The sequence below is a fragment of the Boleophthalmus pectinirostris genome, unplaced genomic scaffold (genome assembly GCF_026225935.1).
Source record: "Boleophthalmus pectinirostris isolate CB_2022bp ecotype Guang Dong unplaced genomic scaffold, ASM2622593v1 HiC_scaffold_13, whole genome shotgun sequence".
Lineage (NCBI taxonomy): Eukaryota > Metazoa > Chordata > Actinopteri > Gobiiformes > Gobiidae > Boleophthalmus > Boleophthalmus pectinirostris.
In genome coordinates, this window is record NW_026571036.1 from 24,188,154 (window position 1) to 24,332,332 (window position 144,179).

General features: G+C 40.4%; 3 protein-coding genes and 1 long non-coding RNA gene across 5 annotated transcripts; 1 reads left to right on the forward strand and 3 right to left on the reverse strand.

Annotated features, from left to right (window-relative positions):
• Window positions 1–1,443: 1,443 nt before the first annotated feature.
• On the reverse strand, window positions 1,444–21,727 carry ism2b (isthmin 2b). The gene is made up of 6 exons (XM_055149281.1): window positions 21,614–21,727; window positions 7,065–7,301; window positions 6,007–6,334; window positions 4,229–4,366; window positions 4,044–4,112; window positions 1,444–3,561 (listed from the first exon to the last, which is right to left on the reverse strand). The coding sequence occupies exons 1-6, from the start codon at window positions 21,725–21,727 to the stop codon at window positions 3,044–3,046; spliced, it is 1,404 nt and encodes a 467-aa protein (XP_055005256.1). The 3' UTR covers window positions 1,444–3,043.
• Window positions 21,728–23,080: 1,353 nt separating this feature from the next.
• sptlc2b (serine palmitoyltransferase, long chain base subunit 2b) lies at window positions 23,081–73,098 on the reverse strand. The gene is given in 13 exon segments (XM_020939905.2): window positions 23,081–26,765; window positions 30,293–30,422; window positions 30,500–30,635; window positions 35,301–35,427; window positions 36,180–36,340; window positions 36,343–36,398; window positions 40,216–40,321; window positions 41,588–41,681; window positions 46,096–46,220; window positions 48,663–48,811; window positions 52,339–52,493; window positions 54,618–54,812; window positions 72,855–73,098. Coding segments are annotated over 13 exon segments (1,692 nt in total). The 5' UTR covers window positions 72,999–73,098; the 3' UTR covers window positions 23,081–26,651.
• A 25,872-nt stretch (window positions 73,099–98,970) lies between these two features.
• Window positions 98,971–102,573, reverse strand: LOC110173909 (cyclic AMP-dependent transcription factor ATF-3). The gene is made up of 4 exons (XM_020939926.2): window positions 102,418–102,573; window positions 100,255–100,516; window positions 99,752–99,859; window positions 98,971–99,479 (listed from the first exon to the last, which is right to left on the reverse strand). Exons 2-4 carry the CDS (start codon window positions 100,513–100,515, stop codon window positions 99,141–99,143), a joined length of 708 nt encoding a protein of 235 aa, XP_020795585.1. The 5' UTR covers window position 100,516; window positions 102,418–102,573; the 3' UTR covers window positions 98,971–99,140.
• A 20,461-nt stretch (window positions 102,574–123,034) lies between these two features.
• LOC129407708 (uncharacterized) lies at window positions 123,035–124,418 on the forward strand. 2 transcript variants are annotated; one of them, XR_008631683.1, is made up of 4 exons: window positions 123,035–123,506; window positions 123,692–123,821; window positions 123,900–123,974; window positions 124,127–124,418. It is a non-coding gene; the product is annotated as an uncharacterized LOC129407708 (long non-coding RNA). The 2 variants fall into 2 exon arrangements; XR_008631682.1 differs by having other exon boundaries at window positions 123,035–123,821.
• The last annotated feature ends 19,761 nt before the right edge of the window (window positions 124,419–144,179 follow it).

Genomic DNA, 144,179 nt, shown 5'->3' on the forward strand with positions numbered 1-144,179 from the left:
ACAATGTACAAAGATGTATACGACATACGGCCAGTTCCCTTTTTGAAACAGGACGCCTTCATTTTATGTTTTATTAGTGCACCATGTATGTACAGATTAAGATTAAGAAACTTAAAAAATATATCTGACAAATAAATACTGTACAACACCTTTAACTAAGTTCATAAATCAAACGCGACCATGCTGTTTGACACAAGACCTTTGCAGCATCTCTGGCTAGTTTCTCTTCACACTGTTTCTATGGTAACTATATTTTGTTTTGTATGTACATGATAAATAAAGTGCCTTCATTTAAGATGGTTGTAAATGCCTGTTAACAGTTACACAAAGAAACAGAGGTCCTGAAAGATACATACGATCTTTTGACTGGACAGACAGGGTACTGCAACGTTCAGAGAGTAACTTATGGTTTCCAGCTGTACATTTGAATTAGGTGTAGTTTTAGTTGAACTCCCATTCTAAACTCTTGTCTTTTATCCGTGTGTATTAACCTCTCTATCCAGTCAAACCAATATTTAAATGGAGTCACTAATGCAGAGTTATTCATTAATGTATCTTGTAATAAGTACTGTACTGTTCTGTAATAACACTGAAAACCCTTCAGTCCCAGTTTGGAGTCGACAGGAGCATTGATCTGACCTTGATCACACCAAATTCACTCTGTGTCACTCTGTGTTTTCGCCTACCTGTCAGGCCCTGTCGCACCAGCAGGGCCAAGATGGATTCTGGTGAGTTTGTGAACTCACAAATATCACCAGAATCCATTTGTGTGCAAAGTTACATTGATCCAGCTGTGATCCAAATGTATTTTTCACTCTCCCCTTCAGTCCTCCAGACCCCACCACTCCTTCCCTTTAATCCTCCAAACCCCGCCTCCTCACTCTTCCTTTTAGTCCTGCAAACCCGCCCCCATTTAGTCCTGCTGGCCCCGTTCAGTTTAACGGCTCATTTTAACTTTGGCTGCGGCTGGAGTTTGTAGTTTCGTCATCACAAACAGACCTGGAGTTGTGCACACAACATGTAACACACAAACCCTGCAGGTTTAGGCTCTTCCCTTGAGTTCTTTCCTCAAACAGAAACACTCTGTTCCACCTTGTGATGTAATCAGACTTTAAAGGAAAAGCTCCACTGTGTTTTTAAACTCTTATACCCCTTCACTAGAATCATTTGGTTAATTTCAGCCCTGGATTTGCCAGTCTCTGCTGAAGGTGAAAGCTAAATGTTAACTTGAAAACTACCACTTCATGACATCACAAGATGGAGCAGAGCATTTTGAGCTTTGGAGATGTAAACAGAATAATGATATAGAGTTATTAAAACATATATATGGAGGAGGTAACAGCATTGTAAAAGAGCTTATAGCTCACAAGAGTCCATTTTGTCTCATTTAGAACCTTTAATTTTTCTCCAAACTGGGACTGAAAACCACTAACCATCAGTGTGTTGTTCTTTTTTTTTTTTTTTTTTATGTATTTCTTTTTTATAAGCACTACATTTACTGACCCATTCCTTTAGTATGTATTTGGATTACACAGCTTATAGCATGTTTTAGGCTGTACTCGTGTGATACTGTAGAGGTAAAGAAGACATTTTACTCCTGGTCAGTAATTCCCCTGAGAAGGTTTTTTGAAACACAAGCTACTCATTGTACAATATGTTTTTCTATTTGCACCGTAGAGACTGGGTTTACGCAGGCACCAATCGTCTGCCTCTTAACTCTTTGGCACCCTGATCAGAGATTTTCCTGGCTGTCAAAATGCACCGTATCCGAGCGCCAAATGTTTGAAATTCAATCTTTTCTTTCTGTTAAGGCTGCTCCAATCATACACACCAGACAGATGTCCACAATCCTCGTTTTACTGTCCATTCTTCTTTTCTTCTTTCCAATGTCTTTATGTTTTGCATATTTAAATCCTACTTTATTTATAATAGCAGCAATTTTAACAGTATTACCTGTCCCGGTCCCTATCCCCAGTGTTTCTATTCGTCAAATACCAAACAAAACACAAACGTCAGCCAGTAAACACGTCTCGCTCATGAGCTGTGTGAAGAAGCAAGAGCAAAAACAAAGGTGCATTGTGTAACTTTCCTGCTGGAGAGTCCATCAAATACTTTTCTCCATGGAGATGTCATTGCTTTGTCTGGAATGTTACACAGTATGAGACCTGCATCTAAATCTTCATAGAGACCAAACCAGACCAAGTTACAGATCAGATCTATGAGGAGGCGACCCCACTCACAGTCACAATGTCTGTTTTTCTAGAAAATTTTCAGCTATAAAACCACCTGTGATTGAATAAATGTAAAGTAGAGCTGTTTAATGTCACACTGTGGAACATTTCAGGCAGAGCCTCTACCAGAAAAGTTACACAATTCACCTTTAACAAAAGGGAGTATGATCTGAAGGGGACATGGGTTGCCTCATCTTCACTGTGGTAGATGAGTTTAAGTTTTAATTACCAAGGGCTGTAGTCATTTGATTCAGTTACTTTACTAAGATTATTGATACTTTGCAGTGACATCATGTGGGGGTGTTCTGCCTGGATGTCTATGTTAAAAAGGTACCATGGTGACACAATGCAACATTTTGAAGACTTGAAGATCAAGAGAAAATACAAAATGGATTTCAACAGCATATTTTCAGGAGCCTGTGATCAGTGCGAGTGTTCATGGTTCTGTTTAGGAGTTTGATTTTCAAAGGTGAGAAACTCACTGAAAAACAATGTTTATCATTGACTGTAAGTTTCTGTGTGAGACGTGTTTAACAGATCAGCTCACCTGTTGTACTTCCACTAGGTCAGATCTTTCTGCTCAGTGCTAAAATAAAACAGAAATTAAAATCTAATAAAGCCTTAGACAGAGCAGAGCCTACAGTTAGCATCACACCCCCGGGGAATGTTGATGACATCATGTGCAAAGTATCAGCTAATCAAAGTGCAGGACACGTCTTTAGTGGAGAAACAGCGTTAGTCGCCCGCGGCCCTGGCCTGAGTGTAGCTGAGTGGAAGTTGGGCCGTGTGTGGTGCACTTTTGGCTGTTGGACTCAGTATTCTCGCGCTTCTTCCAGTTCGTTCATGAAGATGTCCTCGTGAGGATTCTCTGGACACTTGAGTCCGTTGTTGGGGGGTCTGATGGTGTGGAAGCGGCTCCAGTCCCCTTTGCACAGGATCCAGGGCAGGACATCCACCTTAAAGTGAAGGTCGGGGGAGAACTCGGTGCTGATGAGGTTGGGCGTGCCGGCGCTTTTGCCCCGGGTGATGAGGCGCCCGCGGTCGTCATAGCAACAGTGCTGGGCGGCCAGCGTGGACAGGTCTGCGGAGAGGGCGGAGCGGATGCAGCTGCGCGCGGAGGGTTTGTACACGTCCAGACGCTCTTTGGGACCACTGGCATCTCTCCAGCGAAAGGGACGGTCCTGAGAATCGTCAAACACACTGACCACGGTGTAGGAGACCTCAGAGGGGTACGAGCAGGGGCAGTGGGGCAGCTCCGAGAGGGCAAGAGCCATGTACTGCTCCAGGAACTCACTCTTACAGCTCAGCCACTTCTCACAGCTATCCACATCTAAAGACACAAACACACAGTTAGTCTGAGGATACACAACATAAACTGTGTAGAGAAGTGGACTAAGGGCGTGTGATGTCACCCACAGCATTCGGCTCCAGTCAAATGAAGCTCACGAGGCTAGCAGTTACAGGAGCATGAAGCTGAGCTCAATGTTAGGAATTTAACAAAATACCAAAATAAAAACACCTGATGAACATTTTAAAACCAAAATAACGAGGCTCACTGCAGCAGTTACAGAGAGGCGACCATTTTTTAATGTAAAGTCAATTGAAGCCAGAGCTGGGATGAGATGAGATGGAGCTGGAAGCTCCTCCATGGTCACTCTCTATTTGGAACACAGCAGGTCAGCTATGTCCATTTATACGGACGCACACATAAAGTGTGCCATCAGCTTCTACAGCACATGTTTAGTGTTTTATGTTTTCTGTGCAACACTTTGTAATTTCTCTTGTTTATAAAATATTTGAGCAGAAACACACCTGTGCCAAATGGTTCTGTGCCATTCTCCATTTCAAAGAGGAACGGGTCTGCCACAGTGTTGTCCTCCCCTGAAACATCAACAGGTAGAATCAGATCACCACATATAAAAGAGAGTACAAGCTCAACAGTTAGAAGAGAGAACAGACAGAGAAGCCCGTCTACAGAGCAGCAGACAGAGTGTTACCTGGGCAGGGGTCCAGGTCACAGCGGGCTGCTTCTGTCAGTGTACACGAGAACCCACACGACTTGGTCCTCTTCCTCTCTCCGTGTCCACACGTCACTGAGCACGGAGTCCAGGGAGTCCACTCCTCAGGCTCCTTCTCTGAACACACAACACAGAGTGTGAGTGTTGGTGGCTAAATCACCTCAGTGTAAATATACTCTGTGTCATTATTGGTGATTTTCTGATTAGAAGGATTTCCAGGAGAGATCAGACGCTATGGGACTGCAGTTCCTGGCAGTGCTGTTTCTGTGGGCGAACATTTACGCTGCTAAATACTCTGTGTTTTACCACCAGAATAGAAACTTCAAAAGGAGAGTTTCAAGCAAAACTGCAAATTTAGGAAACAGTCTAATGTGTGTGTATTTCAGAACTAAACACGTCTGGATGAAGCTCGCTTAGTTTCACGCAGGGCACGCACTATATTCCCCTGTGTTCCCCTGGCCTGACCTTTCCCAGGCAAAGTCATATTCTGAAGTCAAATTAGAGAGGCTGAAAGTGCTGTGGCTGTCCGCCTCCGCACCATGTTTCCTTGTGGTGTTAATAACACTCAAAACAAGTGTGCACTGATTAAAGGCGAGGTGGGTGCACAAATACCAGCCTGGGTCTACGGAGGGCCCAATTTGACTTTGTGGGCACTGCCAACTCGCAATGTGACCAAAGTGGAAAAGATCTCAGGACTGTCTTAATTACAGAAGACGCCGAGGCACACATCTTTGATTTATGAGCTACTTAAGATCGCACAGTTTCACATTGTCGCTGTTGAAAAGTCTGTTCAGGCTGATAAAAAGACTCTGTGAATTTCAATTTACTTCTCTTAAAATAAACAGTTAAATTCACATCCAGAGTTAAAATCCTTGTCTGAGCCAAGGGAACCTCAGCGTTAAAGTGCAGCACTGTAGTGGAGCTTTGAGTAGAGAGTATTTTCAGTTAAATCCTTCTTGCAGCTGTACTTCTTTGATCAGACATTATTAGTTACATAAATGGCGTTATTATTAAGTATTGTGTGGACCACAGGCAGGATAAACCAGAAACTACTAATACTAAGAAGAATTCAGCCCATGAGTGCAGCTGATTCTAGTGAAGGTTTGTAGAATTGTAGTGTGCTGTAGTGAGTCTCATTATTTGTGGAGCTTGGCTCCTGACGGGCCTCTGTACACAGAAATACAACAGTGTTTCCCACCAGAGCACAACACAATCAAACAAAGGAAAAAAGAGCTTGAAGTTATGCAGAACTCTCACAGTCTCTACATTCTTGAACCTACTCAAAGGGCTGTGCCGCGGGGCAGCTATGGGGGCAGCTATGGGGGCAGAGAGCTCTGCCAGGCTCTGGTTTGGGGCTGGGGGCCTTGGGGGCAGGTGTGGGGGCTCTGGTTCGGGGCTGGGGGCTGTCCGCTCTGAGCAGAGGATGAAAGCAGCCGAATAGTCATTCTGTGTTCCCAACATGGTTCTAATTGTCCACAAGAGCTGGACTGTTTTGTCCCGGGGACAGCGCCGCCTCACGCTGCCATAACGAGGCCCCGGCCCCACCATCACAGACCAGTGCCCACAGAGCACCCACACAGCACCCACTGGCACCGCTCACTGTGCCCTGTGCTGCTCTTCCCACTGATGCCCTGTAATTGTAAGTGTCCTCACAGTTTAAAGTGACACATGTAGCAGCAGCTTCAAGGACGTCTGAGTCTGTCAGGAGAATCTGACAGGAGCATACGGGCACAGACAGTGGGACAGTTGGCACCTACCGTGGTAGCTCTTTACTGGATCCCAGCCTCCATTCCAGTGAGTGCCCCAGTCGCTGCCCACTCCGCTGGGCACAGGCTCTTCGCTGTAGTCCACAGAGTAGTCCTCCTCTTCCTCCTCCTCCTCCTCCTCTGGGTCCTGAGTGCTGGAGCGGCTGCTGTTTTCTTCACTGGAGTCTGTGTCGGTGTAGCTCCAGAACAGAGGCCAGAACAGCTGCTTTCCCCCGCTCAGGTCCACGGAGGAGGGCGGAGATGGAGGGAGCCATTCTTTCTCCTTCGCCAAATCCATCTCCAGCTCCATCTGAGGATCATCCACCACCTCGATAGTCACCTGCAGAGAAGCACAACATGAAACAGGAGAAAGTAGAAATGTTTGTGCAAACTCCTGTGTGCCATGTGCTCTGTGCCATGTGTCATGTTTGAGTCAGTTATTTTAAACTGAAGCTGTTTCCTCGTCAAACAGCCAGACATGAGCACGCAGCACAGAGCTCTGCTCTGACAGAGTGTGAGCCTTTCTTCTGGTAAAGTGCCTCTCACTGCCTCTGTGTGAGTCATCCAAAACTCCTGTAGTCTGAAGACGTGTTTGAAATGATGTGAAGGCCAGGAGAGAGTCAAATATGAAGAGTGATTTTTGTAACTGTTGTCCAGTAGGAGCTTTAGTGTGTGTAGTTTGAATCGACAGAGTTTGTGTCCTTCTGTCGCTCTGACCACATCCTGATTGGACTGACCAGAGTTGAGAGAAAAAACTGCCCCAAGATGTGAAACAGAACAGCTTTAGAATAATGAAGACTTTGGCAATGGTGAGGATTTAAAAAGCCTCTTTGCAACTACCATGAAATTAAACAGGATCTGCAGGCAGCTGCTTGTCAAAAAATGGACTGTGAGTCAAAAGGGACACACTGTGTTGTATGAAATAAACTTTTATGAGTGATTTATCATTCAGTCCTGCAGTAGGGTCAATTGCCATTTTCACCTACCCCCTATCTCCGCCCACAGCTCTGTATGTACATGTAGAGTTCAAATATAAGTGTACTTCTCATACTTTTGGGGGCGCTCCTCACCTGTATGTTGGGGTTCTCGTTGTCTTCAGCGTGGCTCAGGTCTGGCAGGTTGTGGAGGTCCAGGATGAAGGGTCTGGACTCCTCTTCAGGTTCAGGCTTTGGCAGGACCCCCACAGAGCGCTGCTGTGGGTGGGGCCATCTCCGGGGGGGTCCCTGGGGCTCCGGCAGAGACTGGACCTGATTGTGCTGCTCGGACTCTGGGTCGTACTGCAGTGGGTCGGAGAGGAGGAAGTGGCCCTGAGGAGAAACACATTTCATCAGTGGAGGAAAGAGGACTGAGAACTTATACTAAAGTTAAAGTAGTGTCACATAAAAGCTCAAAACCTACACTGCAGATGGAAACTGTCTATTTAAACTGGTATGGAACATCTGCTATGGACATGCTTTACCTCCAATATTCTAAAGTATGACATTAAACTTTTCAGTCTCCATAGAAACAAGCTAGAGACACCACCAGGGCAGTTTACAGGTGAGATCTGTGAGGAGGCGACCCCACTCACAGTGAGGCATTTTTAAGCAATAGAAAATCCCATTGTGAAATAAACACGCCTTTTAAATTTAAAACCATATTGTGGAAAATTGTGGGCAAACAGTAGCATCTCCATGATAGGAGACCCTTAACCTGAAAAGTTACACAGTACAACTTTAATGTCTCTGTACATTGACCCTTCAAATAAAGACCAAGCTAAAGTAAAAGTTTTCAACCACATATTGTTTGGAAACAGGAAATCCAGTGTGCTTTAGTTTGTCAGTGTAAAGAGCAGCACAGACAGCACTGAGACAGCTGTGGAGCGAGACTAACAGGACTAACTCAGAGTTAGACATGCACACATACAATACTGTATCAGATATCGGCGCCGTTATTGAAAGTTTTCATGAATCGATATCGGTTCAATCAGTATCCCATTTTGGTTTATCAAGTAGTGTAATAAAACAATTTACAGGCCAGTATTGGCATCTCAATATTAAACTTTTTCAAAGCTGTTTTGTAATTACTTAAAATAAATAACAAATACAAAACTCACATTCACATTCATGTCAGTGGAACAGGAACATAAATCTGACATATAGTCAGTTCATTTGTGTAAAATGTTCAGTGTTCATGTGACCAACACGTCACACTGCACTGATTCTCTGGAGGTTTTAAAGTGACTTTACCGTCCGTTTTGAACTGATTTACTGTCAACATCAGCCCCATAAAATAATAATAATAATAATAATAATAATAATAATAATATAATAATAATAATAATAATAATAATAATAATAATAATAATACAATGTATTACTACATGATGATGTCAGCGTCTCCCAAAACTTCCAGAATAAGGTGAATAGGAAATACATTATATTTTTAGTCTTTGGTTGGGATCAGGAATCACCAATTTAAAGCCAAAGTATCGACATCAGTATCAGAACAAAAGCTGGACTTGTGTATACCTGGTACTAGTGTTTTAAATAGCAGCTGTACTCAAGGACATGTTTAACTTTCGACTCAAAGTACAGTAGAGTTCCCCACACAATCTACTCCACTCACATGATTAGTAAACAGTTCTTTTCCAGCTCTGTCTTCAGCACAAAGAGAACAGTGTTTATCAGAGTGTTTTTATTGAGCTCTGATATAAACATGTGAATAGTGACACCACCTGGAGCCAGAGGGCAGCACGCGCCTCTCCACAGCCAAACAACTGCTCCACCATCAACAATCACAGCTTTGTTTCACTGAGGAAACTGTGGAAATGACTCCACTTTACGCGCTCTGTTCCAAAGACCTCTGAGGATTCTGTGCAGTCCAAAAAGCCCTGGGGATGGGGAGTCAGGAGCAGCGTAAGTGAGCAGGTTTGAGCTGGTTTTGGTTGAGTTTCCCAGAGTCCCGAGCAGGTCCAGGACAAAGAGGGGCCTGTCCCTCTCAGATCCTCTTTTAGCCTAATGAGAGAACAAGGCTGTGAGCCGTGGGACTGCACTAATGTGTCTGAAGCCGCCGCGCTAACTCATCACTTCTGCTCACTTTTCACTATTTACACAGCGCAGGAATGTAACCAAGTAAAAGTATTCAAGTACTGTACTTAAAGGTGCATTGTGTAACTTTTCTGCTGGAGGGTCCGTCAAATGCTTTTCTTCATGGAGATGTTGTTGCTTTGTCTGGAATGTTTCACAGTGTGGCATTAAAACTGTTCTTCTTCATGGAGACCAAACCAGACCAAGTTCCAGGTCAGATCTGTGGAGAGGCGACCCCGCTCACAGTCACAATGTCTGTTTCTTTAGGTATTTTTGAGTTATAAAACCACCTATGATTTAACATAAAACTGTTTAATGTCACACTGTGGAACATTCCAGGCAGAGCAATGACGTCTCCATAGAAACCAGCTGGTGACAGATCCTCAACCGAAAAGTTACACAATGCACAATAAATTATTATCTAATATTTTTTCTATTCCAAGTTTGTCCTTAGTGCATCAGATGTGTCTTTTTAAACAGATTTCAAACAGATTTCAAACAAATTTTAAACAGATTTCAAACAGATTTTATGCAGATTTTAAGCAGGTTTCAAACAGATGTGTGACATCAAATGGAAAAAGAGGAGCTATGAAAATCAACAGTTCTCAGTATGTTTGTAAATTCATCATCAAAAATACTGCAAATCCCAAATCAATGTCATTATTTGACTAGAGAAGTACATTTTGGAGGTGACCTCTACACTGGAGCTCACTACACATGTCAAAATACTGACGTGAACATGAGCACAAATCCATTGAACTCTTTGGATTGATTGATTGATTATTTGAATAGGGACAAATACAGATGGACACTTCAGTGATGTGACGCAGGGATCAGGCAGGGTTTTTAAACTGATCACTAAAAAGCAGTGGGAAAAAAAGACAGTGAAAGTGTGAAGAAAATCAAATATCAAAATATCACACACACACACAGACAGTGGGGCAAAAAAGTATTGAACAGTTATAGAACGGTGCTGGTGCAGTTAACACAGGGAACGAGTGAAGCTTCTTAAAGAAGAAATAACAAGTCTGTGAGAGAATGAATTCTTGCTTTTTAGAGCTGCTAAATACTTATTTTCTCCATTATACAAATACATTCTTTAAAAATCACACAATTTGATTTCCTGGATTTTTGTTCACATTCTGTCTCTCACAGTTGAAGCGTATCGATGATGAAAAACACAGACCTCTCGTCTTTTTAAGTTGGAAAATGGGCACTTTCTGTTACTGCAAAAGACTTTTTTTGCTTCACTGTACACACACACACGCATGCGCACACCCCCATCTACTCACACACACACACACAGACACACGCACACACATTGCTGCTGTTGAAAAAGACCCGTCTGTTTCGTAAAGCTCCTAAATTACACAAAAGTGACTCTTGTGAGCTTTTAGTCATGTTCTAATGCTGTTTCCTCCTCAAACAACACACCTGGAGTTGTGTTTTGTTTCCTTCACACATGTTTCAGTAATTCTTTATTACCTCCAAAGCTCAGAATGCTCTGTTTCACCTTGTGATGTCATGACGAGGTAGTTTACAGCTCCTTGTTCCTTCAGTTCAGTGGAGTTTGACAATTCCAGGGCTAAAATTGTCCAAATGATTCAAGTAAAGGTGTGTGGAGTTTATGTGTGAATGAAACAAAACACAACTCCAGGTCACGACATCAAAACAGAGATCAGAAAATCATGTCATATGGGCCTTTAAAAAGCGTACAGTTGGGTTTACAGGGTTCCCACTCTATTTCACTGATATAATTTCAAAACTTTTCCATGACTTTTTCATTACCTTAAGTGAATTTTCCATGACTTTACAGCACCAACATGTGTAGAACTGATCAGACTTTTAGGGCTAAATCTGAAATGTGAACTCTTTCCATTCACCTTATGGTTTGGGATTATAGTTTTTAAACATTTAAAATCCTGTCAGTGCATTTATTGTCGTCTCTTTAAACAAAAGACACAAAAGTTCAGAAATAATCAGAACAGACTCATGAGAACTTAACAGAACACTGGAGTTTTGTGAAAGAGATACTAAAATTCCATGACTTTTCCAAAACTTTCATTGAATTTACACAAATGTCATGACTTTTCCAGGCCTGGAAAATGAGATTTTCAATTTCAGTGTGACATTGAACAGTTCTACTTTACATTTATACAGTTACAGGTGTTTTTATAATTGAAAACTCCCTAGAAAAACAGACACTGTGAGTGTGAGCGGGGTCGCCTCTCCACAAATCTGACCTGTAACTTGGTCTGGTTTGGTCTCCATGAAGATAGAAAGGTATTAAACCTTTTCACACTGTGAAACATTCCAGCCAAAGCAATAACATGTCCAAGGGTCAGATCAGAGAACAGATAGTGGTCGGTGATGCTTGTGGGACAGACGTGTGTGTGTCCAGAAAGACGAGCTGCTCTGTGGACACATCATGTCCAGAAGAATTCTGTGAACCATGAGACGCAGGAGGAGTGAACCTGTCCTACATTCACCGATACAAAGACGAGAGCACAAAACACACACCACAGACACGTCCAGGCTCTGGACTACAGGCCTGTCACAAAAGAGACGCTTATTTACATCATTATTCATTATTGACATGTTCTCCAGAAAAGGACGTCTTCTTTAAAGGGTTTATGACTCTGATTTCTGACCTATGTTCTAATGTCGTTTCCTCATCCCAAACAGACCTGGACTTGTGTTTTGTTTCATTCACATGTTTAACTCACAAACCTGCACATTTAGACTTGTAGGCTCGAGTTCTTCTCTCCATCAGAAAACACACTGTTCCACGTTGTGATGTCATCCGGTGATACAGGAAGTGCTCCATTGTGTTTTCAAACACCACACACCTTCTCTAGAATCATTTGGATGAATTCAGCTCTGGAATTGCAAATCTCCTCTGAACTAGACTTGAAAGGAGCTGTTCACATGAAAACCACCACTTCATGACATCACAAGGTGGAACAGAACATTTTCAGCTTTGGAGATGCAGACAAACTAATGAAACAAAACACAACTCCAGGTCTGTTTTTTTTTTTTTTTTTTTTTTTTTGAGGTAACAACTTTATAACAAGTTAAGAGTCTCATTTTGCGTCATATCGGACTTTTAAAGATGCACTGTGTAACTTTTTTGGTGGGATGTCCATCACCTGCTTGTTTCTATGGAGATGTCATCACTGCCTGTAATGTTCCACAGTATGACATTAAACAGCTCTAACTTACATATATTCATTTACAGGTGGTTTTAGAGCTCAAAAATACCTAGAAAAACAGACACTGTGACATGTATGTGTCTGGTTTGACCGACCCTCCACCAGAAAAGTTACACAATGCATCTTTAAGAAGAGTTGAGCAGTAAATAAGAGTGGAGAGTGTGATTCTTGTGGAGGTGAGCACATGTGGAGCCTCTGTGCCTCTCCACATCTGGATCCTGTATTTGCTGTGTATTTCACTCAAGACAGGCCTGTGCATCAAAGGGAAGGGGACACTTACGCCATGTGCTGCTTTCATCTCTTTGACACACGCAAAAATGTACTCAAGTACGTCTACTGTTACTTCAGAGTCATATTACTCAAATAGAAGTACAAAGCAGAGGTCCAAAAAATGATAGAATTATAGTATATATTATAGGCGAGTTTCAGCTGACGTCATTGTTATTAAAAGCCCGCGTTGCATGCTGGGAAATATTTTGGTCGGAGGTAAGAGACAGAGTAGGGGTCAAACACAGTGCGTAACCTCGCGTATTTATCCCAGATAATGGTAAATTCCTGCTGCATTATCGGATGCACAAATAGAAGCACGGAAGAAGGAAAATGTCTTTTTCATATTCTGAGTGAAAAGAACCGCTAACGGTGAATTAAACGGCTTTCAAAAATCCGCAGAGCAACGTAGAAGATCCTAACAAACCGTGGACTCCAACAAGTTCAACAACACATCGAGACTCTTAGGAGGTTTTCATCTTTTCTGCTGTGAATGGCCCAGGAGTTTCCACCAAGTCATTGTGGATATCGCCGAAGTGAATATTTGTCCAGGTAGTTGGCGATTCTGACCAGAAATTTGGTTTGGTCCAGGCTCTTTAGGGGTTGAAAAGGGTGATTTTTCGTCCATCGATGCTTATGACCAATTTCTGGTCAAATGGTCTTGGGTGATCTGCCGTTAGAGTGGATAAATAACCAGGATCAATACCCTTTACGTGCTTTCTCGCTCCGTCCATCATGTTGAATTAGTGTTTCTTGCCACCAAAAATAATTCCCAGCATGCAACGCGCGCTTTTGTCAACAATGAAACTCGCCTATAAAGAGTAGTTGTACGAGATCTGTCTGAACATCTGATTTGTCATTTCATTTGTAAGTTAATTAAAGCTGCATTGTGTAACTTTTCTGGTGGTGGGTCTGTCAAATGCTTTTCTCCATGAAGATGTTATTGCTTCATCTTGAATGTTTCACAGTATGGCATTAAACCTTTCAATCTCCATGGAGACCAAACCAGACCAAGTTACAGGTCAGATCTGTGGAGAGGCGATCACACACACAGTCACAATGCCTGTTTTCTAGGTGTTTTTAAGCTGTAAAACCAGTTGTAATTGAATAAATGTAAAGTAGAGCTGTTTAATGTAGCACTGTGGAATATTCAAGGCAGAGCAATGACATCGCCATAGAAACAAACAGGTGACGCACCCCCAAACAAAAAGTTACATAGTGCAGCTTTAATGTGTTGCACAGAATCTGGTGTTTTCAAAGGACACACACAGAAATGAGACAAACTAAATCAGAAATGAAGAAGCGGGGGTGACCTGAGCACCGAGGATCTATAGGCCCTTTTCACACAGAGCCTGGCTGCTTCTGGTTCTCTCTAAATGAGCTGGGAATTAGCCGAGTCGTGCTAAAATAAATGTGTATTTAAATATGAGACAGAGCAGAGCAGGTTACACACACACACAGTTCAGAACTTTGCTGATGTGAATATTACTTCACCAGAAAAAGCTTGTGTTTGAATAAAAGTTTGTGTTTGTGTCTAAAAGCTAATGCCAGTGCTCAAATAAAATCACCTAATCTAATCCTCAATACAGAACACAAAACAACTGCAGCTCATGACAAGTGCATCGTTTTTCTGTCTAAGATCTTTCAGATCCCAGAGTTATTCATGAAATCATGAATGGAGCAGGAAGTGTTTCTCCGCAGCTTTGACAGAAGCAGAAGCAGAAGCAGCAGCAGTGACTCTGTGAAACTGACTGAAGTGTTTCTCTGCTCTGTTTGAAACACTGTGGAGACTCTGGGCTCTGCTGATGCTGCTCAGTGACACACATTTGCTTTGGGCTGAGGTGAGGGGTGAGAATGGGGCACGGGGGGGCACGGGGGGTACAAGGGGGCCTAGGGGGGGGTATAGGGGGTATACAGCCAAGGCACTGGGGGGCATTTGAGTGTATAGGGAGGCATAGAGGGTCATAGTGGAGAACTGGGGGCCACTGGGGAAAATGGGGGCCACAGGAGGGCACAGGAGGGCACAGGGGGGCACAAGGGGGCAGGCAGGCTCTGATTGATGTGCCCGACAGAATGAAAGGCCGGAGCGTTTGGCCGTTTCCAAACCATTTGAGAAAAACAATAAACTTTCTTTGAAGCCTCCTCCAACTAAACAAGACAAACACACAACAAGTGTGTGGAGCCGCCTGAGCGCACACACACTCTCTGAGTGCACACACACACACAGAACACACTCTCTGAGCGCACACACACACACAGAACACACTCTCTGAGCACACAGACACACACACAGAAACACTCTCTGAGCACACAGACACACACACACAGAACACTCTCTGAGCACACACACACACACACAGAACACACTCTCTGAGCACACACACAGAACACACTCTCTGAGCACACACACACACACAGAACACTCTCTGAGAGCGCACACACACTCTCTGAGCGCACATACACACAGAACACACTCTCTGAGCGCACACACAGTCTCTGAGCGCGCACACACACACACACACACACTCTGCCCTTGTTTTAAAAGCTCCAGAGTGTGTTCTGTTTTGAAAGAGCATCAGATTTATTGAATGTTTTCTGTTTGTTTACATTCAGGGATCAAGCTGGAAACACAAGACCGTGTGGGACAATAATGAATACATCCCCTTTAAAGAAGCACTGTGCAACTTCATGGCTGAGGGTCCGTCACCTGCTTGTTTCTATGGAGATGTCACTGCTCAGCCAGGAATGTTCCACAGTGTGACATTAAACTGTTCTACTTTACATTTATTCAATGACAGGTGGTTTTACAGCTCAAAAATACCTTGAAAAACAAACATTGTGACTGTGAGCGGGGTCGCATCTCCACAGATCTGAAAGGTTTAATGCCATACTGTGAAACATTCCAGACGAAGCATTAACATCTCCGTGGAGAAAAGCATTTGACAGACCCTCCACCAGAAAAGTTACACAATGCACCTTTAGGCCTGAGCAAAGAAAAGTTACACAGTCTGTGGGACCAGATTCGTTTTAGCTCTGAGAAAGTAACCGACTTGTACAGAATTAAAGCTGCACAGTGTCACGTTTCTGATGGATGGTCCGATACTTGCTTGTCTCCATGGAGATGTTGCCGCTTTGCCTAGAATGTTCCACAGTACAGCATTAAACACACGCAAGTGAAGCCATCAGGGAAGCTGTGGGTCAGATCTGTGGAGAGGCGACCAACATCACAGTTGAACAAATGTTTTTCAAGTGATTTGGATCCGTAAAAACAGGAGGAACTGAATAACAGAGATGTTTTGTTGTAGTGCTGGGTCCCTCAGGATTCAATACGATACTCGATACACGGCTCACGATACAATATAATGATACTGTACTGCTTTTTAAGAACTAAATATGATATCAATACCATTTCACCAAATTTTGATATTGAGATGTTTTTACACAGCCCTATTTTGGAAAATTGTGGCACTTCCCGGAAACAGTAACACCTCGATGGAGACAGAAAGCTGAGCCCCCATCAGAAAAGTTACACTGTGCAGCTTTAATTAAACCTATATCCTCACTAGGGATGGGCATGATTAGTCAATTAATCGATAATGGATCATTAAGAATTTCATTGATTACGTTAATTTTAATCGACAAACTGAATGTAGGTTGCTGTGTAGCATGACCAAACAGATCTGTACATGTAGCTCTCTGCATCAGAAGGAGCGAGACACAAACAATCGGTCAGTCTGCAACATGCCGAAGAACAAATGTGTATTTGACGATGACTTGTACAAGAAATTCCACATTTTCCATTGTGTTCGGGACAAGTGTGAGGCCATGTGCACAGTGAACAAAGCAGCACATATGTTTCGGTGTCCAGTGGGAAAAAGCTTTACCAGGTGAGAGTCGCGCAATGTCGATGACGAGTCCCCACCTCCCACCCCCCGTACGGTGTCCTGGTTTTTACAAATGCAAATATGGTCACACTAACCTGTTGTGCTCATCTGCATTAAACACATTCTAATGTCAAACGGGCTGATGTGGCTCTAGAGTGGTTATGGTTTATATGTCGTAAAGTTGAATTTATTTATGCAGATTAGTGGTGCAGATAGTAATAATACTGATGATCATTTTGATATAAAAACGCTAACGATTAATCGATAATCGATCGTTAATTCTTCTGACGATCGATTAAGAAAATTTCATCAAATGCCCACCCCTAATCCTCACGTTCTCCAGTCAACACTGATAAGACTGAATCTGGGTAAACAGAGAGAAGAGCTGACCCCTGACCCCTGACCCCCCACAGGGACACGGCTCGTCTTAGGCTGGTTACATAAGAGCAGATCCTGGACACTAACACTGTCCTGCTCTGACACTCTCCTCTGCTCCTGACGCCCCTGACCATAACTGCAGATTCAAGGACAACGTCAAGTTCCAGCTGTGTGTGATTGTTTGTGTAGATAAACACACACTACACACGACAACAGACGCACAACTGCATCAAGGACCAGAACACAAAGCATCACATACATATAATAACAAATATAACACAGCTCATTTAAAGACACAGAATGAAACTTTCTGGAGGTCGCACTTCACCTTCATGTTTCCATAGAAATATAAATTTAAACCACACTTTTTTAACATTGTCTGGGGAGAAATCATCTTATATCATCTATTAAATTATAGCCAAAAGAAACAACAACAGGAGTGTCAGGTTTATGGGGATGTGAAGGAAACAGGAAGCATGTTTTTCACTTCAGTACTGACATAAATAAAAAGATACGATTTTATACACTGGAAAAAAATAATATCCAGCTAAATTAAAAAGACTTAAATTAAGAACATTTGACTTTATTTGAGTAGATTCAACTTGAAAAATAAAATGATCTACCAATGGAATAAGTGTGTTTTTCTTAATTCAAGCAACATTTGATTTTGTTTCTTATTTTAAGTGCTTAAAGTTGTTGTTTTTCTTATTTTAAGTGCAGCAAGATGCATTTTTATATTTTAAGTACAAAAAGTCTTGTTCCACTGCAGATGATTTTACTTGTCAAGTGAAATTTCCTCAAATCATGATAAAACTTTCTTAATTCAAGTCGTCTGAACTTGGCTAGATTTTGTTTTTTGCAGTGTGTAGTATAGTATTGTGAAAAAAGTTACATCATGTGGCTTTAAGTGCATTAGTAGCTTAAATAAGATTTCTTCAATGTTACTTTTGACTTCACATGGCAAAAGAAATAAATATTGACTTAATTGACTTACTTAATGTGAAAGCCCAAGGATGTCCACACTGTAACAGGATAATGACAGAGAATCTATTGTGGAACAAATGATTCGACCCGAGGACCTGCCTCCACTTTTCAGACCAAGATGGCGCTCTCGGTCTCTATAATCACAGCCTTTTGCCTTCCTGCTAATTTCTGCTTTCACATCAATCAGAGGGAAGAAGATGAGAGAGTGAACGGACCCAACAGGGCACCCGTAGGAGGCCACACAAGACGGGAAGTTTAAAAGGAGCTAAAAAGACACACAAACACACTTTGATATCCAAATATGTCCATGCGAAACACAAACAGTCGCTCGCACACACGCCGCACGACACGAGCGCGCCGCAGCCGGTTTACTGGAGCTCTTCTCAGACGGATGGCAAACTTTACTATACATGGACCGAGACAAAGGGACGCGCACTGATGAGAGATGAGCGCGCGTAAAAGTGGAATTTCATCAGGGAATGGGACTGGAGTAACAGAGAGCAGAGGCTTAAAGGGCCTGTGTTCCTCTTCTTTCTCATCGTTTCCTCATCACAAACACACCTGGAGTTCTGTTTTGTTTCTTTCATTCACTCATGTTTAACACACAAACCTGCACATTTAGTCTGAGTTCTTCTCTCAAACAGAAAACACTGTTCCACCTTGTGATGTCAGGTGGTGATATAGGACGTGCTCCACTGTGTTTTCAAGCTCCACACGCCTCCACTAGAATCATTTGGATCATTTTAACACTGAAATTGACAAACTCTACTAAACAAAAACTTAAAGGTGTCTTAACTTGAAAACTACAGCTTCATGACATCACAAGGTGGAACAGAGCATTTTGAGCTTTGGAGATGTAGTGTTACTCAAACATGTGAATGAAACAAACAGAAACACAACTCCAGATCTGTTTGTGGGGAGGTAACAACATTCAAACATGACTTAAAGGGACAGTCTGGAATTTTGGACACAGGACCTTATTTCCTAGAGACGTGTGGAGACACTTTTTGAAATATTCCATCCAGTTGTTGTATTTGCAGAGGTCACTGGTGTTAGACTAGTGCATGTCAATGGTCATAGTTCTCCTGCCATTAAAAACAGTCTTACCCCGAAACAAATTTATTATTACACCAGACTGTCCATGTGAATGTCTGTGTTGATAGAATCATTTAAAAGTGAAACCAACCTTACATTTGAAGGATATCTGGCTGAGCAGCAGTGAGTTGTTCTTCCTGATAGAAAGCTCGGCAGCGGCGGACTGATATATCAGAAAATAGTCCCTCAACATGTGACAATTCATGCGATGCAAGGTTAGTTTTATTTCAAACATTATTCTATTGACACAAGAGAGACAAGAGAGCAAAAAAACAGGACAACAGAGAATCAGAACCGAGGAGAAAGGAGGTAACTATTCCCTACATGGCTGGTGTTTCTGAAAAACTACAGAGGATCTTCAGACAACATGAGATCCCGGTCTATTTCAAACCTACGAACAGTCTAAGACAGAAACTGGTCCAACCAAAACACCGAGCCACAAACAAAGCAATGTGTCTACTCCATTCAGTGCAGTGAAGACTGCAGTGAACGCTACACTGGAGAAACAAAACAGACACTTCACAAGAGGATGAACCAACACAGACGAGAGAGCAACACAGGACCTCAGTCTGCTGTCATCTGCACCTAAAATCCACGGGCCACTCATTTGAGGACAGTGAGGTACAAATTTTAGCCAGAGAAAAGAATTAATTTGAGAGGAGAGTGAAAGAAGCTATTTTTGTTAAGAAAGACAATCCATCTTTAAACAGAAATGGACTCAGACACCATCTATCTCCTATTTACAACTCCATCCTCAAACCTAAATCAAAACAAACAAGAGAACAACAGGTGTATCAGGTCAGGTCCAGAGGTGTGGAAGCTCCATTATGACCATGAATTGTTCTGTTAATTAGACCCCCACACCCTGTACAGGTCAATAGACCAAACTAACAAACAGAAACTGTAAACAATTGTGTGTGTTAGTTTCAGTGTAGTTAGCTCCTCCCTGCAGATATAAGGAAATGTCCACCAGCGTCTGACCAGAACTGAAGAAGCAGCTTGGATGAGCTGCAAAACTTCTTCAACCAAACTAACTTGTCCAGTTGACAAACTGAATTTCTCTCCTCAATATCAAAACAGACGTTCACATGGACAGTCTGGTGTAATAATAGATTTGTTTGGGGTGTTTTGTGGAGTGGGTAAGACTGTTTTTAGTGGCAGGAGAACTATGACTATTGACATGCACTAGTCTAACACCAGCGATCTCTGCAAATACAGCGACTGGATGGAATATTTCAAAAAGTGTCTCCACATGTCTCCAACACTCTGACTCACGAGGAAATGAGGCCCTATGTCCAAAACTCCAGACTGTCCCTTTAAAGCTCACAAGAGTCCATTATGTGTAATATAGGACCTTCAACAATATTGACCAAACAGTGAAATCCCAGTGAAGTCTTACAATAGATCTAATTAAACGGCCTTAATGAAGCTCTGCCTAACGGTCAGTTAAGATGCACAGAGGACACAAGATACAGCCAACCACAGACTGCCTCTGTCCTCTGCTCTGTTCTGTACAAACGGGACTTTTGGCTCCTTTGTGGGATCCAAATCTTTTGGATCGGTTCGTGTCAAAGAGTCGTTCAAAAGACTGGCTCGTTAAGTATTTATTTATTATATTGACAATGTGGCTCGTTTTATCTACAAACTAATCACAGAGCCAAATGACGAGACTCAGATCTGTTTAAAATGCTTCTGACTCAGAGGGGGAGTGTGTTTACCCTTTGAAACAGCACATAATATAAATAAATCATCATAAACAGTCATTATGGTACTAAATATGTTTTTTTTTTTGTCTGTGCCCAAAGCTCTCACCCATGATGCCCGCTCTGTTTTTGTGCTGATCCTTGTGTTGGCTCACCGTTAATAATAATAAAAAAAAAAAAAAAGATAAAAATGCATGAAAATTAGAAAGAAAAAGATCCAGTTCCAACCATTTACGTTAAGGAACCGTTCAAAAGAGCTGACTCATTTATAAATGTCACATCGTTAAACTATTCTATTCTATTCTATAGTTTAGCCTTATAGTTTTTTTTGTTTTTTTTTTTTTTTAGTTTTCTCTCTCCTTGGAGATGTTATTGCTTTGTCTGGAATGTTTCACAGTATGGCATTAAACCTTTCTATCTTTTACTATGGAGACCAAACCAGACCGAGTTACAGGTCAGATCTGTGGAGAGGCGACCCCGCTCACTGTCACAATGTCTGTTTTTCTAGGTATTTTTGAGCTCTAAAACCACCTGTGATTGAATAAATGTAAAGTAGAGCTTTTTAATGTGACATTGTGGAACATTCCAGGCTGGGCAATGACATCTCCATAGAAACAAGCAGGTGATGGACCCACAATCAAAAAGTTACATAGTGCACCTTTTGTAATTGTGCTCAACGGTTAATGTAAGGACTTTTTTAAAAACTTGGGAACGCGAGTTTTGGGGTCTCTATAAAACAGGTGTCCATATAAAACTATATCTGGTTTCAGTTCTTTCCTCCTCACACGCATCAGTTCAATTCACTCTGACACTGCTCCACTTCACATGTTACCCAAAGTGAATCTGAAGGTTAATAAAAAACACGTGATCTAACTCTGGACGCGTAATAATGAGTCTATTTGCAACTGTGCCATGCGTTTGGAAATGCGTAAAACATGCGTAAAATTTGGCACACCTCTTCTTTATCCCAAACGGTGCCTCAGGTTGTCAATACTTTATAAAAATACATATAAATAAATTAAACTTACCTTGTGTGGGACATTTTTATGCCTGGTGGGAAAGCCGGTGCCGAAGCTCGCCACACATATTGACCAGATCAGTAGCAGCATCTGAAATCTGCTGGCGACCTCCTTACGCGTCATCTTCTCCACGAGATAACGTCAAATACTCTGACTTGGGATAATCTTTCTAAATGAACAAACTTACAAAAACGTTCCTTGTGTCTTTCTGCGCTAAGTCACGTTGCGTGCCGCTGGGTCCGAGTGCTGTGCTCACTTCACGAAGATGCGCACGGGCGTCTGAGGGATTCCCGCCGGGTGCTCCCCATATTAGGCACCGATCTCTTGTGCGTAAAGTGTAAGATAAGCAAACTCCGAGCTCCTCAACCCATAAAAACAAACTTCTCACGAGCCTTAAGTACCAGAAATGTACCCAACACTCAAACGCACAACGCTCGCTCGATCTCCCACTTCGCTCCGGCGCTCGTTTAATCAGCTACGTTAAACTGTGAGTCATTCCCTCGTGGGTGGATGTTTTCTTCCAATACATTGACATCTGGATGCTGTGGAAGGCGTTTTTGCTATCTGTTTGATGGGTTAATCCATTATCCTTCTGAAGTTCACGCACAGTTTGGAGTAAGTACGTGCGTCTGCTTGCCTGCCTCTCTGCTTAGTGACGCCCAGCCAAACGGTTTCGGTAAACGTGCCTTTTTACGCACGCATTCTGAGAGGTTCTTAGTGAGGGAGCGGTGGGTGGGATGCTCATTGCTCGCAGCTGTGGAAAGGATGGATGTATTGGGTCACTGGGGTTTACTAGGTTTTGATTATAAATAGTCTGCGGAGGACGCAAAGTGGCAGAAAAAAGTTTTGTGTCAAATGCGTAACGGTGATTTCAGTTGCATGCGAAATTGACTTTTGTGAGCTTTAAGACGTGTTATAATGTTATTGCTTCATCAAAAACAGACCTGGAGTTGTTTTACTTCATTCACACATTTGGGTAATCCTTTATTATTAGTCTGTCTACATCTCTAAAACTCAAAATGCACTTTGTGATGTCATAAAGCAGTAGTTTTCAAGTTAACAAATGTCTTTTAGCTCAGAAGAGATTGGATAATTTCAGCCCTGGAATTCCCAAATGATTCTAGTGAAGGTGTATGGAGTTTAAAAACACAGTGGAGCACTTCCTGTGTCACCACATGACATCATAAGGTGGAACAGTGTTTTCTGTTTGAGAAGTCAGCCTGAATGTGCAGGTTTGTGCATTAATATCTTTCAGAACTTTCTACTTGCTGTAATTTTTTCAACTTTTCTTCACAAATTGCAAATCTTGCTTGGTGTAAAACTATAATTTATATTTACAACAGGTTTTATCCAATCAAATTAAAGGTGTGAATAAAACAAAACACAACTCCAGTTCTGTTTGTGATGAGGAAACTAGATTAAAACAGAGATAAGAAAATAGCTTCATATGGACACTTTAAATAAAACACGTACAAGTTTGTGGTAGAAAGAAGTTTTTTAATACAGGACCGTTTCCAACATCATGGCTTAAAGTTCTCAGTGTCTTCTAATACAACTTAAATAGCAAAAGCAACTAATTCATCTTCAAGTGTCAAAGTTTCAGTAATCTGTATTTGAACTGTTTTCAAATACATTTTTGCCCTCACTGAATATCTGATGTCACAGATGTACAAAATGTGATGGAAAATATCGTCAAAGTACAAAGAAATTTACTGTGTCAAATATATCACTGAGCATTTTCTCATGTATATAATGATAATAAAAAAATATACCATGGAAAGATTCAAAAATAAAATAATATAATATAAAGGACTTAAACAAAACAGTGATAAAACGTAACATCAGATGGTCTTGGGTCTATTTAACTTATGCACATTAATAATAAAGGAATGATCATATTTAGAGCCATAGACTGTCCAGGCCTCTATTTCACATCTGTAAATTAGAAAAACAAAATACACACGCACAAAAAGATTTCAACAGATGGAGGGAGATCTGAGTGCCAGTATTTACACACAATGTCAGACAAACGGCATTGTAATACTAAATAAACAACAACAACAAAAAAGTACAGTGGAATGCCAGTCTTATATATGCAAAAATCAGCTACTACTTCATCTGGGCATATGCGATTCAACAGAGGTGGAAGTTGTTGGAAAGTGGTCAGTAGCATGTGGCGGATTAAAGGTCCCATATGACGCAAAAGTGACTCTTGTGTTGTGAGCTTTAAGTCAAGTTCTAATGTTGTTATCTCCTCAAAAACACACCTGGACAGACTTATAATAAAGATTGACTCAAACATGTGTGATGAAACAAAACACAGCTCCAGGTCTGTTTGTGATGAGGAAACGACATTAGAGCAGAGATCAGAAAACTGCGTATAACGGGCCCTTTAAGTACAAGGAGGTATTTGTAACTGTGGTGCAAAACTACCCATGAAACCAAGGCCTTATGGGTACAAGTGTGGATGTCACAAGTCACAAGTGCACATTAGAGGAGCTTTGGCCCAGCGAGAAAAAGATTGATATTTTTAGTTATACATCGTAACTGTGTTTTAGTAAAAATGTTTGAGCGGTTTGACCTGTCATAGAGACTTTAATCCAGAGTAAAGTTAGAGTAAAGTACTCTTCTATTCTTTTCTGTTCTTCTATTCTCCATTTTTTTCCTTTTGTTCCTAAAATGGTCAAGTTTATTCTACTTTTTAGCTCTCACTATTATATTGTGACCTGAACCATCACAATGTAACAGTGTTGACATCCCTATAGCTGTCAGGCCATAAGGTAAAGAGAGAGTAGTTTGCACTTATAACCTTCACATTTAACACTAGTGTGGTGTTGTTGTGTGGCTCAGTGGTGGAGCTGCTGCACATATGCGCCGCAGCCACGATTCTGGACTTGGACAGTTTGACATTTACTTTGTATCTCTTCCCACATACTCCTTTTCATGTATATTGTACAATCAAGTAAAAAAAAAAAAAAGGAAAAAAAAAACATGGACAAAATTATAACTGATACTTTGCAGTGACATCGCGCTGGGGGTGTTCTACAAATATGTCTATTGGCAGAATGTTCAACAGTTACCATGGTGTGTTATGTTATTAGGTTCTTTTTTCAGACCTACAGTTTTGTTTCATACCTGACAGTTTTGACTGCCCACTAGTGTTCTTCCTCAGAGTCACGTGATGTTGCTGTGACGTGTCCAGTCAGCTGATTTATACAGGTTTTGGTGCTGTCTTCCTCCCGGTGGAGGCAGGATGACAGCACCATCTGCAGTCTGACTTCCTCAGGACAGTATCCCAGGTGTGTGAGTAAAAAAGCCCCCTCGTCCTGGTTTATCATCCTGTGGGCTCGCTAGTGAGCAGTTAAAACTGTCAGGTATGAAACAAAACTCTAGGTCTGAAAAAGAACCTAATAACATAAAATGTCGGAAGATCAAATGAATCTCATTGGACTACTTACCATGGTGACACAATGACCACAGAGAAAAAAGTTTGAAGGTAGAAAAAAAAAAAAAAAAAGGATTTGGTCACTAACTGAAAAACTGTCCAGCTAAGTCACTTTTTTCTGTTAGATTGTGTTTAAACGAAGCTCTGATTCAACTCTTACAAGCCTCAGACAGAGCAGTGCCTACAGATAGCTTCACACCGCCAAGGAAATCAGCTGCAAAGTATCAAGAGTGAAATGTGTGCAGTAGAAACACCTCCCACCTCCACCTCTGCTTTACAATGCTCGTCAGTAGTTTATGCACCGAGTGAAGACTTCGAACATACAAGGGACACTTCAGCTGCCTTTTGTGGAACAGTTCAATGTCGAGCGAAAAATCTTATTAAGACTTCAATAAATAAAACTATGGTCCGTACTTCAGATGGTGCCATCGTCATGCGTACAGACTTTACATTACAGTGCGCCATGGCAACGCTCATTCACAAACAATGTGATTTAGTGAGAAAAAAACAAATCACACATGTAGCTTGTTAGCTTAAAGAAATGTTACAGACGCCGGGCTCACGTTTATGTCGACTGCAGGTGTAAACAGTAAATAAGGCCGATTTCATTTTTATAGAAAACTAGCAGTAAAAAATATTCCTTAGCCTTGCTCCCCAGGATCTTTTCCCCTGTTAACGTTTTATCCTTTAGAACATCTGCTTTGCATTTGAACGGTAAGGTATAAAATAGAGCTATTCATTTACATCCTTTGGTCAGAGGATTCACCAAATATTGACTTTTTTCTGTTCAAGTAAAAGTATTTAGGAAAAAGCATTGGATAAATACAGTGTGTGCTCAGGTTACTTCTGTAGATAGACTTCGGTAGATCTCTTTTGAGGTTAGGGCTGCTGTCGTCAGGTAGACTTCCCACCAACAGCAATAAGTTATATGTACATACGCTGCCTTCTCCCTGTGTGCACCAAAGCGTCTCACTGGTTAGACCTTAGACTTTTTCTTTTTTTTTTACATACTTACATATTTATTCTATGAAGCCAAGGCAATCATTATTTTCATTTTTAAATATAGAAAAATATTCTTATTGCACATTATTTAGACATACATTAGATGTGCACACACTGGAGCGATGCATTCGGAGACAGCCAGGACAAACCGAGCAGATGAGACGTGAGGGAGAGGAGCTGCTTCTGCTCCTGGTCGGATCAGTGATGAAGACTTTGGTTATTTAATGGGGGCAGGAGGGGTAATCGGGGCAGGAGGGGTGATGAGGAGAGGTGATGAAGAGAGGTGATGGGCCAGGAGATGAGGGTAGGAGAGGTGGTCAGGGCAGGAGATGTGATTGGGGCAAAGATGGGAGCAGGAGAGGTCATTGGGGCAGGAGAGATGGTTATGGGACCAGGAGAGATAGTTATAGGGGTAGGAGAGATGGTTACGGGGGCAGGAGAGGTGGTTACGGGGGCAGGAGAGATGATCGGGGCAGGAGAGATTATCGGGGCAGGAGAGATGATCAGGGCAGGAGATGTGGGCTCTGGTGAGAAGGTTCAGTCTCAGGTTCAGTAGATGGACTCAGGAGGAGGCACAGGGCGAGGACAGAGACACATAGCTCAGTCCTGGAGCAGACTCTCGTCAGACGCCCAGCTCAGGGAGGGCAGGGGCTGCTCGCAGCGGGAGTACTTCAGCTGAAGCAGGTCGCCCACTTCACTGATGGCCGCCAGCGCCTGTCACACAAACACACTTTCAGTTAAGAGCCGTTTGTTTACAACTGAGCAATGCAACAGGAAGGAAAACAAACAAACCATCACAGTGAGAGCAGTTCACAATGTCTTTTACTTGTTTTTGTTTTTCAACTTGAGTCACTGCCATAGACAGTTTAAAAAAGTAAATTAAGAGAGTGTGACGTCACCCACAGCGTTCAGCGCTGCTCAAATAAAGCTCATGATGCTCACGGATACAGAAGACAATCTGAACCCAAGCTCTACATTATGAATACGACTTTTTTGATGGCTTTCTGACAAAAACCCCCCACCAGGATCATGTAGAGCGAGTTAATACGAACATTTTAAGACCAAAACGACGAGGCTCACAGCAGCAGGTACAGAGAGAGGGAGCGCAATATTCCAATGTAAGTCAATGGGAGCCAGAGTCAGAAGGAGCCAGAAGAGCCACATGTGAACTTCCTGTTTGGAATGTGGCGGCTAGTGTGTTAGCTATGTCCATTTATATAAACAGTCTATGGTCACTGCCCATGTGTCTATTTTAAAGGTGCACTGTGTAACTTTGCATGCAATCTTCATATGTATGTGTGTATGTGTGTATGTGTGTATGTATGTGTGTGTGTATGTGTATGTATGTGGTGTATGTATGTATGTATGTGTGTATGTATGTATGTGTGTATGTGTGTGTGTATGTGTGTATGTGTGTATGTGTGTATGTATGTATGTATGTATGTATGTGTATGTATGTATGTATGTATGTATGTGTATGTATGTATGTATGTATGTATGTATGTATGTATGTATGTATGTATGTATGTATGTATGTATGTATGTATGTATGTATGTATGTATGTATGCATGTATGTATGTATGTATGTATGTGCGGATGGGCTATTTTTTCATCCGCAACCGCAACACAAAACTCATCATTCGCCCGCTATCCATTTTGCAACGAAGGTTTTCAAAACCGCACCCACCCGCCATCCGCCGATTGATTTTAGAACAATCATACAGCAAACAAACTAAGGAGCCTCGATAAAAATGCAAACTCTATAGCTCATTCATTCCAAAATTCGCTCAGCGTGTATGTTCGCATTCTTGTATGTATGTATGTATGTGTGTGTGTATGTATGTGTGTGTATGTATGTATGTATGTATGTATGTGTGTGTGTGTGTATGTATGTATGTATGTGTGTATGTATGTATGTATGTATGTATGTATGTAGTATGTATGTATGTATGTATGTATGTATGTATGTATGTATGTGTGTGTGTATGTATGTATGTATGTATGTATGTATGTATGTATGTATGTATGTATGTATGTATGTATGTATGTATGTATGTATGATGTATGTATGTATGTATGTATGTATGTATGTATGTATGTGTGTGTGTATGTATGTATGTATGTATGTATGTATGTATGTATGTGTGTGTATGTATGTATGTATGGACGGATGTATGGATGGATGCTTTATTAATCCCCATTCCGGTTTTGTCCCTTGATATGGCATTTAAACTTCTCAATCACCATGGTGACAAGGCGGCGCCATCAGACCAAGTAATTCACAGGTAATAAAATCAACAGAAATGGGCAGCGCCATGATTTACTTGCTCATGTAACAAAATCAGAGCTAACTGGGCAAATAAAAGTGAGCGTGAATAACACATAAACGTGTTATGTGAATGAGAAATCCTAACTGGAGGGAGCAAACGCTAACTAGCCAACAGATGGTAGTACGTGTAATAAATAAAGTGCTGATCCTAAATCACACCTGAATCAGCAGGTTTTGACATGTCATAGCCTTGTAATAAAACAAAGGTGAACGGGTGTTTCCCACGGCAACCACAAACTCCTCCAGTCTTTCCACATGAGACCGTATCAGAACCGCTGGGCACCTGGAAACAATTTACCTTGCCCGTTTTTTTTTTTTTTTTTTTAAATCGCTCTGAAATATCTGGAGCAGGTTTTCCCAAAGACGGAAAAAGCGTCGTCTGGGAACGCTGTACAAAGACGAGCTGATGCCCTTTAAACGGTCTATTAAGAATGAAGATGAATGAAGAGGCTTTGGAGAGACGCAGAAACTCAAATAAAAGCCCCAAGTCTGAGCACAGTTGTAATTCTTCTGGACAGCTTTGGCCTTAGAAGATCTTTCAGGGAATAAAAGGACATAAGAACTATTATCGGCCACACTTTAAAGGGCTCATATGACGCCATTTTCTGATCTATGTCCTGATGTTGTTTTCTGATCCCAAACAGACCTGGAGTTTTGTTTTGTTTCATTTACACAAACCTGCAGATTTAGCCAAGTTCTTCTCTCAAACAGAAAACACTCTGTTCCCCTTGTGATCTCATGTGGTAATACAGGAAGTGCTCCACTGTGTTTTTAGACTCCACACCTTAACTAGAATATTTTGGTTGATTTGAGCCCTGGAATTGCCAATCTGTAATGAAGTAAAGGTTAAAAAGGAACTGTTCACATGAAAACTACCACTACATGACATCACAAGGTGGAACAGAGCATTTGGAGCTTTGGAGATGTAGACAGACTAATAATACAGGGTTCTGCAGATATTCTGGTTGGGGCTATGAACTGAACAATAAGACTATTGGTCACATTTGGTCCAAAAAGCCTCACATTTTTTGAGCTTTTAATATACAAAGTTGTTTTGTAGTTACTTGAGAGGTAAATATGAGCTACAAAACACTGTGGTGAGGCTGTGGTGATGTTGTGGTGAGGCTGTGGTGAGGCTGTGTGTGAGTGATGTTGTGGTGATGTTGTGTGTGTGTGATGTTTGGTGATGTTGTGGTGATGTTGTAGTGATGTTGTGGTGATGTTGTGGTGATGCTGTAGTGACGCTGTGGTGATGTTGTTGATGTTGTAGTGATGCTGTGAGTGATGCTGTAGTGATGCTGTGGTGATGCTGTGGTGAGGCTGTGTGTGTGTTTGTGCTGTGGTGATGTTGTGATGAGATGTGTGTGATGTGTGGTGATGTTGTGTGGGTGATGTTGTGTGAGTTGTGTGAGACTCCCGTGATGTTGTGGTGATGTTGTGGTGATATTGTGGTGAGGTGTGATGTGGTGATGTTTGGTGATGTGTGATGTGTGTGAGTGATGTGTGGTGATGTTGTGGTGATATTGTGGTGACGATGTGGTGATGTTGTGGTGATGTTGTAGGTGTGTGTGATGGTGATGTTGTGGTGATGTTGTGTGATGCTGTGGTGATGTTGTGGTGATATTGTGGTGAGGCTGTGGTGATGTTGTGATGTGTGAGGTGATGTGTGTGATGATGTGTGTGATGTTGAGTGATGTGTGATGTTGTGATGTTGTGGTGAGTGTGGTGATGTTGTGGTGAGGCTGTGGTGATGTTGTAGTGAGACTCCCGTGATGTTGTGGTGATGTGCGTGAGACTGTGTGATGTTTGTGTGATGTTGTGAGCTGTGCTGTGTGTGATGTGTGGACGCTGATGTTATCGTGATGTTGTGGTGATGTTGCAGTGAAACTGTGGTGAGATGTGGTGACTGACCGTGTCCAGCATGTCTCTGGTGTGGGCGGCGGAGATACAGAAGCGTGCCCTGGACTCGATGATGGGCGTGGCCGGAAAGCCCACCACCACCGTGCCGATGTTCCTCTTGACCATCTCCCGCCCGAAAGCCCTGCAAAACACAGGCCAGTTACAAAGAGCACCTTTCAGATCATCTCACCGACGCTGACATCAAACACGAGCACTTACCCGATCTTGGCGGGCATGTAGAGCATGAGGGGGACCACGGGCGAGTCGTTGTTGCCGTAGATGATGAAGCCCATGTCCCGGAGTCTCTGGCGGAAGTAGGTGGTGTTTTCTGAAAGCTGCCTCAGACGCTCTGCACCTGAAGGAAGATAATAATAATAATAATAATGAGTTGAAAAAATAAATAAATAAAGTAAAACAGAAAACATTAGCAAGTGTCAAAATGTGGATATGATAGTTACAAGATTTTTAAACTATTTTCTGATCTATGTTATAATGTAATAACCTTTCCACAAACATACCTGGAGTTCACAAACCAAGGAGTTCACAAACCAAGTATTTTTATTTATTTTGAGTTCTTCTCTCAAAACTGAAAACACTCTGTTCCACCTTGTGATGTCATGTGGTTATACAGGAAGTGCTCCACTGTGGTTTTAAAGGTGCATTGTGTGACTTTCCTGGTGGAGGGTCTGTTCAATGCTTTTTTCCATGGAGATAATATTTGGAATGTTCCACAGTATGGCATTAAATGTTTCTATTTTTATGTAGACCAAACCAGACCAAGTTACAGGTCAGATCTGTGGATAGGTGACCCCGTTCACAGTCAGAATGTTGTTTTTCAAGGTATTTTTGAGCAGTAAAACCACCTGTAACTGAATGAATTTATGGTAGAACTGTTTAATGTCACACTGTGGGACATTCCAGACATATCAGTGACAAACTTCACCAGAATCATGTGGATCATTTCAGTCCTGGAATTGCTGTTGTCTGAACTAAAGGTAAAAGGAGCTGTGTCACTTGAAAACAACAACTACATGACATCACAAGGTGGAACAGAGCATTTTAAGCTTTGTTGATGTAGACAGACTAATAAAGAATGACTCACTCAGACATGTGTGAATGAAACAAAACACAGCTCCAGGTCTGTTTGTGATGAGGTAACAATATTATAACGAGACTAAAAGCCCACAAGAGTCAGTTGTGTGTAATAGGCCCTTTAAGTGCACTAGCAGTCCATTACAATGCAGTCAAATCGGTCCAGACTTAAAGAGGGAAAAGTGAGTGAATAGTCAAAGCTATGCAAAGCGTGAAGGGATGAAGTGCTCGTTAATCCTGTGACATCTGCTCGACGAGAGTTCCATTCCATCTGAAAAACGGCGTCTCCAGCCTTGATCTGCCCAGAAATAGTGCGAAAATAAAATATAAAAGTCGTCTGTGGAAAGACCCAGACAGCATCGTGCCCCGACAGACAGCTCCTGCCTTTGAAGCCGATTCTTTAGCTTTGTTTTTAAGGCCAAAGGTCAAATGAAACCAGCGTCAGTCCTTGCGTGTCAGAGGGATACAGGGAGCACTTGACTTCACTCAGATCAGAGTAAATAAAATAACAAACAACAGTATGTCCCTGAAGGCACCATCTGTGGGGCTGGACAACAGTGCAACTATAACAGAATCAAGACAATGCACCGTCGACAAGGACTCACAATCACAGGGTCCCTTCACAGTTCCATTCTATACAATACTCGATACATGACTCACGATACGATATTATCATGATATGGCAATACATATGATAATAGATATATTACACATTTTAGTAGTAATTTTGTTAATTAACTCATTCTCCAACAGGCTCCTACAGCTCCACTCAAACAGTGAGAGATACAGGACTGCATTCATACTATAATACTCCCTACAACTGTACAACAACTCACACTTATGGAACAGATAATACTCCCTACAACTGTGCAACAACTCACCTTTATGGAACAGATAATACTCCCTACAACTGTGCAACAACTCACCTTTATGGAACAGATAATACTCCCTACAACTGTACAACAACTCACCCTTATGGAACAGATAATACTCACACTGCACAGGAAAACTGCATGAGGAAAATGATATTGCAAGATTTATTTTTTTTTCTTTGTGTTCACATTTGGATTGGATAAAAAAGATTTACATGTTGGTGAGTTCCATCTCTTACGGTCCCAAAAATCAGTTCTTGAATGGAACCAAAAAAATGACATCAAATAAATTTAAAATACATATATAGGAGCCAAAATTGAAAACTGAGTCATTTCTGTATTAGGAATTATGTTAAAATCTTGTCATGTCTCGTTCTCATGGACCCAATCTTGTGTCTCGTCTTGTGAAAATGTAGTCTTATCTTACCCCTAATTAGTATGTTTCTATATTTTATTTTAACTTAACATTTATGTAATAATACATGTATTTGATAATTTTCATCAAAACAGTGAATATGTCAAGAGTATTACATAAACAAGTTTCCTTTCACTAAATACGCAACAGAATTTTAGTGCGGTCGCCAAAATATCACCACAAGACACAAAAAAAAACGATATATCGATACAGTAGACCACAATAATAATATCACCAAATTCAGTACTGTGATATATCGATGTTTTGATATTTTGCCCAAACCTTTGCCCACGATTATTAACATAAAAAAAAAAAAAAAAAAGCAAATATAAAGCAGACAAAAATAGAAAAGGCAGAGTGATGGAACCTTTGATCCATTTTGACAGAGACCGATTCCAGAAACTGTCACTTTGTCCCAGGCTTTGTCCAACAGCTCTGCAGCCAATCAAAAAACCATCATAACACAATTATTTCCACCAGGATTTCTGTCAAACTGGAATCTTTTCTGAGGGTTCGGTGTGTGTGGCTCTGACAAACGTTGGTGACTCTGAAGAAACTCTAAAAGCCGCTACTCACGTCTGAACCAAACTCACTGAACTCAGTAACCGTTGGCCAATGCAGCGAGCTTGTGACTGTAATTTTAAGTTAAAGGTGCATTGTGTAACGTTTCTGGTGGAGGGCACTTTCCAGGTATTTTTGAACTATAAAACCACTTGTAATTGAATAAATATAAGGTAGGGCAGTTTAAAGTCAAACTGTGTAACATTCCAGGAGCAATGACATATCCATGGAAACAAACAGGTGACAAATCCCCAACCAAAAAGAAGCATAGTGCACCTTTAAAAGAAAGCTCAGATTAAAGTCTAACAAGCCTCAGACAGAGCAGTGCTTACAGTTAGCATCACACCCCCAATGACTGATGACAATCTCAGCTGCAAAGTATCAATACAGTATTTAATCAACTTACATCTAATAGTAATAATATTCAAAGCAATGAAATTCTGAATTTAAATTTGAGTTATGAAAAGTGCAGTGTCTGAGGGGAAGTAAATTTGATCTCACATCTGTGTTTTAAATGCATCAATCCAGCCCCAAAAAGACATCACATCAGACGAGCTGTTCTTCTAAAATAAGCACAGATCTGGTAACTTTTGCAGAGTCGAGGAAACTTTGATCTTCTCTGATTTATGTGGTCCCGCTATTGTCAGCAGATAAATCACAGTAATGCGTTTGTCCTCTAGGAAAGGTCGCTGGCTTCATATCGGTGGAAGAATTTAAAGTGGAGTAGTACAATCTTTATGGGCTGGTTAATGATTCCCATAGAGGCTGATACCGGCGTGATACAGCTTTATCACTCCAGCAGCAACGGCCAACGAAAACAAACACACAGAAAGGCAAAGTACAAGAGAAAGCCGAGACGAGGTTCAAAAAGAGAGGCAAGGTGACACAGCGGTTGCACAAGGGCGGACACATGGCGCCATCTAGTGGTCATGCTAGGAACTCCTGTTTCTCACAATTCCTACATGTTTTTTGTTTTTGTTTGTTTTGTTTTTGGTTTAAAATTTTCTACTTGCTTTTGAGTGAAACCTGAACCATAGTTCTCATTATAATCTGAGAGGGACCAGAGTATATGAAAAAAAGGCCAGAAGGAGAAGATCTATGGAATAGTCTGGACGGTTAAAGGCATTAAAAAAAACCTAAATAAATAAAAAAACAAATTCTAATCGACTAATACAGAGCTCATGACCATATGCAGAGAGAAAATAATAATATAAACAACAGAAGCATGTCAGTGTAGGATAAATGTAAATACAAAACTCGTCAAAGTCATAATTATCATGTTCCAAAATGTGTCACATCAAGAGCTCAATTTTGCTGTAAATTCTGGTGGCAGTTTTCACATCTGGTTAGTGACGGCACATCAGAGGTGATGTTTGAAAAGAGTTTGAGAAAATATCTGATATTTCATGGTGATGTTTGATAATTTTTCAATTGTCGATGTTTCATTGTGTTTTAATCCATGTTTGAATCAAATGAATTTAATCCATGGTGTTTAAATGTCAATTTTTTAATATATATATTTTTTATGCACAGCGATAATGTTCAATTTTTAATGTGTTCATAAGGTGGAGGGTTTAATGTAAGCGCTTTTGGGGTTTTTGCCTCTTCCGGCACCACCTACTTTTTTATTGAGTGTGTGTGTGTCTGTGTTTTTTTTTTTTATGTTATGTGCAAAACAAATAAATAAAAATGTTGATAGGAATAAATGATTTTGAAGGATGTGTTCTGTGTTGGAATTGGAACAGAGCACACTCAAAAGAACTGTTATACTGAACTTTTTTCTCTGTTCTATCCATCAAGTTGCTGTATTTAAGGCATCATAATTTATAGACAGGGTTAGGCATTTATCACTTCAACCTAAACTCTTTTCGGTCAGAGTATTACGCGACATGTTTGTATCAATCTATCAATGTTCATGACTAAAATAAACTACAACTTGATTTTTTTTAACAGACACGTTTCCTGCGTTTCTGATGGCTTGCAAAATATAGGGTAAACATTATAAAGAGAGTGCAGGAAAATATGAATTTGTGTGAACTCAGTGTTTAGCTCTGCTGCTGAGCACTTTGGTATTACTGACCGAGCTGTGTCCCGTCCTCCCCCATGATGATCTTCATAGATGTAATGATCTGCTGAGCCACAGGGGGCGACATTGAGGTGGCATACAGCGCACTGTGGGACTGTATCCTCAAGTAGTCAATCAGCTCCTGTCACAAACACATACACGTCACACAATAATCACACACACTGTAGATTAGGACAGTAAAGATCACAATGCAAAAAAAAATATGAGACAGTAGGAAAGAAAGAAAGAAATCAGTTATTCCCCTTTGATTAATTCTTTATAATATTTTTTTCCCTGAACTACTATTACTAATTAATATTATAACTTTATCTGTGATTTGTAACAAGGTGAACACATTTTATTAACTCTAAACTTAAATGTATTGTGCATTGTGTAATTTTTCTGGTGGAGGATCCATCAAATGCTTTTCTCCATGGAAATGTTATTGCTTTGTCTGGAATGTTTCACAGTGTGGCATAAAGTACAGCTGTTTAATGTTATATTGTGGAACATTCCAGGCAGAGCAATGACATCTCCATAGAAACAAGTAGGTAACAGATCCTTCACCAAAAAAGTTACACAATGCAACTTAAAGATGTCTCTTGATACAGCGAAAACAATACAAATATGCAGTACAATGGAGTAATACTCACAGTCCACTCGTGTTACATAGAAATAATAGCATATAAGTGGGATATGTTTTTATTACTTTATTCTATATTTTGCTTTATTTTGACTTGTACATATACAGTTAGACACATCACAATATATTAGAATAACAAAGAATTGTATAAGTCTAAGGTCTGTCCAAGTTTAACACTAAATTCCCAAATCAATAGTGTGATTGTATAAAGTAAGTTTTGTCTTATTTCATTCATAATAACAATACCAGACCTTTTTGCCCCCGATGTACCCTCCAGCTGCCCCAAAACTCTTAGTAAATGTGCCCATCATGATGTCCACGTCTCTGGGGTCTAATCCGAAGTAGTCCACCACTCCCCGGCCACGGGGTCCCAGGGCCCCGATGCTGTGAGCCTCGTCCAGGTACAGGTACGCTTATAACGCTTCTTCAGGGCGATGATCTCAGGCAGACGCACAATAGAGCCCTCCATACTGAAAGATGAGGACGGCAAACACACATTAAGACTTGTGTCTCGGACACACTGCACCCTACACAGGTGTACAAACTGCATGTTTCATGCATATTTTTTAAACTGTATTGAAGTGAATGAGAAGGGCCACACTGCCCCCTGTTGAGCGCGTGTGGAGCAGCACGACCTCTGAGCGGGGATTTCAGAAACTTAGTTTTGACGTATTATTTTAAAATGTAATTTAAGTGAACCAAGACACACATCTCCATCAAAATACACAGAAATCATGCAAGAACCTAATACCATGAGCATGTGTTGTTGTATTTGTGCATTTACCATCAGCACATGTTCCTGGAACAGTTATGTATTGTTTGAAGAAGCCTGTACAGAAGGTAAATACTTATTCGGCTGGTTACTTTCACTGCAAACCTGTTAAAGTGGCTAAACCAGGTCTCCAACCTGTATCTCGGGAGCTACCAGTAGCTCTTTACCCCCTTCCAAGTGGCTCGCAAAAGAATTTCTGAATTATACATATTGTGCTGAATGACTCAAATTTGATGAACTGCCATTGTAAATGTATCAGTTTGTTGCCTAACTTTGTGCACTAATAAAATGATAAATGTTTGTGTTTTATATGTATCTAACTGTTCTCCATCTAAGGATTTCCTGTGCTCAATTTCTTGTGACAGCTAAAATTTGTAGCTGTTGAGCATTCTCTTTTTGGAACGGTAGCTCCCGTTAAGTTTGATGGTCTTTCTCATTGAGAAACACAGAGTCATTGTGGTGTGCACACATCCTGTTGGAGCTGCTGGTGTGGCCGTTCTCGTGCAGCTGCTGTTTGACAAGGTAACACACATTAAAACTTTATTTCTGGCAATGACACAACTGAATACAATTTAGTTTCTACCGATCTTTTTAGTACTTTTATGGCTGCGCATGTATTTTACCAAAGTAGTCCTTTATCGTGTTCACGGATCTGTCAAGGTCCTAAGGTCCTATTTGCACAGTGCACTGGGGAAACACACGGTCCCATATTGACTCTGTACTTAACCTTAAAGTGAAGGTGATTTTCTGTGTCTATTTTGTCAGGCAAACCAACACCTGCACAAACCCCAGAGGAAAACAAGCTCCATTAAGAACGCATTAGAAAGGAGCATTGATTCTGTCACACCTTCACTCGGAAACATATTGATCGACAATACAGAACCAAAGGAATACACAAATATATTAAAGCATATTGGGAAAACAAGGGCATGCTCTTATTCTATAGTTCATGTTGAGTCAGCACTTTGAAAAGCTCACTTTTCTGGTGAAGGGTTCGTCAAACGCTTTTCATCATGGAGAGGCTATTGATTTGTCTGGAATGTTCCACAGTATGGCATTAAACCTTTCTATCCTCATGGAGACCAAACCAGACAAAATTACAAGTCAGATCTTTGGAGAGGCGTCCCCACTCACAGTCACAATGTCTGTTTTTTAGGTATTTTTGAGCTGTAAAACCACCTGTAATTGAATAAATGTAAAATAGAGTTGGTTAATGTCACACTGTGAATGTATTTATTATAGTTGTTTTTATTGCTCAAAAATGCATTCCTTCAAGTATACACAGATCTGACTTGTAATTTGCCTTTTGTTGCCATTTGCTCATCTATGGAGATAGATATTTTAATCCCATACTGTCAAACATTCTGGGAAAAGCAACAACTTCTCCATGGAGACATGCGGGTGGAGGATCTTTCACCAGAACAGTAACACACTGCAACTTAAAAAGGTTCTACACACAAAAATTAACTCTTGTGAGCTTTAAGTCATGTTATAATATTGTTAACTCCTCAAAAACAGACCTGGATTTGTGTTTTGTTTCATTCACACATGTTTGAGTAATCTGGGTTTATAAGTCTTGTTTATAAGTCTTGTTCCACCTTGTGATGTCATGTACTGGTAGTTTTCATGTGAACAGCTCTGTTTATTTTTAGTTCAGGAGAGATCGGCAGTTCCTGGGCTGAAAGTATCCAAATGATTCTAGTGAAGGTGTGTGGAGTTTAAAAACACAATGGAGCACTTCTTGTATTACCACATGACATCAGAAGGTGGAGTGTTTTCTGTTTGAGAGAAGAACTCAGTCTATGTGCAGGGCTTGTGTGTTAAACATGTGTGAATGAAACAATAAAACAAAACATAACTCCAGGTCTGTTTGTGATGAGAAAACGACATTAGAACAGATCAGAAATAGCGTGATATGGGCCCTTTAGGTGCAGATTCCGATTTCAAGTTAACGAGCAAGTGAACATTAGACCAGCATAGAGAATTAGTTAAGCATTGATCTTCTGTCATTGCTGAAATCTCTCCTCTGTAAAGCTATAAAAGCACTTCACAGTTTTACTACTAATGACTGTGACCCTGGATTCAATAAAAGTGTTCATGTGCCTGGAGTTGTGTTTTATTTCATACACACGTTAACACAAACCCTGCACATTTAAACTGAGTTCTTCTCTTAAACGGAAAACACACTGTTCCACCTTGTGATGTCATGTGGTGATACAGGAAATGCTCCATTGTGTTCTTATGAGTTTAGTTCAGTCTTTATTTGAAAGGACAATGTACAAAGACTTTAAGCTCGTAGTTTCCATCTGCAGTCCCTGATTTACAGAAATAAATGATACACTGCGATTATAGTCAGCAATAAGAACAATTCACACAGTTTAGCCCTGGAGTTTCCGATCTCCAGGGCAAACGGTAAGATAAGATAAGATAAGACTTTATTGTCTCCCATGGGAGAAATTTGTCTTGGGACAGGGGGTCACATGCTTTATCAAAAAACAGGACAACACAAAGTACCACATAAACAAACACCATAGAACAAAAACAGATACGAGACCAAGTGTGACCACGAGTGATGCACCAACAGGACCTTTAAATTATTCTTTACAGACAGGCCCTTTGCATTCTTGTATTCTATTAATAATTGCACATTCCCTAAGCCTATGTGCAGTTTTGATTGCACATTCTCTTTTACATTTATTTTTTAACTGCACTATCTGAGTTTAGCAGATTAACGACTAATGGCACAAAAGAATGTCTGAATCTGTTCAGTTTACAGTTTGGGACCCTGAACCTTCTCCCTGATCGTATCAACTCAAACTGACTGTGAAGAACATGGGTTGGGTCACTGGGCTCCTTCCTGCCGAGCTTCCTAACAGTCTCCTCAAAAATGTGCTGCAGTGAGCTCGGGGCCACACCCATTATTTTACCCGCTCTTTTAGTCAAGGTAAAAATCTGTGATTTAAGTTTGACTGACAGGTTACCAAACCATGTTGACATGCCATAACGTAAAACTGATTCCATGCATGCTCTGTATAACATCAGCATTATATTTGTATTCAGGTAAAAGGAGTTGTTAATTTGAAAACTATAACTTCATGACATCTCAAGGTGGAACAGAGCATTTCGAGCTTTGGAGATGACAGACAGACTAATAACAAAAGATTCCTCAAACATGTGTTAAATTCACATGCCCCAATAGTGAAGTTGTTGAATGTAGAGAGAGGTATCTGCCTAAATATTTTGTAGTACACCTTTCAACGCAGACATTTGTACTGTTGTTGCAAATGTGAAAGTACTAGAATAACTTGTAAACTTCCTTAGTCAAAGTAAGGTATTTCTTTGTTCTGTTGTATATTTGTCGTTGTGCTGCATACTATGGAGAATGCCCATGAGCAGTAAATAAACTGAATTGTAAGAAACAAAACAACTCCAGGTATGTTTCTGAGGAGGTAACAGTATTCTTACATGGGTAAAAGGAACATAAAAACACATATGACACAGGTTGTGGAGTGTACCTGTAAATGCCCTCAACCACAATCAGGATTTTCTTCCAGGGGCGATGTGTTCTGGGCTGTCCGTGAACAATGGCATCTCTCAGCAGCTTCTCCAGACTCTGCATATCTGCCAAACGTAAGAGATCAGGTTACAGCGGCGTGTTTATCTTCTCAGAAAGGTTATCTGAGGATGAAACTGTGTGTCTATTAAACGAATGAGCCACTCCCTCCACTGTGTGCTCCAGGAGAACAAATGGAGACCACAGCAGGCTCACACACACTCACACACACACACACACACACACACACACACACACTCTACTGAACATCTGAGCAGGAGGGGAAAGAAGATAAAAGCAGTTACAAGGCCATTGTGTGGGTCATTATGTAATATACATTCTTCCCTTTGTGGTTTCCTAAAGCCGTTCTCTCTTAAACGATGATGTTAATCCTATAAGGGGATCATTTTCATTAGTAGTGCTCAGACCTCCTCGTCAGCGCCTGATCTCGTCACATCTCAGACGCTAAGCAGGGCTGGGCCTGGTCAGTACTTGGCCCCTGGGAAAATCAGGTGTCACAGTGGAGCTGTTGTCATGTCCTTAGGCAAGACACTTCACCCACATTGCCTTGTATTAATGTGATGTGTGTTGGTGGTGGTTGAAGGGGGTGATGGTGCAGACTGGCAGCCTCGCTTCCATAAGTCTGCCCCAAGGCAGCTGTGGCTACAATAGTATAGTACCACCACTGAGTGTGGAGTGAATCAATCATGCACCAAACTGTAAAGTGACTCTGATCATGAGGAAAAGCACCAAATACGACTACTGCATTATTACAACAGCAGGATTGGAGAATCTGCCCTCTGTTAAAGGCCAGTGTTTTGCTTCCTGCTGCCTGCATGTGCTCCCTGTGTTTACAGACGCGTGTAGGTGATGCAAATCTGTGACCAGTGCAGGTGGAACACAGCACATGACATTTACATGTGACAATTCATTTTAGCTGCAGTGAACACAGAAATCACTGAAAACACTTTTTAGAAATCATCAATAATCTATCATCAATTTGTATTTAAGTTACTGACAACAATACCACTGTTCATATACTGTCTTAGTTTGGTGCTTTTCAAACATCATTCTAAACTACATTTTCAACATACATTTTGATTCAGTTAGATTTTTTTCTTATGTAAAAATTATTACAATTTTCTAAACATAAACATCTCAGATTTTATGGCAATTAGAACTAAAATAATCAACTTTATTCCTCCAAAGTCTGCATTTCCTGACTGTGCTCTGGCTTTGAAACATCAGCTACATTTTTCAAATTTTTTTCCTAAACAGGAAAAACAATATATTGGGTGTGAATGTACAAAACCTGTGATTTCAGAGTCACTCACTGTTGTGTTTGAAGACCCGGATAGTGGACCCAGACAGACGCGCCCCCAGAACCAGAGACGCATGGTTCAACTCATCACTCAGAATGAGACAGCCCTGAAAGGAACAAGACAAGAAAAGCAGAACAAATGTAAGTCTGGACACGCGTCGATTTTAGGATTAGTTTAAAGGTCCTATATTGCGCAAAATGGACTCTTGTGAGCGTTTAGTCATGTTAGAATCTCGTAACATCCTCAAAAACAGACCTAGAGTTGTGATTTGTTTGATTCACATGTTTGAATAACACTTTATCTGTCTACATCTCCAGAGCTTAAAATACTCTGTTGTGTTGTCATGAAGTGGCAGTTTTCAAGTGATCAGCTCTTTTTAACTTCAGTTCAGAAGAGATTGGCAATTCCAGGACTGAAATCAACCAAATGATTCTAGTGAAGGTGTGTGGAGTTTGCAAATACAACAGAGTACTTCTTGTATTTCCACATGACATCACAAGGTGGAATAGAGTACTCGTCAGAAGAAATCAGACTAAATGTGCAGGGTTTGTGTGTTAAATATGTGTAAATGAAACAAAACACAACTCCAGGTCTGTTTGTGATGAAGAAATGACAACATAAATCAGAAAACAGCGTCAAATGGGCCCTTTAAAAAATGTAAGTCATTCAGGGAGTTCTTAGAGGAAACATGTGATCTGTACAATGGTATTTTACAGTAAACGCCGCTGTGTCATGTGTTGAGCAATGACCCTTTGCCCCAGATTTGGATTACTTCATTCTGAACTTTTCACAGGGAAATCTTCAGTGGTACATAGCAGAGTTTACAGTGTGACATTAAACAGCTCTATTTTACTCAGTTATTCAGTTACAGGTGGTTTTACAGCTCAAAAATACTTAGTAAAACAGACATTGTGACTGAATGGGGTCGCCTCTCCACAGATCTGACTTGTAACTTGGTCTGGTCTGGCCTCCATAGAGATAGAAAGTTTTAATGCCATACTGTGAAACATTCCAGACAAAGCAATAACATCTCCATGAGGAAAAGCGTTTGACGGACCCTCCAGAAAAGTTACACAATTCATCTTTAAGTAGATTTTAAAGTACCATAGATACTTTTTACTTTTACTTCACTACATTTGAGAGCAGGAACTTGTACTTTCTACTCTACTATATTTTTGAACAGGACTGAAAAGTAAAAGTATCGTATTATTATATTATGCATTATTACAGAGACCTGCTGAAAAGACTGAGGGTTTGTTTTTAACAGCTTCATATTTTAAGCAAACTAAAATATACGACATAAAAACAGCTAGAAAAAAACAACTGATTCATCTGTTTCTATTGAACAAAATTCAGCAAAAATCTGTATAATTTTTGCTGAATATGTATCAGCAAAAACGTATTAGTTCTCAAAGTCTGCATGAAATACTTTTACTGTTTCCTCTTGAACTACATTTGTAAACAGGTACTGTAATACTAAAGGTAAAAGGTAGTTGTTAACTTGTAAACTACCGTGCTTCATGACAAACGGTTACTCACATGTGTGAATGAAACAAAACACAACTCCAGGTCTACTTTTGGTGAGGTAAGAACATTCTAACATGACTTCAAGCTCACAAGAGTCCATTTTGCGGGCCTCCATATCAGCTCAATACAAAATGGTGGACACAACGAGCAATGTACTGAAATGATTAACCTTTTTGAAATGCCCAAAGTCAACACACTCAAACACACTCTAAAGTTACTCCATTTTTTCTTTTCCTTCTTCAATATAAGTTATGCAACACCACGCACCATTGTTCCATGACACAGTAGTAGCTCACCACAAAGCGACAGGTGCAGTTAACAATGGATGAACCCCCCCGGACAGGAGATTCTGATCTTTGCTTTGTTCGTCTTGTATCGGGGACATATAAAGACCACAATTACAGATTAGAATGGACGAAAAAGCAACGCCTTTTTCTTTAAAGGGCCATATTACTCCATTCTCTGATCAATGTTCTAATTCTGTTTCATCATCAAACACAGACCTGGAGTTGTGTTTTGTTTCATTCACACATATTTAAACACACAAACCCTGCACATTTAGGCTGAGTTCTTCTCTCAAACTGAAAACATGCTGTTCCACCTTGTGATGTCATGCAGTAATGCGAGAAGTGCTCCACTGTGTTTTTAAACTCAATACACCTTCACTAGAGTCAGTTGGATAATTGCCAGTGTCCACTGAACTGAAGCTAAAAGGTAGCTCATAACATGCAAATTACCACTTCATGACATCACAAGGTGGAACAGAGTAGTTTGAGCTTTGGAGATGTAGAAAGATTAATAATAAGGGGTTAATCAAACATAGCCAGGCTGGCACCACCTAGTGCCTCCGCTCAATTTCATTTCTCTCCAGCGACTACGTCAGGAAACAGAATACACTTGACAGGTGGCAAAAACCCCCCTTCTCTGATTGGCTGGTGTCCGAACTCGCGTTTGTGTGAATGAAACAAAACACAACTGCAGGTGTGTTTTTGAGGAGGTAATTAGGACATTATAACATGGCAAAAAGTTCACAAGAGTCAATTTAGAGCAACACTTCTCAATTATTTTCTGTCACGCTCCTCCTAGGAAGAAGAAAACTTTTTGCGCTCCTCCATTCTCCACCACAGCTATAAATAGTATCATTTGTATTCACAAAGCGGGATGATTGTTGATTATTGCAATATTTGGCAAGTTTTCTCAAAAAAAAAAAAAAAACTGAAGCGGCTCATCAGGGTGATTGGGGTGTAATGTCTTTAAGTGATGCCTTCATTTATTTGGCTTCATGCCGTCTGCTACCAACAAATTTAGACACCGTAAACACACCGGTCTTTTCTCATTTCCCACCGGAGTCACAGTGAAGCCAATCGCATACACTTCGTCATATTTCCTCATCTTAGCTCGTTGTTTGGGCATTTGTTTCATTATCTCCATCTTTCTCCACCTTTCGTTTAATCCCTGTTAAATATTTTCTCTTTTGGGTTTGTTCACTGCACTTCATATCTCCTGCTCTGTACTGTGTGTGACGCTCGATGAAGAAAAAAAAAAGTTCCCCGAGGTAACACTATTTGAAAAGAGTAACATAGGACCTGTAACCTGGATGGGAAAACTCACACTATAAATACAATTTGACTTCATGGTCATTGTTGTCTTTGTTCTGTAACACAAAACTTCCCCATGTACCGCCTTTCAGAAGGACAGTTCCAGCTAATTTGTTCCTTAAAAATGCAACCAGTGTTTCCATCTGGGGGCCCTTATTTATCTTACTTTTGCTCTGTGTTTTTTTTATTTCCAAGAAAAACATTTTGTCATTTGTCTGTCTCCTTGGAGATGGAAAAGTTTGTAAAGGCAATAATGGATTATGGTGGAACATTGGAACTGGACGTCAGCATGCAGAGAGAAAGGTGTGGGAGGATTTATTGTTTTATTTCTTTTTGTAAATTTTTTCTTTTTGGTTTGAATAATGTTCAAATCAGTTTAAAAATTATATTAGTGTAAGTATAGGGATTTTTATTTTTTTTTATTATTTAAAAATGGGACAGGGGGGAAAAAAGGGAAGAAAAAAAGAGAAAAGGAATTTCAGCAATGAACTGGCCGCAGTGTGTCAATGTAAGGAGGCCTGTGGCGTGTTTATGTCGTACTACCATATTACTTTTGTTTAATTTAGCCAAAGTTGTGTTAGTGTGTGTGGTCGGGGTGAAATGGAAATGTATTTTTTTGTTGTTTTGTATTTGTTGTGGGTGTTGCTTTATGTTTTTGTCTTTTGTTTTATGCTGATTATTGTAATTGTTAAATGTTCATTGCTGTATTTTTTTTATGTTATATTCAGTAAAAAAAAAATCTGTAAAAAAAATAAATAAAAATAATACAAAATAAAATAAATAAATTATTATTATTATTAATAATAATAATAATAAAAAAGAACGTTACATAAGACACGTTTAATTTCAGATTTCACACCAAAAAGGGTCAATGAATGATCAATGAATGAGGGCAAACTATGTGAAATTACCTAAATAAATTGTACATTAACATCTGAGTTATTTGGTGAAGACAAAAGAGAAACTGAATAAAGGATTAATGTAAATTAGCCTTGTACTTTGATTTGACAGTTCAGTGTGGTGCATATGAATTGACTGTATCCATGGAAAATATTGTGTCAGAGTTTATGACCCTAGTAACAAAACAAAAGGGTTGAAAGTTCAAAGGAGAGTTATTTATTAGCATACAAAGCCCAACGCCTCCTAGATAAATCATAAGCCAGATCTATGAAGAGGCGACCCCACTCATATTTAAAAAAGCATGTATTCTAAGGGCATTTTGAGCGATAAAAAAAAAACTTACATTGAATGACTAAGTTACACAGCGCACCTTTAAACTCATATTTGAAAAGGGGGAGACCTGACATGATTTCGGTGCAGATCCAGATGATTAAATGTTCATAAACAGAGGACAGTGCATGGAGAATTTGTTTGACAGAAGCAGAACTCTCTCACCTTCCCCGTTAGCGCAGGAATGTTCATGGAATTTGTAGCGAAGCCCATGCCAAACGCCATGGCTGACTCCACGCCAAGGAACCGGGCAACCAGCTGCTCCATCTCCTCGTGGATGTCCAGGTTTCCTAAAACATCATATTAATTTTGTTTTTATTATTTATTCCCTTCAAGGTCATTTTGTCTATTGCAAAAACTAAAAATACTAAGATAACCACCATCAAAACAGTGTTGTTTTGGGAAAGCATAGACTGTATAAAGAAATGGACTGAGGGAGTGTGACGTCACCCATAACGTTCAGCTCCAGTCAAATGAAGCTCATGAGGCAGGCAGATATTGGATCGAATTCAGAGCAGAGTTCAATATTAGGAATGGAAATTTATTTAGAAAAAAACAAGCAAAATAAAAACCCCAGGGTCATGTAGAGCGGGTTAATATGAACATTTTAAAACCAAAATGACGAGGCTCACAGCAGCAGTTACAGAGAGTGGGGTGACTTTATAATGTAAAGTCAATTGGAGCCAGAGTGGATGGAGCCGGAAGTTTGCCGACGCTCACTTCCTGTTTGGAACATGGACGCTAGAGTCCATATAGTCTGTGATTTCAAGTGAGGAACACAACAGTCCTTCAAAACAGGAACAAATCATCCTAAATGAAGCCATGAATACAAGAGAATATGGACGACATCAGAACTTTAAAACTATGAGTGGGTGATATGATAATAAAACATTCATTTATCTAAGTGTGTGTGTGTGTGTGCGTGTGTGTGCGTGCGTGTGTGTGAGAACAGAGCTGCATTATAAAAGCACTGAATTTCAATATTCAAATGGATCAGTTCAGGGTTAGAATACCAGTCCATACAATGTGGTGGTTATGGTTATAGCTCTAATGTGGTTGCACATTTGAAACCGCACTTTTATCCCGAGCTTCTGAACCATGTTGTGTTGAGTTTTATCAAAGCCGCTGACAGCTTTTACACAGTGAATTGGACTTTTCTTAAACCGCTGCAGCCTGTTTGTACTAGGCCTGATGCGATAACAAGTTCTGAAGTTCAATATATTGCAGAAGAAAATATAGATTACTTGAAGATAATACAGAAATTCCTTTGTCACACTGACATAACAAAAATAAATACATAAACACGATAAGGAATCTAAATGTACAGTGTATAATGATGAACAATAAAAATGAATATGCTGCTATAAACAAATAAAACACTTAAAGATGCATTGTGTAACTTTTTGATGGAGGGTGCGTCACCTGCTTGTTTCTGTGGAGATGTCTTTGCTCTGCCTGGAATGTGCCACAGTGCGACGATAAACGGCTCAACCATACATTTATTCAATTACAGCTCAAAAATAACTATAAGAAAAGGAATTCTGACTATTGCCTCACCACAGATCTGACCTGTACGGTGTGGTCTTCATGGAGATAGAAAGATTTAACTCCCCAGGTTTGACTACCCCAAATTTAAGAGGTTTTTAAGAACCTTTAAGACACTTAAATGAAAATTAAGACCAACGTCGCACCCATTATGAGGGCGAAAAACACCAGATCTAATTCTAGATTACTCTATCTAGAATCTAAGAGCCACTGTGGATTAAACCGACACTTCCCCATCCATCTTCCTCCACTGTACTGACTGTTTACTAATTGCCGCTGGCGGCAGAAACCAAAGTATTGTTTGCACATACTCCAAATTGGACGTTTATTCACGTTACATGATTTCACGTTATTGTTTATTTTCCTCCCTCCGTTTAACATTGCACGGCAGCTCGATTGAATAAAACAATAAAATAGGCCAATGAAATGTTAGACCTTTGCGAAAAAAATAAGACTTGGACAAAATAATTTAAGACTTTTTAAGGCCTTAATTTAGGAACAATAAATTTAAGACCTTTTTAAGACTGTTAAGACCCCGTGGCTACCCTGCATACTGTTGAACATTCCAGATGAAGCACTAACATCTCCATGGAGGAAAGCATTTGATGGAACCTCCATCAGAAAAGTTACACAATGCACCTTTAATGAATCATAGAAGTTATTTACTCAAACTTCTACAGCTCAGATTTTAAATAACAAAAAAGTTCTCCCACTAAGTTCCACCTCAAGTCTCTTTTCTACTTGTCCTTATACAGAAATTTGAGGTTCTGGGGCAAAAAGCCTCACATGGACCCCCCACTAATATCAATTAATAAGAGGGTTCGATTCTGGGTAGGGCTGGGTATCATTAAGAAGTTACAGATACGATACAATATGTTTTTTGATAAAGTGCAGATTCAATACGATATATTTCAAAACTATTTGATACAGTTCAATAAAAATCTTGATTAAACCACTAAGTTTGTGCAAAATGAAAAACACACATTTTACTCAAAACAGTGAAAATCTATTACATTACTTTTATTACTTTTGTCCAACACAACTGTAGCTCTTTCACAAAATAAGTTAGTAAAATATACCAAAAAAAACTACTGGCAATATATCGATACAGCAGCCCACAACTTCGATACTGTATCACCAAATGAAACGAAATGTCAATGTTTCAATATTTTCTGCCCTGTCCTTACCCAGCTCACATCTGGTGCTGCCCACTCCGACCCCGTACTTGTGGGTGGTCTCCAGGGCGGACTCAGCGCAGGCTCCAGTTCTCTCAGCGAAGCCCAGGTAGTTGTAGGAGGCCATGTTGATGACATCCTTCACCACTTTCCCCGTGTGCCTGGAAAAGGAAATGGGCAAAAAATAGATTCATTTTCCAGTGAACTGTTCACTGGAAAATGAAATGCTGACTTTGAATACAACCACCCGTGTGTGCTGGCTGCAGGTAATCTCACTCCTCACACATGAGCCCGTTTGAAAACTATCTCTATTGAGACTTGAAGTGAATTCTCGCTGGGGGTGCTCTACATGCATGTGTATTAGCTGAATGTTCAGTGTCTATGAAAAATTTGCACATATGACTTAAAAAAAGTAAATATTGTTTATTTCACACTATTTTATGATCTCTGTTCTAATGTAGTTTCCTCATCACAGACAGAGCTGGAGTTGTGTTTTGTTTCATGCACGTTTAACACATAAACCTGCACATTTAGGCTGAGTTCATCTCTTGAACAGAAAATACTCTGTTCCACCTTGTGATGTCATGTTGTAATACAGGAAGTGCTCCATTCTGTTTTTAAACTCCACACACCTTTACAGTCATTTGTCTGATTCAGCTCTGGTATTACCGATCTCTACTCAATAAAAGGTTATTAAAAGGTAGCAGTTAATCTGAAAACTACCGCTTCACAACAAGGTGGAACAGAACATTTTGACCTTTGAAAATGTAGACAGACTAATAATAAAGAGTTACTCAAACATGTAAATGAAACAAAACACAACTCCAGGTCTGTTTTTGATGAGGTCACACCATTATAACCAGGTTTATTTTTGAACATAATGTAGGAGGTTTAAACGATGAAAAGTCATCAAATTGGATAAACAGGAAGCTGAAACCACCAAAATAATGTTACAATGTAAAAAAAAAAAACTCTTACTGACTTGCAACACTGAAAAACAGAGTATTTCAAGACTCCAAAAATTGTGCCGCTGGCAAGAAAGTACACCCCAACAAAAGTACTTTGATTCAAACTAAAAAAAACAGAACAAACAGGAAAAACGCTACTGGGTTACACTGCTGAAATTGCAAAGTGTAAATTGCAAAATCTCCCTTGACTAATAATGAAAATGTTTTGGACAGGACTCAACGCGGCTCAGATTGTGTCTTTCAAATAGCAATGTAACCAAAACTCTTGTGTCTCTGTCAACATAATGTGGTTAATGACATTTCTGCACTGATCCATGTGACTGAAACTGCTTAAACCAGACTGAATCATGCCTCTCCTTTATCACACACACAAGGGCAATGACTTTACAAGTGCACTGAGAGCTGCACCTATGAGACCACGCCCACCCTGCACACACACACACACACCTCTGTATCACACACACGCGCACATGCAAACGCACACACAAAGGTCAATAACAATTTACAAGTGCAAAGAGAGCTGCATTTGTGAGACCATGCCCACCCTGCACACGAGCACAGACACACACACACACCATACACAAGCAAACACACAGGCACACGCACACACACACACGCCCACACACACAGACAGACACACACACACACACACAGACAAGCAGACACATGCGAGCATACATACAGGGATGCACATACACACACACACACACACACACACACACAAGCAGAGACACACACACAAGCACACACACACAAGCACATACACACAAGCACATACACACAAGCAGACACGCAGGCAGAAGCAGACATACAGGCACACACAGACAACACACAAGCAAACATGTTTGGATCTGTAATTACAACTGACTTATTGTCGTGAGAAATTACCACGATTACATACTTCTGTCTTCTTTGTCCCGCAGTTTTCTCTTTATTTCTCGAATAATGTCCGCTCATTTGACTAATTACACACAGGCTGCTTTGGAATGTTCCGTATCTATCTAGAAGTGTTTCTGTTGCTCAGATATACAATATCCTTCTGTGAATAGGGACGACTGTCCACAGATCTGACCTGTAATGTAGCGTAGTGTTTTAACCTGCTCGTCTCCCTCATGATAGATAGGTTTAATCTACACTGTGGAACATTCTGGACAAAGCAATAACATTTCCATGGAGACAAGCAGCCGCCGACTGCTTCCCTCCACCACAAAAGTTACACAGTGTGCCTTTAAATACTGAACAATATTGTAATTATCATGAAATATTATGACAGGCCTCCTTGTGCTGTTTATTTATTGCAGCTCATTAGTGTGAGCGTAAAATTTCCAGTTTCAGTACTATGCCCTGTGTAACTTTTTGGTTAGAGGTCAGTCACCTGCTTGTTTCTATGGAGATGTCATTGCTCTGCCTGAAATGTTCCACGGTGTGACATTAAACAGTTCTACTTTACATTCATTCAATTACAGGTGGTTTTACAGTTCAAAAATACCTAGAAAAACAGACATTGTGACTGTGAGGGGAGTCGCCTCTTCACAGATCTGACCTGTAACTTGGTCTAGTTCGGTCTGCATGAAGATAGAAAGGTTTAATGGAGAAATGGAGAAAAGCGTTTGAAAAAGCCCTTCACCAAGAAAAGTTATACAAACGCACCTTAAATACGGTTTAGAATCTGGTTTGGTTACTAAGGTTTCGGCAAAGCCACAACTCATGTTTTATTTCTTTTGGGTCCAATTAACTTTACTATGACTCATAATAATTACAGTGTTGACTGAGCTTTTTGTTTATTGCAGCTCTTTTTTTTTTTTTTTTTTTTTGAGATAATCTGCCTTTATCTCCGTATTAGAATTTAGTGTCAAATCTTCTGTATTTAAAGGCCCATATGACTCTATTCTCTGAGCTCTGTTCTAAAGAAGTTTCCTCATTACAGACAGTTGTGTTTTGTTTCATTCACACACGTTTAACACACAAACCCCGAGTTCTTATTTTAAACATATAACACTCTACACTCTGTTCCACCTTGTGATGTCATGTGGTAATACAGCAAAAGCTCCACTGTGTTTTTAAACCCACACTTCATTAGAATCATTTGGATGATTTCAGCTCTGGAACTGCCAATCTCCACTGAACTACAGTAGCTGTTACCACTACCACTTCATGATATCACAAGCTGGAACAGAGCATTTTGAGCTTTGGAGATGTAAACAGATTAATAATGAAGTGTTAAAGTGCAAACATGTGTGAATGAAACAAAACAACCCCAGGTCTGTTTCTGACGAGGTAATGACGTTCTAACATGGCACAAAGAGTCACAAGAGTCCATTTGTGTAAATGTGCACCATGCAGTTTTTCTGGTGGAGGGTTTGTCAAACGCTTTTCACCATGGAGATGCTGTTGCTTTGTCTGGAATGTTTCACAGTATGGCATTAAACTATCTTTCTATCTTCTTCTATGGAGACCAAACCACACCAATTTACAGGTCAGATCTGTGGAGAGGCGACCCCGCTCACAGTCAGAATGAATGTTTTTAGAGATATTTTTGAGCAGTAAAACCAGCTGTAATTGAATAAATGTAAGGTAGAGCTGTTTAATGTCACACTGTGGAACATTCCAGACAGAGCAATGACATCTCCATAGAAACAGGCACGTGATGGACACCCAACCAAAAAGTTACATAATGCAGGTTTAATAAAGGACCTTAACCTTATAGTTGTCACACTCACTCAAAGGTCCAGTTGTAGTCTGGGGACACTCGGTGCATCAGGTCCATCTTGGCTCCAGGGACGCTGCAGATGGGCCGGTTCCAGTTGTCTCTGATCCTCATGTACAAGTTCCGAGTGTAGAAGTTCTCAAAGTCCTGGTACAGAGGAACGAAATCCTACGAGAAGAAGAAGTAGATTTATTGATACACACTGTGGGTGCTCCAAATGTATCTAGAAGTTACCATGGTGACACAGTGCATACTTTAACTAAAACTTTATTGATAGTTTTTGTTTGCTAAAGTTTTAGTTATAGTCTGAAAACTTAAAAGGTGCATTGTGAAAAATTTCTGGTGGAGGGTCCGTCAAATGCAAATCCACAGAGATGTTATTGCTTTGTCTGGAATGTTTCAGTGTGGAATTAAATCCTCCCATCTTCAAGGAGACCAAACCAGACATTCCAGGTCAGATCTGTGGAGAGGTGACCCCACTCGCAGTCAGAATGCCTGTTTTTCTAGGTATTTTTGAGATGTAAAACCACTTGAGCAATGACATCTCCACAGAAACAAGAAAGTGACGAACCCCCAGCCAAAAAGTTACATAGTGCACCTTTAAGAAAAAATACAAAATGGATTTAAAGAGCACATTTTCAGGAGCCTGAGATGAGTCTGGGCATTCATGGTTAAATCAGCTCATCTGCTGTAGTTCCAGCTAAGTCAGTTCTTTCTGGTCAGATTGTGTTAAACCAAAACTCAGATTAAAGTCTAACAAAGCGTCAGACAGAGCAGTGCCAATAGTTAGCATCAAACCTTCAGGGAATGTTGATGACATCAGCTGCAGAGTATCAGTGGTTTATAATAAAGTCTTTGGAATGCAGATTTATAGCAATAACCAGAGACAGATGTTTAAAAATACAGTCTCCACCCAGATTAATGCTGTACTCACTGTGACCTTAAAACGTCAGATTTAGCTGCAGAAACAAACTACATTTCTATTTGGTCCCTTAGTATTTAGGGCTACTTTATGACACAGATTTACCCCAAAAAATGTTGTAACGTCTGGAAAAACTGTGTAAATTGTGATATTGCTCTCTGAACCGTTACAACTACCAAACCCACAGAAGCTACAGCAATTTGCTCGCAACAAAATGTCCGGTCTGTTTGGGGAATTGAGACACCACCTTCAGAATGTCCAATCTCATTTTCTTCATTCATGCTCTTCTCTCAAACTGAAAACATTCTGTTCCACCTTGTGATGTCATGTGGTGGTAATACAGGACATGCTCTATTGTGTTTTTAAACTCCATACACCTTCTCTAGAATGATTTGTGTGATTTTAGCTGTGGCATTGCCAATCTCCAGTGAACTAAAAGTAAAAGAGCTGCTAACTTGAAAATTACCGCCTCATGACATCACAAGGTGGAACAGAGCATTTTGAGCTTTGGAAATGTAGACAGAGTAATAATAAAGTGTTACTCAAACATGTGTGAATGAAACAAAACACAACTCCATTCTGTTTTTGATGAGACAATATTGTAAAATGGCTTAAAGGTGCACTGTGTAACTTCTAAGGTGGAGGGTCTGCTACTGTCTTGTCTCCATGGGGATGTTATTTCATTGCCTGAAATGTTTCACAGTAGGGCATTAAACATATCTCCTTTGTGTTTGTTCAATTACATCTTAAAATGCCTTAAGGAAACATGGATTCTTACCATGTGCAGGCTTCTCCGTAGATCTGACTGTTAACCTGTTTCATTGTGATTACCAAGTTTACTTCCATACTGTAGAATAATCAAGATAAAACAGTAATATCTCCATGGAGACAAGCAGGTGATGGACCCTTCAAAAGTTACACAGTGAAATTTTAAAGCTGACCAGAGTCCGTCTTGTGAAATATAGCCCATTTAATGCTATGTAAAATGTACTTAAAGGTGCATTGTGTAACTTTTCTGATGGTCTGTCATCAGATTTTTTTCCATGGAGATTGGATTGCTTTGACTGAAATGTCCCCCAGTATGGCATTAAACTTATCTATGCATGTATTGCAATGCATCTATTCAATTACAGGTGTTTTTGTTGCTTATTAAAAAACATGAGCAGGGTCACTTATCCACAGATCTGACATGTAACTTGGCTTGGTGGTGTCACTTTTTTGTCTCCATGGAGATAGATACGTTTACTGCAATACTGTGGAGCATTCTGGACAAAGCAACAACATCTCCAAGGTGACGAGGAACTAAGAAAAGTTTTGTTGTGTTTATCTGACTTCTAATAAATGTTCAAAGGTGTAGTTGTTTCCAGTACCTTCTGCTCGTCCCTCTCCCGGGCCACGTGACACTTCTCGATGTTCCAGTGGCGGAGGAAGTCTCGCAGGTATCCGAACACGGTGAGGATGCCGTAGCCCATGTAGGTGAGCACGGCCACCAGTAGGGGCGTCTCCTCGAACGACTCCACAAACGGTCTCTTGTACAGGCTGGTGTTGTACAGGACATTCTGGTTCTGAAATACAAGACGAAATCTGTAGAAGATTTTTGTCAATTGGTATTTTGCGGAGACTTCACTCTGGGTAACTACGTAAAGTGGGTTTGAGCTCCTTCCTCACAGACATCTAACTCACTGTGACTCAAAGCTAACACGCACTTTTATTATATTTGTAAAATATAATACACAACAGATTCAAATTCTAACTCATTACAACAAAGGCTACCCCATTATTTTTTATTATTTTTGTACATAGACGACTTCAGTTTGTAGTATTATTTTAATTAGGGATGGGCACGATTAGTCCACTAATCAATAACCGATCATTAAGAACTTCGTCGATTATGTTATATTAGGTTCCGGTCAAGTGGTAACAGAGGGAAACGGGCAGATTTTTGACATTCAAATAGCTCTTATTCAGAAACTAGAGGGACTATTGAAATAAGTAAAGTATCAGAATGTAGGAAAGAGTTAACACTCCAACAGGGTAAAGTTAAACCTGTGATATTCTTTCAAGTTGTTGACAAAAAATTTAAAAACTCATGTCGGTAATGGAGGAAATGAAATATGCAGCACTTTTTGGGCAATAAATCCAAACAGTGATAACTAGCTTGGTTCTCACTTACATATCCTTAACAAACTGGTTTGAATATTTGCTTCATATAGTTTTCTACCATATGGTACAAGATTAGGTTGAAAAACCTCTTACTTTTTGAGTCATGAGATTTTTTTATTAAGAAAGGTCATGATAACGGAGGGAAAATTGTACAAGCAAGTAGAAGGTGCACGATTTTGCATAATTTGTCAACTTTTTTCTTCTGAATACTTTAATATTACTTACTTAATATTACAAAATGAAAGGAAACTAATTTCTATAAAATATGTCAGTCCTTCCAAGCAAATTTTTATCATTTTAAATACTTTTTTTTTGAAAAATCATGTACGTTCATCAACAGTTCAAAGATGGAATAACACAAGATATGATGAAATACATCCATTTATTTACATGATTTGCAGGTCTTTGAAATTTGGGAAATAATTTTTGTTCCATGTTTCATACATGGTCTGTTTAAAACCTATGTAACTTTAGAACCAAAAATGAAAAAAAGGTCAACAGTTTCATAAACTAGAGTACATATGTATCTGTTCAATACATTTTTATATCAGATGCATTAACTTGAATTTTTGGCCTTGCTGTTTACTTCTGCTTGACCGGGCCCATTATCGACAAACCAAATGTAGGTTTCTGGGTGTAGATATGAAGCTGTGTCTGACACAAACACTGGAGTTGCATCCTCAGTCCCATGTTTGGGCTCTGGCTCCTCCTTGGAGACACTGTACCTCTCAGTGAGTGTGTTTACATGCACATCTGTGTCCCGGTTTTGTCATGGTGCATGTATACGCTGTAGCCCGGTTACTGCAACATTTATTTTTTTATTTTATTTTATTTTTTTACACACAACTGAGTGCATAAACTTGATGCAACAAACATGGCTGTGTGTCAGCAGTTACATGTTGAGATGAGGGAACATAAACACAGCATATTATACAGTAACAATACAATACAATACAGAAAAAGTGCGTTTAGGAAGAGAAGGAGAAAAGGATAATAGCAATGGAAGTAGAGTTCATTGAGCCTGAGTTCATAAAGTCCAGAGATATTTCACACATGGAGTACACTTTTTGAGGCTTAGGTCCATTCATATATTTCAGAGCTTTTATATATAATTTGAGTTCATTTTTAAAATAAGCAAAGGTAGGGGGACATTTCTGAATTTTACATTTGTGGGTGGTTACTGCAACATAAAGATCTGCGCTAAACAGACTCACCTTCAGCATCAACATCCCTGTGTCACAGAGAGAACACTCATATTCCACTGAGTCGTGTCCTTTAGTCCGACAAAAACTGAACCACATCAGGGCACAAGAGCGTTTTTTTTTTTGTTTTTTTTTTCTCGCTTAGTTTATGCAAATTAGCCATGCGATTTTAAGTTTTGTTTCTACTTGCGCAAAACTGCATCAAACACATGATAATGTCAAACGGGCTGATGTGACTTTAGAGTGGTGATGTTTATATGTTGTAAAGTTGAGTTTATTTATGCAGATTAGTAACAGTAATAATAATGATGATACTTATTATATAAAAACGTTAATGATTAATCGAAAATCTATCGTTAATTCTCCCGACGATCGATTAATAAAATTTCATCAAATGTCCATCCCTAATTTTATTGTCCTCCACTAAAGTCTTCATTTTATTTGTGTACTTTTTAACATGTTTTCAGTGACACCCACCACAGCTCCTTGTTCACAGTTTTATCTTTAAATATTTGTTCAGTTTAGCATGACTCGACTACATAAAGATACAGCTGGACAGGAAGTAGTGGAAGTAGTGACGCCAACAGTGAGGTTTCCAGGCGCTGTTGTGTACAGGGCGGATTTTACTGAGTCCACCAGTGTTATTTATCTGAAATAGAATCTCTAAAGCAGCCCAAGGGAGATATGATTATTTGAAAAGGTTCTATATTACGCAAAATTGACTCTTATGAGCTTTAAGCCATGTTAGAATCCTGTTAACTCACCAAAAACACACCTGGAGTTGTGTTATGTTTCATTCACACATGTTTGAGTAACACTTTATTATTAGTCTGTCTACATCCTCAAAGCTCTAAATGCTCTGTTCCACTTTGTGATGTCATGCAGCTCGTTTTATCTTTTGTTCAGAGACTGACAATTCCAGCGCTGAACTTATCCAAATCTGCAGGTTTGTGTGTTAAATATGAATGAAACAAACCACAACTCCAGGTCTGTTTGTGATGAGGAAACGACATTATGACAGAGATCAGAAAATATATAAATATGGACTCTTTAAAATAGAAAAAATACATTGCTTACAAGAAGTGTTCTTCCAAGCAATGCTGGATCAATTCAATTATTTTTAGCTCATCTATTTGGACTAAAACACTTTGCTACCTTGGGAAATGTCATTAATATTTCAGTAGTGCTTTTATCAAATGCAAAGATACAGGTTAGCTACACAGAAATGTATTATTAAAAAGTCCTGTATTATGCAAAGTGGACTCTTGTGAGCTTTAAGCCATGTTATAATGTTGTAAGCCCCTCAAAAACAGACCAGAGTTGTGTTTTGTTTGATTCACACATGTTTGAGTAACCCTTTATTATTACCCTTTATTATTAGTCTGTCTACATCTCCAAAGCTCAAAATGCTCTGTTCCACCTTGTGATGCCACGAAGCGGTAATTTTAGTTCAGTAGAGACTGACAATTCCAGGTTTGAAATCATCCAAATGATTCTAGTGAAGGTGTGTGGACTTGAAAAACACACTATTACCAAACTGTATGACATGACATCACAAGGTGGAACTCTTTTTTTTTTTCTTTTTGAGACAAAAACTAAATTAATATGCAGAGTTTGTGTGTTAAATGTGTGAAGAAAAAAACAAAACAAAACACAACTCCGGGTCTGTTTGTGATGAGGAAACATTAGAGCAGAGGTCAGAAAATGGCGTAATATGGGCGCTTTAAACAATTAGACCCATTGCTAATACCCAGGGATCAATGAACAATAAAACTAACTTCAACCTAGTAATGTTTATGAATCCATGTATCGATTGAGGATTAGAGGATGTCATAAAATGTGGCCTTGCTTGAGGAAAATCCATAACCAACTCGTATCTTTGCATACTGACAATAAAAAGCAATAAAGTGCGTTATCCTCGACTGAACCACAGCTATGTCACAGAGAAAACAGCTGCTCACTCATTTAGAAAAGGCCCCGAGCTCTGGAGCCACGTGAGCGGTCATGCTTCTCCACCAAATGCCTCGGAACTAAGACAAGGAACTTTCCACGTACTGACAAAGTTTTTCAGAAAAATCAAGGTCACAGTCCACAACTTCAGGACAGTAAATATAACAAAGAACAGCGTGCATATTACGCCGTTTTCTGATCTGTGTTCTAATGTAGGAATGAGTTCTTCTCTCAAACAGAAAACACACTGTTCCACCTCGTGATGTCATGTGGTAATAATACAGGAAGTGCTCCACTGAATTTTTTAAAGTCCATACAAGTTCACTAGAATGATTTGGATGATTTCAGCCCTAGAACTGAAAGGCCCTTCTAAACTAAAGGTAAAAGGAGCTGTTAACTTGAAAACTACCACTTCATGACATCACAAGGTGGAACTAAGAATAAAAGAATTACTCAAAAATGTGTGAATGAAACAAAACACAACTCCAGGTCTGTTTTTGAGGAGGGAAAAAACATGATAAGACTTAAAGCTCACAGGAGAGTCTGTTTTGCGTAATGTAGGACCTTTAGTCTCCAGCACATTTATCACGATTTTTAATGTCAGTGTAAAATGGTTTGTGGTGTTCAAGGGCAAGTTTTAAAACAAGCATTATGTAACTTTTCTGGTGGATGGTCCTTCACCTGCTTGTCTCCATGGAGATGTTATTGCTTTTCCTGGAATCCTCCGTAGTACAGCTTTAGACGTATCTATCTTGCTTTCAGTCACTTACTCGATATAAAAACATGCATCCTTAAACTGCAGGATTGCCTTTCCACAGATCTGATCTGTATCTTGGCTCGGTGGTGTTACCTGCTTGTTTCCATGGAGACAGACATGTTTAGGCCATACTGTGGAACGTTCCAGGCTAGGAAATTGATATATCACTATAAGTCAAAATTTTGGACCCACCCTCTCATTTAATGTCTTTTTAAAAAATATATATTTACTACTTTCTACATATGAAGCAAGATATATGGAATTATGTAGCACAGAAAAGTTATTATTTATATATATATTTTATATTTTAAAAGCAAATCCTCAAATTCCCCACCTTTTGATTTGCTGAAACACATGTACTATACACACACACTAAATAATTTAGTAAATCATTTCATATCTCTTGCTTCATATATTTAATGTCTTGTGTTTCTAAAATGTAGAAAATAGTAAGAACAAAGAGACAAACCAGTGAATGAGAGGGTGACTAGCGGTGAAGTGTAGATAAAGAGGTGGCAGACATTCTCAGACAGCACAATTACAGTGGTGTTCCAAGTAAATGAAGGTTGTTTGCTTTAGTAATTAGTGTTAGTAATGAGATTAAATAGGTGGAGTAATTTTGCATATTTTTAATGTTAGACATAGTCTTGTAATGTCTGTGTGTGTGTGTGTGTGTGTGTGTGGGTGTGTGCGTGTGTGCGTGTGTGTGTGTGTAATAATAAGCCATGAGCATGACTTGTTCAACTGTCTACAGTTCACATCTTATTGCGTTACAACTAAATAAAACAAAAAACTCCACACTTTTACAAGGAAAATGCACCCACGATAAATATTGAGCCAAGCTGTACTGACATTACTGACAGTACAAAGAAAAAAGAAGGGATATACAAATAATGAAATAAATAAATAAATAACAAAGGGGTAATGAAAGGAGAGGAAAAGAAGGAACAGGGAAAGGAAGAAAAGAGGGAAAAAATGGTCAGTAATTACAAGAATAATTATTTTTTATAAGAAGAACAGAAGCCATTCTTATGGTCTGGTCAAACCTCGATGTAAGTACTCCCCATCACACAACTCTAAGCAAATGTGAAGTTGAACCAAAGATGACGTCGTGTTGTTTTCTGGGGTCTGTGCTCATTGGCTCATGGGCCCAAAAATAATTTTCTCTTCTGCATTTACTTTCCTCAATCTGGGCAAGCTCCTCCCACTCGTGTGACGTCCGTAACGAGCATGGCGTGGAGCGTTTGGACCAATCAGAGTGAGAGCTGCTAGAGTGAAGCGAGCGCGGACTCAGAGCGGGGTGAGACTAAGTCTGACAAACATCACTTTTAGGAGCTTTGAGGATTTAAAAATGTTTTAAAAGTTGATGTTGTGAAAATAGAAAAGAATCCTACAAAATCTGACCTTTGTGAAAGCTGGATGCTCTGTCAGAACACGGGCAGTTTGAATTCCCAAAATACATTGCGCTCTGTGGGAGAATTCTTTAGGGGCCCAAACTCCCAGAGCTGCAGTACCTGGAGCGACCACTAGTCTGTCTGGAGTCAGGACAGAAGGGGAGGGGCTTATCCAGTTTTTATTCTAAATCCATGCTCCCTATCCTGTCAAGTCAAAATGTCAAATGTCTTTTACCGTTTGTACTGTCTTTAATCACAAAAAAATAAAACAAAATGTAAATAAATCGAGCCTCAGATTTCAATAAGTGACATGGTAAGGTCTGTTACAATGACAAATGATTACATTATTCTAAGTGTGATACATTGCTGAAGTAAATATAGACAATAAACGGTGATATTTAAAGGTGCATCATGCCACTTCAGAGTGTGGAATTTGCAAACCGTTCGTCTCCATGGAGATGTAATTGCTTTGCTGTGAAATGTTCCACAGTGTGACATGAAACTTATCCATCATGCATTTCTTTACTGAGATGTGTTTGAATGACTAATAGTTTATATTAAACCTGTAATATGATCTGGTGGCATCACTTTGTTTCTCTGGAATTTTTATGAAGTTTAATGCCATATTGTGGATCATCCCAAAGCAATGGAGGCAAGCAGATAGCGGGCCCTCCCCCAGAAAAGTTACACCGTGCACCTTTAAACTAATTTATGCCACTGACACAAAACCCAAGAGCAGATTTAAGATTAAAAACTATTCAAAATGTACAATATTACAAATAATAATATTATTAATTATTATTATTAATTAATACAAGGGCCTAAAGATATATTGCTTTAGCTTTTATATACTGAACAATGGGTTGCTATAGTGATAATTGTGACAAGTAGGTGTGTGAACTGTGAAACCAGAATCACTTCTCCTCTGAACTGGGCCAAGGATCAAACCTTCACCATTACAGTTAACAGTGTCCACTGTCCTGATTCAGCCGCACTCAGTTACTCTGCGCCAACTAACGCGAGCTAACCTTTCTGAGTGTTTTTTTGTTTGTTTGTTTTGTTTTGTTTTATTGCTGCTGCAAAGAGTGTTGTGATGTCTACTTCTGTTGGAAGAACAAAATAATAAAAGTGCATTGTGTAACTTTTCTGTTATACTTACGACTTATATATTAAAATGTTCAGTGTGCCAGTATCTGCTCCTGTTCCTCCTGTACCACTGTCACTTGGCTCTACTGTGCATGTCTCCTGCAGAAAGAACCTCTGTCCTGCCTGGCACCATTACTTCTGCAAAAATGTAACATTTAAACAAATTTACAAAGATGACTAAGAAGACTGAACATAAATGCCCCCAAAAACAAAATCAGATTTTGCAGATTACAAATTGCAAGTCATGAAATCTGCAGCTGAAAACAGAAAATGAGCAGCAGAAAGAAAGTTTGGAGTGAGAGAGAAACATGTGACACCAGGAGGATGCACCATGAAACTCTCCAGAAGTCACTGGATGGATGGACAAAGCCTGGACTTCAGTGACACTGAAACCATCCTGTTGGGATTCAGAAAGGCCCCAATAATTCTAACTGGAACTGATGCTGAGTCTGACGACAGCGACACAGAAGAGAAAGCGACGCTCTGTTTACCTCTGGAGGTCGAGGCCAAGTTGTTCAGAAGTGACACCGAGGATGAAGAATTGAATGGATTTAGTGATTTGGAGTGAAATGGAGAGTTTGGTAAACTTGTTCTGTTGTTTATGTTATAGTTTATCTGAAGAACTGTTCATATGTGACTTTAACAGTCTGTTGTTCTCTCTTCTATTGTTTTTACTACAACTTGACTTTACACAGGAAATGTTGGTTCATGGTCTCAGATAAAGATATTTATAAAATACATTTCCCAAAAAAGTGCAACTTATATATGTTTTTTTTCTGCTTCATTATACATTTTTTTGGCTAGAGTGACTTATAGTCCAAAAAATACGGTATTCAATCGCATGTGGTTTTACAGCTCAAAAATACCAAGAAAACAGACATTGTGACAGTGAGCGGGGTCGCCTCTCCACTGATCTGATCTGTAACATGGTCTGGTTTGATCTCCATGAAGATAGACAAGTTTAATGCCATACTGTGAAATATTCCAGACAAAGCAATAACATCTCCATGGAGAAAAGAGTTTGATGGACCCTCCACCAGAAAAGTTTCACAATGCATTTTTAGATCTGTCCTTGGGTTATTGTGAAGGTAAAATTAGTGTCAATCTGTCGTTTATCGTCTAGATTTACTTCAGCGATATATTGAACTTCTAAATAATCGGAATAGGCCTGAAACAGCTGATTTGGCAATAACATCAAACGCCAATACGGCACCGCCCTGGCATTAAAAGGCCTGGGGAGCCAGCACCATCTCACATTTAAAGCTGACTTTGTACACATGCACTTTCTATTGAAGAAGGAGACTCTCTGAACACTTCTGAAAGCTGCATTCACGCTCAAACCACCACAGCAGCTAAAAACAGCTCTTCTGACGTCACACGCATCTTTATACCTGCACACAAACCAAACACAGGGGAGGGGCCGAGCTGCGGCGTCATGGTAACTCATTTTGGTGTTGCTGTTAGTACACCAACACCTATGAGGATTTAATAATTAAAGGTGCATTGTGTAAGTTTTCTGGTGGAGGGTCCATCAAACGCTTTTCTCCATGGAGATGTTAGTGCTTTGTCCGGAATGTTTCACAGTACGGCATTAAACCTTTCTATCTTCGTGGAGACCAAACCAGACCAAGTTACAGGTCAGATCAGTGGAGAGGCGACCTCGCTCACAGTCACAATGTCTGTTTTTCAAGGTATTTTTGAGCTATAAAACCAGCTGTAATCGAATAAAAGTAAGGTAGAGCTGTTTAATGTCACAATGTGGAACATTCCAGGCAGACCAATGACATCTTCATAGAAATAAGCAGGTGACGGACCCCAAACCAAAAAGTTACACAGTGCACCTTTAATAAACATTAGTAATTTGTTTGTAGATGTTCAATTCAAGATTTACGAATGTTTTATTAATTAGCAATAACACGTTTTGTCCTGTTCATGTTTGTAAATGATTATTAAACAGTTGTTAATGAGTAGGTCATAGTGGAGGGTCCGTCACCTGCATGTCTCTATGGAGATGTTATTGCTTTGCCTGGAATGTTCCATGGCATGACATTAAACATATCCATGCATTTCTTCAGGACAGGTGTTTTTCATTCCTTCTGTGAATAGGGGCGACTCTAACATATATAATATAATATTTCTATGGAGACAAGCAGGTAGTGGACCCTCCACTAAACAGTGCTGAAGTAAATATAGATGATAAAGAATAATATTCAAACTGATAACACTGACATGTACAAATGTAACAATAACCAAAATATAGTGATCTTGTATCGTCAAAAGTCTCACAATAATATCATGGGCCATCACAATATGTCGAATTACAATCTCTTCACTTAAATGAATAGTTATGATGCAGCATGAGCTACAGGGAACTACATCGACCATGATCCTTTGCTCCATTTCAGAGCATGCAACATAAAGAAATAACAGTTATAAGCACTTTTCAATCTTAGTTCTTTAGATTATGACTGAACCAAAGTCTTGTCAGGGCATTTTATAAAAGGAAGGAAAAAGTAGCATAATCACAGTTCTGTTCACCGCGACAAAATATCAGAATAAGTATCGTACCGTGAGGTGTATATATTGTGAAAATATCGTAGCAAGAACTTTGGATATCGATTTCCCAAGAGCAGATTCAAACCACAAAAACTGTTGTAAATCTACAATATTGTTCAAAAAGATGAGCTGCAATAAATAAACAGCAAAATAAAACACTTTGGTTTTCATCTGTAATGACTCATAGAAGTTATTTATTCAACCTTTTACAGCCCAAGCCTTATCTTATACAAGAAAAATACACCTGAGCAGCCAGTCCCTTTTACCGGACAAAGAGCGTCCGAATGTGAGACTTTCCAACCACAACCACTAATTTAGATCACGTGTGTCTCAAATACAGAAGACACCTGCTCTCCAAAACTCTCTTAACATTCAGAACTAAATATAGAACTTCTTTTACCTGCGATACGTCATAGTTTGGTGCTTCGATTGTTGATTCTGTAAAAATCTGCACTCTTTCTCAGTCGTTTATGTAGTTTTTCCCCTTTTTTGATGTCTAAGTGCATTAAACAACTTGGAGTCGTACGTTGTGCAGCGCTTACGACGATCACGCCCTCTGAAATCAAGGTCACAGGGCACAGCTCCAGATCCACTTGTCTTTGTAAAGTTTTGCCAAAGTGTGTGGATCTGGATGGACAGGTAAAAGAAAAGCTAAATGATAAATACTGACCCCAAAATATATAGTTCCAGCTTTCATATAATGAACTTTTAAGTCATCATAGTCATTTTCGTGACTCGTCTGTTGCTATGCGTTTGGTTTTGCTCATTCAGTAACAGAAAATCTGCCCGTCTACTTTTCAAACTTTCCTGTGACGGTCTTATTCCTTTGTGTCCATGCAGACAATAGCGCAGTTTGTAAGTGGTGCTAAGTAGAGCCTGAACGGAACTAGTTTTCTTAGAGTGTGGTGTTCAAAGAATTCCAAACAGGTAAGTCAATGTGCACGTGTCCACACAGGCGTGATACAAAGAATTTGAGAGATGCAACTTAGCATAAGCAAAACAAAACAAATGATGCTACAACTGCACTCATTTCAAAACAGAGATACAGTCAAACGCTTTGGGCATTGTATACAAGAAGAGGTTAATAGGTTATATAAATAGACAGATTGACAGATATGCAGTTTAGTTTTGTTTTTTCAGTACATTTCAATACAAAGAAATGGTTTTAATACAGTCCAGCTCTGGAGAGTGAAGTTAAAAGGTTCCATATTACGCAACATTGACTTTTGTGAACTTTTAGGCTACGTTCAGACTGCAGGGCTTAATGCTCAATTCCGATTTTTTTGTGCAGTCCAATGTTTTTGCGAGGTCGTTCACATTTCCAGTTAAATGTGACTTGTATGTGATCTCCAGTGTGAACGTTAACCGGCCCGAAAGTGTCCCGCATGTGCACTGGAGACACGACGACGTCAACCGCAGTGAGCGTGCTCTGCGTTTATGGAAGTTGTCCAAACAAGGACGCGAGCATTGAGCACCTGGAGATTTTAAAGTTCCTCTCGTACCGGAGCCAGAACATGAATAACTTACTTATTTTAAGGAGGAGATTGAGAAGGAGAAGGACAAGGTTTTTGGCTGTGGTGGTTTGTGGAGCAGTGGCAGCGACGTCCGTTTAAAGGAACGTGTGGATGCGGCGACGTAGCCAAGAGTGGTGAGTGGCGATGTGATTTGCTTCAGTGACACAGGAGTTCATTAACAATTTTCGCCTACTTCAGCGCAGAATAGTGACGTTTGTGTCTTGTTGATAACATGTAGGTCGGATGAATGCACTTTGGCCGTTCACACTGAAGTCACATGTCAAATGATCAGATATGTATCGGTTTCAGGAGCACATATCGAAGTGTCCTGGGTCTGTGTCGTTCATTAAAAGATCAGATACAGGTCACATAGGGGCCAAAAAATATTGATTTGGGTCACTTCAGTCTGCAGTGTGAACGTAGCCTTAGTCATGTTATAATGTTGTTACCTCCTCAAAAACAGAGCTGGAGTTGTGTTTTGTTTCATTCACACATGTTTGAGTAACTCTTTATTATCAGTGTGTCCACATCTCCAAGGCTCGCAATTGCTCTGTTCCACCTTGTGATGTCATGAAGCGGTCGTATTCAAGTAGGGCTGTCCTGATAAACGCAAGAATGAATTAATCACAGCACGTGACCAACGTGACCCGACCCAGAGTCCTGCACGGGTCCATTTTTGGAGACCTACACCCGCCCAGACCTGTTAACATACCAGCCATAACCGCCTGTGCCCAGAATAGGCCTACGAATTGCAAAGTTATGATTTCAAGAATTACAATCACAAAATTAAATGAAACAGTTACACTTTTTTCAGTACGAATATGAATTCACAGGCACGACTTGACTGTCATCACTTCACAGGCATTAGCAGAAGAAACATTGATCGAGACGCTGGACTTTTGCGCCGCATATGCCACCGACTGAACCAAGACTAACCAAGACTAACCCAGTACTAACCAAGATTAACCCAAGACTGACCCAGGACTAACCCAAGACTAACCCAAGACTAACCAAGACTAACCCAGGACTAACCCAGGACTAACCCAGAACTAACCCAGGACTAACCCAAGACTAACCCAAGACTGACCCAGGACTAACCCAAGACTAACCCAGACTAACCCAGAACTAACCCAAGACTAACCCAAGACTAACCCAGGACTAACCCAAGACTAACCCAAGACTAACCCAAGACTAACCCAGGACTAACCCAAGACGAACCCAAGACTAACTCAAGACTAACCCAAGACAACCCAAGACGAACCCAAAACGAACCCAAGACGAACCCTGGATTAACCCAGGACTAACCCAAAACTAACCCAGGACTAACAGAGGACTAACCCAGCCCAGGACCGATTCCAGGACTAACCCAGGACTAACCCAGCCCAGGACTGATTCCAGGATTAACCCAGGAGGACTACACCAGGACTGCGTACGGTTTTGTTGAGCCTCTGTACCAACAGCCCCATTTTCAAGTGAACAGCTCCTTTTTTAGTTCAGTAGAAATTGGCAATTCTAGAGTTAAAATGATCCAAATGATCCTGGTGAAGGTGCATGGAGTTTAAAAACATAGTGGAGCGCTTCCTGTATTACCACATGACATCACAAGGTGGGACGGCATGTTTTCAGTTTGAGAGAAAAACTCAGTCTAAATGTGCAGGTTTGTGTGTTAAAAGTGTGTGAATGAAACAAAACACAAGTCCAGGTCTGTTTGTGATGAGGAAACGACATTAGAACAGAGATCAGAAAATAGTGTCATATGTTCCCCTTAAACATCACAGAGCTGTCATTGTGTGTATTATTATCATCATTATTATTAGTATTGATTTATCAGTACAGAAGTGTTATAATTAAGTAAAAGCAACTACGTAAAAGAATATGTACTGGGGAAGGGACTAAAACTACTTCCTCCCACTTTCATTTCCCTTTTTTTGTTCTCATTACTGTAAGTGTACGAATGGTGAAGGAAGTTTTTGTTGTAAGTATTGTAATCTTAAAGCTGCTCTGTGTAACATTTTGGTCGGTGGTTCGTCACCTGTTTGATGTAACTGCTGCCTGAACAATTCTACTTGACATTTATTCACTTACGGGTGGTTTTACAGCTCAAAAATACCTAGAAAAACAAACATTGTGACTGTGAGTGGGGTCGCCTCTCCACAGATCTGAGCTGTAACTTGGTCTGGTTTGGTCTCCATGAAGATAGAAAGGTTTTTAATGCCATACTGTGAAACATTCCAGACAAACCAATAACATCTTCATGGAGAAAAACATTTGACGGACCCTCCACCAGAAAAGTTGCACAGTGCAGCTTTAAATAAGTTACAATAATCATGAAGTGCTGAAATAAAAGCATAAATTATCTTTTCTTTTGGTTTGGAGCAGAGATAAAACTTTGGAAGAAAATTTTGCTTAATTTTCTTTTTTTTTTTTGGCGGTAAAAGGTGCATTGTCTGGCGGAGGGTTTCTCAAACGCTTTTCTCCATTGAGATGCTATTGCTTTGTCTGGAATGTTTCACAGTATGGCATTAACCCCTTTCTATCTCCACACCAGACCGAGATCAGATCTGTGGAGAGGCGACCACACTCAGAGTCACAATGTCAGTTTTTCTAAGTATTTATGAGATATAAAACCAGCAGTAATTAAATAAATGTAAGGTAGAACTGTTTAAAGTCACACTGTGGAACATTCCAGGCAGAACAATGACATCTCCATAGAAACAAGCAGGTGACAGACGCCCAAACCAAAAAGTTGCACAGTGCACCTTTAAATAACAATGCTACTCCAAAGGAATGTTCTCAAAGGGCTGTGGCAATAATACAGGAAACTACATGCTGTGTTTGAACCACGCCCCCTCCATGTTGAAATTGATTTTGTAGTTGAGGTTTTGAAAGCAAACTGTCACCTGAGCTCTGTGAAGTCCAGGGTGTGGGCCGTGAACACACAAAAAAATGAACGGAATACATTTAATCAGATAGTTTTCTCACGTTCAGACATTTTTCCACTTTGAAATGTTATGTTCACTTCAGATTTTATCCTCCTGTTTATTTGGAAAAGAAAAGCCAAAAGATCGTACAACTTTGAAGAAATGTAAACCTTCCGTCTATGGAATTTTTTGTTTGGAGGTCTGTCGCTCCCTAGTTTCTATCGAGATGCTGCCTGGAATGTTCCACAGTGTGACTTTAAACAGCTCTATCTTATATTTATTCAGTAACAGTTGGTTTAACTTTACAGGTTTGATCTCCATGAAGACAAAAAGTTTAATTCCATATGTGAAATATTCCAGACAAAGCAATAACATTTTCATGGAGAAAAGCATTTGACAAACCCTCCCTCAGAAAAGTTACACAATACACCTTTAGTACAGTTGGGTTAACCATATGTCAATATGGAGCTATGACGCTGTACTCAGTTCAACTTCCAACACAAAGTAAATATGATTCCGTCACTAATGGGAAACTACAAACAGAATCAGGTTAAACATTGACACGTCGATGATAGGCCTGTGACGATAAGTAATAAATCAATTAAACATACAATAACTTTTAACGAGCTCGATAACTTTTCCGGCTGCGATAAATTGTATTTGCATGTTTGTTTGTTTTCCTCGCTCTCTCTCTCAAAGAGACTGAATGTTAGAAGGCTTCTGTCGCTCTCTGACTCCTCTCGTTTAACAAGTGCAGTGTCGCTTGAACCAACGTGCACGGTGTTTATCAACACAGCGGATCCGCGTGCAGCCTGAGTGCAGAAAACGCCGCTGTCTGTGCGGAGAACATGAAGCCACAACACAAGCGCCGCTGTCAGAGTGACAAAACACAGTGACAGTTCCTCGCAGTGTGACAAAACAAGTCACGATGCCGAATCAACACAAGTGGGACACGTCTCACCAGCCACGTGCGTCAAATTCAGCGAGCGCGCAAATGACGAGAAGAAATGTCTTAAACCCCAACAGCCGATAAACCCAAACCCGTGCGACACAACTAGCGCCGCCCCCCGGAGAACCCAAAATCCACTGAAATCCCACAGGACACTGACACGATACCAGACAGAACAGAGCTCCGTCAGAGCGAAACAGGATCCTGTGTCGTGGTTTAATACAAACACTTCAAGACCAAAATGACGAGGCCACAGCAGCAGCCACAGAGAGAGTGGCCAGTATATACCAAAGTAAGTCAACGACTAAAATCACTTTTAAGGGCAATTTTGTTACAGAGACTTAATAATCCATTTTATTTATTGCTTTGGTTGTATTTGGTTCAACAGTGGTTTATTCAAGTGGATTTTTGTGAACAAGTCATCGCTGTGAGTCAGACACATTAGACTAGTCCTATGTTAAGTCTGTTTTATTTAGGCCTGTTGTTTTTGTTGTCTTACACTTCCTGTGTTAAATGTTCTTTAGAAAGTAAGGTTCATTGATCTTTGAAAAGGATATATTTTCATTTTTATTGAATGGTCATTATAATAGTTGAAATTGGTCTCAAAATGTCAATATTATCGTTTATCGCAATAAATTCTTGGTCAATTAATCGTCCAGCAAAATCTGTTATTGTTACAAACCTAATCAATACTATAGGCTCAGAACTAGAGCTGGTGTGAACCTCTGCTTAACAAAAGTATAATTTACTTTTCCATTGATGTATTTCAACTAAAGATCGAACAATAACCGAAATATAGTGATACTGTGTCATCAAAAGTCTCACAATAACATCGTGGACCATCACAACATATCGAATTACAAGTCGCTTTGCTTAAATAAAGAGTTATGGTGATGTTCATGTCTTTCTTTGTGATTTTAATGTCTTTCATATTCTGTAAATTACTTTGAATTACTTTGTGTATGAACTGTGCTATACAAATAAACTTGCCTTGCCTCACTATGGTGCACCATTAGCTAAAAAACAACATAGGAAACTACATAGACCATGATCCTTTGCATCTTTAAATCTGAATTCGTCGGCTGATGACAGAACTAAACACTTGTCGAGGCATTTTAAAAGTTGTCCTTTGAAAATGCCCCGACAAGTGTTTGGTTCTGAACATAATCACAATTAGCCTCCACAAAATATCACAACAAATATCACACCTACTACTACTACTACTACTACTACTACTACTACTACTACTACTACTACTACATTTCTATATACTAAATCCAAGGTACTATGATAACAGATACTCCAACAACAACTACTATTTCACATCACAACAACTGCAACATATTACAAATGTTCTTGTCACTACTACTACTACTACTACTACTATTATTACAAAATTAGCACAGTTTACAAGTACTAAATTCAACGTACTATGATTACAGACACTCCTACAACTACTATTTCACATCACAACAATTGCAACACATTACAACTGTTCTTGTCACTACTACTACTACTACTACTACTACTACTACTACTACTACTACTACAATTCTATGTACTAAATCCAAGGTACTATAACAGATACTCTGACAACAACTACTATTTCACATCACAACAACTACAACATATTACAAATGTTCTTGTCACTACTACTACTACTATTACTACTACTATTACTACTACTACTACTACTACATTTCTATATACTAAATCCAAGGTACTATACTCCGACAACAACTACTATTTCACATCACAACAAATGCAACATATTACAACTGTTCTTGTCACTACTACTACTACTACTACTACTACTACAAAATGGGCACAGTTTACTAATTCTTCCACCCTACCAAAGGGGACCACACCCGAAACTGCCTGAAGAAATTCCTTTCCCGCTCAAGTGTCATGAGGGAGCAGCCCTCCTCCTCCTCCTCCTCCTCCCTCTCATCCACCTTTTTCTCAGGAGACCAAGCCCTCCCATTCTGAACACACAGTGGGACTCTGGCTGCCTGGTGCTCCCATGGGTGCTCCTCCTCACTCACACTACGCTCTATGTAAACAGAGACCGGTCTGACAGCTCATTCACACATACACAACTGAACAACAGGGTGTAGTGTTACAAGCCCAAAAAATAAATACAAACTAAATCATCACAACGAGCAATAAAAGAAAACATCACAGACATATATACACATTTGATAGTGCTGCAAAAAACGTTAACCAGCTACTCAGTGATTATTTTTATAGGTTTTTTCTATTATAAATTCAGATTTAACGCATTTTAAAACAAATAAAGGTTAAAATGTCATGACTGAATGCTTCTAGATAAAGAATGTTTACAATTATATCTGTTTAGTCCGACTATTATGATCACAAATGATTATTCCAATGAATGGCCGGATGCAGTTTGTATTTTTTGTAAACATTTAAAAGTAAGTTGATCATCCTCATGCAATTAATCAACTATTTGAGTTACAAGTAGCAAAAGATAAAAATATGAGGAAAAAAAAAACAAAATTCCACAAAATATTTGGTTAATATAGGTATTATGAGTTATTTCTATTGGAAATTTAGATTTTCAACACATTTTCAACCAAATAACGGTCAAAATGTCACGACTGAATACTTCTAGACAGAGAATGTTTACAATAATATCTGCTTAGTCCAACTATTACGATCACTAACGATCATTCCGATTAATCGCCGGGTGCAGAGTTTGTATTTTCTGTAAACATTAAAAAGTAAATTGATCATCGTCACCTGACTGATCAACTATTTGAGTTACAGGTAGCAAAAAACGAATACGAATAAAATAACGGAAATGTCACGAAAATATTTGGTTAATGCAGCTATAATGAGACTTGATGTGGCTTCAATTAAACTCGTTTCAGTGTAATTAGCCAAAGCAGTGGACATGAAGTCAAATGTATCTGGAGAAAATGAAAATGACACGGACGAAGCTGCGTACAGTAAACAAGGACACGTTTTGTATGACACTGGAAACAAGTTGACGGAAGTGTTGGGGTTTGCAGTTTGACGGATGGGCCTGTACCTTGTCCCCGGGGCGACGATACTTCTTCGGGGGTTGTTGGAAGAGACAGTGGGTCTTCACGAAGCCATTTTTAGTCATTTGCTTCCCGTTGGAGGTCCGATAACAGCCGTCCCCGATCAGTTTGTTCGGCGAGCTTTCCGTCATGTCCGAAAGCCGGTAGTGTGCGCGGATGATGTTCGGTGGAATTGAAATGAGACAACTTGAGTGTGGCTAATCGTGAAGTCATGTATGAGGAGAAGACAGCTTGCGACCGCTTGCGACGCCCACTCTACCCGCGTCCCATTTCTCTCACATTCTCTTCTTGCCGCCTTCTCTCTTCGCTTCCTCGCGTCTAAACCCCACCCAAAAATCAAAACAGCCAATAGCGTGAAATCCTAAAAATATCCCATTGGTCTTTCTAGCCTATGGGCGGGGTTAGCGGTGTAGGAATCGAGGAGTTAAAGCGCCGAGGAGGTACGTTTTCAGAAATCGGATGCAGCCCCAGCGCAGTGACCGCAGAGTCGTACCGGAAACGCCCGCCCAGATTGAACGTGATTGGTCCATACCTAAGATCGCTTCTGTTAACACAACGCATCGCTCTTAACAAATTTGATGTGTCGAAATAACCGGTTAATTTGTTTCTAACCGCGTAATGATTGGTGATACATAAAAATGCGGTTTGGATAGAAGTCGTAGGATACTTTTCTGTTTGTTTGTGTTGCCTGTTTCTATTCTTGATTGAACGCTCCGTTCTTACACGGCTCTCTGCTCACCTTTTCTGCGCGACGTCACTCCCTCCTCGGCGTGGGACGTCCTAAAACCATTCCATGGAAATAACCCGTAATGATCCCCTGTGGTGTTGTGTGACTCCCCGTGTCCAGTGACGCCGTTTCTCACCTGCGCGAGGCCAACCGGGGGTCAAACTTTATTCAGTAATTTGGTATTTCCGGTCACACTTTATTTATTACGCCCTTTTCTCATCTGTGTTCTGATGTTTCCTCATCACACACCTGCAGTGTTGGGGAGTAACAGATTACAGGTACCAGAGTTACATAATCAGAGTACAAATTATGAGTAACTGTATTCAGTTACAGTTACTGTTTCAGTGAGAGGTAATTGGATTACAGTTACTTTGTTGAAATAAATGGATTACATGGTGGTATTTTCCTGTTTTCACATTTTCACATTTTGGGCTAATATCCCACGTCTCCTTCCGTACTGCGTAGGCATCACCGTTCTCCTGTGCGCCTCCAAACCAGAACTAATGCAAGGACTAAAACCAGGACTAAACCAGGACTAAAACCAGGACTAAACCAGGACTAAAACCAGGACTAAACCAGGACAAAACATCTTATATTAAGATTTCCTGATCTTTGCTTCTCTACAGTAAACAGTTGCTTTTTCATGGAGACTTGGGCTCAACAGACAATTTGAAGAGAACAAACAAGAATTTTCAGGATGTGGTTGCTACATTCATGTAGTTTTAAAAAGCCTGACCATATCAAATAATCCAAAGTATTCAGATTACATTACTCACCTAAAGTAATTTAATGGATTACGTTACAAACTACATTTTGGGGTATGTAATCTGTAATCTGTAAGGGAATACATTTCAAAAGTAACCTTCCAACACTGCACACCTGGAGTTGTGTTTCGTTGCATCCACACAAACCCTGCACATTTAGGCTGTGTTTTGTTTCTTTTTCTCAGCCAAAAAAACACTGTTCCACCTTGTGATGTCATATAGTGATATTTATATTACCATATTATATTAATATTCATATGTTTATATTTATTACTTATTTATTCTATTTTATTTTGACTTGTACATACACACATGGTTCCCTCGGTCATGGAAATCCTAGAAAAGTCATGGAAATTGAAAATGCCATTTTTCAGGCCTGGAAAAGTTATGAGATTTTGTAAATTCAATGATAGTTTTGGAAAAGTCATGGAATTTTAGTTTCTCTTTCACACAACCTTGACAGGAGAGATGAACTGAATCAGGCTGCAGCACCTGTTGTCCCTGGACAGGTTCATTGACTGTATTATTTCTAAATGTCTGCGCCTCTTATTTAAAAGAGACGACAATAAATGCACTGACAAGATTTTGAATGTTCTAAAACTATAATCCCAAACTATAAGGTGAGTGGAAAGACTAACATTTCAGATTTAACTCTTAAAGTCTGATCAGTTCTACACATGAAGGTGCTACTTATTTAGAATTTATTGTTACTGTATATATTTTTTTACTCTTTATATTGTGATGTGTGAGCTTCTGTGTCCAAACTGTTTCCCTTGTGGATCAAAAAAGTTTGTCTAAGTCAAAGTCTAATTCCAATGTGTGTCCCAAACTTTTATTTGTGCACAGATGGCAAATACATTTCCTGAATCTTGAATTATGAATAAAAAGAAAACTTTACAACAATATTCTAAATAAGAACTATGCCTGCTCGCAAATAAAGGTCATGGATTAAGATTTGGGGATATGGTGATAAAAACTGAACTGTGATCTGTTATTTTGGTCGTATCATGTCTAAAGTAAAACCAGAAGTGCTCCACTGAGTTTTCCAGTTAGTCCTTCTCACTTTTGTTCACCTGTCGATGACAGGTACCTGAAAATGGCCTCTTTAAATCCATTTTGAAATTCTTCTTGAGTTTCAGAACTTTTTTGGCAGAGTTTACTAATGTGTGCATTGTGTCACCATGGTAACTGCGGAACATTCCACGGCAGTGATACACACAGTAAAATAACATACATATTTGTGGACAAAACACGTACTCATTGCAGGATTTCAGATGACATCACAACATTTTACACAGCAAAAAGTCGAGTATTAAAATTGCCAAAATGAAGAGATTTAAAATGCTGATTTTTCTTATAATTCAGGGAGTTCTTGGGTCTAGTCAGTAACAGAAAAGATCAAGTCAAACATTTCCCTTTTGGACATGTCCTGGCAAAGTACAATGTTGGGAAAAAATGGGAAATCTGACCCTTGCCCCCCTCTGAGAGGATGACATCATCACATTGTAGAATCTGAAAACCCACAACTGGTAAAAGAGACAAAGTTTCCGTTTCCGGTAACACTTTATAATAACTACACCTTACTTAGCCTTAATAAAGCATGAACAAAGACTTAATTAATAATGAACAAAGATTTAATTAATAATGATTCATGCTTAGTAAATGCTTAATAAAGCATAATTTGTCTTCACTTTAGAAAAGCTCTCAAAAAGACTTAACTAACAGATAACAGCTGCCTGAATTATCATTGCATTACATTATTAGTAAATCATTCTCTTATATCTTAATAATGATTAATAAATGCTCAAATGTTTAGTCCATGAGTAATTAAGTATGAAATAATTATGAGTAACTATTTACAGCACAGGCAAATTAAGTGCAAGTGCGAATTAAGGTAGTAATTAAGTAGTTACTGAGTGTGAATCATTATTAATTAAGTCTTTGTTCATTATTAATTAAGCCTTTGTTCATGCTTTATTAAGGCTAAATAAGGTGTAGTTATTATAAAGTGTTACCAAGTTTCCTTGTTTTGAAATATCCAAAACGTTTATTCACAAATCTTTAATGTAATATTTTTAACTTGCTGTTCCAACCAAAACCTACATTTAAACTGTATTTATTGTAGCTGCCCTCATCTGTATTAAATAATATTGACTTATAAAATGTCATCTGAATCCCAGTAATAACCGGCCATGTGTTTGTGCTGAGTTACACCTGGAGGAAGTGAACTGAGCTACAACTCTGACTGTAACTCTCTCTCTCTCAGTGTTATTTTTTGTAAAGATTGCCATTTTTTAATGACCCCATTTTGTGTTATTGATGATATGTGTTCTTAATCAGTTGTTTTTATCTGTGTCCTTCTGGAAAGCAATAGTCCTAATCATAATCCTATATATAGCAGGTGATTAGCGGACAGCGCCTTCCCATGTCAATAAAAGACAGGAGTGTTTAAAGATAACACTGACTGACCACACTGTGATGTCATCAGCACCACTCCCACGGCTTACAAGCAATGTTGTTACAAAAAAAAAAAAAAAAAGCAATGTTATTACTTAAGTAAAAGTACAGATACAGGGCCAAGAAATATCTCAAGTAAAAGTAAAAATCACATGAAAAAATCAGTTTGAGTAAAAGTATTTGTTTAAAATTGTATTTCAAGTGTAAAATTTTGTAAGATATTTAGAACAATTAAATAATGAAATGTAATGATTTTGATAAAGAATTCAGCAAATGTATTTATTTATTTTATTTTATTTGCAGCATACAACAAGCAAACAGACACATGCAGTAAGTACAATACAGAACAACACAATACAAACGCAAAACAACAGACCAGGTGTAGAGTGTGTGCGTATGTGTGTGTGTACATGTGTGTGTGTGTGTGTATGTGTGTGTACATGTGTATGTGTGTGTACATGTGTATGTGTGTGTACATGTGTGTGTGTGTGTACATGTGTATGTGTATGTGTGTGTACATGTACATGTGTATGTGTGTGTACATGTGTAACATTATGTATGTATGAGTAAGTGTGTGTGTGTACATGTGTGTGCATATGTGTGTGTGTACATGTGTGTGTGTGTGCATATGTGTGTGTGTACATGTGTGTGTGTGTAACATTATGTATGTATGAGTGAGCGTGTGAGGTTTCAGCGTCAGTAAAGATAAATGACTCAGACATAGTTTTAAAACGTGTATTGGAGGGATTGAGTCAACACTGAGAATAATGACAAGTATGAAAATGTATACAGCTACAAGTGAAGAGGAGGAGGTGGTAGAAGCTCATTATTAATTAATTAATTATTTTTTATTTAATTATTTGTTGCATTTCTATAGTGCCTTTCAAGATGCCCAAAGTCCTTCACACATCATTATTCATTCACTCGACACTCTGTGGTGTAAACTACTACTGTGGCCACAGCTACTAGGCAATGTGGGTGAAGTGTCTTGCCTAAGGACACAACGCCCCCCTGTGGCACCTGGAATTCCCACTGGTCTCCCTTCCAAGTACTAAGCAGACCTGACCCTGCTGACTTTGACAAGCTGGTATGAGCACAGTGGTCATGTTTGTTAATGAGTTGTTCAGATTGGTGTTTAAGGCTCACGTTTATTTATGTGCCCAAAAGCCTTTCCTTATATAACAGTGTAAAAATGTGTTGTTGTTGTTGTTGTTTCAGCTAATTTTAAGTGATTCAAATTATTTCTAAATTTTTCTAGTCATTCTTGTGTATTTGTATATTTAGTTTGCTCAAAATTGGCATGGAAAAGCAAATGTTCTAAAAAATAAATAAATAAATAAATAAAAATCTCAGCCAAAGCAGGTCTCACACCATCAAGAAAAATACTTTTTATTTTTCAATCCAGATCTAAAAGTAGTAGAGTAGTGGACAAGAAAGTACAAATACCTGCTCTCAAATGTAGTGAAGTAAAAGTAAAAAGTATCCACTGTAAAATATACTTAAGTAAAGTGCAGCTACCTAAAACTATTGTACTTTTACTTTTGTACTTCATTACCTTCCACCACTGCTTTTTCCTAACACTGGGATACAAGTGTAGTTTTCATGTTAACTGCTTTTTTACTTACTGCTTTTTACTTTTAGTTCAGTTTCAGTTTTAGTTGAGTAAACACAGTGATTCTAGTGGACGTGTGTGGAAAAACAGTTGTGTGATGCTGCTTCTTGTGACTCTAGTGTTACCTGAGAGGGACTTGTTCTACAGCACGATCAGCTCATCTGTTGTAGATCCATCCAAGTCACTTCTTTCAGGTCAGATTGTGTTAAAACAAAACTCAGATTATAGTCTAATCTAACAGATCTTCAGACACAGCAGAGCCTCAAGTTAGCATCACAACCCAGGGAACGACGTACAGTCTTCATTCTTGCAGATGTCAATTTATACAGGAAAAAAAAAGTGAATGGGAATTTGGTGTGAAGTCCTCAAACGCTTGTCTCCATGGAGATGTTCTTGCTTTGTCTCTAATGTAGCACAGTATGGCATTAAATCTTTCTATCTTTTTTCTATGGAGACCAAACCAGACCAAGTGATAGGTCAGATTTGTGGAGAAGCGACCCCGCTCACAGTCAGAGTGTCTGTTTTTCTCAGTATTTTTGAGCTGTAAAACCACCTGTAACTGAATAAATGTAAAGTAATCCTGTTTAATGTCACACTGTGGAACATTCCAGGCAGGGCATTGACATCTCCATAGAAACAAGCAGGTGACGGACCCTCCAACAGAAAAGTTACATAATTCACCTTTAATCTGGTCTTACTCTTGCACCTCAGAGCTGACAGGTTGTGTCGAAGTTTGCACACAGCAGCAGCATCAGTCTGTCTTTTACTGCAGGTTCACATCACTGCAGGTTCAGTCTGTGCCTGACACTGCACCATTCAGTGGAGAGTGGACCACAGAGTGCACCACAAGAATACACCTGCCCCAATCTTCCCGGGCGCTGATGCTAACTGTGTCAAATGCAACACTAACATTTCAGCTGTTTGTGTTGACTAATCTCTTTGGAATTCTTCAGGCCATTCACTCCTCGTCATCCTGTTATGTTGACCTTGTCGTGTTTCTTACACTGTTGTCCAGGCGGGCTGACCCGATGCACTGGAAAGATCCTCACCCACCCACCCACTCCCAGTGGATAAAAGATGTCCTCTCGTTCATGAAAGTAGATCAAATAAGACACTCTCTCAAAGACTCTGGCTCAAAATGTACTGAAGCCTGGTTCCTTTTATATTCCTGTCATGTCTCTGACACTGGACATGACCCTGAAAGTCCTGTTGTCTTTTATCTCATGTGTTCATGAGCATCAAGTGGTTAATATAAAGATACTAAATGTTTTAGTAGTGCATATTCATTTCATTCATGGTAAATGGTAAATTTACCATTACCATTTACCAGTTAATTCATATTCTTGTTTTTTGGTTTCTCCCCCTTTTTATTAAGGTGTGTACATTGTAAGCTGTTAATATTGTACATTTGTATATTAGCTCTGGATATTACACATCACTCTGTAAATTGTCTTTTTGATTTCAGAAAATAAATCATACATTTAAAAAAGAGAGAGAGAAACCAAAATTAAGAAAGAAAAAACAACAACTAACTATTCTATATATAACTATACTAAAACATTTAGTATAGTTATATTTATATTTATCACTTGATTTTACTGCCATAATGTTGATTTACTTTTTATTTAATTCTTGAATAATATTAAGCAAGCCATCAGTAAAAAGAACTCTTTATTGACAACACGAGGAGGTGGTGTGATACTTGATATGATCATTTGTCACCAAAATTTGAGTATCATCTTTTTGGATTTGGACCCGTTTCCCATTATCATTTTGTTTTGTTACTACAAACATAAAGAACATCCAAACCAGCCACACCCAGTCATGTTCTGTGATGATGTGAGACTCAGAAGCAGTGGAGTCTGTTTGCAAAGCCTCCACAGGCTCCCAGCATATTTATTTTCTTAGTCATTTGGAGCAGTGTTTGGACGCTGGAATGTACTGTACTTTTTCAAATGTTGCATAATGTATTTCCTCCTTTTTACAGAAAGACACATCAATCTTCTGTTATTGCACATACTACAGGCGCACGAGGAAAAGAGGAAGTGTGAAAAACAATGGCTGAGTTTCCTGGAGTCACTTGTGGGACATTTCAGTAGCCGGAGCTCTTCCTGTTGGGTGAAAACTCGCTCCAGTGGGACGTGCTTCTTCACAAATGGACCTCGCACACTGTTTGTCAGGCACAAGTGGAGTCAATCTTAAACTGTGTGCACTGTGTTTTTGGGCGTAAAGTTCTCACCTTGTAGATCAGTGAAGTTTGTCTGTGTCCTGTCAATCATCAGATCAATCATCACTGTTGCACTGTTTTCCTCTTGACCTCTTGTATAGCTGAGATTTTTTATGACTTATTTTTCTATTTTATTTTGACTTGTGCATTTACATTTATAGAATTATGTCCTATTATTATCACACATGTCTCTTACTCTATTTTACAATGTATTATTATTACCATTTCTATTTTGACTCTTTGTTATTATATTATATTGTGATGTGTGAACTTCTGTGTCCAAATCTTGTGGATCAATAAAATTAGTCTAAATCAAAGTCTAAGCTTATCTTATGATAATAATACTAAATCTTTATTTATAAAACACTTTTAAAAACAAGGTTTACAACAATTCAAAAAAGCAAACAGAAAGCACCAAAACAGACAATAATGCAAACAATCCAATGAATTATAATAAATAAATAAAAAGAAACTGAATAAAACCAGTTGCATGAAGGCCAACCAATAAAAATGAGTTTTATGAAGTGATTTCAAAGATGAAACTGATGGTGTGAGTCTTTTCTCCTCAGGCAGGTCGTTCCAGAGCCGAGGCGCCCGGACTGAAAAGTTTCCATCACCTTCATCCAGAGTCTGGACTTTGGAGTCACAGGGACCTGCCTGAAGATCTGCAGCTGCAGGATCATACAGGGTTAAAAGTTCTAAAATGTATTAGTGCTGTTCTAAAATCAATTTTTTTGGCCAAAATTAAGCCTATTTTGGAGAGGATAGTTTTGATTTTGCTGATTGTGTGAAGGTGGAGAAGTTGTGTGGAAGTTGAGGTGAGAGTGAAAAATGACATGGAGGTTTCTGGCAGCAGGATGATGATGTTGGGAGAGAGAGGATGAGATTGTTGCTGATATGGGAGGTGGATTGGGGGGATTGATTAAAATGATTTTAGATTTGGAGTTGTGGAGTTATAGGAAGTTCTGTGCCATCCAACTGTTCACGGTGTTGAAGGAGTTTCACACAGCAGCCAGGCTCCCGCGCTCGTTTGGTCTCAGCAGGAGGTAGATTGTCTTTGTCATAATGTTATTGCTTTGTCTGAATATTCCACCGTACTCTGCACAATGTATCCATCATGCATTCTTTTAATGAAAGTTGTTTTTATTGCTCAAAAATACTTTGAAATACATGCATTCTTATAGAGTGGGTCACATCCCCGTAGATCTGACCTGTACCTCAGCTTGGTGGCATCATGTGCTTGTGTTTCTAATAAGTTCAGTAGTAAGTCAGTCTAATACCATATTGTGGCACATTGCAGGAAAAGCAATAACATCTCCATGGAGACAAGAAGTGAAGAGAGCAGACAGACAAATGACACGATGCACCTTTAAGGGAACATTGCAAACTTTCTTTTTTGGGGAATTGAATATTGAATCTTGATGCAAAGAAAGAGACTTACTGTTTTATGACACAGATTCTATGTAGAGATGATGTTCTATGACCACACACATTCATTATGGATCATTAATTGTTTACAGCACGTTGTACAGTGTGTACTTGTCAAATATTATCCAGATAGTGCCGAGTTTTTTATTTTTTGAAACCATGACCATTTTGAATGTTTTCATGGAATTCTCAGCACTACATTTATTGAGGAAAGATCTGATAGAGTTTTGATAAGGTCAGAGGTCACAGAGAAAGAGGATTTGCTCCATTGTAAAAGAAGCAGCACAGGTATAGCTCAGGTGTTCAAGCTCAGGTCACACAAAAGTACTGACCCATTGAATAGTTGAGTCAAATGCAATTCTTTAAAAGAAGAACCTTACCAAAACATTTATTCTGGCATATGAAATGTGTACTATTCAGTCACTGTTGCATTGTACACATGTGGCCCCAGGAACAGTTTGTGTTTGTTCCTCTCTACAGTTTGTGTGCAGAGTAAACCAGCCTCATAGAAGTATTACTCTGCTGCCCCCTGCTGCTCTGCCCCGGCTCTGCCCCGACTCTGCCCCGGCTCTGTCCAGGAAACACCAGGAAACAGAAACATTCTGTCTAAGAGGGAGAGGAGGATTGAGCCAAAATATTATTGTAAATCAGCATTATAACATCAGAATTCTAACTTGTTCACTTCAGGTTATGAGAGGAGATCGGGTCCAACTCTGTCTGATGCACTACTGTCACGGTACTACAGTACTACAGTACTACAGTACCACAGTACTACAGTACTACAGTACTACAGTACTACAGTACTACAGTACTACAGTACTACAGTACTACAGTACTACAGTACTACAGTACTACAGTACTACAGTACTACAGTACTACAGTACTACAGTACTACAGTACTACAGTACTACAGTACTACAGTACTACAGTACTACAGTACTACAGTACTACAGTACTACAGTACTACAGTACTACAGTACTACAGTACTACACAGTACTACAGTACACAGTACTACAGTACACAGTACCAGTACTACAGTACTACAGTACTACAGTACACAGTACTACTACAGTACTACAGTACTACTACAGTACTACAGTACACAGTACTACAGTACTACACAGTACACAGTAGTACTACAGTTACACAGTACTACAAGTACTACAGTACTTATAGTACCTACCAGTAAACACAATACAATTCAAATACTACAGTACTACAGTACTACAGTACTACAGTACTACAGTACTACAGTACTACAGTACCACAGTACTACAGTACCACAGTACTACAGTACTACAGTACTACAGTACCACAGTACTACAGTACCACAGTACTACAGTACCACAGTACTACAGTACTACAGTACCACAGTACTACAGTACCACAGTACCACAGTACCACAGTACTACAGTTCTACAGTACCACAGTACTACAGTACTACAGTACCACAGTACTACAGTACCACAGTACTACAGTACTACAGTACCACAGTACCACAGTACTACAGTACTACAGTACCACAGTACTACAGTACTACAGTACTACAGTACTACAGTACTACAGTACCACAGTACTACAGTACCACAGTACTACAGTACTACAGTACTACAGTACTACAGTACCACAGTACTACAGTACTACAGTACCACAGTACTACAGTACTACAGTACTACAGTGTTCCACATTCTCTAAAGAAGTTTGTGAAAAGAAAGTGAAATGGGACAAAAGCGTCTCTAAAGGTGACTGCTCTGTGGCGTTTAGGAAAAGTGCTTTTGGACAAACTCTTTTGTCATGTACGACAAACGTTCAACACTGCAGCGTTTTCTAAAACTTTAAAACAGGGATGTTCAATGGTCAAATATGGCGCCATGTTTAACCAAATGACATTTTATATTGAGGAGTTGTAAGTTTAACTCTTGACTTCTTTCTTCAAATGAACAGAAGCTGACTGTGTGTACAGTGTGTACAGTGTGTGTATAGTCTGTGTATAGTGTGTGTACAGTGTGTGTATAGTCTGTGTACAGTGTGTGTGTATAGTCTGTGTATAGTGTGTGTATAGTGTGTGTACAGTGTGTGTACAGTGAGTGTACAGTGTGTGTATAGTGTGTGTATAGTGTGTATAGTGTACAGTGTGTGTGTGTGTATAGTGTGTGTACAGTGTGTGTATAGTGTGTGTATAGTGTGTGTACAGTGTGTGTATAGTGTGTGTACAGTGTGTGTACAGTGTGTGTATAGTCTGTGTATAGTGTGTGTACAGTGTGTGTATAGTGTGTGTATAGTGTGTGTATAGTGTGTGTACAGTGTGTGTATAGTGTGTGTACAGTGTGTGTATAGTGTGTGTATAGTGTGTGTATAGTGTGTGTACAGTGTGTGTATAGTGTGTGTACAGTGTGTGTACAGTGTGTGTATAGTGTGTGTGTAGTGTGTGTACAGTGTGTGTAGTGTGTATAGTGTGTGTACAGTGTGTGTACAGTGTGTGTATAGTGTGTGTACAGTGTGTGTACAGTGTGTGTACAGTGTGTGTATAGTGTGTGTACAGTGTGTGTATAGTGTGTGTACAGTGTGTGTACAGTGTGTGTATAGTGTGTGTATAGTGTGTGTACAGTGTGTGTACAGTGAGTGTACAGTGTGTGTATAGTGTGTATAGTGTGTGTACAGTGAGTGTATAGTGTGTGTATAGTGTGTGTACAGTGTGTGTACAGTGAGTGTACAGTGAGTGTACAGTGTGTGTATAGTGTGTGTATAGTGTGTGTACAGTGTGTGTACAGTGTGTGTATAGTGTGTGTATAGTGTGTGTACAGTGTGTGTACAGTGTGTGTACAGTGAGTGTACAGTGTGTGTATAGTGTGTGTATAGTGTGTGTACAGTGTGTGTACAGTGTGTGTATAGTGTGTGTACAGTGTGTGTACAGTGTGTGTGTGTGTGTATAGTGTGTGTACAGTGTGTGTACAGTGAGTGTATAGTGTGTGTATAGTGTGTGTACAGTGTGTGTACAGTGAGTGTGTACACACACTGTCTTGTAGCTGATTTCACATCAGTGTGTCGAGGGACTGAAGTTGGAAATGATCCACGCTGCTTTAATCTTTACATATTTACATTTGAACTGTTCATGAATATTCATGAATATGACCCTTTACAAAGAAATCAAATCAGAAATACCAATGTACACAGTACACAGTAACACAGTACTACAGTACACAGTACCACAGTACACAGTACCACAGTACACAGTAACACAGTACTACAGTACACACAGTACACAGTACACAGTACACAGTACACAGTACACAGTACACAGTACACAGTAACACAGTACACAGTACACAGTACACAGTACACACAGTAACACAGTACACAGTACACAGTACCACAGTACACAGTACACAGTACACAGTACACAGTACACAGTACACAGTACACAGTACACAGTACACAGTACACAGTACCACAGTACACAGTACCACAGTACCACAGTACACAGTACACAGTACACAGTACCACAGTACCACAGTACACAGTACCACAGTACTACTGTACACAGTACACAGTAACACTTTACACAGTACCACAGTACACAGAAGAGTCTTTTTGTTGAAACATTATCTAAAACATTTTTCACTTTTCCGTTGCTGCTTCGTGCATGTGCAGCAGTAGAAGAACTTTGGTGTGTGTTTTCTGTTTGTTTTGGCTTCACACACCTGCTCACCTCACTGTCGTCCAGCAGGTGGAGCTGTTGTTTGAGTTTAGACTGGTCTTTCTGTTCGAACACAGGACTGAGCTTCCAGAGGATCACAGATGGAGGTGATGATGATCCATGATGAGTGAGCTGCACTTGGTGGAAAAACTCAGGGTCTGGACTCAGTGTTAATGATTCTGAAGCAGGTGTCCAGCCCAAGAGCTGCTCACACCTCCAGAGTGAAAACATGGATTTTATTCCAACTGATACTTTTAATAATAATAATAATAATAATAATAATAATAATAATAATAATAATAATAATAATAATAATAATAATGCATCACTTTTATAGATTTTTTTTTTTTTTTAAACACTCAAAGACGCTTTACAGAGCATCACTGTGCAGCCCCTCCAACCACCAACACTCACACACTCCACCTTTAGACTGGATCAGGGTCCAAAATGGGGCCCGCAGGCCAAACTTGGACCTTCAGAAGTTTTAATTTGGCCCTGAGGGGCTCTGAGACTTTAAGATCTGTTTGGATTCAGTTTTGAATTGAAAAGTCTGTCAGGAGATGGTACGAAGTCAATCCTGTCTGTGTCATGATATATAAAGTCAATTTAATGATACATTTTTAGCAGAAAAGTTCCACAGTGCACCTTTAATAACCTGTGGAAGGATATAAGTCCTCGCTTCATTTTGTGCATTTGAAATGACGTGGAAAGATCAAGCTGATCTCATCGTTTCACTGGAATCAAAATCTGTTTCTTTCACTTTGGTTTCCACTTTAACGCCCTCACTTTCTTCAACTGTCTCAGAATACAAACACCAGGCTCCCGGAAACTCTCAGTCACTCTGAAACACACGGAGCAGAGGAGGAGAGGAGGAGAGGAGGAGAGGAGGAGAGGAGAGGAAGACAGGGTGAGTGGAGGAGAGAGAAAAGGAGAGGAGGAGAGGAGAGGAGAGAGGAGGAGAGGAGAGGGTGAGAGGAGGAGAGAAGGAGAGGGTGAGAGGAGGAGAGGGAGAGAGGAGGAGAGGAGAGAAGGAGAGGAGGAGAGGAGAGGATGAGAGGAGGAGAGAAGGAGAGGGTGAGAGGAGGAGGAGGAGAGGAGGAGAGGAGAGGAGGAGAGGAGAGGATGAGAGGAGAGAAGGAGAGGGTGAGAGGAGGAGAGGGAGAGAGGAGGAGAGGGGAGGAGAAGAGAGAGAGAGAAGAGGAAGAGGGGGTGAGAGGAGGGGAGGAGGAGAGGGGGAGAGGAGGAGAGGAGAAGAAGAGAGAGTAAGAGGAGAAGAGGAGGGTGAGAGGAGGAGAGGAGGAGAGAGTGAGAGGAGGAGAGGGGGAGAGGAGGAGAGGAGGAGAGGAGGGAGAGGAGAGGAGGAGGAGAGGGAGAGGAGGGAGGAGGAGAGGGTAAGAGGAGGAGAGGAGGAGGAGAGGGGGAGAGGAGGAGAGAAGAGGAAGAGAGGGTGAGAGGAGGGGAGGAGGAGAGGGGGAGAGGAGGAGAGGAGAGGAGAAGAAGAGAGAGTAAGAGGAGAAGAGGAGGGTGAGAGGAGGAGAGGAGGAGAGGAGGAGAAGAGAGAGTAAGAGGAGAAGAGGAGGGTGAGAGGAGGAGAGGAGAGAGGAGGGGAGAGGAGGAGAGGAGGAGAGGAGAGGAGAAGAAGAGAGAGTAAGAGGAGAAGAGGAGGGTGAGAGGAGGAGAGGAGGAGAGGAGGAGAAGAGAGAGTAAGAGGAGAAGAGGAGGGTGAGAGGAGGAGAGGGTGAGAGGAGGAGAGGAGAGAGGAGTGAGAGGAGGAGAGGAGGAGGAGGGTGAGAGGAGGAGAGGGTGAGAGGAGGAGAGGGGAGAGGAGAAGAGGAGGAAAGGGTGAGAGGAGGAGAGAGGAGGAGGGGAGGAGAGGAGGAGGAGAGGAGGAGAGGTGGAGAGGGTGAGAGGAGGAGAGGAGGAGGAGAGAGGAGGAGAGGAGGAGAGGAGGAGGAGGAGGAGAGGAGGAGAGGAGGAGAGAGAGGAGGAGAGGAGGAGATGAGAGGAGGAGAGGTGGAGAGGGTGAGAGGAGGAGAGGAGGAGAGGGTGAGAGGAGGAGAGGAGGAGGAGAGGAGGAGGAGAGGAGGAGAGAGGAGGAGAGGAGGAGAGGTGAGAGGAGGAGAGAGGAGGAGAGGAGAGGAGAGAGGAGGAGGAGAGGAGGGAGGAGGAGAAGAGAGGAGGAGAGGAGAGGAGGAGAGAGAGGAGGAGAGGTGGAGAGGGTGAGAGGAGGAGAGGAGGAGAGGGTGAGATGAGGAGAGGAGGAGAGGAGGGGAGGAGAGGAGGAGGAGAGGAGGAGAAGAGAGGAGGAGAGGAGAGGAGAGAGGAGAGGAGGAGAGGTGGAAGGTGGAGAGGGTGAGAGGAGGAGAGGAGGAGGAGAGAGGAGGAGAGGAGGAGGAGAGAGGAGAGGAGGAGAGGAGAAGAGGAGAAAAGGAGAGGAGGAGGAGAGGAGAGGAGGAGAAAAGGAGAGGAGAGGGTGAGTTGGGGCACAGTTGTATTTCCTTGTTAGTCAGTGGGATTAGTTGGAAGTGACTGAAAAAGAACAGTTCCTTCTGCAGACTCTTCAGGGAAAACACATTCTACACTTCCTTGAACTTCAACTACTTCCTGAAAATACTAGGAGTAATAATAGTAGAAGTAGTAACAGTATTATTATTAGTAGTTGCAGTAGTAGTAAAAGCAGCAGCAGCAGCAGCAGCAGCAGCAGCAGCAGCAGTAGCAGTAGTAGTAGTAGTAGTAATAGTAGTAGTAGTAGTAGTAGTAGTAGTAGTAGTAGCAGCAGTAGTAGTAGTAGTAGTAGTAGTAGCAGCAGTAGTAGTAGTAGCAGCAGTAGTAGTAGTAGCAGCAGTAGTAGTAGTAGTAGTAGTAGTAGTAGTAGTAGTAGTAGTAGTAGTAGCAGCAGCAGTAGTAGTAGTAGCAGCAGTAGTAGTAGTAGTAGTAGTAGCAGTAGTTATAGTAGCAATAGTAGCAGTAGTAGTAGTAGTAGTAGCAGCAGCAGCAGTAGTACTAGTGGTAGTAGTAGTAGTAGTAGTAGTAGTAGTAATAGTAGTAGCAGTAGTAGCAGTAGTAGTAGTAGTAGTAGTAGTAGCAGCAGCAGTAGTAGTAGTAGTAGTAGTAGTAGTAGTAGTAGCAGTAGTAGCAGTAGTAGTAGTAGTAGTAGTAGTAGTAGTGTTATTTGGTTTCTGCTTAGATAAGAATACAATTGAAACCAAAATACTGTCAAGATACTGGACTTATTCAAATATTTGAGAGTGATACTTGTACGAGGAGTCAGCGTGCACGTTCCCACGCGCACACTCCATGTTTACCCCACTACAATCACTTTTACACACAAACTGTAGTAGGAGGACACCGAGGTTTACACTCACAGTCCAATCTGACTCCAGCCCGGTGTTATCTGACTAACAACACGTAACATTACCTCATCACCAACTCTGATCCTGTACTTAGTTTGATCATAAAAAAACTGCAATATTTGTCTGGACATACAGTATTTCTATAAGTCTCACTGCTCTGATCATAGTAGTAGTAATAGTAGTAATAGAGGTAGTAGTATAGTAATCATAGTAGCAGTAGTAGTAGTAGAGGTAGTAGTATAGTAATCATACTAGCAGTAATTAGTAGTAGTAAGTAGTAGTAGTAGTAGTAGTAGTAGTAGTAATCATAGTAGCATAGTAGTAGTAGTAGTAGTAGTAGTAGTAGTAGTAGTATAGTAGCATAGTAGTAGTAGCAGTAGTAGTAGTAGTAGTAGTAGTAGTAGTAGTAGTAGTAGTAGTAGTAGTATAGTAATCATAGTAGCAGTAGTAGTAGTAGTAGTAGTAGTAGTAGTAGTAGTAGATAGCATAGTAGCAGTAGTAGTAGTAGAGGTAGTAGTATAGTAATCATAGTAGCAGTAGTAGTAGTAGTAGTAGTAAGTAGCATAGTAGTAGCAGTAGTAGTAGTAGTAGAGTAGTAGTAGTAGTAGTAGTAGTAGTAGTAGTAGTGTAGTAGTAGTAGTAGTAATCATAGTAGCAGTAGTAGTAGTAGTAGTAATCATAGTAGCAGTAGTAGTAGTAGTAGTAATCATAGTAGCAGTAGTAGTAGTAGAGTAGTAGTAGTAGTAGCATAGTAGTAGTAGAGTAGTAGTATAGTAGTAGCAGTAGTAGTAGTAGTAGTAGTAATCATAGTAGTAGTAGTAGTAGTAGTAGTAGTAGTAGTAGTAGTAGTAATATAGTATAGTCATAGTAGCAGTAGTAGTAGTAGTAGTAGTAGTAGTAGTAGTAGTAGTAGTAGTAGCATAGTAGCAGTAGTAGTAGTAGTAGTAGTAGTAGTATAGTAATCATAGTAGCAGTAGTAGTAGTAGAGGTAGTAGTATAGTAATCATAGTAGCAGTAGTAGTAGTAGAGGTAGTAGTATAGTAATCATAGTAGCAGTAGTAGTAGTAGTAGTAGTAGTAGTAGTAGTAGTAGTAGTATCATAGTAGTAGTCAGTAGTAGTAGTAGTAGTAGTAGTAGTAGTAGTAGTAGTAGTAGAGTCATAGTAGTAGTAGTAGTAGTAGTAGTAGTAGTAGTAGTAGTAGTAGTAGTAGTAGTATCATAGTAGTAGTAGTAGTAGTAGCATAGTAGTAGTAGTAGTAGTAGTAGTAGTAGTAGTAGTAGTAGCATAGTAGCAGTAGTAGTAGTAGTAGTAGTAGCATAGTAGTAGTAGTAGTAGTAGTAGTAGTCATAGTAGCATAGTAGTAGTAGTAGTAGTAGTAGTAGTAGTAGTAGTAGTAGTAGTAGTAGACATAGTAGTAGTAGTAGTAGTAGTAGTAGTAGTAGTAGTAGTAGTAGTATAGTAGTAGTAATCATAGTAGCAGTAGTAGTAGTAGTAGTAGTAGTAGTATAGTAGTAGTAGTAATCATAGTAGCAGTAGTAGTAGTAGAGGTAGTAGTAGTAGTAGTAGTAGTAGTAGCATAGTAGCAGTAGTAGTAGTAGTAGTAGTAGTAGTAGTAGTAGTAGTAGTAGTAGTAGTAGCATAGTAGCAGTAGTAGTAGTAGTAGTAGTAATATAGTAGCAGTAGTAGCAGTAGCAAGTAGTAGTAGTAGTAGCATAGTAGAGTAGTAGAAAACAGTTCATATAGTAAACACTTTCTACTGCATTCTCCCTGAATGATTCCAGACATAGTGTATTGTTTTCATGATTATGGTTTTGTATTATGTTAAGGTGGTCTCTTTTTTAGCAATATCTGTAAAAATATACAATATTTTGAGAATAAACTCAGATATTAAAAAAACATATGAGTGAAGTCTTTGAAATGAATAGCAAGTATAGTTTAATATCATGAATAAATTTATGTTTCAAGTTTGCAGGTTTGTTGTTTTGATTCAGTTTGTTGTATTACCTTGGCACGGTGGCTGAGTGACTCGTACACATGCCTCACAGTAAGAAAGCTCGGAGTTCGATCTCCGGGTGCTCCGGTTTCCCCCATCAACCCAAAACATGCTCCAAGTCTCCAGAACAGTTGCTAGTCAATGTCAGTTAAATACAATCAATCAATGAACCTGACAGGTGGAAATGAGCACTGGTACTAGTGGCTCGACACTTCACCCACACTGTGTGTGAGTGATGGTGGTGGTCGGTGGAACTGCTGGCGCTGGTTGGCATGGCAGCTGTGCTTCTGTCAGTCTGCCCCAGGGCAGCTATGGCTACAACAGTAACTTACCATCACCAGGTATAGAGTGAACTGATAATGCTGAATGTAAAGTGTCTTTGTGACAAAAAAATGTCTGTGAAATAAAGATTTACTTACAGTGTTTGAATGGACATGACAAGCATTGGAAATGTACTCGTCATCTAGCCATGCTCACCATGTGCACCCGCTCTGTCGTCAACAAGGACTGGTCTACTGAGACTTACAGACTGTGACTTTAAGAGTGGAGCTTCCAAGTATGGAGACATGTGAACTGGAACTTGAATGAACTTTATAATAACTCTTGATTAATACTTTTTGCATATATCATATATATAAATATTAGTTCTTAATGAAAAGTTAATCATGTAAATAAACTGATGTATTTCATCATATCTTGTGTTATTCGATCTTTGAACTGTTGATGAAGGTACATGATTAAAAAAAAAAAAAAGTATTTTAAATGATAAAAATTTGCTTGGAAGGACTGACATATTTTATAGAAATAGTTTCCTTTCATTTTGAAGTAATATTAAAGTATTCAGAAGAAAAAAGCAACAAATGATGTAAAATCATGCACCTTCTACTTGCTTGAACAATTTTCCCTCCGTTACTTTTCCTTCCGTTACCATGACCTTTCTTAATAAAAAATCTCATTATTCAAAAAGTAAGAGATTTTTTAACCTAATCTTGTTCCATATGGTAGAAAACTATATGAAGCAAATAGGATATGTAAGTGAGAACCGCTAGTTATCACTGTTTGTATTTATTGCCCAAGAAGTGCTGCATATTTCATTCCCTCCGTTACTGACATGAGTTTTTTTAATTTTTTTGTCAACAACTTGAAAGAATATCACAGGTTTAACTTGACCCTGTTGGAGTGTTAACTCTTTCCTACATTCTGATACTTTACTTATTTCAATAGTCCCTCTAGTTTCTGAATAAGAGCTATTTGAATGTCAAAAATCTGCCCCTGTTTCCCTCCGTTACTGCTTGACCAGACCCACTTGTTGCTTGAGTACAAATTTTGTGACCTGCAGTACTACGTCTGCAGTACCAGTAACCTGTAAACATGAACACTTCCTTTTACCTATAACATTTTTAAAACTTCCTCAATTAAGCCCCATTGTTGAGCTGATGTGTGCTTTTCCTCATCACACAAAACACACTGAGTTAGAGTTAGACACACAAAACACACTGAGTTAGAGTTAGACAGTGTTGGGAAGGTTACTTTTCAAATGTATTCTCCTACAGATTACAGATTACACACCCCAAAATGTAGTTTGTAATGTAATTCATTAAATTTCTTAAAGTGAGTAATGTAATCTGAATACTTTGGATTACTTGATATTGTCATGCTTTTTAAAACTACATGGATGTAGCAACCACATCCTGAACACTCTTGTTTGTTCTCTTCCAATTCTCTGTTGAGCCAAAGTCTCCATGAATAAGCAACTGTTTACTGTAGAGAAACAAAGACTAGGAAATCTTAATATAAGATGTTTTGTTTTATCTGCTAAAAGAAAATAAAAAGACCTTTACTTTACTTAACCATATTAAAAATATTATTGATAGAGAAATGATTTTTATATGAGATCACTGCTGCTTTAAATTATGTCCACCTACTGTTAGTGTCATATTGTTTAGTCCTAGTTTAGTCCTGGTTTTAGTCCTGGTTTAGTCCTGGTTTAGTCCTGGTTTTAGTCCTGGTTTAGTCCTGGTTTAGTCCTGGTTTTAGTCCTGGTTTAGTCCTGGTTTAGTCCTGGTTTAGTCCTGGTTTAGTCCTGGTTTTAGTCCTGGTTTTAGTCCTGGTTTAGTCCAAAATGTGAAAACAGGAAAATACCGCTGTGTAATCCATTTATTTCAACAAAGTAACTGTAATCTAATTACCACTCATTGAAACAGTAACTGTAACTGAATACAGTTGCTCGTAATTTGTACTCTGATTACGTAATCCCGGTACATGTAATCTGTTACTCCCCAACACTGGAATTAGACACACAAAAACACACTGAGTTAGAGTTAGACACACACACACACAAAAACAAAACAAAAACACTGAGTTAGAGTTAGACACACACACACAAAAAACACTGAGTTAGAGTTAGACACACAAAAACACACTGAGATAGAGTTAGACACACACACACACGCACACACACACACACACACACACACACACACACACATGCACACACACACACCCACACACACGCACACACACACACACACACACACACACACACACACACACACACACACACACACACACACACACACACACACACACACACACACACACACACACACACTGATTTAGAGTTAGACACAAAGCTACACAGAGTTAGAGTTAGACACACAACCAGTGTTGGGAAGGTTACTTTTAAAATGTATTCCCCTACAGATTACAGATTACATACCCCAAAATGTAGTTTGTAACGTAATTCATTAAATTACTTTAGGTGAGTAACGTAATCTGAATACTTTGGATTACTTGATATTGTCATGCTTTTTAAAACTACATGGATGTAGCAACCACATCCTGAAAATTCTTGTTTGTTCTCTTCCAATTCTCTGTTGAGCCCAAGTCTCCATGAATAAGCAACTGTTTACTGTAGAGAAACAAAGACCAGGAAATCTTAATATAAGATGTTTTGTCCTGGTTTTAGTTCCTAGTTTAGTCCTGGACTGGTTCAGTCCTAGTTTAGTCCTGGTTTAGTCCTGGTTTAGTCCTGGTTTAGTCCTGGTTTAGACCTGGTTCAGTCCTAGTTTAGTTCTGGTTTAGTCCTGGACTGGTTTAGTCCTGGTTTTAGTCCTTGCATTAGTTCTGGTTTGGAGGCGCACAGGAGAACGGTGGTGTCTGTGCAGTACGGAAGGAGACGTGGGATATTGCCCAAAATGTGAAAATGTAAAAACACGAAAATACCACCATGTAATCCATTTATTTCAACAAAGTAATTGTAATCCAATTACCACTCACTGAAACAGTAACTGTAACTGAATACAGTTACTCATAATTTGTACTCTGATTACGTAACTCTGGTACCTGTAATCTGTTACTCCCCAACACTGCACACAGCAACACACTGAGTCAGAGTTAGACAAACATTACATGGCCCGTTCATCAGAAAAGTAACACAGTGCACATTTAACGCTTCATTTTGCGTAATACTGGACTTTTAAAGAGCAAAGTGTGACCTGTTCCAGCTCGGTCCAAACCACTGCCCCATTCAAATATTATGTCAGGAACACAACCAAAGGATTTCCACTGGACCCACCGTTCTGACATCACCTCTGTGCTAACCCATAATGCAACAGTCTGAAAGTGTACATGTTGTGCGTATGTGAGTGTGAGTGTGTGAGTGTGTGTGTGAGTGAGTGTGTGAGTATGTGGGGCACACAGCTGCTCCTGGACATGACTGGACGTGTCCCAGAGAGAGGACACAGGGAGGGGCCTTCTGACTCAACATTACCCAGCAAATTACATCCACACTCACTTCTGATGAGTTTTGACAAGCTTCTTTTTAATTTTGTCGACTATTTTCAATTGAAATGTTATCTTATGTTTAATGGTACATTGTGAAACTTTTGTGGTGGAGCGTGGGTCAAATTCTTTTCTCCGTGGAGATGTCATTGCTTTATCTGGAATTGTCTTGAGTTTCAAAGTGTGGCATTAAAACGTTCTATCCTCATGGAGACCAGACCAGTCCAAGTTCTAGGTCAGATCTGTGGAGTGGCGACCACACTCACAGTCAGAACACCTGTTTTTGAGTATTTTTGAGCAGTAAAACCAGCTGTAGTTGAAGAAATGTAAGGTGGAGCTGTATAATGTCACACTGTGGAATATTCCAGGCTGAGCAAAGACATCTCCATGGAAACAAGAAGGTGACAGAATACTTTGCATTTATTCAATTACAGGTGGTTTTACAGCTCAAAAATACCTAGAAAAACAGACATTCTGACTGTGAGCGGGGTCGCCACTCCACAGATCTGACTTGTAACTTGGTCCGGTTTAGTCTCCATGAAGATAGAAAGGTTTAATGCCATACTGTGAAACATTCTGCAAAACAATCCAGACAAAAAGCAATAAGATCTCCATGGAAAAAAACACTCGACGGCCCCTCCAGCAGAAAAGTTACACAATGCGTCTTTAGCGTTACGTCTTGTTCTTTGGGATGTGTTTTGTGTACACACAGTTTCATCATGTGCTGGAGTCACGGAGCATGAGGCTGAATAAGGCTGACGACACCTGGGGAAACACAACCATGACAACGCACAAGTCAGATCTGTGGAATCAAAACCACTGTATTCGAGGAAACAGAAAAGAAAAAAGAAAATTAAGTAACTGAAAATTCTAAGGTCATGTTTTGTTTCTGTGTTTTTGCCGTTAAGGGTGGGGAGTTATTTTGAGAACTGTTGCTAGATGCTTTTCTTTTCAAAACATGATATTGCAAAAGATATAAGAGGACTGAACCGGGACTAAACTAGAACTAAACCAGGACTAAACCAGGGACTATACCAGGATGAAACCTGGACTGAACCAGTACTTAACCAGGAGTGTTGAGCAGGATTAAACAACTAAATAGACTATAGGACTGGACCAGGACTAAACCAGGACTAAATCTGAACTGAAAAAGGATTTACCCAGAACTGTATACCAGGACTAAACCATTAAACTACTAAACCATTAAACTACTAAACCAAGGACTAAAAGAGGACTAAATCATGACTAAAAGAGGACTAAATCAGGACTAAAAAGGGACTAAATCATGACTAAAAGAGGACTAAATCAGGACTAAAAGAGGACTAAATCAGGACTAAACTTTAAAATATTGTACTTCAAACATAACATAATATATTTAACTACTAAACCAGGACTAAATCTGGACTTACACAGGACTATAGACCAGGACTAAATCATTAAACTACTAAACCAGGACTAAACCTGGACTAGACTTTAAAATATTGTACTTTAAAAACATTTCATGATATATTTAACTATTAAACCTGGACTGAACCTGGACTAAACCAGGACTGATCCAGAACTATATACTAATCCAGAACTAAACCAGGACTAAAGTTTCAAATATTGCACTTTAAAAACCTCTCGAACATAATATAAGCGAAGGGACTATGTAATGTGATAACTAAAGGTCAACATTCACTTCCCCTTTCCTGCGCTCTGATTGGCCGGCTGCCCTGTGATGTAATAGGAGCGAAAACAGGTTACACAAACACATGACTCAGCTTTTTAAGACATACTCTTTTATTTAGTATATTTTATTATGTTTTCCAAGTATAAAAACACTTTTGTGCAGTGAACATTGGGCTTGCAGAGCAGTGATGGTTCAAAACATCCTCACAATACAATAATGTATATGGGCCTTTGAAATACTCACAAAACATTCCAGTTTGGTGACCTATTTACTTCTGTATAGGCTTGTTGGTATATTCATCCACAATAAGGCATTAAATATGACTATCTTCAGTTAACTCGCCTCTCCACAGACCCGACCTGTAACTTGGTCTGCTTGTCGCCTTTACTCCACGGACATATGCCGTACTGTGGAATATTCCAGGTCAATGTCCAGTGTCATACATGAAATAACATCTCCGTGGAGACAAGCAGGGGGCATGAGTATCAGAAAAGTTACACAGTGCAGCTTTAATGAGCACATTTCAAACACCATGGTGAATATTGTTTGATGAGCCAAATACATTTTTTCTGTCCAATTTAAAGTCTAAATTTTGCTTCAGATGAAAAAAAAAAAAAAAAAAAAAGCCAAATGTTGTGTTTATTTGTTTTACTTTTATCTAGAATTGAGAAAATTTGACTCGGCTCCAGTCAAATGAAGCTCAGCGAGATTAGCAGTTATTTGGAGCAGAGTTGTTTATAATTTATGGACAAAATAGAGAAATAAAAACACCAGGATCATGTAGAGTGGATTAATACGAACTTTTTAAGACCAAAATGACGAGGCTTACGCAGCAGTTAGAGATTTTTTCAGTGTAAAGTGAACTGGAGCCAGAGTGGATGGAGCTAGAAGCGCCGCTCATGCTCCATTTCTATCTACAGCCAATGATGTGAGCGTGTCTCTGGGTTAAACCTGATCTAGAGTAGCTGTAGGATTATTCTGCATGCTTTAGATAGATGTGTGAATCAGACACAGGCAGAACATGCAAAGTGACCGATGAAACTAACCAGGATTAAAAACTCAAGGGGCAAATGTGGCGGTGACAGAAATGGCTTCATGTATTTGGGACATTCAAAGCACACACAGTATTGCCATTGTAAGCGTATTATATTTCTATATTTCAGTGCTGTGACAGGTTTATGCACACGTCCAAAATACCAACATGGGTAATAAATACATTCTATAAAATACATTCTGAGGTTCCAACAGCAGCTCACGAAACAGCACGATTTCAACATTTATAGAAAAACAAGATTATGAACACTAAACAACAAGCAACAGTTAACAGTGCTAGAAAGTCCTCTGTACAGTTTATGGCTAAGAGTTTTCCATTTTTGCAACAGTTTTTGAAATATTTTTGATAAGAAGAAGTTGCGAAAGACTAGCTTTTCTTAACTTTTTGTCAACAGTGGGCTACTTCCAGCGTAGATCCTGAGAGGTTAGCAGCAGATAAATGACACGAAACACTCAAAAGGTTGTGGTTTTGAAAAAAAGTGAAAGTGAAAAGGGATGGTTTGTTTTTAAATGCAATAAATATATATATAAAAAAAAAGAAAAAAAGACTACCATTCAAAAGTAATGAGCAGAAAAAAAAAGTGATTATTTAATGCAATATATTTACTTTTGGTAAGATATTTCAGTTTTTTTAACCACTTTTAGCAACAATTTTTGACTTTTTATCAACTATTGGCAGCTTTGCTATTTTAAGTTGAAGTAAATTACCATTTACTTCAACTTTACCAATTATTAATTACAATTTAGCTAAAAGTGGTGTAGCAAATATTATAAAAAATATATAAATATGGTATCGCCCACTACCTCCATTGTTTCTATACGGGACATTTTCAAATGATTAAACACATGTTTATATTTACTGACAGTTTTAACAAACGAAAACAAACCACAGTCAGTAGTTTTGTATGTGCCTTAACCAGAGAATACAAAACGGAGTAAATAAAATAAAAATGCATTGTTTAGTTGGTGCTTAGCTTTGTTCCTTGGCCCTGACCGTTCCAACACAGTAAAAAAAAGTGCTCTCCTATTTCTAATATTACTGTCATGTCACACGTCGTCCAATCGGCAGCTTCGGTTTGAGCGAGTGGGCAGGACACAGAACACTGCAAAAACTAAAAATTTTAATGACTTCAATATTTGAGTAGTTTTAACTGAAAAATATACATTATTCGAGTTAACTTGAGGAATTTCAGGTTTTTTTGTTATTAAAGTTAAATTGTGAGAAAAATCTAATGTAAACTAGTTAAAATGCATTAATAACATTTAAATGATCAGGATTTTTTCAGCAAATTTGAACTAGTCATACTACTCAAATCATTTCATCTCATGTGGTCATCTTTTTTTCTTTTTTGCAGTGTATTCAACAGTATCACGTTTCGTCCAATCAGCAGCTTTGGTTTGAGGGCGTGGGCGGGACATACTGAAGATTGGCAGGTGTCACTCTTGTTTTAGCAGCTTCATGTCGACAACAATCTGTGAAAGAGTCTTTTACAGTTTTTATTAGTTCATAGGTGCCCGGCGCAGTGCACGTGGTCTAGTGACAGCAGTTCGGCGTCTATAGTGGTAGTAGAAGTAGAAGTAGTAGTAGTAGTAGTATTGAAAGTATTTGAAGTGTTAGCGGTGGAGGAGATGCTGGAGGTGAGGTTGTGCAGTTGTAAGGCGCTCTCCTTGATGTGTTGGATGAAGAGGTTGCGTTCGTCTTCCGGCGTGTGGCCGTTTTGTGCCCGGACGATGCAGGTGGGCCGGTGGAGGTTCAGCATGTACACCAACTGCTGCTTCTGCTGCTTCAACTCCTCGATCTGAGCTTTCAAGTCTGCGTTCACCGTCTCCAACTTCTCAGACTCCTGCCGAAGAGAGTGAAAACCAAAAACTGAGATTAGAGCCGTGAAAAAGCCCGAGTATCCATGGGTTCAGAATGTTGTCATACAGATTAGCAATTCAAAACTAAATATTGGAGCTTCTGAAAATGTTGCATAATTATAGCAGAAACTGGATGGACCGAGACTGGACAGGAAATCGAACCATGAACTTATTCTTTTATCTGATCTGTCCATCTCCCATTTAAACCAATACAATTTCACTCATAATAAAATGTATAAATAAACATTGAAAGTACCTTCTGTAGCGTCTCGGTCTTCTCCTTTTTCTTGTTGCGACATTTGGCTGCAGCGATCTTGTTTCTCTCTCTTCGTCTCTTCCTCCTCTCCACCTCCTCTGGGGTGAACTACCACAGAAAAACACCCACGTTAAAGCCTTCTGCAGTCACACACTCGGGGCTGGGAGCTGTTTTGCTCTATATTCCATATTTACGACGCCATCTCAATCACTGTCTCCATTTTGAGGAGTAATGTAATAAAACTTCATCAAAACTTTTTAATGAACAGCTCTACAGCCAACCCAGTGGTCCAGGTCGGATCCATAGTGCTCCATGGGCGTATAATTGTCTGATACAGAGAAAGATCAATCTAAAGACATTCAGGAAAGGTTCATTTCTGTCCTGTCAATGGGACTTTTTGCGAAAAATGAGGATCTAGTTTCGATACCAGTTTTAGTTTTGATTAGTATCTGATAATCCCTAAAACAGACTATAGTAAAATGTAGTATACAGAGTGTGCTCACCTCTCTCTTGTACCCCATGGGTCTGTTCTGCTGATGCTCGCTGGCCCGCTCGCTGCTGGACGAGGCGCCGTCGGAGCTGGCGTCCGCGCTCAGGCCGCTCGACAGCCTCTTGCTCTGGATGGTGAGACGCAGCTCCTCCTTCACCAGAGGACTGAACCCAGAGAAGTCGTCCAGGGTGAGGGAGCCGGGCGGGGACAGGCAGGGCACCAGGGCCGAGCAGCTGATGTCTGCCAGGGAGGGTCCCGGGTGCTGCAACATCATTCTGAAACACAACATGGAGTCAGGATTTATTCATTTGTTACGGCCCATATTACACAAAATTGACTCTTGGACCCTCCACTTCTGGTTTCTATCAATATGTGGCTGCTCTGCCTGGAATGTTCCACAGTGTGACATTAAACCGCTTTACCTTATATTTATTCAATTACAGATGTTTTATAACTCAAAAATACCTAGAAAAACTGTGAGTGGGATCGCCTCTCCACAGATCTGGTTTGGTCTCCATGGTGATAGAAATGTTTAACACCATACTGTGAAACATTGAAGAAAAGTGCTTGACGACCTTTTGACGAACATCCACCAGAAAAGTTACACAATGCACTTTTAAATCATCTTATAATCTTGTTACCGCCTGAAAAACATGTTGTGTAATCAGGAAGAATGTGTACTTAAAAAGGTATTTCTGAGTGATAAAAACACTCAATTAAAAATAGGCAAGTCTAATACCAAAGTGTGGAACATTTTAGGCAGAGCAGCAACATCTCCATGGAGACAAGCAGGTGGAACAGACAAAGTTGCACCTTTAAAAAGCCATTGTAGTACTGTTAACTCAAGGTAACAGTACATCATTCTTTACAAAACAGGTTTAACCCCGATGCCCTTCCTCCTGCTCTGTTTATTTTCATATTTTATTAGTTATTTTTAGTTTGACTTGTACTTTTGACACTTATTTAGAATGTATTATTAACCATTTATATCTTTACTATTGGTTATATTATATTGTGATGTGTGACTCATGTGTCCAAATCATTTCCCTGTGGATCAATAAAGTTTGTCTAAGTCTAAGCTGCATTACTCTATCAATAAGGCAACATTGCATAACTTCTTTTTTTTTACATTTTAAATCAATGTGCAGTTAAGTTACAGTTCCTTATTATAAAACTGTGACTTTTTGCCCCATAAGGAACATGAGGTGAGAGTTCGGACCTGAACACATTTCTGCTGAGTAACTATGACAGAGAGGTCAAAGGTGATGCAACAACTGTGAAATCTTCCTGTTTAGATCATCCAGAGCAGAAGTACAAAGCAGAGGAACAGGGAAGCAACTGCACTCAATGTTTACACAAAAACAGCCAAGTCATGCAGTAATTATGTTTAATTAAATTCCACCTACAACCCTGGTATTTAAAACTGTTGATTTAAGATTTCACTTCCTCAATGTCTTGTGTAAACTATTAGGAAATATTAACAGTCTTTGTGTACTTTCCATTTGAATCCAATTTAAAGAAAATAACTCTCTATTCCGGTGTATTTTGACTCTGGGCAGTTTAGCCATTAACACAAATATATATATCCTTTTAGAATGTTGTTGATTGGAGAACATAACTAAAACAAAATAAAAGAGAAATAGGACTTTAAGCTGAGAGAAACAGACTTGAAAAGCTTTTCAAAACCATTAAAACTTGCATAAGTGATTAAATGTCAAAGTTCTCTCAGAGTTTACCAAAAATGATTGTCAAATTGTCTTTAATAGATTTGCATAAAACGCGATTATAAATTAAAGAAATTCATTCTTCGGAACTCCAGGGGAAACACCGGGGACTCCTCTGACTGTCGCCCGGGCAACGCTTCATCAACTCCGGCTTCAACCTTCCCTCCCTCCGCTGTTCACCCTCCACTACGCTCACGTGAACATTTAGTAGATTTTGCACCGAAACAGCACCACGAGCAGTCATTATTACGGAATTTTGTACAGAAATGTCACGATATAAACGGTTTAGGAGTCGTTTGAACAGCGCAGGCTCCGGAGCTCAGGGGGAGACACCGGGAAATCCTCCGCTTATCACCCGGGCAACGGAGCAACAACACCGGCTTCCACTGCTCCCACCTCCCGCTCTCTTAAACCAGACCCCAACTTCTATGAAACGCAAAAATGAGCCTTACCTGTTCAAAGTGCTTGTATTTGGATTCAGAAGAATGAATAAAAGATTAAAAGCCGCTGTATCTGGCGCGGGTTTGGGCAGTTTTCGCGCTCTCCTTGCTCCGGTAGGTAAAGTTGCGTGTGTAACCGGCACGTTGCATCACTGTCCTTTTATAAGAGCGCGGAGGAGGCGTGGCGTCCTGGGAATCTCGAACGTCCTACGTCCTACGCTGCACACAGACGGGAGGGGCAGGGGCTGACGTCATCCTATTTTTAGCCCAGAGGATTGTGGGACAGCGAGGATTATTGTTGACGGTGATGCAATCTAGCAACGCGCAGTAAACAGGGCGCACTCCTCCTCCTCCCTCCTTCCTCTCTCTCCTTCTCTTTCCTCTCTTTCTCCCTACGTCTCTCTCCCTCGTCTTATTCTCTCCGTCTCTTCCTCTCTCCCCCTTCCTCTCTTTCTCTACCTTTCTCTACCCCCCTTTTTCTTTCGCTCCTTCTCTCTCTCCTTGTCCTTTTCCTCTTTCTCTCCCTTTTTATCTTTCTCTCTTCCTCTTTTCTTGCTTCCTCACTCTGTCCTCCCTCTCTCTCTTCCAACTATCTTTTGTTCCCTCCCCAGTCTTTCTTTTCCTCCTTCTCTCTTTCCCTACACTTCTCTACCCCTCTTTTTCTTTTGCTCCTTTTCCTATGCCTCTTTCACTCCCTTCTTACTTCTCTCTCTCTCTCACTCTCTTTTCTTACTACCTCGCTCTGTCCTCCTCTCTCTCCCCAACTGTCTTTCTTTTCCTCCTTCTCTCTTTCTCTTCTTTCTCTCTCCCCAGCTACAACCCCTCCCTCCCTCCGGTATTTCTTACCTCCTTCCCTAGTTCCATTCTGTCTCTCTCAGCTTTTCCTTTTCCTCTGCCTCCCTCCATCCCCCTCAGTCGCTCTCTCTCTCTTCCTCTCCTTGCCTTTCCTCTCTCTCTCTCCTATACCTTCTCTTTCTCTTCCTCCTCAACTCTGCCTCCCCTCCCCACACTCTTTCTCTCTCTCTTTCTTTCTCGAGTACATATTTGTCATTCCTGGATCTCTTCTTCTTCTTCTTCTTCTTCTCGTCCTGTGGGCTTGAGTTTGTTTCACAGTGACAGAGCAGAGAGCAGCTCTTGGGGAATTTCACCTTTTAGAAAATACAACAGAAACTCTGAGCAGGAAAGTTAACATGTTTGTATTTTTTCTGTCATGTGTCTTCAATCCAATCTGAATATTTGTTTTATTTCATTTGTTTCAGTGATGAATGCACCTGAATAATAATAATAATAACAACAACAACAACAACAACAACAATAATAATAATAATAATAATAATAATAATAATAATAATAATAATAATTCCTTATCTATTTGTGTTCTATTTTATTAACTTGTTTATTATCATGAATTGTGTTGGTCAGGGTCCCCTTGGAGGAGCTGGAGGAAGTGTCTGGGGTGAAGGAGGTCTGCTTAGATCCCGGATAAGAGGAAGAAAATGGCTGGATGGATGAACTGACTACTTCTTTGTCTGTTTTCATTCTTTCTGTTTGCTTTTTGTATTGTTCTTTGCTGCTCGTACAGAACTGTGAAAACCTTGTTTTTAAAAGTGCTTTCTAAATAAATAAAATAAAGATTTAATAATTATAATCATCAATTGTTTCTACGGAGATGTCATTTCTCTGTCTGGAATGTCCCACAGTGTGACATTAAACAGCTCTACTTTACATTTACTCAATTAGTTTTCAGGTAGTTTTATTGCTCAAAAGTACCTGAAAAAACATTCTGACATTGTGACTGTGAGCGGGGTCGCCTCTCCACAGACCTGACCTGTCACTTGGTCTGGTTTGGTGAAGATTAAATGGTTTAATGCCCTAAATTCCAGACAAAGCAATAACATCTCCGTGGCATCAGAAAATTTACACAATGCACCTTTAATTTTAATTTCAATTTTAATTCCTTTTCTCTTTTTGTTCTCAAACTGTGAGATACAACACTGGAATTTCCCCATAGTGGGACAGATACAGGTTTTCTTCTTACCTCATCGTAAAGAGTTGCCATTAAGAGTTTTACCAATAAATCTGAACAAGTCGCTTACAACATCTGTTTTTAAATGTTCTGAACTCTGTGCTGAAGCGACTTTTCTAAACACAACATGTCACCTTTTCCAGTGGGAAAATCTGATGTAAAACCATTGTATATATTTTAAAGAGATTATTTAGAATGTAAATAAATTAAAAAATAAGATATAATGACGATAACCAAGCTTGTAATGTAGAAAACTTTCTGTGATATTTGCCCTGTCCCATGTGATTATTAAAGGACTTTTACTCTGATTCTAGTGCTCAGACGTTTGGACTACAGCTTTTTACTTGATCACAGTAAGTTTGGACATTACAAGATTAATCATCTTCACATTATGTTCGAACTGTTCTGGACTTCTACTGATACACTAAAGCTCTCACTTCCTCCGTGTTAAAAAAAATAAAAAAATCTTTGGCTCAACATAAAAAAAATCACACAGTAAAAGATAACATATTATATTTATTTAGTATAAATAAGTAAGCAAACTTTATTTATGTGGCGGTTTTCACAGATACAAATCACAAATAGCTTCACCGAGAGCAGGTACACAACACGAAGTAAACTACAATACAAAGTAAAGTACAGTGTTGGGGAGTAACAGATTACATGTACGGGAGTTACATAATCAGAGTACAAATTATGAGTAACTGTATTCAGTTACAGTTACTGTTTCAGTGAGTGGTAATTGGATTACAGTTACTTTGTTGAAATAAATGGATTATATGGCAGTATTTTCCTGTTTTCCTGTTTTCACATTTTGGGCTATATCCCCCCTTTTTTTTCATTTTCATTTTCTTTTATCAGATAAAACATCTAATGTTATAATTTCCTCGTATTTGTTTCTCTACAGTAAATCAAGTAATCCAAAGTATTCAGATTACATTACTCACTTTAAGTAATTTAATGGATTACGTTACAAACTACATTTTGGTGTATGTAATCTGTAATCTGTAGGGGAATACATTTTAAAAGTAAACTTCCCAACACTGGTAAAGTAATAGTAAAGTAACAGTAAAGTAATAGTGTAAAGTGTAAAGTCTAACTGGGTCACAGGACTTGACCTTGATGAGTGAAGCAAAAGTGTTTCTAAACAGGAGTCTCAGCTGTTTTTAGTTTCATTCAGGATCTACATCTGCTTTTTGTGTAGGTCAAGTGAATACAGTGAGCTCACTGTTTCCACCGACGCCCTTTGTCCGAGATTACAGATGGAGATGTTTGAATATTACAGACGTGTGCTCTGATTCACGGCTCTAAACTTCTTATCTCTTGTTTACGCTGATATTTTTAGGTCTTACACACAGTAGGTTAAAGTGTCACAGAGTGAGTCCGGTGTCAGGAGCGACCGGTGACATCACCTGGGCCGGAGTGACGTCACCAAGGCCACGCCCCTGCGCTCCCATCATGCCCCTGTGCTGCTCTCATTAGGCTGGACGCAGAGGAGAGGGAGGATGAGCTTTTATTATAATTACAACAGTGACACGTTCAGGGACTATGGGACATTTGAAAACAAGTCTGAGCAAAGGTTTGAAGAACATATTATCATTTAAAGGTTCAGTATCACACAAAACCGACTCTTGTGAGCTTTAAGTCACGTTAGAATGTTTATACCTGCTCAAAAACACACCTGGAGTTGTATTTTGTTTCATTCACATTTGAGTAATTCTTTATTATTAATCTGTCTACATCTCCAAAGATCCAAATGTTCTGTTCCAATTTGTGATGTCATGAAGCTGTCGTTTTCAAGTGAACAGCTCCTTTTACCTTTAGTTCAGTAGAGATTGGACATTCCAGAACTGAAATGATCCAAATGATTCTAGCGAAGGTGTGTGGAGTTTAAAAACACAGTGGAGCTCTTCCTGTGTCACCGCAGAGAACGGAGGTGAGAGATTAGAGAATAGAGTGATCTGTGTGCTCGTTTTAGTTCAGATGAAGCGAGTCGTCCTTCAGGTTCTTCAGACCTTCAACCCCACTCAACTTTCACTTGTTTCATAAATAAACCAAAACTGAAGGAAGTTCTGAGGAAAGAGAAACACACGGACGGAAAACTAGAGCAGCAGATGTACTGAGAAGAGGGAGAGAACGAGAGAGGGAGGGAGGAGAGAGGGAGAGAGGGAGAGGGGAGAGAGGGGCAGATGTACTGAGAAGAGAGAGAGAGAGGGAGAGAGAAGAGAGAAGGAGAGAGGGAGAGAGAAGGAAAGAGGGAGAGAGAGGGAGAGAAGGAGAGAGGGAGAGAGAAGGAGAGAAGGAGAGAGAGGAGAGAGAAGGAGAGAAGGACAGAGAAGGAGAGAAGGAGAGAGAGGAGAGAGGGAGAGAAGGAGAGAGAGAGAGAGAGAGAGAGAGAGAGAGAGAGGAGAGAGGGAGAGAAAAAAGTACCATGAAGAGAGAGAGAAGAAGAGAGGAAGAGAGAGAGAGAGGGAGCAGATGCACTGTGAAGAGAGAAAGAGAGTAAAGGATAGAGGGGGGAGAGATAGAGGGAGAGAGGGGGAGAGGGAGGGAAGAGGAGAGAGGGGGCAAATGTATTGTGAAGAGAGAAAGAGGAAAGGATAGAGGGAGAGAGAGACGGGAGAAGGAGAGAGAGGGGGGAGGGGGGGCAAATGTACCATGAAGAGAAAGAGAGAAAAGGAGAGAGGGAGAGATAGAGGAGGGGAGGGGAGGGGGGAGACAAATGTACCGTGAAGAGAGGGAGACAGAGGGAGAGAGAGAGAGATGGGGGGAGCGAGTGCAGAATTCATGAAGATGATGTCATGGGCGGCCATTTTGGATGACATCACCACTTCAGTCAGATGTAAACAGTGAACATAATGTTTCCAGAATATTTACAGGAGTTTTATTCGTGCTGCTCCAGGAGGAACGCTGGAATCTCACTGTTACGTTTGTGCACACAGACTTTTACAAGACGTTACTTCTGAAAGCACGTCACAACTTTCCAGTTTTAGTGTGAATGTTGTGACTTTTGAGAGGCACAGATCATAAGCTGATGGGAAAATAATAAAGAAAAACCCCACAGTGCAAAACAGAGACAAGTGAAAATGACTCTTTTAAAGGTCCTGTGTTACACAAAAATGACTTTTGAGCTGTAAGTCAGGAATAATGCTGTTACCTCATCAAAAACAGACTGGAGTTGTGTTTTGTTTTATTCACATGTTTGAGTAACTCTTTATTATTAGTCTGTCTCCATCTCCAAAGCTCCAAATGCTCTCTTCCACCTTGTGATGTCATGAAGCTGTAGTTTGACATTAACAGATAGTTTTGATTTGATTTGTTCAGTAGACTGGCAGGAGTTCAAGTATCTCGGGATCTTGTTCTCGAGTGAGGAGAGGATGGAGCGTGAGATTGACAGGTGGACAGGTGCAGCGTCAGCATTGATGCAGTCATTGTATCAGACGGTTGTGGTGAAGAGGGAGCTGAGCCAAAAGGTGAAGCTCTCGATTTACCGTCAATCTCCGTTCCTCCCCTCACCTCTGCTCATGAGCTCTGGGTAATGACTAAAAGGACGAGATCATGGATACAAGCGCTCAAAATGAGTTTCCTTCACAGGGTGTCTGGGTGCTCCCTTAGAGACAGGGTGAGGAGCTCAGTTACACGGGAGGAGCTCAGAGTAGAGCCGCTGCTCTGCCATGTGACAGGAGCAGCTGAGGGGAGGGCATCTGTTCTGATGTCTCCTGGGCATCTTCCTCAGAAGGTGTTCCGGGCATGTCCCACTGGGAGTAGGCCCCGGGAAGACCCAGGACCACCGGAGGGACTATGTCTCTGGGCTGGCCTAGGAACACCTCGGGGGCCCCCAGAAGAGAGAGAGATCATGTCCGAGGGGGGAAGGAAGTGTGGGAGTCCCTGCTCAGACTGCTGTCCCCGCAGATGGATGATTCTAGTGAAGGTGTATGGAGTTTAAAAACACAGTGGAGCACTTCCCACATGACATCACAAGGTGGAACAGAGTTTTCTGTGTAAGGGAAGAACTCGTGCTCAATGTGCAGGTTTGTGTGTTAAACATGTGAATAAAACAAAACACACTCCAGGTGTGTGTGATGAGGAAAATTAGAACAGAACAGAAAAGCGTCATGTGGTCCTTTAATGATTTTAGTTAAGAATAATAATATTGTTTCCATAGAAACAAGCATGTGATGCCACCAGGCCAAGTTACAGGTCAGATCTGTGGAGAGGCGACTTCACTCACAGTAAGGAAGCACATGTGTGTGTATGTGGTGTGTGGAGTTGTGGATGTCGTCACCCTGTTGGTTTCATGGTGTAACTTCTTAACTTCCTCATCATTTTGCTTCATGTTTTACTTTCGCTGTGTCCACTGTCCGGACACACACAGTTACTGTTACTCAGAGCTTTACGGTAAGATTTGCTAAGAGGAAAAGTGACTGATCTGGGCGAGTTTCTGTATCTGTTGGGGATCTGTGTGTAAAGAATGGATTTGTGTGGCTCAATCGGACTCTGTTCCTTTTTGTGGTGATTTTTACAGTAAATGCAGAGGACAGCTCACCTGACCTTTTGACATAACAAGTACTTTAGCCCTTTATTTAAAAAAATAATAATAAAAAGTTTGAACGAGCAACGCACATTTTAATCACATCCAGGAGCGTTCACATTTAGAAGAAAACTGACACCTGAACAGTGAAGCTCATTACTCACTTTATTTATTCTAATTATTCATTAAATACATGAAGCCCGTGGATTTCAGTCTATTTCATTTATGTGTGTTTTTAATATTAAAACTCATAATTTGCAGCTCAACCAGAATTTAGCGAGAACCTCAACCAGGATTAAAACAGGACAAAACCAGGTCTCGACCAGGACTCATCCTGAACTCATCCAGGACCAAACCAGGACTAAACTAGAATTAAACCGGGACTAAACCAAGACTCAACATGGACTCAACCTGGACTCAACTAGAACTAAACCAGGACTTGAACCAAACTAAACCAGGACTCTGCTAGGACTGAACCACTGCTCAACTTGACCTAAACCAGGACTCAATCTGAACTCAACCAGGACTTAAGGACCAACCCAGGACTCAACTAGAACTAAACCAGAACTAAACCAAGACTCAACCAAGACTAAACCAGGCCTAAACCAGGACTAATCCTCCTCATGGAGACTGTTGGGTCACTGAACTGGAGCTGTGTGTGCAAATATCGATTTGTTTAATTTATTTATTTTCAAAGTAATTTTTGTTCATATTTTCCAAAGACCTTTCTGCTTTCCTCCAGGTTCCGGTGTGATCCTGAGAAATCCCCCGTGCCTCGTGAACTCACTGATACAGCGTTCCTTTCAACTAGTTCCGTTAGTGGGTTGTAAAAACAGGGTGACTGAAACTGGAGCAGTCGTAACAGCTAATGATCTACAGACGGTGTTCCCTGCTTCACTGATAACACTTCCATATCAGTTCTGTGGAAAAAAAAAACACTGCCAAAACACAGCGGGACAAGGCCACACCTCCACCTCCTCCACCACCTCCTCCACCTACACCACCTCCTCCACCACCATCTACACCACCACCACCAACAACACCTCCACCACCAACAACACCTCCTCCAACACCTCCACCACCACCACCAACAACAACAACAGCACCACCACCACCATTTCCACCACGACCGACAACACCTCCACCTCCTCCACCACCATCTACACCACCACCACCAACAACACCTCCACCAACAATAACAACACCTCCACCACCACCACCTCCTCCTCCACCACCAACAATAACAACACCTCCACCACCACCACCTCCTCCACCACCAACAACACCTCCACCACCACCATCTCCACCACCACCTTCACCACCACCATCACCACCATCTCCACCACTGCCTTCACCTCCACCACCAACAACAACACCTCCACCACCACCACCACCTTCACCTCCACCACCATCACTACCACCATCTCCACCACCATCTACACCACCACCACCAACACCTCCACCTCCTCCACCACCATCTACACCACCACCACCAACACCTCCACCAACAACAACAACACCTCCACCACCACCACCACCTTCACCTCCACCACCATCACTACCACCATCTCCACCACCATCACCACCACCAACAACATCTCCACCACCTCCACCACCATCACTACCACCACCTCCACCACCTTCACGACCACCTCGACGACCACCACCACCATCTCCACCGCCTCAGCAGTTCTTGAGGTCAAAATAAGTCTGCTGTGTGCTGTCTGCATTTAATTACAAAGAGTTTTATTGGTGGAGAATCAGGAGGTGTGCAGTTAGCATGCTAGTTGTTGCTAGCGTTACCTTGATGGCAAACTCTGCTCTGGTCTCTGAAAGTTGTGAAGCTCTTGAAGAACTGATGGTGGTGAATAATGAGGACGCTCTGAATGCACAAGGTCAGTGAGGAGGAACTTTGGATGACTGCAAACTGTTTCAAACCAAATGAAAATGAATCCTTCTGTTTTTTCTCCTTTTTCAGACAGTAAAAGAACATTAATTATGCCATTTATTTGTCTGGAATGTTCCACAGCATGGCATTAAACGTCATCTATCTCCACAGATACAAGCACATGCCACCAGGCCAAGTTACAGGTCAGATCTGCGGAGAGGCGAGCCCACTCATTTGTCAACATTTGTGTTAGAAATATTAAAAAACAAACACTGTAACTGAATCAATGCAAGATACACACATTTAACTTTCCAGGAAAAGATATCTCCATGGAGACAAGCAGGTGGCAGTTTGTCCACCAGAAAAGTTCCACGATTAAGGTTGATCTTTATTGGAACCGTCCTTGTGGACTGGAGTGGGGCTTGTGCGTGTTGTGTGTGAGTTTAAAACATGTGTGTTGCAACATTCTATGGAAAAGTGTGTTCGTAAAATTTAATATTTAATCTGCAGAAGAACTTTGAACCTCCCACCAGCTCCTCTGTGACTCACTGACGCCCTCCCTCTAAACCAGGTCTAAACCAGGACTAAACCAGGACAAAACTAGGACTAAACCAGGACGAAACTAGGACGAAACCAGGACTATACCAGGTCTAAACCAGGACTAAACCAGGACGAAACCAGGACTAAACCAGGTCGAAACAAGACTAAACTAGGACTAAACCAGGACGAAACTAGGACTAAACCAGGTCTAAACCAAGACTAAACTAGGACTAAACCAGGATGAAACTAGGACTAAACCAGGACTAAACCAGTACTAAACTAGGACTAAACTGGGACTAAACCAGGACTAAACCAAGACTAAACTAGGACTAAACTAGGTCTAAACCAGGACTAAACCAGTACTAAACTAGGACTAAACCAGGACAAAACTAGGACTAAACCAGGATTAAGCCAGGACTAAACTAGGTCTAAACCAGGACGAAACCAGGACTAAACTAGGACTAAACCAGGAGGAAACCAGGACTAAACCAGGTCTAAACCAAGACTAAACTAGGACTAAACCAGGACGAAACCAGGAATAAACTAGGACTAAACCAGGACTAAACCAGTACTAAACTAGGACTAAACCAGGATGAAACTAGGACTAAACCAGGACGAAACCAGGACTAAACCAGGTCTAAACCAAGACTAAACTAGGACTAAACCAGGACAAAACTAGGACTAAACCAGGAAAAAAACAGGACTAAACTAGGACTAAACCAAGACTAAACTAGGACAAAACTAGGTCTAAACCAGGACTAAACTAGAACTAAACCAGGACAAAACTAGGACTAAATCAGGACTAAACTAGGACTAAACCAGGACGAAACCAGGACTAAACTAGGTCTAAACCAGGACTAAACTAGGACTAAACCAGGACTAAACTAGGACTAAACCAGGACTAAAAGAGGACTAAACCAGGACAAAACTAGGTCTAAACCAGGACTAAACCAGGAATAAACTAGGACTAAACCAGGTCTAAATCAGGTCTAAAAAAGGTCTAAACCAGGTCTAAACCAGGACTAAATCAGGTCTAAACCAGGACTCAACTAGAATTAAACGAGGACTAAATGTACCTGACTGAACCTGGACTTTGCCAGGACTAAACTAGAACTAAACCAGGACTAACCCGAACTCCACCAGGACTAAACCAAAACTAAATCAGGACTAAAGTGGTATGTTGTGTCTGCGTGACTAGACACGTGAATAGTGGGGCACATGTTGATTTGACTCGAGGAGGTTTCACTTTCTCTTGTATGGGAGTCTCGGTGATCATCTGCTCACGCTGGCCCACTCACTTTTCCACTTTTGGTTGTGGTTTTGGTTCTCTGGAGTTGGTGACAGAGCAGGGCAGTGTTTACCTGGTCCTGGACAGAAGACGAGCAGTGATTAAGTTTTCTGATGAAGAGGAGGCGTTTTACTTCTGTGGCCTATTTACTGTAACACACACAGATCACATGTTCCTGTTAATGGTTTATAAAGTTCATTTTTGCTTTGGCGTTCTGATTCTCCCTCCCTCTGCTCCCCACTCCCCCTTCAGAGCGTTATCACAACACAGCATCCCACTCATGAAACTAGTGCACATCACACCAGGTTTGTCAGGGTGTAGTGTGTGAAGTGAACAGTTCCTTTTACCTCAAATTCTGGAGAGATTGGAATTTCCAGGGCTGAAATCATCCAAGTGATTCTAGTGAAGATGTTGTTCATTTGAAAGAAGAATCAGTTTAAACATGCAGGTGTGTGTTAAACATGTGAATGAAACAAAACATAACTCCAGGTCTAAAGGAGATTTACACCAAGACTCAACTAGAACTAAACCAGGACTAAACCAGGATTAAACCAGGATTAAATCAGGACTAAACCAGATCTAAACCAGGACTAAACCAGGATTAAACCAGAACTAAACCAGGACTAAACCAGAACTAAACCAGGACTAAACCAGGATTAAACCAGGATTAAACCAGAACTAAACCAGGACTAAACCAGAACTAAACCAGGACTAAACCAGGATTAAACCAGAACTAAACCAGGACTAAACCAGAACTAAACCAGGATTAAATCAGGCTTAAACAGAACTAAACCAGGATTAAACCAGAACTAAACCAGGACTAAACCAGAACTAAACCAGGATTAAACCAGGACTCAACCAGAACTAAACCAGGATTAAACCAGAACTAAACCAGGATTAAACCACAACTAAACCAGAACTAAACCAGGACTAAACCAGGACTCAACAAGATTTGAACCAGGACCAAACGTGGACTGAACCTGAACTTCACCAGGCCTTAACCAGGACTAAACTAGAATTTAAAAACACAGTGGAGCACTTCCTGTATCACCACCAACAGAGTGTTTTCAGTTTGTGAGAAGAACTCGTTGTAAATGTGCAGGTTTGTGTGTTAAACATGAATGAAACAAACACAACTTCAGGTTTGTGTGTGATGAGGAAACATTAGAACAGAACAGAAAACAGCTTTAAAATAAGATCATCCTGAATTCATCATCAATAAAAATAAAATAAACTTCCTGAGTGAAAATAAAACGGTTCCTTAAAAGGCTCAAACAGAAGCGTAGTAAAGTGGGCGTGTCTGTGGACAGTGCGACGTCATCAGTGCGAGCCCGCTCCGCTCTAAAGGCCACGCTGTGTGTAAATATAGAGCTCATACTAACAGTGTGTCGGGCCCTAAACAGCTGAGGTCAGATTTAGCCTGAGCCGTGTTAGCGCCACCATCAGACTGCTAAAATTAGGAACGCGTCACACACCACGACATTATGACCCCATCTACTTTTCAACACTAGCACACAAGAGGAGAGGAGGGAGAGGAGGGAGAGGGGGAGAAGGGAGAGGAGGGACAGAGAGAAGGAGAGAGGGAAGGAGAGAAGGAGAGGAGAGGAAGGAGGAGGGAGGGAAAAAAGAGAGAGGGAAGGAGGGAGATGGAGAGAAAGAGGGAGGCCATGGTGGTAGTTTGTGTTGTGGTAGTCAGTGCTGTGGTGTTCGATGTTGTGGTAATTTGTGTTGTGGTGGTCGGTGTTGTGGTAATTTGTGTTGTGGTGGTCTGTGTTGTGGTTGTCGGTGTTGTGGTGGTCGGTGTTGTAGTGGTCGGTGTTGTGGTGGTCTGTGTTGTGGTGGTCGGTGTTGTGGTGGTCGGTGTTGTGGTGGTCTGTGTTGTGGTGGTCGGTGTTGTAGTGGTCGGTGTAGTGGTTGTCGGTGTTGTGGTTGTCAGTGTTGTGGTGGTCGGTGTTGTGGTTGTCAGTGTTGTGGTGGTCGGTGTCTGGTGGTCAGTGTTGTGTTGTTGTGTTGTGTGTGGTGTTGTGTGTGTAGTTTGTGTTGTGGTGGTCTGTGTGTGGGTAGTTTGTGTTGTGTGTGGTCTGTGTGTGGTGTTGTGTTGTGGTGGTCGGTGTGTTGTGTTGTGGTGGTCAGTGTTGTGGTTGTGTTGTGGTGGTCGGTGTTGTGGTAGTTTGTGTTGTGGTAGTATGTGTTGTGGTAATTTGTGTTGTGGTGGTCTGTGTTGTGTAGTTTGTGTTGTGGTAGATTGTGCTGTGGTGTTCGGTGTTGTGGTAATTTGTGTTGTGGTGGTGGTCTGTGTTGTGGTTGGTCGTGTGTTGTGGTCGTCGGTGTTGTGGTGGTCGGTGTTGTAGTGGTCGGTGTTGTGGTGGTCGGTGTTGTGGTTGTTGGTGTTGTGGTAGTCGGTGTTGTAGTGGTCGGTGTTGTAGTGGTCGGTGTAGTGGTTGTCGGTGTTGTGGTTGTCGGTGTTGTGGTTGTCGGTGTTGTGGTGGTCAGTGTTGTGTTGTGGTGGTCTGTGTTGTGGTTGTCAGTGTTGTGGTGGTCGGTGTCTGGTGGTCAGTGTTGTGTTGTGGTAGTTTGTGTTGTGGTGGTCTGTGTTGTGGTAGTTTGTGTTGTGGTGGTCTGTGTTGTGGTAGTTTGTGTTGTGGTGGTCTGTGTTGTGGTAGTTTGTGTTGTGGTGGTCTGTGTTGTGGTAGTTTGTGTTGTGGTAGTTTGTGTTGTGATAGATTGTGTTGTGGTGGTCGGTGTTGTGGTGGTCTGTGTTGTGGTTGTCGGTGTTGTGGTGGTCGGTGTCTGGTGGTCAGTGTTGTGTTGCGGTGGTCGGTGTTGTGGTAGTTTGTGTTGTGGTGGTCAGTGTTGTGTTGTGGTGGTCAGTGTTGTGGTAGTTTGTGTTGTGGTAGTTTGTGTTGTGGTGGTCAGTGTTGTGTTGTGGTGGTCGGTGTTGTGGTAGTTTGTGTTGTGGTAGTATGTGTTGTGGTAATTTGTGTTGTGGTGGTCTGTGTTGTGGTAGTTTGTGTTGTGGTAGTTTGTGTTGTGGTAGTTTGTGTTGTGATAGATTGTGTTGTGGTGGTCGGTGTTGTGGTAGTTTGTGTTGTGGTAGTCGGTGTTGTAGTGGTCGGTGTTGTAGTGGTCGGTGTAGTGGTTGTCGATGTTGTGGTGGTCAGTGTTGTGGTGGTCAGTGTTGTGTTGTGTTGTTGTGGTCGGTGTCTGGTGGTCAGTGTTGTGTTGTAGTAGTTTGTGTTGTGGTGGTCTGTGTTGTGGTAGTTTGTGTTGTGGTAGTTTGTGTTGTGGTAGTTTGTGTTGTGATAGATTGTGTTGTGGTGGTCGGTGTAGTGGTAGTTTGTGTTGTGGTAGTTTGTGTTGTGATAGATTGTGTTGTGGTGGTCGGTGTTGTGGTAGTTTGTGTTGTGATGGTCGTTGTGTCTGTCTCACAGGATTCCCCTCTTTTTCACTGACAAAAAAAAAAAAGTTAAAGTGAATTTTCCATGAGTATACAGCATGTGTGTAGAATTGATCAGACCTTTAGGTCTAAATTTTTACTTCTCTTTCCACTCACCTTATGGTTTGGGATTATAGTTTTTGAACTTTCAGTACATTTATTGTCTTCTAAAATTCCATCACATTTCCAAAACTTTCAGTTGAATTTACAAAATTCCATGACTTTTCCAGGCCTGGAAAATGACATTTTCAATTTCCATGACTTTTCCAAGATTTCCATGACCGTGGGAACCCTGCTCCCCTCTCTCTCTCTCTTTGTGCCAATTCTTGTTCCCTGTGGCTCGGCTCAGTGAATAAATGAAACATATTTGACTTTTGTGAGCTGAGCAGCCAGACTCTTCTACATTCTGTTCAGTTCTAGAAGCGACTGGAACCAGACCATGAAGCAGGAAAAACCTCTGTTCAAGTTTTAGATGCTCCAACTTTAGCTGCTCATTTGTAGCTTCGATTGTTGATTCTGTAAAAATCCGCTCCTTTATGACATTTTTTTTTTTTTCCCTTTCTTTTAACGTATAAGCATTCATGTTTGTTTTTGATGCTAGTGGAGCATGCCTCTCTGATTGGTTAATCCACCTATCAATCACGCCCTCTTTTCATTTTTATAACAGACATCAGATCAGTAGCTTCATATGGGCCGTCTGAGCCTGGTGTTGTTTTGCAGTGTTGAGGCATTTGTGAGGAACAGAAGCAGGTGAAAGTGAGATGTTGGTGAGTTTCAGAATGAATCAAACAGAATTCCTCAGTGTGTCAGCGTGAGCCTGAGCTTTAAAGGAACAGGAAACTGAAAGAACCGGGGCTTTCTCCACCTCACAAAACTTTCCTATTGGAGAGTCCGTCAAACGCCTTTCTCCAGACCACTTTTAGACAACTGTAATGTACTTTTTCTGCTGCGCGACTTTTCACTGGAAGTAGAAAAAAAAAGTGAGCACATTACCCAGATTTTAGTATCATTGCTCTGTCTTCTAGTTCATTTTAGAATTGATTTTTAAGCTTTTATTGTTTGTTTTTAAAGCTTTGAATGTTCTGGCACAGTGGAAAGTTTTAAGTCTCGTCTTAACACCCACTTTTATTCTCTGACTTTTAACACCGTGTGAGTTTTGTGCTTTGTTGTTTTTTTTTTTTTTTTTTTTATTTTTTATTAGTATTCTTACTCTTATTTGATTTGACTAGTTTGATTGTCTTAACGAGGACTAGTTGAGTTAAACAGAGCTTCATTTTTCTCTTGGAGATGTTTTATTTGTATTGTGCAGAACTGCAGAAATAAAATGGATCAAATTGGGTGATGTTATTACTTTGTCTGGAATGTTTCACAGTATGGCATTAAACCTTTCTATCATCATGGACACTTAACCGGACCAAGTTACACGTTAGATCTGTGGAGAGGCGACCCCCCTCACAGTCACAATGTCTGTATTTCTAGGTATTTTTGAGCTGTAAAACCACCTGTAATTGAATAAATGTAAAGTAGAGCTGTTTAATGTCACACTGTGGAACATTCCAGGCAAAGCAATGACATCTCCATAGAAACAACCCCCTACAAAAAATTTACAAAGTACATCTTTAAAGCCTAACAAGCCTCAAACAGAGCAGTGCTTACAGTTCATCAAGTATCATCACATCAATATAACAAAACATTTACTGTTGAGACAAATCTACACTGGTCCTATTCAAAACTACTTCTACTTCTACTACTTTTATGTACTGTTTTATTATTATGTGTATCTATTATTTAATTTAATTTTAGAATTGAAACAAGTCCAATTTGACAGTTGACTTCGTGCTCCATATCTGAGCCAAAAGTCATAAATGAGTGTGAGTCAAAGTGAAACTGAGCCTTGACCTCATCCCCGTGAACACGTGTATGAACCAGAACGTGTGTGAACCAGAATGTGCGTGAATCAAACCCACACACATGTCACACTCACTTCTGCTCCGAGACTGTACACACAAAGACAGAACGTCAGAGCGGAGCACAGAGGTGTGTCCAAGCCAGCGGCCGCCAGGCATCTGTCAATCACCGGTCAAAAAGCAACTGATTCAGAGGAAAGAGAGTGAGGGAGGACAGAGAGAGTGGAGAGAAGAGAAAGGAGAGAAGAGGAAGGTGGAAAAGGGAGCTACTGATTCAGCAGAGGTCAAAGGTGAAATGAATGAATCTTCAAACTCATGAACAGAACTCAGAACTTGAGTCTAGGATTTTTAGCAGTAGCAGCAAAGCATGGGTAAAACTTGGTTTTACCCATGCTTTGAAACTTAAAGGTGTACTGTGTAACTTTCCTGCTCTACCTGCATGGCTAATTGGAGATTTGCCTGTGTACATCCGGTGCCATATGCTTCCATGTTGCCGCTGGCATTTAAGCCTTGTAGCTGAAGCTAGAGGTAAGTTGCCCTCTTACCCCAGATTATCTGCTCACTGTTTTCCCCGTTTCCTCTGCATTACTCTGTAGGTCTGCTGGGAGTGCCTCTGATACTAACAATGTTTTTATCTTGTGGGTTAATTGGGTCCCTGTTGCATTTTTTTTTTTTTTTTTTCCGATGCTGTAGCTGACGCACTCTTTAGGTAATTTATTGTATTTTCCAGACTATAAGTTGCACTTTTTGGGGAAATGTATTTTATAAAATCAAAGACCAGGAACCAACATTTCCTGTGTAAAGTCAAGTTCTAGTAAAAACAATAGAAGAGAGAACAACAGACTGTTAACGTCACATATGAACAGTTCTTCAGATAAACTATAACATAAACAACAGAACAAGTTTACCAAACTCTCCATCTCACTCCAAATCACTAAATCCATTCAATTCTTCATCCTCGGTGTCACTTCTGAACAACTCGGCCTCGTCCTCCAGAGGTAAACAGAGCGTCACTTCCTCTTCTGTGTCGCTGTCGTCAGACTCAGAATCAGTTCCATTTAGAATTATTCGGGCCTTTCTGAATCCTGGCAGGATGGTTTCAGTGTCACTGAAGTTCAGGCTTTGTCCATCCATCCAGTGACTTCAGGAAAGTTTCACGGTGCATCCTCCTGGTTACCGTGAAGCTGTGTCCTCGCTTTCCTCAGTCCCTCACAAGTTTCTCACTCATTCCAAACTTTCTTTCTGCTGCTCGATTACTGTTTTCTGCTTCAGTTTTCAGTATTTGTAGCAGAACAACATCTTTTTCTACAGGAGACATGTGCAGTAGAGTGAAGTGACAGTGGTACAGGAGTAATAGATACTACAGCCTCTCGCAGCTGTTTGTCTAAAAATGTTAATATATAAGTCGCACCGGAGTATAAGTTGCAGGAAACACCCAAACCGTGAAAAAAGCATGACTTATAGTCTGAAAAATACGGTAAGTTCTTTTTGACTATATTTTTCTTTCTTTGTTTCTGTGGGGTTTTAATGTTTGTTTGTGTTTCATAGACACTGCAGGTCATGACCCGTTTTATTTGGGTCTTTGTGTGGTTATTTTGGTATAATTTGTCTGTATATTGAGTTCATGTTAATTTGTTTTGTTAATCTCGTCATTGTATCTTTTTGGTTTGTGTTGACTTTTGTTTTTCTTGGGTTGGTTGGACATGGGCGCCCGTCTGTGGAGGGTTGGTGGTCGGGTATTTCACTTCTGCTCCATTGCTCCTCATGTGCTGTGGTATTTTTTTGCACTTCCTTCACTTATTTGCGTGTTTTAGTTTTCTCGTTTATTTATGTTTGTGTGTGTGTGTGTTGCATGGAGCATGGTGAGTGCTCGATCTCTTGAAGTTTTGAGCCTCTGTTACGTGCACTAGCCCTGAGTATTTGAACATACATACATGGAACTTCTAAATGAAGCCTCGGTTACACATGACATTAAACTTTTATTTGTCTCACATGTGTTCAATTATAAACACCATGAAAATCCTCTATTCTTACAGTGAGCAAAGTCACCTCGCCACAGATCTGACTTGTAACTTTGCTTGTTATAATACAGTTTAATTAGATCGTTTAATACCATACTGTGGAACTTTCAAAGCAATAACATCTCATTAGAAACAGGCAAGCAGGTGGCAGACCTCTGACTGAAACTTTACACTGTGCACCGACCCACCCATGAATTTGATTAGATTTTTCTACTCAACCTGTTCAAATATCAGTCACTTTATGAACACTTGCTGAACAGTAGTAATAGTAATGAGTTTGTGCGTTCATAACAATTCAAAGGTAACATTTGATGATTGGTCAAAAGTCCTGAAAATGGCGTCCATGTTGATTTTATTTCATTAAATTTTGTGTAAACTAGAAACAGAAATTCTTTCAGACCAACACTAACGAGTCTGTACATTCCAAACAATAAAAGTAACGTTTGGTCAAAAGTCCTCAATATGGTGTCCATAACAGGAACGACTGATGTAACTGAAAAATCGTAACTATTCATAATTCATATTCAAAGTTTTATTTTATTTGATTTGAGAGTATGGAGGCTGGGGATATATATTTTATATATTTTTTAAATTAATTACTTTATTTATTTATTTTTAATTTTGTAGTACTTGGAGGATAGGGGGTATTTATTTAATTTTTATTGAATTTTATTTTATGCCCAGTGGCATAGAGTATTCAAAGTTTTATTTTATTTTATTTAAATTTTTATTTTATTTAAATTTTATTTTATTTAAAATTTTATTTTGTATTTTCTTCCCAGTGGATGGAGGATGGGGGGATTTATTTTTATTTTTTTTATTTATTTATTTTTTTTTTTTTATTTATTTTATTTATTTTTATTTTTATTTTATTTTCTTCCCACTGGATACAGGATGAGGGATATTTATTTGATTTGATTTCTGTGATTCCGTTTCTGCTCGGGCTCAGACAGCAGCAGCTCTGATGTGGCTGTAAAACTGTTCAAATGTCAGTAACTTTATTAACACTCAGTCAGACACAGTACAGTAAATGAAGGCGTTGCTACGGGAACGATCAGGTGTTTGATGGTAAAGCGTTTGTGTCATTTCTCCGCAGACATGATCCGGCTCGTGACGGTAACAAGGCGATGCTGCTCTGACTACGCTGTTTCCTGGATCTGGAGTGATGCTCTGAACTGGAGACGGAGAGAGGGAAGAGGAGGAGAGAGAGAGAGGAGGGGAAGAGGGAGGAAGACAGGAAGAGAGAGAGAGAGAGAGAGGATAGTGCACTGACTACACTGTTTCCTGGATACTCTGGACTGGAGAGAGGGAAGAAGAGAGGAGAGAGGAGAGAGAGAGAAAGAGGAAGGAAAGAGGAAGATAAGGAGGAGAGAAAGAGGAGAGGAGAAGATGAAGAAAGAGAGAGGAAGAGGAAGATGAGAGGGAGAAGAGGAAGAGAGGAAGAGAGGAAGAGGAAAGAGGAAAGAGAGGAAAAGAGAGGAAAAGAAGAAGGAGGAGAGGAAGAGAAAAAGAGAAAGGAGAGAGAAAGGAGTGGGAGAGAGGGAGGAGGAAGAAGAGGAGAGAGAGAGAGGAAGAGAAGGAGGAGAGGAAGAGAAAGAGAGAGAGGAAGAGAGGAGAGAGGAAGAGAGGAAAAAGAGGAAGGAGAGAGAAAGAGGGGAGGGAAGAGGAAGAGAGGAAGGAGGAAAGAACGGGAAAAGAAGGAGGAGAGGAAGAGAGAAAAGAAGAAAGAGGAGAGAAAGCGGAGTGGGAGAGAGGGAGGAGGAGAGACAGAGGAGAGAAGAGAGGAAGAGAAGGAGGAGAGGAAGAGAAGAGGAGAGAGGAAGAAGGAGAGGAAGAGAGGAAAAGAGGAAGGAGAAGAGAAAGAGGAGAGGGGAGAGGAAGAGAGGGATTAGAGAAAGGAGGAGAAAAGGTGTGATGTGTGACTCACGCAGGGTAAAGGTAAAGGTGATGTACAGTTCTCTGTGTGGTTCATGTGTGTCAGATGCCCTCCCGTCCTCCTGTGTCCCTATAGTGGACAGGTCACATGTCTCGACTTAATCTGCACATGTTGTGTTGCTTGGACACATACAGCAGGAGACTGGACCTTGCCACTTCTAGAAATACTCAGAGAAAACATTTGTGGATTTAATTTTTGGAAAATACCACAGAATGAGACTTAACTCTGACTCCACATTCTACCTCCGGACACACAAACACTATTTTCAATTTGAATCAAAGGACTGAAATGAGATGCAGACATGTCCATCACAGTGTGAATGTGTTCTGTGTGATTCTGCTGATGTTTAGCCCCGCCCTCCTCTCTCTTTAGCCCCGCCCTCTCATCATGAGTATGACATCACCACGTACTGCACCTCTGTCACAGGAGCCATGTCAGAGAAAAGTCAAAAATGCCAGAAAGAAAATCGAATCTAAATGTTCAAAACTAAAATAATCCACAATATGACTTTAAACATGAAGCGAAATCTCCACTGGTTAGATCTGTGGAGAGGAGAGTCTGCAGATAACAAAGCCATACTGTGGAACATTCCAGACAAATCAAAACATGTTATTGCTTTATTATTCCTCACCTGTGAATGGGCACTATATAAATGACTTTTTAAAAATGTATATTATGGGATTCAGTTTGAACAAACATGATAGAAAATAAAAATTGTAGGAGTGAATGTGTGATATTTGCCAAATGTAAATGTAATGGTCACATTTTTATAAAATGCTTTTCCAAATTCAAGACTCAAAGTGCTTTACAACACATATGTTCACACACACACACTCACACACCAGTGTACACACACACTGGGGGTGAGGTGGGTTAAGTGTCTTGCCCAAAGACACAACGAAGACATCCGACTGGAATCATGTGGATCATGCTCATCCATCCGTGGGAGCTGGAAAATGCTGCTTCACCAACCTCCACCAAAGCCAAGAGAGTGTTAAAATTGACTCTCACAGAATCAATGTGAACATTTTCTCAGGGTTTATATGAGTCCACTCTGATCTAGAGATAATTTCACATTTTTGGAAATGTTCATTAAGTAACACTGGACCAAAGTTCCTGTTTAACTCCAAAATCAAGAATTATATGAACATTTTGAGAGTGAATAGATAACACTTTGTAGAGTTATCCTGATGTAATTAAATAACATACACTGAAAAAACGGTCCGAGAGGGGTTGCTCAAATTGCAAAAACAAATTTGACAACAATAACATCACTTTTTTACGTTTCTCTGTCCAGCATGTTTAAATCTTACAAACATCGCTTGATTGTGGCCGATGTGAGACCTGCATGTTTTAATCAGGTTGAGGAAACATGACTTTATTATAATTTCTGGTGAGGCTCCTCCCTCTGGAATTCTCCTCCCCAAAACTTTTGGAGGGAAAATTCAAATGTAACAGGACACAGGACAGTTAGATGAGCAGAGGACACACAGTGTGGAGCAGGAGGATTATGAGAACTGATCTGGAGGTAAGACTTTTCAAAGATTTTATTATGTGCTTCTCCGGCCTAGAATGTCGTCATTGTTAAAACATGTTTGTGGTGTTTTATTTGAAATTAGAGTTAATGTAAGGACAGCTTGAAACAAATTGTTTTTGACTGTCCATCTACAAGAGTGTGACAGTTGTACTAAGATTTGAATGTGTTGCTTCCAGAGTCGTCTACAAAGAGTGACGTCCAGAGCTCTGCTGGAGCTGTGGGGAAGTTCATGAATGTTATAGTTGATGTTTCAGAAAAAAGGAAGATGTTTGAGAACCAACAAAACACAGACCACAGATGAACAAAGTAAGTAAACCAACTAAAATTATTTTAATTTTTTTCAAAATGAACTTCCTATTGAAACTGTTATCGTACTTGTACAAGGTGATGTGGCATTAGGAGACTTTATACCAGATGCCCTCCCTGTTACTGTGTTTAGAGGAAGAAAAGCAGCACATGGTGAGTTTTGTTTCTGCAGATACACTTCTAATGTTCTTGTGATTCTGTTCTGGTCCATTATTGTAGTAATAATTGCTATAAGTGTATTTAAACATGTACAACAGAGTAGATCATCAGAATGTGATCATCATGTGTTATTCGTGTGTCCACAGGCAGAGACCAGAGCGTCTTCACTGGAATAAATCTTCACACTGTCCAGCTCCAAACTGTGTATCTCTGTCCCTGTGCTCTCTTTGTGTTTGATTCTGTTTAAGACAATACAGATCTGTAGAAAACTAAAGACTGTTTTTGTATTCTTTTACAGAATTAGATCAATTAAATTAAATTATACATACTTATACATTTCATGATAAGGTACCATAAGATAAATATGCATATTCAGCATGATTTGTTCAAATTTCATCAACATGAAAAAGTGATGTTCATGTTCCGAGAAAAATATGTGTAGAGGGGTTCGAAAAAGTTTCAAAGCCTCAATTTTATTGCGTGCAACCGCTGTCCATAACTTTTTTACGCAAATCCAGCAACCTTTTTTTTTTCAGTGTACAGAGGTGTTTTATTTTTACACTTTATTTGAGTTTTTAAGATAAAATAATGTACCAAACTGGTTCAAACTGGTCTCTCCTGGGAGTTTGAAGTGGTTCAACACTAAAGGAAGTTGAAATAACACGAGGGGAAGTTGACTGAACTTCAACCATATAACTCTGGCAAATAACCCCAATTCAAAACCCCACTTAACTTTCAGATAGTTAAAATAACACATTTTGTGCTAAAAAAAACCAACACTGACATTTTAACCCTTCAGTTTTTGCTGTGCAGCTGAGTTACTGTCGCCCCACTCATTTCCACCAATTTCTCTGTTTGGGTTCACGTGTGTGTGAGAGAGATAAAAACAAAATAAAAAAAAACACTTAAACAATGTACCCAACAATAATGTCCCCCTGTTTTTTAAAGAATGTTCTGTGACAGGGAAGAGCAGGAACTTTGTGCCAGTTTGTGTTTCATGTGAATAAGCCCAGTACTACAGACACGGACCACAAACCAGGTCAAGAAATAAAAAACTAAATTTATGATAAGCTCCTCAGAGAATGACATCATCACAAGCCTAACCATGAGCGACCCCCACCCCCATCACCCACACCATCACCCCCCATCACCCACCCCCCATCACCCCCCCATAGTCCTTGTTCAGATCCTGGTCTAGTCCTGAGGCCCTCCCCCACCCTGACGTCACCTCTGGGGTCCACACACACACACACACACACACACACACATATAGAGCACATAAATAACCAGAGTGTTAGTGGGACAGGTCTATTATCAGGTCAGAGCTGTGAGGCTGTGAACGAGGTTAATCACACTAGTCACGTTCTGAGACTCAGAGCCGATGTTTTTAAGTCAAGAAATCATTTTATTTTCATTTTATTGTCAGATTATTTTGAGGAACAGACGCTCCCTCAGTGTACATTTTGTATATACAGTATGTGTGTACATCAAATACATGTATGTGGAGATTGTGTTAATACCAGAATACGACTGATATTAAGAGCAGTAGTTTCCTGATCACAAACCCTGCAGATTTAGGCTGAGTTCCTAACAGAAAACACCTTATGATGCCATGTGGTGATAAAGAAAGAGCTCCACTGTGTTTTTAAACTCCACATCAGTTACTTGAGACGAGTGCGTTGGAGAAGGGAGCAGCCAAAGAACATGGAGAAAAATCCCGCCCTGGACTTACTCTCTACTGAAGTGAAAGTAAAAGGAGCTGCTCATTTGAAAACTTTTGCATCATATTCTCTTTAAACAGATTGAATCATTTGAGGTTTTGAGTAAATCCAAAACTCTATTTTAATGATGTATTTGTAGATTCACTTACACGTAAAAACATGACATTCCACGATTACATTATTCATAGTAATTTGACTTTTTCTTGCAGTTTCAGTCTTTGTTTACCTCTCTGCACGTGCTCTTTCTCTGTCTGTTTCTCTTTCTCCGTCTGACCCACATTACGTCATCCTTTTCCGGGAAGCTCTCTCTCTTCCGCTTTGCCGCCCTGGCTCGAGGAGATCCGGGAAATCCCCCCTCCCTCCTCTCCCTCTCTCTCTCTATCCCTCCTCCCTTTCTGTTCCTCTCCCTCCCTCTCTCTATCCCCCTTCCTCCCTCTGTCTCCCTCCTCCTCCCTTCCTTTCCTCTCTCTCCCCCTCCCTTCCCGCTGCTCTTCCTCTGTCCGGGTGGAGGGTGGAGCAGAGGGGTAGAGGAGCTGTCAGATCTTGGAGAGGAGGAGGAGTGGAGCATTTCCCGGACACAGGAGCTTGTTGTTACCGTGGCGATCATGATGGCGTGATCACGTGAGCAGATCCGGTAAACGGCGAGGCGTGGATTAAACAATCGAGGATCAGAAACCGAGAGAAGGAGGGAAGGAGAAAGAGAGGAGAGAGAGGAGAGAGTATAGATCCAGGAAGGAGCATTTAAAGACGCAGTAACTTCATATTTTCTGTAAGAGAGACGTCCTATATTACAACTACTAATTACTACTGGAAGTACAGCGTTTTACTGCTAGTTGCGTCAGACGTTTTCAGTTTCAGATGATAAAGTTTAGAGGAGATATGTTTTTTTTATCTCTCCACCGTGTCATGTAACAGTGTTTCTTCACCAGGTGCTGACTCAAAGTTGTAGTTTGAGTCTACACCGCCGAAAATATCTATTCCCACCTACCCCCTATCCCCGCCCACTGCTCTGTGCTTAAAAAAAAATCTGACTCCAGGTCATATACATAGGGTTAAGAAGAGATTCTCAGTAAAAGATAGTATTTCTGGTGTTCTGCATGGATGTGTATGGTAGAATGTTCACATTTGCAAACTGAGCCAACAAAGTTTTAACAGTGACTTGTTTAACAGCACAGATCAACTCACCTGTCGTGTTTCCAGCTCACTCAGTTCTTTCTGGTCACATTGTGTCAAATAAAACTCAGATTAAAGATGCATTATGTAACTTTTCTGCTGGAGGATTCATCAAACGCTTTTCTTCATGGAGATGTTATTGCTTTGTCTGAAATGTTTCATAGTATGGCATTAAACCTTTCTATCTTCATGGAGACCAAACCAGACCAAGTTACAGATCAGATCTGTGGAGAGGCGACCCCGCTCACAGTCACAATGTCTGTTCTAGGAATTTTTGAGACATAAAACCACCTGTAATTGAATAAATGTAAAATAGAACTGTTTAATGTCACACTGTGGAACATTCCAGGCAGAGCAATGACATCTCCATAGAAAGAAGCAGGTGACAGACGCCCAACTGAAAAGTTTCATTTCAGAACTTTGACTCCCATCTGAGCCACAGATCTTCAGGCAGGTCCCTGTGGCTCCAAAGTCCAGACTCTGGATGAAGGTGATGGAGACTTCAGTCCGGGGCCTCGGCTTTAGAACGACCTGCCTGAGGAGAAAAGACTCACACCAGACTCCCATTTTTATCAGCTGGCCTTCATTTAACTGGTTTGAACTTGATTTTAATCATTATGTGTTTTTATTCTGTTTCTTTTTATTTACTTATTATAATTCATTGGATTGTTTACATCATTCTCTGTTTTTGTGCTTTCTGTGTGCATGGTTCCCACGGTCATGGAAATCCTGGAAAAGTCATGAAAATTGAAAATGTCATTTTTGAGGCCTGGAAAAGTCATGGAATTTTGTAAATTCAATGAAAGCTTTGAAAAAGTCATGGAATGTTAGTATCTCTTTCACTCAACTCCAGTGTTCTGTTCAGTTCTCATGAGGCTGTTCTGATTATTTGTGAACGTTTGTGTCTTTTGTTTAAAAGAGATGACAATAAATGCACTGACAGGATTTTAAATGTTCAATAAAAATAAATAAAATAAAAATGTATTATTATTATTATTATTATTATTATTATTATTATTATTATTATTAGTAGTAGTAGTAGTAGTAGTAGTAGTAGTAGTAGTAGTAGAGTAGTATTAGTAGTATTAGTATCAGTATTAGTATTATTAGTAGTATTAGTATCAGTATTAGTATCAGTATTAGTATCAGTATTATTATCAGTATCAGTATTAGTATTAGTATCAGTATTAGTATTAGTAGTAGTAGTAGTAGTAGTAGTATCAGTATCAGTATTAGTATTAGTATTAGTATTAGTATCAGTATTAGTATTAGTATTATTAGTAGTATTAATATCAGTATTAGTATTAGTATCAGTATTAGTAGTAGTGGTAGTAGTAGAGTAGTATTAGTATCAGTATTAGTATCAGTATTAATATTAATATCAGTATTAGTAGTAGTGGTAGTAGTAGAGTAGTATTAGTATCAGTATTAGTATCAGTATTAGTATTAGTATTAGTATCAGTATTAGTATTAGTATTAGTATCAGTATTATTAGTAGTATTAGTATTAGTATCAGTATCAGTATTAATATCAGTATCAGTATTAATATCAGTATTAGTATCAGTAGTAGTATTAGTATTAGTATTAGTATCAGTATCAGTATCAGTATTAGTATCAGTAGTAGTAGTGAGCAGCAGAGCCCCAGACAGAGCAGTGCCTCCTGTTAGTATGTATAGAGGTCAGGAGTAGGTGTCCGTCTCAGATGTGGTGAGCTGCTCTTAAACCTGCTCACAATAAAACTATTGTCCACACTGTGACTGTGAGGTCAGCACAGTGACACCACATCTGCTTCTTTGTACTTCAACACAGATGAGCCACAGTAGTCACGAGAGACACAGGTCACATGACACACAGGTCACATGACTGGACTGTGGTCATGTGCTTCAGAATCATATGAAAACCCTGAGTCATAATCATTTGATCAGTTCTAATGTTTCCTCATCACAAACAGATCTGGAGTTGTGTTTTGTTTCATTCACACGTTTAACACACAAACCTGCACATTTGTGATGTCATGTGGTCATACAGGAAGTGCTCCACTGTGTTTTTAAAATCCATACACCTTCACTAGAATCATTTGGATCATTTCAGCTCTGGAATTGCACTGGAATTGAAAACTACAGCATGAGTTGCAGCAGGAAGGCCAGTTTCAAAATACATTTGAACTTTTGGGCTTTTCCTTCCAGCTAAACTTCTTGGGTTTCTGTGGTTTTCCCTCAAATACACTGAAAACAAGTCGAGGCCGTGTGTTTAAAGAGAGGCAGGTGCAGTGGAATGACGGGGATTGTATAACTTTTCTGGCAGCTGCTTGTCTATGTTTTTTGTCTGCGTTTTTTTTTTTCTGGCATTAAAGATGCATTGTGTAACATTTCTGGTGGTGGGTCTGTCAGACTCTTTTCTTGAAGGAGAAGTTATTGCTTCGCCTGGAATGTTTCACAGTGTGGCATTAAACAGTTTTTACTCAACAGCCATTATTTCACTAAATGATGGAATGTGTGCGCGTGTGTGTGTGTGTGTGTGTGTGCAGAGGTGTGTGCGTGTGCGTGTGTGCATGTGTGTGTGTGTGTGTGCAGAGGTGTGTGCGTGTGCGTGTGTGCATGTGTGTGTGTGTGTGTGTGCGTGCGTGTTTGTCAGGTTTTATACACTTTTTAAAATATCCGTAGAGACTTTTTCACTTTGATTCTTTATTGCTGCCTTTGCACTGAGCGATGACTGCACTTCATGTCATTGTATCTGTTCCAATGACAAACAAAGAGATTCTGTTTTATTCCAAACCTTTCTATCATCACAGAAACCAAACTAAATGAAGTTACAGGTCAGATCTATGAATAAAAAAAGAATAAATGTAAAGTAGAGCTGACTAATGCCATATTGTGGAACATTCCAGGCAGAGCAGAAACCATCACTGCAAAAAACTAAATCTAGTCAAGTCAAGATGACGTGATTTTTAACAAGTTTTATCATAATTTGAGTAAATTTCACTTGACAAATAAAATGATCTGCCAGTGGAACACAACATTTTGTACTTAAAATATGAAAATGCATCTTGCTCCACTTAAAAACTGAAAAACAACACAATTTTTGCACTTTAAATAAGAAACAAAATCGAATGTTGCTTGAATGAATCAAAACACACTTGTTCCATCGGTCGATAATTGGATTTGTCAAGTTGAATCGACTCAAATAAAGTCAAATGTTTTTAATTTAAGTCATTTTTACTTATTGTTTCTGCCCCTCGGCTGTGGAACCAGTCGCCATTAGAGATTAGAGGCCGAGTCTGTACCTGTTTTTAAATCACTCCTAAAAACGCACCTTTTTCCTCTGGCTTTTAATAAGTGACATGTAGATTTCTTGTTGAGTATATTACTGTTTTTCTATGTTTTTAGTAGCTGTATTGTATGTGTATTGTGTGTGTACCATATATTTTCTTCTACTGTGATTGTCATTGTCTGTCCTGTGTTTGTGTGCAGCACTTTGGCCTACTGTAAAGTTTTTAAAGTGCTTTATAAATAAAGTTGGTATGGTGTGGTACTTAGGTATTGACCAACCAGAAAGTTACACAATGCACCTATAACTGTGACGTTAAGGTGATTCTAAATAAATATTTTCTTCACTCTAATTTGCATCTTAATTATGTGAAGTGTTTTCAGCAGAAGACTGAGGCCTGGGGCAGGACTGCTGTGATGAGGATTCTGGGCAATTGTGCTGTTGAACATGTAACTGAATGTTTGAACACGTCTGGCACTGCAGAGAAATATTTGTTTTCTTTTCTTTTTTTTTTTTTTACGTAACACACAAGCACAAGATCTGGGAAATGCCACAGATACCAGATAAAGTGTTTTACAGTGGAATGTTTAACAATTAAAGGTGCACTTGATTCTTTTCATGGATCTGTGGAAATGTCATTGCTCTGTCTGGAATGTTCCACAGTATCACTTTAAACAGCTCTTATTCAATCACAGGTGGTTTTATAGTTCAAAAATACCTAGAAAAACAGACATTCTGACTGTGAGCTCGGTCGCCTCTCCACAGATCTGACCTGTAACTTGGCGTGGTTTAGTCTCCATGAAGATAGAAAGGTTTAATGCCATACTGTGGAACATTCCAGACAAAGCAAAAACATGTCTATGGAGCCTCCAGCAGAAGTTGCACAATGCACCTTTAATTAAACAAGTAGAACAGATAGAATAATCATAATCCTTAAATAAAATAAAGACAATATTTTAAACTCAAATCACATTTTCATTATCATTGGTGTTAGTAACACTGTAAAATGTCTGTCAGTAATAACAGTGAGTCTTGGATTCATTTATTCAAAGATGTAGCATTAAAATCAGAGTATAACCAAAGTCTTTCTCCCATGTTCAAATGTTCCTCATCAAAAACTATCTGAAGAGGTTTGACCACAGACACACCACAGACACACCGCAGACACACCAGACACACCACAGACACACCGCAGACACACCAGACACACCGCAGACACACACCAGACACACCAGACACACCACAGACACACCACAGACACACCGCATAAACACCAGACACACCGCAGACACACACCAGGCACACCACACAGACACACCAGACACACCGCAGACACACCGCAGACACACACACACACACAGACACACCAGACAGACACACACACACCAGACACACCAGACACACCAGACACACCAGAGACACACCAGACACACACACAGACACACACACAGACACACACAGCAGACACACCAGACACAGACACACACCAGACACACCGACACACCGACACACCAGCACAGACACACCGCACAGACACACACCAGACACACCGCAGACACACCGCAGACACACCGCAGACACACACAGACACACCACAGACACACCGCAGACACACAGACACACCGCAGACACACACAGACACACACACAGACACACACCAGACACACCACAGACACACCACACAGACACACCAGACACACCGACAGAGACACACAGACACAGACACACCACAGACACACCACAGACACACCAGACACACCACAGACACACCAGACACACACACACACACAGACACACCAGACACACCACAGACACACCACAGACACACACAGACACACACACACCAGACACACACAGACACACACAGACAGACACACCACAGACACACCACAGACACACCGCAGACACACCAGACACACACAGACACAACAGACACACCAGACACACCACAGACACACCACAGACACACCAGACACACCAGACACACCACAGACACACCAGACACACCACAGACACACCGCAGACACACCAGACACACACCACAGACACACCACAGACACACCACACAGACATACACACAGACACACCAGACACACACAGACACAGTACAGACACACCAGACACACCACAGACACACCGCAGACACACCAGACACACCACAGACACACCACAGACACACCACAGATACACCGACACACCGAGACACACCACAGACACACCAGACACACCACAGACACACCGCAGACACACCACAGACACACCACAGACACACCACAGACACCGCAGACACACCACAGACACACACAGACACACCACAGACACACCGCAGACACACACAGACACACAGACACACCACAGACACACCAGACACAGACACACCACAGACACACCGCAGACACACCACAGACACACCACAGACACTCCAGACACACCACAGACACACCACAGACACACAGACACACCACAGACACACAGACACACCACAGACACACCACAGACACACCACAGACACACCAGACACACCACAGACACACTAGACACTATTTTTTGAAACATTCGGTTTGACATTTGGCCAAAATGAATTATATTCTGTGTATATCATGTGATAGTCTATTATCAGAGTCGTAGCTTCCCATCCGGGTGCCCTACACACAGATGGGAGGTTGGGGGGTGGGATCTGTGCCGGTGACAGAGATGGACCAGGGCTGATTCCGGAGAAGACTGTGCTGAACAATAGTTCTGCAATGATTCACGTGGTGCCCTCACAAGCGCTTGGTGCCCTACACACATATCTCTCCACCTACCAGCCTATCTATCTACTGCATTTAGCACCATGGACAGCATCGTGAACATGCACAGTATAAGAGAGCATGGAAATCCATGGAAACAGAAACGTGAGGAACCACTCTCACCTTTTTACTTTTAAGGAACGCCTCAAACTGGATTCACAGTGTGGGTTTGTGGACTGGGGTCATTATTTATGGAGCATAATTTCTATGGATAATGTGGATGAGATGCTGCAGTTTGTATTTACCACTTTACGAGAGGTGAGGTAGAAAGTCTTTATTATTTTTGCTCTATCTTGAGTTTGTATCTTGAGTCTCTGTGTCCGTCACTCCTCTGCCCTTGACGCTCTGGTTTATTGGTTGTTGCTGTAGCGTTGCTGATGTTTGATGGTTGATCTGACAGAGCAGCTCAGAGTCACACTGACACACACACAGACATGAGGAGCACACACACACACACACAAGGAGCAGTGGCTTCATAATTGCACCTGAAGACACAAAGTTAGATCCTGCCTCCCCAAAACTCAGGGAGAAGCAAATCAAAGCCATAATCGAGCACATTTTCCTGTCATATGTGGTGGTCTTAAGTCTAAATCTAATGGTGCATTCAGTTATCTATCCGACTTGGAGGTCTGAGGAACAACGTCCTAGTGACATTCACTGACATGTCCCTTTTCCTCAGAACTCAGAAGGAAACTGAGCAAGGATTGTGAGACCGAATCCAACATGTCTGGCCCAGAGTCACTTGTATGAAGTGTTGTCATTGTGTTTGGAGCTTTGGTTTTTTAAATGACAATTTCATTCGTATTACTGCAGTACCTTACTGTATCTATATTACTGCAGTATATTACTGCATCTGTATTACTGCAGTACTTTACTGTGTCTGTATCACTGCCTATGGGTCTGCTAATGTCATAAATGAGAAAGTGTTCTCAACTGACTTACCTGGTAAAATATTGAATAAATAAATAAAAATAATGTGCCAAAATGATCCACTATCACATGACACCAACGCTTTCACTTCACTGATATACTGTATATTATTTATACTGAATTATTCTAGTTATACTGAATAATTTTAGTTATACAGAATCTGAGGTTGTGTAGTTGAAGCACATACTTATTTTGGGGCCTGGTACTCAGTGTTAAAGCAAGTTTTTCGAACAAATGGATAAACGAACACAGCATTGTGTTTTGATAGCGCTCTGAAGGGGGAGTGTTTTAGCGCAAAGAGCAAAGGGAGGAGAAATGAAAGTGAAACTTATAAATATGTTAATAAGTATTCAAATGTCAATCCTTTTGTGTGTGTGTGTGTGTGTATGTCTTTGTTTATACACTTTACTACAGTCTGTTTTGTTTTGGTTGTTGTTTTGCTCTTAGCACCATCACATCATCTGCGTCACACTGGAGGTATTCTCGCCCTGAAGCTCCAGGAGCGTGCAGGTGACCTCACCTTTGCTCCACTGCACATTCCGGTCCGTTCTCTTTCTAAAAATATCACTCCACTTCTGTTGCTATTTTGAAACTGTGTAAGAAAGAAAACGTGGAATCTCCCTCGCAACCAAAGAACAACAGTGCAGTTGTGTCAGCAGAGTGACGTTACACCTCAAATAGAAACAAAGAAACTCACTCCAACTTTTCCTGTTTCCAAAAGCCCCCTGTGTTAAAGCTCACTATGTAACATCTTGGAGAGAGAGAGTCTGTGGTCAGTTTGTCTCCATGGAGATGTTTTTGCTTTCTCTGGAATGTCCCCCAGTGTATTCTAATGTTTTTATTGCTCCAAAATCCGTAAAAAAAGAGGCATTCTGACTGGGTCACCTCGCCACAAAACTGACCTGTAACTTATACATACATACAAATAAAAAATAAATAAATAAAATAAAATTTTATTTTATTTTATTTTATTTTGCCTTAGAAATTTCACTTTTATTTCTTTTGCACTAATAATCTGCACCGAAATGTAAATCAGCATAAAACCTAGACTATTTAAAGGTGCATTATGTAACTTTTTGGTTGGGGGTCCATCACCTGCTTGTTTCTATGGAGATTGCTCATTGTCATTGCTCTGTCTGGAATGTTCCACAGTGTGACAGTAAACAGCTCTACTTTACATTTATTCAATGACATGTGGTTTTAAAGCTCAAAAATCCCTAGAAAAACAGACATTGTGACAGTGAGCGGGGTCGCCTCTCCACAGATCTGACCTGTAACTTGGTCTGGTTTGGTCTCCATAGAAGAAGATAGAAAGTTTTAATGCCATACTGTGAAACATTCCAGACAAAGCAATAACATCTCCATGGAGACAAGCATTTGACGGAGTCTCCAACAGAAAAGTTACACAATCTTTAAATAGACAGAAAAGATAGAATCTCATCCTTAAAATCAAATAAAGTCAGTATTTTAAACTTACTTTTTTGTTCGTGCTGTTTTATTGTTTTGCTGCCAGGCCTGTTTAAAAAAAATAAATAAACGCAGCACACTGAGCCGGAGGAGCTGCAGACAAAGCTCCAAACCAGGAAGTGACCTAGAGCCGCTGTCACCACGGCAACAGACGTGTCAACAAAAACATGCCTTAGAGACAGAAAGAGAGAGAGAGGGAGAGAGAGACACACACACACAGAGAGAGAGAGAGGGAGACACAGAGAGAGAGAGGGAGACACAGAGAGAGAGAGGGAGACACAGAGAGAGAGAGAGAGTGAAAGAAAAGGAAAAGAATAATGGGGGGGATAGACAGAGAAAGAGAGAGAAGGAATGCAAGAGAAGGAGCAAAGGAGAGCGATCGAGAGTGAGAGAGACAGAGGTGTGTGTGTCTGTGTGTGTATGTAATATATGTGTGTGGTTGTGTGTGCAGGTGTGTGTGTTTGTGATATGCGTGTCTGTGTCTGTGTGTCTGTGATATATATGTGTGTGAGTGTGTGTGTGTGCCTGTGTGCGTGTGTGTGCGTGTGTGATATGCGTGTCTGTGTGTGTGATATATATGTGTGTCTGTGTGTGTGTATGTGATATATACGTGTGTGTGTGTGTGTGTGTGTATGTGTATGTGATATATACGTGTGTGTGTGTGTATGTGATATATACTTATTTATATGGACCCTCTGTAATTCTACACACACAGACCCCTATATATCACACACACACACACACACACAATAGTTGAATGACAGCTGTTTTGAAACTTCTTCCATTTCCTACATGTGAAGCCTCTACCCTTTCCTCACATCTCTCTCTCTCTTCCTCCTTCCTTCTCTCTTTGTTTTCCTCTCTTTCCCTCTGCCCCCCCCTCCCCCTCCTCCCCCTGTTGTTCTTTCTCTCCATCCCCCATCCCCTCTCTCCTCCCTCTCATTCTTTATATTCTATATGAATCTGTATGAACATAAACTGGATTAAAGACCTTCCTCTCTCTCTCTCTCTCCCCCCTCCTCTCTCTCTCACCCTCTCTCCCCTTCTCCCTCTTTCCACCTAACCCCTGTCCTTCTCTCGCTCTCCACCTTCCTCTCTCCCCCTCTTTACCCCTCTTCTTCCCTCCCTCTCATGTCTCTCCGTCTCTCTCTTTCTCTCTCTCCCTCCCGCTTTCTCTCCCCCTTTCTCTCTCTCTCCCTCCCTCACCCCCTCCTCTCCCCCTCTCTCTCCTCTGTCTCCCTCCAACTTCCCCCCCTCTCTCTCTCTCTCTCTTCCTCCTCTCTTCTCTTCCCCTTTTCTCTCTCTTCTCTCTCTCCCTCTCTCTCCCCGCTTTCACTCCTTTTTTCTCTCTCTCTCCTCCCTCACCCCCTCCTCTTCCCTTCTCTCCCCCCGTCTCTCTCTCTCTCCCCCTTCTCTCTCCCTCCCCCCTTCTCTCTCTTTCTCTCTCCTCTCTCTTCCTCTCTCTCTTTCTCCCTCCCCCTCTCTCTCTTTCTCTCTCTCTCTCCTGCTTTCTCTCACCCTTTCCCTCTCTCTTTCTCTCACCCCCTCCTCTCCCCTTCTCTCTCTCCCTCCCCCTCTCTCTCGTTCTCTCTCTCCTCTCTCTCTTTTGCCCTCCCCCTTCTCTCTCTTTCTCCCGCCCTCTCTCTCTCCCCACGTTCTATCCCCCTTTTCTCTCTCGCTCTCTCTTTCTCCCCCCCTCTCTCCCCCACTTTCTCTCACCCTTTCTCTCTCTCTCTCTCTCTCTCTCTCTCTTTTGCCCTCCCCTTCTCTCTCTTTCTCCCCATCTCTCTCTCTCCCACGTTCTCTCACCCTTTCTCTCTCTCTCTCTCTCTCTCTCTCTTCTCTCTCCCTCTCTCTCTCTCCACTTTCTCTCACCCTTTCTCTCTCTCTCTCTCTCTCTTTCTCCCCCCTCTCTCTCTCCCACTTTCTCTCACCCTTTCTCTCTCCTCTCTCCCACTTTCCTCTCACCCTTTCTCTCTCTCTCTCTTCTCCCCCCCTTCCTCTCCCTCCTCCCCCTCTCTCTCTCTCCCTCCCTCTTCTCTCCTCCTCCCTTCTCTCTCTCTCTCTCTTTCTCTCACCGCCTCTCTCTCTCCTCTCTCTTTTCTCCCCCGCCCCTTCTCTCTCCCTCCCTCCCTCTCTCTCTCTCTCTCTCTCTTTCTGTCACCCCCCCCCCTCTCTCTCTCTCTCTCTCTCTCTCTCCCTCCCTCTTTCTCTCCTCCTCCCTCTCTCTCTCTCTCTCCCTTTCTCTCCCCCCCTCCCCCCGGGGGTCAGTATCAGAGGGAGGGAGTGGGGGAACAGCTGTTCATGTCTGGCCCGTCTCTTGGTGACGTTCAAAAACCTCACATCTTTATTTAAAGTGAGCAACGACACTGGTGCTAACTTTAGCTCACGTTTGATTTGGCTCAATGAAAGTGACACAAGTGACACAAGTGACACAAGTGAACCTCTGGAGTTATGCAACGCTGAGGAAAAGACTATTTTTAAATGCTTAGCACTGACGCCCCACAGCCACAAGGTCCCAGGTTCAATTCCCACACAGGTACAGGGCAAAGGTTTAACTACACAACACAATAGAACTACACAACCCAATAAAACTACACAATAAAACTACACAACACAATAAAACACACAACCAATAACTACACAACCCAATAAAACTACACAACACAATAAAACTACACAACACAATAAAACTACACAACCCAATAAAACTACACAACCCATAAAAACTACAACAAATAAACTACACAACACAATAAAAACTACACAACTCAATAGAACTACACAACCCAATAGAACTACACAACCAATAAAATACACAACCCAATAAACTACAACCCAATAAAACTACACAACCCAATAAAACTACACAACCCAATAAAACTACACAACACAATAAAACTACACAACCCAATAAAACTACACAACACAATAAAACTACACAACCAATAAAAACTACACAACCCAATAAAACTACACAACACAATAAAAACTACACAACTCAATAGAACTACACAACACAATACAACTACACAATCCAACAGAACTACACAAACCAACAAAACTACACAACCCAGTAGAACTACACAACACAATAGAAGTACACAACTCAATAGAACTACACAACTCAATAGAACTACACAACCCAATAGAACTACACAACACAATAGAACTACACAACAACAATACACACAAACCCAATAAAACTACACAACAATAAAACTACACAACCCAATAAAACTACACAACCCAATAAAACTACACAACCCAATAGAACTACACAACAATAAAACTACACAACCCAATAGAAGCACACAACCCAATAGAACTACACCACCCAGTAGAAGTACACAACCCAATATAATGCTGTATGACACTATTTTCTGATGTTCTATTGTCGTTTCCTTGTCACATACACACCTGGAGTTGTGTTGTTGTTTCATTCTCATGTTTAACACACAAACCTGCACATTTAGGCTGAGTTCTTATCCTCCAGAAACCACCATAGTTCACCATAACATGTCATGTGGTGATACAGGAAGTGCTCCGCTGTGTTTTTGAACTCCACACACCTTCACTAGAATCATTTGGATCATTCCAGCTCTGGAACTGCTAAACTCTACTGAACTAACTCCTTTTTGGTCTGTAGAGATTGGCATTTATCCAAATGATTCTAATAAAGGTGTGTGAAGATTAAAAACATAGTGGAGCACTTCCTGTATCACCACATGACATCACAAGGTGGACGTGTTTTCTGTTTGTGAGAAGAACTCAGGGACTGTTTACTCAAAAACACTTTCAGGTAAAAACGACAAAATATTTTATGGGAAGTGTCTTTTGTTTTAGACGGTGACAGTGTTTTTCGGGCTTCAAAACACAAAAATGTAAAAAACACCTCAGAGTGAAACAGTTGAATATGCTCCACCGTAGTGTTTTCATGTACACTGCCCAAGACACAAACCTCTGGTCACATGTGCTCAGGTCGTGTACGTGTTTACGTCACATACATACAGTACACACAAACAAACATGTCGGATCATTTCCATGTGTCGGACCTTTAAGTTGCTCTGGCAGCTCAGATAAACTTACAGGAGGCAAAACAACAAATGTGGAGAATGTGCAGAGATACTATTAGTGACCAGAGAACAATCTGGAATCACCTCTGTCAAACTCTGGATGCACCAGTCGGTTACAGTCGAGTCAGACGGATATGGACGAGACCTGGAGAACCAGTCGATGGTGGGACGACTTTGTACGTGCATAACCAATCCAATTACACTTTTGCAGATTTCCTCCTAAAAACGCTTGTCTAAACACCGAATAAAAAGTGAAAACACAACGCCACTTTTTCATCTTCTTTTCAGACCGTCATCATATAAACTTGTGAATGAAACAAAACACAACTCCAGGTGTGTGTTTGTGATGAGGAAACAACATTAGAACAGAGATTAAAAAAGGCATAATCTTGTTTTGTCTCTTCAAACCATTCTTGTGTTGAAAATGTGAATGTTGTGTATAAGCTGCAGGGGCCTTGTGTAACTCTTTGATAGAGTTTGATAGATGTTAATGTTGTTTTCTGGAATGTTCTGCAGTATGGCATTCAATTTGACTATCTCCATGGAGACAAGCAAGCCAGGTCAGGTCTGTGGAGAAGTGGGCCCGCTCATGTTCTTAATGCATATTTATGCTGTAGTTTTGAGTAAATGAAAACACCTCTAATTAAATAAATACAAGAACTAATATTAATCATCCATCCATCCATTTTCTTCTGCTTATCCAGGGTCGGGTCGCAGGGACAACAGTCTGAACAGGGCCTCCCAGACTTCCCTCTTCACACACACTTCCTCCAGCTCTTCCAGGGGGATCCCGAGACGTTCCCAGGCCAGTCGAGAGACATAGTCCCTCCAGCGTGTCCTGGGTGTTCCCCGGGGCTTCCTCCCGGTGGGACATGCCCGGAACACCTCCCGAGGGAGGCATCCAGGAGGCATCCGGAACAGATGCCCGAGCCACCTCTACTGGCTCCTCTCAACGTGGAGGAGCAGTGGCTCTACTCCAAGCTCCTCCTGTGTGACTGAGCTCCTCACCCTATCTGTAAGGGAGTGCCCAACCACCCTGCGGAGGAAACTTATTTCGACTGCTATTATAATATTAGAATATTAATCATTGTGTGGAAATATGTGGGAATAATTATAAAACAAATATCAATTTATTTTTTTTACTGCAAAAGAAAACTATTAGAATGCTCTTTTTATTCAGTTAAATAAATAAAAATGACATGATCTCATCTCAGTACTGCAGTTGTGATGTTTAAGGCCCATAGGAATGAAGAGCTCCTGAGAGAATCCAGCACATGTTCAAACCCACAGAGAGTAAGGAGAGTCTGAGAGGAGCAGGCCTCAAAGCTCATGTGAGGACCAGACTGATGTGTCTCCATCAGAGGAGTTCATCTGTGGAACAATCTGGATGAAACATTAAAAGGCTCCAAAACAACTTACACATTTAAAAAATATATATATATGAGACCAGAATTATAGAGAAATATAATCAATCATATTTTACCTCATGGAACTTACAAATGAACTTTAACCTGCAATTATACAAAGTGTCTGTGTATTTATATAACAATAAGTATCACACTGCACAGAGGGACTAGGCAAGGATGCCCACTCTCCCCCTCCCTATTCACCATTTTCATTGAGCCACTCGCAATAGCCATCCGTCAGAACCCCCGCATACAAGGATTTCAAACAGCTCATATGCAACATACAATAAATCTCTATGCCGATGACATCTTACTTACACTCCAGAAACCACAATCATCTCTACAGGAAACAATTACCCTCATTGAATCATTCTCTAAAATCTCTGACTACTCAATAAACTGGACAAAATCCTCCATCCTCCCATTACACAACACCAAATGGGATGCGACAGCTCATACATCACATATTCCTTTAATGCACCGGTCACATCACATACTTGGGCATTAACATTTCCTCCAGGCTGTCAGAGCTGACTGGACTCAACTTCACTCCACTTCTCAAAACAATAGACAACGATCTATACCACTGGAGGAATCTACCACTATCCATTCTGGGCAGAATAGCAATAATCAAAATGAAAATACTTCCCAAAATAAATTACCTCTTTTCAATGATTCCAATCCAACACAACAGCACTGGTTCAGCTCCCTCGACTCAATAATCACCAAGTTCTACTGGAAAAATAAGCCACCAAGGATCAAACTGACAACACTTCAAAACCCAAAGCAACAGGCGGATTAGATGCACCACACTTCTATCATTACTTTCTGTCAAATCAGTTACAGTACATATACAAGTGGACACACCCCAGTCACTCAGATTACACCTGGCTAGACATAGAAGAAACACTCTGTAAGGACATTCAGATTTCAGATATCCCTTTTCTCAGCCAATCAATCAAACGACATCCATGTTTCAAAGTAACAACCATAGCATCCACTCTGACAGCCTGGTGGAAATTCCACAAAATCACATGTTCAAACTATCTCACTATCTAACTTCACCCCCATCTGGAATAACCCTGATTTTCTTAGCAACAAAAAAATACTTAATTTTCACTCCTGGGTGCAAAAGGGCATCACACATTTAAAACACATCTTCCATAATAACACCCTGGTGTCATTCCCATACCTGGTCCAGGAGTTTGGCATCACGAGTAATCAGTTTCTGGAATATTCACAACTCAAATCCTCGGTACAGTCAAAAATTAATTCTAGTACAGCAAATCTATGCCTTTCCCCTGCAATCTCAGAATTAAATCAATATCCCCAACCCAAAAAACTCCTCTCAAAGATTTATAAAAATAATATCTCACTCCAACCAAACTATATCATTACCGTCAATAAAATGGGAACAAGATCTCTCCCTCACTCGTGATGCCAACTTCTTGGACCCAGATCTGTAAAAACATTTATCTCATGACAAAAAATGCTAATCTACAACTCATACAATATAAGGTACTCCACAGAACTCACTACACTGGTCAAAAAAATGCTGAAAATGGGTTTCACATCAGAAATTAAACTGCACAAATTGCACACAAAACCTCCCCGACACTTATATTCACGCCTTCTGGCATTGCACACCCATCAGGCACTTCTGGGAAGGAATCACGGACTCACTTATCCCACTTCATGGGTTGTCGCATCCCCATGTCCCCCTCACTCTGTCTTCTAGGAGACCTTTCAATAATCTCAATAGATAATAAAAACCATAAACCTCTCCTTGTGGCCCTAACTATCGCCAAAGAAAACTATCCTCATGAAACTGGAAATCAAGACACAACATACATCTGACACACTGGAAAAACCTACTCATTGACCATATCTCTCTGGAATACACATCTACTACCCCCGTCAGCACAACAGCACCCCAGTCACCCTGGTTCCACCTTCCTCCATTTTCTACAAATGTAATTTCATATTTGATTACTCTTCTCCTCCTCGTTCCTTAACACTTTTCTTTGTCTGGTTGCCTATCACCTTTTGCTTGACATTAAAATAGATGAAGTCCTGAGAGTACATACACATGCACACATGCACACACACATAACACACCCATACACACTCACACACACCTGTACAAACACGCAATGCCATACACATTGCTTTAATTTATAAAGAACCAGGGATGGGATAGACAGTGCTATATAAAACAGAACCTTAACAGACTTAGGAACACAGCACAAAGTTGTCTGCCTCAGGTCCCTAGCGGGCTGGGCCCTCTCTGCTGTCACCTGGGTGTTGGGTGTGGGGGTCCTCCTACGGGTGCCCGGTTGCGTGCTCTCCGTCCCCTCAGGGTCTCCCCTCTGTGCTGGCTTCACTCTCTGGTCGACCCCAAGCTCCTTACCTCCCTGAATACTTTTAATGCATCACACCCAACTTTTTTTTTTAATGCAATCACAAGTCAACCAGGGATGAATGTGGGTTCATGTGTGTGAATTGTGGTGAGTATGTGTGTAGGCTTGTGTGTATGTGGATGTGCGTGCACATTCCTGTGCAGGCAGGTGCGTGCATGCATGTGTGCGTGTGAATGTATGCACATGTACATATATATCAGGGAGGGGGAGCATTTCAGACCGGGAGGTGGTTCATTGGGGGGTGGCCGGCCTGGTCGATGGGCGACCACATGCGGAGCCCTGGGGGCCCCCGCACCCGCTTGGGGGCATGAGTGTGGCTTGGCCTGCTCCCACTTCAGTGGGGATCTGAGGCAAAATGCCAACACACACTTAACAAATTTTCAATACTCAAATTAAATAGCAATAATACAGGTCAACATTAAATCATCCGCATAGCCTGTCTATCCCCCCGGCACACATACATACACACGCGTATGCACACACATACACACACACATACACACACGCACGCATATACACACACACAGACACGCACACACACACAGACACGCACATAAGGTTCACACTGTCACCAACCCCTGTCATCTTTGTTCCTATTTGTATTAATGTTCAGTTGTAATGTCTGTCTTGTATCTTGTATGTCGTTTGGTTCCTATTTGTTGTAATCTATGTAGTTTGCAAATAAAAATTATTATTAAAAATATAATATATATATATAACAATAAGTATGAATACTTATGTTGTGTGTGGGTAATGGGTGTGTGTGCGTGTGTGTGTGTGTGTATGTGTCTACACCAAAAGATTAAGTACATATTGTTTCCTGTGCTCATAAAAGATTAATTTAGTTTTTTCTGTAAATAGTTCTGAATGTTTCATTTGTTCATTTGTTTTTCAAAATAAAACCAAAAATAAGAACATGAAAAAACAAGTATTTTCTTCATTATTTTTCT

Bases quoted from the DNA above. Each gene is read 5' to 3' on its own strand.
- LOC110173909 (XM_020939926.2), bottom strand. From the start codon at position 100,515: ATGATGTTGCAGCACCCGGGACCCTCCCTGGCAGACATCAGCTGCTCG. The intron at 99,860-100,254 runs GTGAGCACACTC...TTTCTGTGGTAG, and splicing joins CCATGGGGTACAAGAGAGAG to TTCACCCCAGAGGAGGTGGA. The intron at 99,480-99,751 runs GTACTTTCAATG...TCTCTTCGGCAG, and splicing joins AGACCGAGACGCTACAGAAG to GAGTCTGAGAAGTTGGAGAC.
- ism2b (XM_055149281.1), bottom strand. From the start codon at position 21,727: ATGACGCGTAAGGAGGTCGCCAGCAGATTTCAGATGCTGCTACTGATC. The intron at 7,302-21,613 runs GTAAGTTTAATT...GTTTCTCCTCAG, and splicing joins ATAAAAATGTCCCACACAAG to GGCCACTTCCTCCTCTCCGA. The intron at 3,562-4,043 runs GTGTGTTTCTGC...TTGTGTCTTTAG, and splicing joins CACAGAACCATTTGGCACAG to ATGTGGATAGCTGTGAGAAG.